General features: G+C 37.0%; 15 protein-coding genes across 18 annotated transcripts in view; 6 read left to right on the forward strand and 9 right to left on the reverse strand.

Moving 5' to 3' along the window:
• Window positions 1-3,480: 3,480 nt before the first annotated feature.
• Window positions 3,481-10,749, forward strand: LOC146164526 (MOB kinase activator 3C-like). The gene is made up of 6 exons (XM_083380580.1): window positions 3,481-3,636; window positions 5,825-5,958; window positions 6,453-6,615; window positions 7,374-7,477; window positions 8,683-8,781; window positions 9,783-10,749. Exons 1-6 carry the CDS (start codon window positions 3,498-3,500, stop codon window positions 9,813-9,815), a joined length of 672 nt encoding a protein of 223 aa, XP_083236706.1. The 5' UTR covers window positions 3,481-3,497; the 3' UTR covers window positions 9,816-10,749.
• Window positions 10,750-13,450: 2,701 nt separating this feature from the next.
• On the forward strand, window positions 13,451-22,092 carry LOC146164527 (uncharacterized). The gene is made up of 5 exons (XM_083380750.1): window positions 13,451-13,496; window positions 18,187-18,427; window positions 19,697-19,858; window positions 20,367-20,579; window positions 21,699-22,092. Exons 1-5 carry the CDS (start codon window positions 13,451-13,453, stop codon window positions 22,090-22,092), a joined length of 1,056 nt encoding a protein of 351 aa, XP_083236876.1.
• Window positions 22,093-22,577: 485 nt separating this feature from the next.
• Window positions 22,578-25,632, reverse strand: LOC146164528 (nitric oxide synthase-interacting protein-like). The gene is made up of 6 exons (XM_083383168.1): window positions 25,492-25,632; window positions 25,236-25,348; window positions 24,884-25,056; window positions 24,531-24,646; window positions 24,332-24,439; window positions 22,578-23,964 (listed from the first exon to the last, which is right to left on the reverse strand). The coding sequence occupies exons 1-6, from the start codon at window positions 25,612-25,614 to the stop codon at window positions 23,710-23,712; spliced, it is 888 nt and encodes a 295-aa protein (XP_083239294.1). The 5' UTR covers window positions 25,615-25,632; the 3' UTR covers window positions 22,578-23,709.
• On the reverse strand, window positions 25,623-26,799 carry LOC146164529 (small nuclear ribonucleoprotein F). Its single transcript, XM_083383169.1, has one exon. It carries the CDS (start codon window positions 26,731-26,733, stop codon window positions 26,470-26,472), a length of 264 nt encoding a protein of 87 aa, XP_083239295.1. The 5' UTR covers window positions 26,734-26,799; the 3' UTR covers window positions 25,623-26,469.
• Window positions 26,800-27,414: 615 nt separating this feature from the next.
• On the forward strand, window positions 27,415-36,625 carry LOC146164530 (splicing factor Cactin-like). Its single transcript, XM_083380751.1, has 12 exons — window positions 27,415-27,572; window positions 27,670-27,763; window positions 29,484-29,587; window positions 29,763-29,922; window positions 30,424-30,519; window positions 31,012-31,258; window positions 31,602-31,823; window positions 32,219-32,406; window positions 33,060-33,201; window positions 34,471-34,694; window positions 35,329-35,556; window positions 36,238-36,625. Exons 1-12 carry the CDS (start codon window positions 27,415-27,417, stop codon window positions 36,394-36,396), a joined length of 2,022 nt encoding a protein of 673 aa, XP_083236877.1. The 3' UTR covers window positions 36,397-36,625.
• Window positions 36,626-43,883: 7,258 nt separating this feature from the next.
• LOC146164531 (calcium homeostasis endoplasmic reticulum protein-like) lies at window positions 43,884-62,381 on the reverse strand. 2 transcript variants are annotated; one of them, XM_083381155.1, is made up of 20 exons: window positions 62,256-62,381; window positions 61,757-61,927; window positions 61,193-61,362; window positions 60,296-60,556; window positions 56,117-56,275; window positions 55,856-55,954; window positions 55,408-55,555; window positions 55,002-55,126; window positions 54,525-54,677; window positions 54,069-54,141; window positions 53,518-53,629; window positions 52,768-53,059; window positions 52,171-52,304; window positions 51,664-51,774; window positions 51,076-51,180; window positions 50,342-50,452; window positions 49,533-49,722; window positions 48,243-48,381; window positions 46,476-47,383; window positions 43,884-43,979 (listed from the first exon to the last, which is right to left on the reverse strand). In XM_083381155.1, exons 1-19 carry the CDS (start codon window positions 62,278-62,280, stop codon window positions 47,370-47,372), a joined length of 2,592 nt encoding a protein of 863 aa, XP_083237281.1. In that variant the 5' UTR covers window positions 62,281-62,381; the 3' UTR covers window positions 43,884-43,979; window positions 46,476-47,369. The 2 variants fall into 2 exon arrangements, with proteins under 2 accessions (XP_083237281.1, XP_083237279.1); XM_083381153.1 differs by having other exon boundaries at window positions 52,768-53,092.
• On the reverse strand, window positions 62,336-63,017 carry LOC146164532 (ubiquitin-related modifier 1-like). Its single transcript, XM_083381157.1, has one exon. It carries the CDS (start codon window positions 62,986-62,988, stop codon window positions 62,695-62,697), a length of 294 nt encoding a protein of 97 aa, XP_083237283.1. The 5' UTR covers window positions 62,989-63,017; the 3' UTR covers window positions 62,336-62,694.
• A 30-nt stretch (window positions 63,018-63,047) lies between these two features.
• LOC146164533 (cardiolipin synthase (CMP-forming)-like) lies at window positions 63,048-64,311 on the reverse strand. The gene has a single exon (XM_083381156.1). It carries the CDS (start codon window positions 64,137-64,139, stop codon window positions 63,231-63,233), a length of 909 nt encoding a protein of 302 aa, XP_083237282.1. The 5' UTR covers window positions 64,140-64,311; the 3' UTR covers window positions 63,048-63,230.
• A 4,641-nt stretch (window positions 64,312-68,952) lies between these two features.
• LOC146164534 (RIB43A-like with coiled-coils protein 2) lies at window positions 68,953-74,553 on the forward strand. The gene is made up of 10 exons (XM_083383192.1): window positions 68,953-69,153; window positions 69,506-69,587; window positions 69,954-70,131; window positions 70,624-70,696; window positions 70,758-70,851; window positions 70,930-71,048; window positions 71,168-71,307; window positions 71,555-71,642; window positions 72,349-72,515; window positions 74,369-74,553. The coding sequence occupies exons 1-10, from the start codon at window positions 69,037-69,039 to the stop codon at window positions 74,448-74,450; spliced, it is 1,140 nt and encodes a 379-aa protein (XP_083239318.1). The 5' UTR covers window positions 68,953-69,036; the 3' UTR covers window positions 74,451-74,553.
• Window positions 74,554-74,609: 56 nt separating this feature from the next.
• LOC146164535 (histone deacetylase 11-like) lies at window positions 74,610-80,153 on the reverse strand. Of its 3 annotated transcripts, XM_083383193.1 has the most exons (8): window positions 80,040-80,153; window positions 79,411-79,556; window positions 78,880-78,980; window positions 78,590-78,616; window positions 77,552-77,788; window positions 76,776-76,945; window positions 75,948-76,113; window positions 74,610-75,708 (listed from the first exon to the last, which is right to left on the reverse strand). In XM_083383193.1, the coding sequence occupies exons 1-8, from the start codon at window positions 80,087-80,089 to the stop codon at window positions 75,547-75,549; spliced, it is 1,059 nt and encodes a 352-aa protein (XP_083239319.1). In that variant the 5' UTR covers window positions 80,090-80,153; the 3' UTR covers window positions 74,610-75,546. The 3 variants fall into 3 exon arrangements, with proteins under 3 accessions (XP_083239319.1, XP_083239320.1, XP_083239321.1); XM_083383194.1 differs by lacking the exon at window positions 78,590-78,616; XM_083383195.1 differs by lacking the exon at window positions 78,590-78,616 and having other exon boundaries at window positions 79,399-79,556.
• Window positions 80,154-91,461: 11,308 nt separating this feature from the next.
• On the forward strand, window positions 91,462-95,475 carry LOC146164536 (exonuclease mut-7 homolog). The gene is made up of 3 exons (XM_083381735.1): window positions 91,462-91,722; window positions 92,173-92,295; window positions 92,366-95,475. Exon 3 carries the CDS (start codon window positions 92,459-92,461, stop codon window positions 95,180-95,182), a length of 2,724 nt encoding a protein of 907 aa, XP_083237861.1. The 5' UTR covers window positions 91,462-91,722; window positions 92,173-92,295; window positions 92,366-92,458; the 3' UTR covers window positions 95,183-95,475.
• A 3,864-nt stretch (window positions 95,476-99,339) lies between these two features.
• On the reverse strand, window positions 99,340-108,356 carry LOC146164537 (MAP kinase-interacting serine/threonine-protein kinase 1-like). Its single transcript, XM_083382980.1, has 11 exons — window positions 108,103-108,356; window positions 107,546-107,845; window positions 107,351-107,475; window positions 107,086-107,265; window positions 106,847-107,003; window positions 105,341-105,501; window positions 104,893-105,092; window positions 104,392-104,499; window positions 103,758-103,905; window positions 103,155-103,298; window positions 99,340-102,423 (listed from the first exon to the last, which is right to left on the reverse strand). Exons 2-11 carry the CDS (start codon window positions 107,646-107,648, stop codon window positions 102,193-102,195), a joined length of 1,557 nt encoding a protein of 518 aa, XP_083239106.1. The 5' UTR covers window positions 107,649-107,845; window positions 108,103-108,356; the 3' UTR covers window positions 99,340-102,192.
• An 11,157-nt stretch (window positions 108,357-119,513) lies between these two features.
• On the forward strand, window positions 119,514-122,341 carry LOC146164538 (small ribosomal subunit protein eS28). The gene is made up of 4 exons (XM_083381975.1): window positions 119,514-119,566; window positions 119,800-119,847; window positions 119,999-120,124; window positions 122,073-122,341. Exons 1-3 carry the CDS (start codon window positions 119,531-119,533, stop codon window positions 120,119-120,121), a joined length of 207 nt encoding a protein of 68 aa, XP_083238101.1. The 5' UTR covers window positions 119,514-119,530; the 3' UTR covers window positions 120,122-120,124; window positions 122,073-122,341.
• A 2,443-nt stretch (window positions 122,342-124,784) lies between these two features.
• On the reverse strand, window positions 124,785-133,346 carry LOC146164539 (uncharacterized). Its single transcript, XM_083382549.1, has 13 exons — window positions 133,235-133,346; window positions 131,941-132,073; window positions 131,422-131,566; window positions 131,217-131,287; window positions 131,023-131,104; window positions 130,798-130,872; window positions 130,502-130,678; window positions 130,124-130,212; window positions 129,830-130,017; window positions 129,367-129,462; window positions 128,246-128,449; window positions 125,175-125,310; window positions 124,785-125,039 (listed from the first exon to the last, which is right to left on the reverse strand). The coding sequence occupies exons 1-13, from the start codon at window positions 133,326-133,328 to the stop codon at window positions 124,919-124,921; spliced, it is 1,611 nt and encodes a 536-aa protein (XP_083238675.1). The 5' UTR covers window positions 133,329-133,346; the 3' UTR covers window positions 124,785-124,918.
• A 3,782-nt stretch (window positions 133,347-137,128) lies between these two features.
• Window positions 137,129-141,889, reverse strand: part of LOC146164540 (uncharacterized) — a 5,232-nt gene continuing 471 nt past the window's right edge. Inside the window, exons 2-5 of the mRNA XM_083380753.1 lie at window positions 141,835-141,889; window positions 140,304-141,205; window positions 138,988-139,135; window positions 137,129-138,237 (exon numbers count right to left, since the gene is read on the reverse strand). The exon at window positions 141,835-141,889 is cut by the window's right edge and continues 10 nt beyond it. Of these exons, the coding sequence (XP_083236879.1) occupies window positions 137,129-138,237; window positions 138,988-139,135; window positions 140,304-141,205; window positions 141,835-141,889 (2,214 nt within the window). The remainder of the gene's footprint in view (window positions 138,238-138,987; window positions 139,136-140,303; window positions 141,206-141,834) is intronic.

The following is a 141,889-nucleotide window of genomic DNA, read 5'->3' on the forward strand; positions in this document are numbered from 1 at the left end:
CCTTCACAATTTACAGTTATCAGTTCGAAAATTTACACTGCGAATGCGCACACCTCGGACTCGGGTAATTTTACCTAGTCCTACTCGAGTCCAACTCCGCAGCCCCGTTGTGATCTGACATCGAATTTACGTATCTTGGAAGATGCCATTAAATCTAATAAATTTTGTAAAGATACCCTAACCCTGCTGAAAAAAACGAACTGTCACGAACACAATACTTTGCCGGTTATTTTGGAATATATATTTCGAAGCTTTACAACCGATACCTATATAAGTGTTAGCAATCAGTTTCGCTTTTAGCTTGGTTTCTCAGTCGCACAAAAACACACGTACTTACTTTTAATGTAGACTGTTCTGCTTTAACGCAGTAACCATTACGCCAATTTTACGGCATTGTAACGTAATACGAACGGTTAGAAAAATAATTGTAAATACAACAGGTAAGACACTAATTTGTGACACGAACACTGCAGATTGAACTAGAAATGTGTGCAACCATTTGTTGAGCGCTGGTGATGTAATAATAGAGTTATTGATGCGGTAGTTATTTAGGTGATATAACATGCGCGTTAAATCATTTGGCGTGCCCTGAAAAATCATGTCGCTTGCCACTTTTGGCACGTGTGCCAGGGGTTGCCCACCCCTGCACTAATTCAAGTTATGAAATCTGCATAATACATCAATGTGTTACGTAACAATCATATATACCCTGGACGAGAAAGTATTTTAGGTCAACTCGAGTTTGGGCTTTTATCCCATCGTTCATTATTAAATCAATGCACATTATTTGGGTTAGGGTTCGGGTTAGCGTTTGGGATCGGGTGCGTCAAGTATTATAAATTCCATCTCTTTATTTTATCTATGCCGAGAATTTACCAAAGGTCTAACTACTGCATTTCCATAACCTCAATGTCACACGTTTAGGCCCTTGGATACCCTAATTGCCGTAGACCTTATTTCTGATAACTGGACTAATTTCTGACGGGCGGATCGAATGGTTCTTTTATCATTGTTTCTTTTTGAAAAATTTAACCGGAACCACCAAATATTCATAGTGAAAATCTTTAAAATAATATTCTCGTTTTTGCTGCTATATTATAGTGGACAAAATTTATTTTCGGGGCATATCTTATTTTCACCGTTAAATATTTCAGAATGATTTTTGTCTGAAGCTTTATAGAAAAACCCTACATCGTGGAATGCTTAAATTTTTAGACAAGACGAAGAGTGGTGTAGATTGTAGGTGTGCATAAGAGGCCCTAAGGGCCTTCGATTGGGGGACAAAAAACCTAAAATATTGTGACGTAGGCCTAATCGCTTTAGCTCTTTGTAGCTATCGACTCCCATTTTGCGGTAGAAAAAAATTTTGGAGGAAATTTCCGGCCCATATCTGTTTTAGCTTACAGAAACAAGTTAAGGGAAAAAATAAATGTAAAATAAAATAAATAAAAATAAAATAAAGACTAATCCTTGAAAATATAGGACATAAAATGGCATCTAAAATAATAATTTCTTATTTTAAGGTAATTTCCCTCTATGGAAATCGTAGTAAATCTAAAAATAGTTTATTACTAGTAAATATTTCAGTCAATCAGTAGTAAAATGTAAAAACCTAAAATATAATCAGCCAAAAATTAAATTAAATAACTATATATATTTAAAAAATGATAATCAGGTAATTTATTTTTAGTTGTATCCAGTCATTGCAGGATATTTTTAAAATGTATAAACCAAACATGTCCGCAAGACCGCAACTATTATTGGAGTCCGTAAAAGTGTGTTGTTGACTACTCAGCTAGAACAAAGTTTCTGAAATAACAACGTCAGGCATATTCTACTTGCCATTCTAGATTATTTTAATCTAAAGATAGGTGTTTTGGATTGATTCTAGATGTGGGATTGTACAACCTAGTCAATATGTAACTTTTCAGATTATTAAAAAAAAATATTGTAATTGGTGTCAGATTTATCATCGCGGTCTTCGCGGATAATATTTTATTAATTTCATAAGTTTAGAATTTTCGCTAGTTTAAAATTAAATAGTAAGGTATAAAATCAAAATCTCAATATACCTGGTCATGTTTACTATGTTTAGTAATTTTTTTGGCGCTTGTCTAGAATCCTACCACATTCTTTTGCAACTACGCAAACGAGTTGCCAAAATTGAAAATGCAGGATAGAAATAAATATGGAAGAATAAATATAATAGTAATACTTGACATCCCAATGCGTACTCGCGCAATACCCAAATTATTTAAAATCTTCAAGCCTTCAGTAAAATTGAATTGTAGAAAGTTTTGCTTTACCCAAAGAGTTACTTTTGAGTAGAAGCAGATAATCTAAATGGTTGTAAAACATCACTAGAAAAAAAACTGGTGTACAATCGGGGGTTTTACACAAGCACAAAGTTGCTCCCTACCTAGTCGGTGCTGCTGTCCTAATAACAGCAGCATCAAAACAAAACAATTTTTGAAATATAATAAAAATCAATACATTTTAATGACATATAAAGTTTCAATGAGAATTCTACTTGATGCGTTAGTTGGTTACAAGATTTTCTGTTGCATAGAACATTTGGCTCTGGTCTAAAATCCTACCACATTTTTGTTCGGGTGGTTCTATTGCTGACATTATTTGGGTATTGTGCGAGTAAGCATTTGGGTTAGGGTGGTTCAAGTATTACTATTGTATTTAATGTCCCATATTTATTTATTTATTACAATTTCAAGTCTGACAACTCGTATCGTCGTTGCAGAAGAATCCTACCACTATTTTGTCCGGTGGTTTATATTGCTAACATTAGTTGGGTTAGGGTGGAAGTTATTTTTTGGGTCTAAGTAGGTCAAGTATTATTATTATATTTATTACCTCATTTTATTTATTTCCTGTAATTTCAGTTTTAACAGCTCATTTCATTACAGTAAAAAAAATGGTAAGACTTTAGACCAGCGCCCTAGATTTAATTTTTTGTAATTCTAGATGTTTACTGTTAGAAAAAAAATGGCAACTATGATTCCTGCAATTACATATATTTAAGGAAGAGGCTATTTGCCGGCTCGGCTGTTTACCAAACTTTCATTATTGTAATGAATAAACCAAAAAAACTGAACCTAAACCAAAACTAATAGTATTTTATAAAAATTGTCAATTTCTGATCAAAACACAATTCAAACTTATAATTCTGCCAACTATAAAACACACTGCAGCTTTTTCAATCATTTATGATTTATGCAGTTTTCAGATATGTGCAATATTGTATATTCAATCGGCTGGAAATTCAACTAATTGTATAAAAATGTCAATCCCAAGCCAGGTTTTTAGTTTGATTAGTTACCAATGTTCCTCAATGTTAAAAACAGGTGATAATTGATATGTAATTATTAAAATCAGAGAAGACACTCTTAAAATGAGTTACTGTAAATATTAGAATGAAGGTACTTGGATGCCTTTTATAAACCGCATTTTTTCATTTGTAGAGTTTAATTTAATCGGGAAAAATGTCAAAAAGTCAAAAAAGTCACCTAAATCTGAAATCAGTGTTTAACAAGGAAAGAACTTTCAGACCAAAGAAGCGGTTCGACCCTGGTACTGTGAAGTTTGAGCTTCACAAAAAAGCACAAGCTAGTTTAAGATCAGGTACCTCTTCCTAATGTTAACTAAATTTGTTTATATTTTGTATAATTTATAGTTTTGTTGGTTGTTGTTTTTGTTTCATACCTATAATAAGCTCACAACCATGGCTAACATCTATTATACTTGATTTTTAAAATATTAAAAAATTAACTGTTATAAAAACTTGATTTGTATTGTTGGTTTACAAAAATAACTCCAACATTTTTTTATATATTTACATGAAATATATATTTCATGAATAAGGTGTGTTATTTCAGTGTTGGATAATCATATAAAATTTAAAAATAAAATTTAGGTGCTTATTAGCTTATTAACTTATCTTACATGTAGTAAGAATCATTAAAACTGTTTATGTAAAGATTTGTAATTTATTGTGCCCAAAGGCTAATACATATTTTGATAAACCTAGCTAAAATTAGGCCGATATAAAGTTTTTGTTTATCTTCATGATCTGTTACAGGAATTGTTAAATATTGTTGCGGCATTATTGGCACAACACTAGGGATGTTAAAAGTAGAATATTGAATCCTTGGATTCGAATCCCAATGGATCTGTATCCAATTCTGCTGTATATTTTGGGTAATTGGAACCAATATAATTTAATAATTTACCGACGATGGTTGTTCCTAATTGTACATACCAAGTTTGTAGTGCTTGCTTTAAATGTAGCCTTGTAGTGAAGTGTCAGCGTTTTTTTCGGGGGTGGTGGCCCATTAATTAGTGTCTCGCGATAGATTTTGTCTAACAATTAAGTTTCATTTAAGGGTTATTGGGCGAGCAACTTTCATGTAATGCCAGGTGCAGAGTTTACAATTTCCTTAACTGTGTTAAGTTGCAAAAGTAATATTCCGTCGTAAAACATGCTGGCCTTCAGACAAAACGCGCTACAGAGTTACTTACACACAACAATGTTTTTTAAAAAACAGGACCGAATTTCTGAGGAGCTTAAAATAATTCATTGTGTTGTGTTGCATTGCACTCACTAGTCACTATATTGGCAAAAAATAGGTTTTGGCAACAACCTGGACATGTATTACAGTTTAGACAACTGCTTGTTAAACATTTGTGAGAATATTTTATATTACTGTCACATACACATGTTAGAAAATTGTTTTGCGATTTATTGCTGTGACTATATTAAGATTAATCCCTCCACTCAAACAAAAAATAATTTAATAAAAATATACTAGGATTCAATATTATATTCTGGATTTAATATTCTAAATTTGAAACCTAAAGTTCTAGAATCCTCTAGGATTCTACTTTAAACATCCCGCCACTACACCATCATAAAATAATCATTTGGCAAACATTAATCATTTTGATATATACAATTTAGTTATGTCTAATCCAACTCTCAATGTTTTTTCTGCCAAACTTTACACTTTCAGCAATAATATTATTATTGTGAAATGTAGTTTAATGGATTCAAATCTAGCAACTTGATCTTTGTCTTTTAAAGAAAGTTATTTTTGTTTTAAATTATCCTTATTATGACTTAACCTATAGATAGTTAACTTAAATATATTTTACTCCGCATACAAAATTACCTGTTTAGTGGGCATTTTGTAACGTTAAATTAGGAGAGAAGCTTGAGAAACCCTGTGAAAAACAAGGCACTGTCTATGTATGTAACAATTAATATACACAACAAGCAAAAAAGTAATTTGATCACGGGATGTGTTTTCTTTTGAATCATGGCTTTACCAAATGTGTAAATAACTATATTTTCACTTTTGCCTTCAAAACTTGTACCACTTTGTGCTTAATTTTCTGAAAATCCAAAAAAATATAGTAACAGGGTTGGGATTTTGCCCGGTATGGCTTACTTATTGTAAGTTTGTAAGCAAGTCAGATAAACTTGTTTACTTGCGGCCAGTAGAATTTTTGATAAAATATGATGGTTAGTGTTGAGCACGTAACTACATTCCATTTGTCCATCCATGCGTTTAAATAAACGCGCTGATTTATAGCTTTAGAAATGTATATCGCACCTAAATAGTAAGACAAGTTAAATATAAAAAAACAGTTTTGTAGGACAGAAGTTTGCGAATGGCCTGCCAATATTTTTGGCAAGTGTTTGCGTAACTGTTGAGTGCAAATTTTGTTTCAATGACAACCATGTAATGATAACTTAACTGAATTAAGTATGTAAATCTTTAGTAAAATATTTTGTGCTTTAAATATACAGGATTGGATTTGAAAAACATTGTTGTCTTACCTGAAGGAGAAGATATTAATGATTGGATTGCTGTACATGTTGTTGATTTTTTCAATCGTATTAACCTGATCTATGGAACAGTGGCAGATTTCTGCACATGCGAGGTTGGATTTAATTTGATGCTGGACAGGAAGTAAAAAGTTATGACGCATTTACTCTATGAGTCATATAAGCAGTGTGACTGTTGCTTTGGTACAACTTAAGACTTGTTCTTTTTAATCTCCAATATATTTATTTAACTACAAAATATTACCTTTAAACAGTTTATTCAATTTTTATTAATTTATTTTTACCCAATTGAAAATTGAATTAAGACAAAATTTAATCTTTGATTATTTGGTAAATCAAATTAGTAAATTATGTTCATGAAATGCAGTGAGTGTTTTAATGGTAAAATAATTCTCTCGAATATTCAACAATTCAGTTCAGTGTCATTCAAAATACAATATTTTTATCTTGGCATTGTTGTATTCACTTGGCTTTTTGATTTGTACATTTTATAAAATTTTGGAAGAAAATCTTCATGTTTTATAGTTCAAGTGGTAATTTTGTTAAAGTGATTCGTATGACATCTGATTTATCTTTTTGTTGTTTACAGTCCTGCCCTATTATGTCGGGTGGTCCTAAGTATGAATACAGATGGCAGGACAACAATAAATATAAGAAACCAACTAACTTACCGGCATCAGATTATGTTGCTGAACTAATGCAATGGATAGAACAGTTAATAAATGACGAGTCTGTTTTCCCTACAAAAGTTGGTAAGTGTGGTGATATAGATAGCTTTTACCATATGCATGAATATGTGCTAAACCAGTGTATTAAAGTTGATATTGGTTTTAGAATAAATTGGGGGACATTGTTTAAGGCATAAGTGAACATAAATGTTATGTTGTGTAATTTAAGTTTGGTATATATTTAAATTAAAGATTTGAAATATTTTGGTTTAGAATATATATTTGTTTGTTAAAATTAAGAACTATTTGTTTGAACTGTAAACCTTTTTGGTAATATTTTGCCGGCTGGTAAACTCAAGAAGTTGGTCAAACATATTGTTTGCCAAAAGAACAGGTGTTTTATTTCTACAATTATATATACAAGTCATATGTATTGTGTGAATTTAATGTTTGTGTCATAAAATATGAATACAAGAAATATCATAACACATACATTGAATGTTGAAGAATGCTTTGCCATATGTTGAATCAGATATTCATCAAACAGTTTATTGCCAGAACACACTGTTAAAACACATCTGTAGAGCTTTTCACAAGCACCACTTTTTGGGAATATTTTGATGTTTTTAATATTTTTCGCTTTTTTTTAAGTAATATTTTGCTTTTCTAAATTGGGAAATCAGTGTTCATTAAAAAATAAACTGTCAAATTTAAAGGAAAATCAGACAGTATGGCTAATCCTTCCTGGATTTAGTAAGAGCCATTGTTTTTATTGATAATAAATGGTGTTTACATGTTCTGATTAAACCAAATGGAAACCTGCTTGCACCTTTGAATAACAGGAACCCCATTTCCCAAGTCGTTTCAAGGGACATGTAAGAAGATCTTGACACGACTTCATCGTGTGTTTGTGCATGTGTACATTCATCATTTTGACCGTGTTCATGTAAGTGTCTCTACCCCAATAAATTACTTCCTCTTCGCTATTATTATTTACTTTATTGGCAATGCACCAATAATGCGTCCGACCTAAACTATTTTTGTCAAGCACAAAGTTTGGCTTGATTTTATTTTAATCTAAGGATATAGAGAAGTAATTATATGATGGGCTCTATTCCTAATAACATCATGTATGCTCTTTAATTTTTTAACATAAAATAAACGCACTATGTAACCACATGACTGTGTATAAAACGTGTTTCTAGGCTGATTGTACATGACAGAACAGGACAATTGCCATGTTTAGTATTGTAAATTAGTTGTTTGGCCAAAATTCTTGCTTTTGGGTTTCAATGTGTGTGATCTGAACTAGCCATGCGAAATTACGGTTAACATTTGATTGACGTCCATGACGCAAGTTCCTAATTAATTAGCAAAGAGTATCTTTGTTAATGCACAAGCATTGCACGACTCCACACACTTCCTATTTAACAAAAATGAAAGTACTTTGCATGTAGTTATTTCAAACCTCCTTTATAAAAACATATAATCTTTAATCTTGTATTGTGGATGCTTTAAATGTAGAATATTTTTTACAGGTGAAGCATATATATTTTAAGATAGATATTTTAGTACTTGTGTAGGCATAAAAACATGGGTACCTGTAAAGTTTAATGAAAATATGCATCATAATAAAATTTGCCTAAATAAAGCTTTACACGCTTACAACCCATCATAACACACCTGTCTCATTTGGCCTTTTATCACTTTGCCCTAATTAGAAGAACAATAAAATAGTGCAAGTGTCCATTGTACTAAATTAAAGTCCTAAACTGTAAGATCATATGGCAAGACAAAATTGTATTTGGGCATTGGCAAGCTTTTACACATATTTGCTTGAATAATTCACAGGAAGAAAAAACATTCCTTGTTGTCAATTTAAATAAACTACCCCCTTTTCATTTAACCATTTTATTGTACTAGATCACAAACTCACCATGAATTAGACCAAGCAAACTAAACCCTGGCAATTGTGACCCACTGAATCCCATCATTCATGTTTATTTGTGCATAGAAAAGTGGGACAAATGCATATTCAAAAATAAAAACGAATTCACCCACCCCACTGTACTTTAATTTGTTTTTTTATACCATGAAAACAAGGTTAAATATAAAATGGGTAAAATACAAACATTACCTTATTCTTCACAGAGCATGGGTGCTGAAGCCCATATCAATGCCTGCTACAAACATTTTTTCTACTTCGTCAAGTACTTTAACCTTGTTGACAAGAGAGAGCTAGAACCTTTGGTGAGCATACTTTTTCTCATATTATGTGTTGATTTTTCCTTTTATCTCTGAAGTACATTTATTGTTGAAAGTAGAAGATAAAGGTTTAATATATCTGGTGTTTAATACCCAAGTTTAATATTGCCGGTGCGCTGAGTGAAAATTGTACATTAAGTCCACTTAACTGTTTTAAGCAAAAGGTGCACACATAAAAATTAAACCTTGTTCAGGCCCGGTTACTGTGTTTACCACATTAAAACATTGCAAACGCAGGACATAAATATACTGTGTCAGCTTGTGGGCTGGACTGTTTCACATTTTCTTTATTTTGGCAAATTTTCTAGAAACACTGCTTATTTGCAGTTATTAGCAATAAATTCGACAACCAATTTTACCACTTTAAAAGTCCACCCTGCTAAACATGTTATTTACGAGTTTTAAAGTAGGTGACATACATTAATTTTACCAAATCATTTGTCATGGTCCTACGAAAGTTTTTCAGTACCCCCGCATCTAACTTTGACTGTTTGCAGGATTTTCACAAGCATCGCTGCTTTAGATCCGTTTGCTTGTGATAGTTACTTGTTTGTTTATGATCTCCGTTTTTAATATAAAGTATATACAGCGGGATAGCGTTGCATATAGTTTCAGAGATACGTTCATATGTCGTTACATGTACTCAACATTTCATTTACTTTTAAACAGCTTTAACATTAAATATTTACCATCTAAATACTTCCATACATCACACGTGCGTATAATTATAGAGTCACTCTTATTGCAAATATTATTGAATTCCATTTGTCTTTCTTTGCTCTAGTCTAGTTAAGCCCCTCATTTTGTATCACGCGACAAATTTGTGTCAGTGTGTATAGTTTTTATGTCATTGTCATTAATTAAAATAAATTTGTAATGAGGTGGTTTTTGATCTTTTTAATTTTCAAAACAACTTCCAATTTTGTACTTGGGAAATTTTGGTTTGAGTAATGTTTCGTGATTGTCTGTCCATTTCCTCATTGCAGAAAGAAATGCAACAGACAATTTGTCATCAGTAAGATGCAACCCGGCACACTTGATGCGATCATTCCCTGGCACAATTACGCAGCAACATATAAAACAAATTGCGCGGAGTGCTCACCAACAAGCCGAACGAGCCAATTTTGTAAAACAGTGTCTCAGTGGAAAAGCATGTATGTTATCAATGGTGTTGCTGATCGTTTATGTTTGAGCATATATTGCGCAATAAACTGCATTGCTCCACTTTTCAACTTGTTCTGCTATTGTATATTGCCGACCGCTAGGAGCGAATCAATGTTTTTATTTTTTTAATTCTCAAAAATTGTTCGTCTTTCACAAGCTTTTTTATACTAGCCGAATGTTGTTACATGTATGAACATTGTGAAATTATCACAATCCTCATAAACAATATTGCCGTGCCTTATCAATCATATAGTGCTGCATTTATAATCGTTTAGATTTTCGCGACAAACAGAACACCCGAGCCCACGTTCCAATAACCACGTCTTAGGCACCATTTTAATTTCGTGTTGTTTTGCGGTGAATTTTTTTTTTGACGTTGTATTAGAAAGTTACTAAGACTTCACTGTACTAATTCACTTGTGTTTAAGTGTCTATATCTCTATATAATTCACCATTCTTTATCAATTATCTTTGTATTTTAATACACGTTTTCTAAAAATACGTTGCCTTATAGGGATTCCCGTTTGTTTAGAGAAAAACATTTTATCGTTAACATCGTGTTAATATTCCATTAGAAAATATGAATGATCAAAAGCTTTTATTTTTTGGATTTTGAAACCCCGTTTGGTCACCAAACCCAGTGGACTTTTAAGTAAATTTGTTCGCTAAACCGCTTGAGATTAAGTTTTTCTTTCCATGTTTCTTATTTTGCGGTCTTTCTCGTTCATCATTGTGCAGCGCAACGTACGAAGTGTAAATAAAGCTAATTTCAATAAAATCCGCGAAATACCTGCGTGATGCTTAGATTGCAAACGTGGGGTGTTGACAGGCAAACACACACCAATACGCAAACGAACGCGTTGATGACACACCATCCGCAACGCATCAATTGTGAAACAGGTTGGACAAGGTATGTGCACGAACAATAGTAACTTTCTCAATAACAAGAGTTTTACAAAATCCTTTATTGTAAACTAGATACATTTTTTTCTAAAATATATCCTACGCCAAATTTTACTGGCAATTTCGTACAAGAGATCATTAAATATATCCTAGATGTTTTACCCAAAACGTCTTATTTTCGCCAACAATGTGTAATATTTAGAAGTTTTCCTAAGGTTTAAAATTGGCTTTACATTTTAAATTATAGTTACGTTCCTTTTTGTATTGCATTGTACATTTCTTATATCATTAGGGAATGTTATCCGATATACGCAGTTCTATTGTGTCGAACAAATACATATGAATACCAACAATCCAAAATGCAGCTAATCAAACCTTTATAGCTGTTCCCTTACCGCTAGATGTCGTCAGTTCATGACCACACCATATGACTCTTCGGTCAAAACTCTATTCACAAACAATCTCTTTCCGTTGTTGTGTGCACGTTTTGTTATTTACCGTTGTAAATACGCCGAATCTGTTCCGAATTTAAATATGTTCTTCAATGTGGTCAAATCGGTCCAGAAATCGCTTACTAAGAATAATAAAATGAATGACTTTCTGCAAGTGAACAGGGCTCTTTTAAAGCCAGGTTCAAGTAATCCCGAATCCCTGGCTGTCTTGTAATGCCTATACCTGCTAAATCGTAGCTTTCTAACATGTATTTTATCTCGCCCCTTTACTGTCGCATTCGTTTTGCTGTGTCCTTAAATGAATAAAAAATCCTATAAAAAAAAGTCACGTCAAACAATGGTCGTATGAACATTGTAAAGCGATAAGTCAGTTGGTTGGTGACTCAGAAAAATCTCTTGCTACAGATTTCTTGCCCAATGGACCCCATGTATAAACGGATTTACACGACAAATGTTATGCTAAAAACATATATGAAGGAGAATTACACTGCCTTTGGTCTCAACTAAATGAAGGAAAAGACAATGAATTCTATATATGGTCAGGTCAGACCTCTATCAGTGGCAACTTTTGCAGTGATTGGTACCAGATTAGAGATCTCTTTTCGTTTTGCTACTTTTCACACGACAAATGAAACTTTTGAGTATGAACCACTAAACTTTGTTGAATTCGTTTTAACTGTACGAAGCAAAATTTCTCGGTGTTTACGAACCCCCCGCAGTCTTATCTCTGCCTAAAACGGCGCAAATTTCTCACAATCGATTACCAGAGGGTCCTGTGAGTTTAAGCTTGTCCAGCCATCCATGTCGTATTGAATGGAGGAATCTGTTTTACCATCCGCTTCCGTTATCGAACGACATGCAAGATGGAAAGAAAAGAGAAAAAGCATCCCAGGGGAGCGGCATTTTCTTACGCTGCTATGTAACAGCGCATGGCAATTAAGTTTTCGCAAACACTCTCGAGTGGAGGTTTTCATAGAACGTTGCTAATGAGCGTAATTCGAAAATGATTTGTAAGCATTGATAGAAGTTTTTGCAAGTTTTGATAAGACAGGCTAAGATTCAAAATATTATACCACATGTATTCTTTATAGAAATGAGGTTTTTTCAATAGGACTTTGTAGATTTGTTTTGTTCTAATTTTAGATTTAACGTATTTTAATCTATAAATATTTTTAAAAGTTTGCTGTCAATTTGAGATTTTTTTAAATTGTTATCATTGGAAATCGTTATCAATTAAGACTTGGTCGTTTATATTTTTTAAATCGTATCATTGGAATCTATAAAAAAAAGTCTTACAATGTGTGGCGAAAATATGTTAAAAACGTGACGAAAAGTGTCGTAAAAACGAAGAACAGCATGCGTAACGTAACTAGCCAATTTCTTGATTTCACGTTTACGTTGTATCACGGAGACACGCAATCAGACCTATAAAGCAATAATATCTAAAGCGAAATTATCTATAATACCATAATATTACGGCATTAGACATAACCCAAATAAGCATGCAGTACAACGATCTAAAAATGTAAGTTATTTGGTATAACAACTAAAAGGCCTAGATAAAACCTAAAACTGTGGGAACAGGCTATAACAGGGTTTCCCAAACTGTGGTCCGCGGACCCTTGGTGGTCCGCGACGACTGCACTCGTCTGTGGCGATATGACAAGAAATCAAAAAGTTACACATATACGTTGTACAGTAAGTAGCCTTTCAAAGTTAGTTCCCGCAGTTATTCACAACCTAATGATTATGAAAGCTTTTGCTATCCAGTATGTAGTGAAAAGTTGTTTACGAAAAATTCTTGTTTTCCTCGTCTATGATGTAATAATATATTCTTATTGCCATTCTGAATAATAATGGTCCGGACTTTCGGTGGACTCTGACTTACTAGTTTGCCTTTCACAAATAACTCCGAGAATTAATGATTTATGCAAACAGAGGCAATGCCATCCATCCAATTGATGTTGTCAGTTATGCAAACAAATAAAATTATTTGGGAACCCCTGGGTTATGGGACGATTGGGACCACCGGTATGACATCGGCCGTTTTGGCGTCGACGTTTGTGAGCCACTGTTTTGTCACCGGACTGTTTAACCCTGTCTGGAGTTAAGGTTGGGTAATGAAGGAAGTTAGAATGGGGGTTGAGGTTGAAATGGTTGGAATTAGTGATGAAGTTAGGGGTGAGATTTGGGGTTATTTAAAATGTTTTTGAATCTCATTACGGAAATTTAGGTCTTTTTCCGATGGTTTTAGATCATATACGTTTTAAACAGTTTATAGCAGGGCAAAGATGTAGCCTACAGTCTGCCGCCTTATTACAAATTGCAGTTTACGACATCGAAAAATGACTCTTTCGTTAAGTGAACAGAATAACAAATTTTTAAAACAGAGGCCGGTGATTTAGCTACCCCGTTAATTGGCATGTTGACGTATTTATGACGGTACACCATGTAAGTCGCCTTTCGTCAGCAATACCCGCAGACGCCCGTAAATCCTCAAATACATTAAAAATGCATGCGATTGAATCAACGAAATGCCTATATGTCGCCGGTAATCGAATGCTGCCCGTAAAGAGAGAATTTGCATTAGGCACACACTGGGCTTTCAAAGCCGGAAGTAACGCACACCAATCGTTATCACTTGTGTTAAACAGGACAAAGTGTGCTCTTAAGCTGTTACAAAAGATCATGTGTTGTTTTGCGAAATACCTTTTTTGTTTAAATAAAACGGCACAGAAAGGACGGATAAAACTACAGACAGTCGATACCTATGACTTGGGTTAAACAAATTAATTTCACGATATTTAAAATATGCCGCCTTGTTTATATTTAGACAAATCTGATCCTAAATTCGGTTTCTGTCCGCAAAAATTATATTGGACCGCATAGTTTATCATATTAACAATTTTTTTAATTAAAGAAATAACTTGTTACTTTTTTAACAGGATAAACTATATAGCCAATTTGACAACATCAACTTGCCGCAATGTTCTTGAAGTTAAGAGTGTATGTCGTCATTCTATCTGCTTCTTTAGGTAAGTCGGGTTTATGGATGTCCAATAATATCGGATCGGAAACAAAATATAATGGTATTTCAGTCATGTTTTGCTATCAACCGCTTTTATTTCAACTTTTTGGTAAATATATTGAAAAAAGAATAGGTTAAGATCTGAACGTAACTAAACGTCGTAACGCTAAAACAAAATGTGGCCTAACAACCTAAAAAATATCTTTGTAAGTTTCAATTTTATCCATTTTGCTTGTTTGAGCATTATAATGACGTCATTTGGAGTCAGATCAGATCGCGATACTTTTTGTCAAAATGTTGTGTATCGGTATCGGAAAATATGTCAAGTATCAGTCAACCCGACCGGACCAAAACTATTATTATAGAGAGTGCTATAAACAAAATATAAATGGGTCCGGAAATCATATTTATACAAAAGCTTTTCCAATATCATAAACTTGTTAGTATTAGCAATGTCCGTTAATATTAGTTTATAGGCGGTACTGAATGATAAGTAGCAGTAAGTGTTTGCATAAACCGATAAGTAGGCCTACGGTCGCGGGATCCGCAAACAATATACCTTATGCATGTCAGCCATATTATAATCCAACGCATGAATTAAAAAGGTTTCGAAACCTTCAAAAAAATGTTAAATCAACAACCAAAAAAATAAGCTTTATAAGGTTTAAAAAAACTGGTAAACATTGCCTTGTTACTTTTCAAATTTTGTCATTTTGTTATTTGACCATAGTAATGAGTAATGACGTAATTTTGTATCAGAGCGGAATATGTACTTTTTGTCTGAAACATCGGCTCGGTAAACCTCCGACACGGGTCTCTGGCGTATACTTAAGTTTGGTATTCTTGTTTGTTTTTTTCTGGGTTTGTAACGATTCCTGTATAGGAAAGTGCATTGGCTTGTATGTTCTGGTGCAGCTTACCACAAGGCGCGTGTGGCAAGTTGATCGGTGGGAGCCGGTGACGCACAAGATCTATCGGTCGATTCACGCGGTTACTACAAGTGGCACAGTATAAATTCGATTAATGCGCCCATGACGAGGCAAACCACTTGTAAAACTCGCAAAAGTTTATCGTATAACATAATGCGACGGGCCCAAACATTCAACGCAGTGTTTCCTAATCTGGGGATCGCAAAAGGTTGTGTGAGGCGTCGCCATTTACTAATTTTATACGAAAATTGAAAAGAAAAACCAACAAGTAAACTAAAACTAAGCGGTATAGAAGGAGCAAGCTTTAGTTGTGTTTATAGCGTTTACTTCACTAACCAGGCGACAGGCGTGTATGTAACCATTGTTACGTCATAAAAGCACAACATATTTTTATTTAAAGGTCGTTGTGAGTTATAACATAAATAAACTTAAACCGTAACTTTGTTGCATGGTTAAGGGGTTAATCCGTACATTCTGTCCAAACTTTCATACAGTTTGTCTAGAAATGTAAAACATTTTGCCAAATTGTATATAATTGTAATTTGATTAATATGTAATTTAGGGCCTACCAAAATTGGGTGGCCGCGTTGGTTTTAAAAACTGAAAAGAAGCCCCGACGAACAAAATGTTGTGAACCACTGTTTTTAACCGGTTACTACTAGTTCAAAATGTAGAAACAAACGCTTTTACGTATTTGCAATTTAACAAGTTATTTTTTCTTAAACATATGACCTCCCTTTTTAAATGCGCCCCCAGTACTACCACGATGGGGTTGGTTAATAATACTGTCATTGTAAGCCAACCCTAAAGTTGCGATCCACATAACAGAAATAAATAAGGCCAATCGTTTTGGCAAAGCGTTTATTTTTTTAAACTTGTTGTGCAAAAAAATGTTCGCGATGATTAAATTTTGCCACGTTGAGTAAGAGTTGCATATTAAAGACGTTGCGTGACCTGTTTGATTGCACACAAACAGTGCAATTTCCTTGATACCGTCGTCAAACAAAAAGCGCCGTCGGCCTCCTGCGTTCCCCTTTACCGAAATGTCTCTCCTAATTGGCCGAGGCACAGTGCTTGTCGGGGGCAATATGTTATGGCAGCGTAACCCGTCCGATTTAATCAGGGTCCGTACAAACGAGCCCTTGCGCGACGGGCGATGTTTGTCGGCGAAATGATGCGAAATTCCCGCGGGGGAGGGTCGCAACATTTTCCCTCAAATCAAATCGCAACTTGCTTTCGAGCGAGCGCGCAACATGCGATTAGGATCGATCCGTCCGTTGTTTCTTTTAATTGATGGGCGAGACGTCTGGCGGATCTCGGCGTGTTTAATCACAAAACCGAATTACGGCAGGCGACCGCGATTTTTTCCTGATATGGACCGGGGCCCGCGGGAGGCGCTTTGATTCTCGTTTAAAATTAATTTACGAGAACACATAGTTTGCCGTGGCCCGTTTTTATGTATGATAGTGCGGTGTATGACGATAGTGCGGTTTGACGCTTCAATTGAAATTTTCATGTTAATACTTTATTTTATCAATATACGATCCATCATGATCTTTTTTGCCTTACTGCTCTGTTGCAAAGTGTATTTTAGAAGTTCTGCCTAAAAAAGGACTGCCGTTTTCCCAAATAAATTTTGGCCAGTGTTCGTGGACATCACTAAACAGGCCTTATCTATTTTTTAGATTTAAATAGTCAAAAAAATGTTTAGATGAAGAACGTGATTACTATATTCCTTTTAGTATGGAAAACGTAAGGGAGCCAACTTTCAAAATTTCATAATTTAATTGGACTTAAAAATTCAATTGGACTAGTTATACATTATACGGCCAGGCGGCCTACACATACAAACGTCGAAATGTTTTAAATTGGCATCTTTAAAATGACACATTTACAGTACATGTGTTTTACATGCAAATCAATTTGAGAGGTTGGTTGACGGTTGTACATAAACTCAACATAGAAGTATTTTAGCATTTTTTTTAACTTTTACTGTCCGCTACGTTTAATAACATAGGAAAATAAAAACGTGTGCTAACGTCCACAAAAAGATGTGATGTTCTGAACAGCATTTACAAAGCACAAGTTGCGTAAGGTTCTGAGAACACGTTGAACTTTTTGCGTGTATCGCCGCATTTCAAAAAGTACTGTTGCAGTCAGGGCCGGATTAAGAGTACTGTAGGCCTAAGGCTAATTACCTGGGAAGGGCCTATAATTTTGCAAACGAAGCTACAAAAAATAGTAAAAACACATACATAGTGAAGTTTAACCGGGAACACACAATAAGACCTAAAAAGCCACAATACCTAAAGCAGAAAAATTGCCTGCTATCCCCTTAAAAGTTATAGCACGGAACGTAGATAGTTCTTAACTCGTTTACAACATAAATGAAACGATTTATTTATCTACTCACACACAATGCACATATTGAATCGACTCAGTCATTCGTTTCTAAGCAAAAACTGTACTGTACTGGTACTAGATCTGTATCGCTATCAGCTTACAAAAATTTAAACTTAAAAAATTGAGGTCCGAATTTTTCCAGGGCCTAAGGCTATAGCCTTATTAGCCTATTGGTTAATCTGGCCCTGGTTGCAGTACAGGAGTAACTTCAGTTGTGTTAATATAACATTTACACCAGTGACCAGTCGTATAAATGTATCAATTGTTACGTCATAAAAGCACATAAGAAGCATTTTTTAAGTTTTTACTGTTCGTTTTTTTTTGATAACATAGGAAAAAAACGTGTGCTAACGTCCACAAGAAGTTGTGATGTGTTAAACAGCATTTATATAGTACAAGTGTCGTAAGGTTCTGACAGCACGTAAAACTTTTCTGCGTGTATCGCATTGCCAAAAAGTGCTATAAGTGCCTCCAATAACGACTGTACACGCGTGTCTATTTTGATTTTCAGCGTTCAACTTCGAAACCAGCCACGGACAGCGGTGGTCGCCGCAGCCCGCAATGAAAGATTCCGCGGCGGCCGAGCAGCCACGATTCACGTTGCGCCGCCAAGCCGAGTTCCAGATCAGCCCCGATGCGTTAAGTGGGGTACGCTACGGATCTTGCACCTACATCGAGATCATGGAAGCGTCGCAGCAGTGCGAGTCGCTATTTTTCCGGCACCTGGTGGAGGAGAGCTGCAAGAGCTGCTCGTGAGTCTATGGTTTCTTGTTATTTGTATTTTTAATCTGGTTTCGATTAGCCTAGGGAAGCCCAAACATTTTTTAGCTGCGTATGCTGTGGAACAGTGCTTCTTAAACTTGTTTAGTTTTGTTCACCCCTAGCATCCATATCCAGATTTCTTTCACCCTTGTCTTATTGTATGATAAAACTATCTGGTCTATATATAACAGCATCCGGAATATCCGCCCTGCTCGCAAGCTATAATCCATTTCTGACGGTTCACCCCTGCAAAAATGTTATTCACCCTGGGGTGAACCATTCACCTGTTTAAGAAACACTGCTTTAGACCAGTGTTCCGCATCCGGTGTGCCGCGGCAGGAAAATAGTAGGAAAGTTGATAATGCAAACTCTAAGCAAGCATTTGGGCCTGAAAAAACATAAAAAACTTTCCTAAATAACAAAGATTTTATAAATCTCATTTTAGCTTCGCCCAAAGTAGGTACTTTAAAATAATGTTGGTACAAACACAGCTACCAAACGATCGAGCGCGGCAAATCGGCATTTAATGATTTTAACCTTTAAAACCAAGAATACCAAACCTCATATCCATTTGCCACTATATGACCTATTTGTTTATATGTTATAGGGCAGGCAATCCAATGCAAGATTAGGCTTTTGGCATTTGTATCCATGTTATTGATTACCAAGTTACTACATGTGATCCACAAAATCATTGGGGTGCAAAAGTATACCAGATAATTTTAGGGTATCATTCTTAAAGCCCTTTATGTGACAACTCGTTCATCTTCGCCACTATGTGTTGTCACTTTATCAAAAGAATGATCATATTCAATGGACATAACCAACCGAAAAATCACTTTTCAAGGCAACGAGAATCACTATGACTAACGATTTCATATATAATTCAAGGCTTAAGCCAAATAGTAATTTTCTCATACGCGCTGTGTGTTGGCAGCAGGCTGTATGCTTCTCTAAAAGGGTATATGTTTTACCATAAGTTATAAATATCACAAAAACTTTAATAGCCTGTAAAGCAAAGTAAGGTTTTTCGTTAAGCTAAGCGATGCAAGATAAATTCCATGTGTTGTGAATTACCACCAACAATACCTTTTCAAAACCATTTAGAAGTACAAAAAAAAATCCAAAAAATGGATTTAAACGCTATAGATTGTAATTGCTGCTAATGTTGTCGGCCGAAAGGTACAACCACAATTTTTATTTTGGACATTGATATCTGTCAGCAACATCTCGATTAAAGTATGGATTTGTGTCTACAGAACCCTTTACCAGTTGCTACAGAAGTGCGTTAGCCGGAAATGGGCAAGTTGCAATACTTCTGGCCAGTTCACACAAAGACCAAACATGGCTGACAACCAATTGGTGCAGAACTCGGAGTCGACATATTGCAACGGAGGAACTTTGTCCTTACCTGGCGTGGGGTAAGCAAATAAAGATGAAAATATCTGCGTTGTGTTATTCAACTGTTTACTGCATGCTATTACTTATATCGTGATCAAGTGATCATAGTTATCGAAATCTTATTGCGTTACCACAATTTTTAACGTATCCTGCTTCTTAATCAGTGGGCAATTAACCCTAGAGTAATTTGGCAATTTTATGAGGATTTTAATATGACATTCTGTCGCTGGCCTTTCAAAAGCAAAAGGTGGTACTTAACCTTCCAATAGTTTAAAATTTGTGGTAATTTTTTAATTATTATTAGGACATACTCCACACAACAGCTCAGCATAAATCAGAACTTTTGCAAAAAACAGTTTTTTTATCCTATTGTTTTTCTTTAATTTCCAATTCCCAACAACGTAAACCAAAAGAATGGGCCTTTATTACATTACCACGCCTACCCTTTTTTGGGTTGTATAAAAGCCTTTTTGGAAACTTATTTCTTTTAATTAAATATATATATGTAATTAAACATATAATTTGCAGACAGCCTATTAACTACTGCTCGCCGCGGTACAGCGAAGAGGCAAGCAAATGCTTAAAGCGGTTTCACGCCATCTTTAGAAACAACTTGAACCATCCTAACGCGTGTGCGGAGTACGCTCAAGCCAGAAAGTGCTTCGATCAAGTTCAGGATCGACTTTGTAACTACCCCAAGTTCCTTAAAGTCATGCTGGACGTCACCAGACAGTTGTACAGGTAAAATTTCAAGTGCAATGTCACAAACTTTGTTATGTCTGCTTTTTGACAGATTGGAGATGCCGCGACTAGCGTTAACTGAAGTCGTTCACCAAGTTACGGCATCAAGATGGCAAATGTAGGAAACACTTTATTTGCCATACAACGCAGCGTTTCACCCAAAGAATAAATTCAATATGTTAATTAACATTAAACACTATCTAAAAACCATAGTTTAAAAATAGTAAAATAACAATCTTAAGTAGGCCTAATTAAACTGCTTTCCGTCAACGCTAATTATGGCTATAGCTGAATTAACATAGCATTTGTACATTTGTTTAAAATCATTCGTTTGTACCACGTTAATAGAGTCACTGCGTATTGAATCAGACAGACTCACTTTTTTGCTCAAAATAGAAGGTAAATAGAAAGGGCATATCTAAAATCTTCACGTGTAAACTGGCGTGCTGAATAATTGCTCATCTGATAAAGTAAAATACCAATGTAAGCAATGTAGCCCCCACCAATAAAGAGTATTGTCTATATAGCGTTTCAAACTGTTACGGGTATTACAACTGTTTTTCGGACGCATCGATTCCTTCCTAATTTAAGCGACGTCAAACAACGCCAATAAATAAATTTCGGAATCCGGGCGGCTGACAGTTAACGCTGACGTCGGAAGGGTAAATGGATCTCTAGGGAATTTCCTTTGTAGGACGCATACAATATGTGGTAATGACAGGGATGCTTTAACATGGGATTGTTTAAAACCCCAGTCAATCGAGCCAAACCGTCGTGGGTCATCTCACATCGATCTGAAATCGATAAGAAAAACTCTTCCAACTTTTTTGTCACAAAACGATTTAACATTAAAGCTATGGGAAAATTCGAGAAACGTTGGAGTTCATGACAGTTTGTTAAACCCGTATGGCGTATGGATACGTTTTAGTGTAGGTTTACCAAATCGTAGCTCATACCCCAGGCGACACCACTAACAGAATTCTATTTTCTTTAAAAAAAATCATCACACTCTTCCAATTTGAAATACAAAACCGCTTTTTTATGCCTGGCAATTGGTCAAGTGTGTGATGATTTGTTGGCAGAAAACAGTAATCTTATTGCCGCTTCAATTCTCAACAGGTGCTGGAATCCCTTCTGCGTTTGGAAGTCTAAGAGGTTGCCCGGTGCGGTGCTTCCATGCCATCAGCGCACCGCTCAGCGACGCTCCCCGGGCTACGCGAGAACCGGAATAGCGTCGGAATGCGTTGCGAACAGCGCGGCGGTGGTTTCCGATTGGCCGTCCATCGATCAGGTGACGTTTGGTGGCCAAACATCGTCTGACGTCAAACCGCAGCTCGTGAAGGTGAAAGAGGAGCGGCGTCTCAATCCCAACGCGCAAAAGCAGTTCGTGCCTCCAGGCAAGACCACGGCAGCGTCACCGGGCGGAAGCTCGAGCGCTATTGTATCGCCACATGAGGCGCTACTGCTGCTCAATGCGATAGTCGTCTCGGCGGTGGTGGCTAGACAGAGGTGATACGCATTGACAAGACGACCGGTTATTGCACATCATCACGGATTCGCTGTTGAATTATAGGGAGACTTTAATCTTCTGCCAAACAGAAACCTGGCGCAATATATTTTCAACCGGCTGACAGTTCTCTGTTATCCATTTTACAGAACTATTTTGGACGAAGTCAAATCAAGGCATTCTGTTGTGTTCAATGCTAACCTTAATCAGCCGGAAGTTATGTTCACTGTCTACTGAAAGCTAAATGCAAAACCTATTGCTACGCATTTAACGCATTATTCGCTTATACAGTATATTGCGCGTGGGTGCAAAACGAGAATTTGTACTTAATAATAGAGAACAGTGAGTGACGCCGAAGCAACCAATTATGCACTTGTATTACTTCTGTTATGATACTGGAGGAAAATGCATTACACCCGCGTTTTATTTACCTGCCGCAAAATAAAAAAAATGTATTTCACGTGGTTGTATCGTTAAATCTAGAAAGAGAGACGAAACAAATGTAATGCATTTAAGGCTTTTCAAACAAACTTTATGTTTTCAAAGACATTGAATCACTAGATATGTTTCGAATTGTATTAGTCAAGCACAAAAACAAATATTAAAAAAAATGTTTTACTATATATAGTATATACGGTACTTTTTAAACACATAACGTACACATAACATTAACTCCCAAGTGTATAGCCTACAGAGACTTAAGAAAAAGTTGTTTTTTCAGATCACTATGGCATGTTTTATTACATCACAGTGTTTGCACAAATGTAAAATACATTTGGTCAAGATTTCATTCATCGTCATAAATCACGGTTGCTTAATCCAAGTACAGAACAAATGCAATGCGGTCTAGTTCATCCCGCATTCGCACGGTAAACAACCAGAACGATATCAAAATTTCTAGTTGAAGGCTATTTAGTATTTACAAGATTTTTTGAATGGCAACTCACAAAGCGTTTGTGCCAAGATTGGCAAAATATACCGCTTTAGCGGCGATTTAAAATATTTCTTTTACATGGTTATAGCTCGTTAAGTGCAGCATTAAGAAGTCTACACAAGTTTTATATCAAACATCAACCTCAAATGTCAAGGCAATCGTAACTAGTAGTTATGATCAGGGCTGCAGAGTTGGACCCGACGTAGTCCGTTCATTCAGTTGGGTGTCGAACTAGGACCTCGAGTAAGTCTACGTAAGACTACCAGAGTACCTACTACCACGTGCGCAGTGCTAAATTGGAAACCGTATATGGTAGTATAGTATATGGTGGAATATTCTCCAAACACATTTTGTAGGGGGGTGGGGAGTTATATGACAACCCAATGAGTGAATCGGCGTAAATCATCCATCCTATTTTAGTTATGTAAATTAGTTGTAATATAACAATGTACAGTCAGCGCCGGAATCTGACTAGGTCACTAGAGTTTGTTTTTCTGCAGAAGTTGGGCTCCTTATTTATAATAATAAAGCGGGAAAATTCCACGAGCAATATTCCAGTGACAAGAACACTTGTGTAAGGGCGATTCCAGCCATAACCGAATCCCATCTAATCAAAATAGGTAACTGTAAGCCGACACCCCACTGTACATGGAGTCGACTGTACAAAACTGAACAGCTTATAAAACGCGTCAGACCATCAGAACAGGCCTGTAGGATTTGGCGTCCAGGTCCTGGTTCGTGCTCGCGAACCCGGTTCCACCTCTCACTAGAGGAATGATGTCGCTCTCCTTGAGCTTTTCGCCGGTGACCGGGTGTTGCATTCCGTTCTTACGGATTACCTTATCAATGCACTCGGTGGTCACCACGTCCCCGGTAGGCCTAAGGACGGCGCAGGGAACGAAATTGCCAAGGGTGTCGTGCGTCACAGCGCACATCCAACGTGCCTGGTGAATCAAACAGACGTGTCGATGAAAAGTGGAATATAGATTTAAAGATGTTTTTACACTTGGAAAGTCTGGTATTCGTGGAAAGCGCGTCTTAATGTTTTTACAGAACTGCTTTCACTTACTCTTTTGACCTACCTATATGATTAGGTAGAAAGTCTGCCTAACAGAAGCTTTTGATTAAATTTCACGAATACAATTGTCAAAATAGAGCGTGGCAATGCATTAAAATGACAAGCACGTTTTAATATCCAAGAAGAGCCACTTTTAATTGCACTTGAAATGTATTTGTTATTTTTTTTTAGTTAATATTGATATATTCTTGGCTGAAATAAGATGATGCTATACGCCAACCAAAAATGTTTACCTGTTTCGCAATTGTTGATGTTTTCTTATCTTGGTCGGAAATTGGGGTAAACTTCACTGGAATAAGGTCTTTCAGTTTCAAAGGCTTTTTGCTCATCGGGCAATATACCTTAAAAGTAAATCTTTATTTGCCTAATTTAACAAACATTTGTAACATACCTAAATTCTTATTTACAAATAGTTGCACAAACAACACTTACCTTTGTTTCTGGTTTAGCCACTTTAGTTTTGTCAGCCTCGGGGGTAAGCGAAGGAATCCAGAAGCTGGGAAGATTCTTGTTTTTTCCATTAACCATATTACTGCAACTTGGAACATCTGTTAATAAAATAATATTTTTAAATTAAAGCTATTCACCAGATAATAAAAACACTATATTAAACATATAGAAGCACTTTTATAAAATTCTTTGTTGGTGGTTATTTTTGTTAAAAAAACAAGAAACAAAATATGTTTGCTAAATCAAATTTAATAAATGCTATAATAATAAGCTATTAGTAATTCATTGATATAAATTTTACAGCACAATAAGCAAGGCACATTATAAATTTGAACCTTTAGGCTTTCCAACATCTTTAAAGGCGTCAATGGATTTGCTAATGATTGCATTTTCAGTTTTTACAAATTTTGCTATTTTTCCTCTAGTTTCAGCCTCTGCCAATTCCTTGAGTTCACTTTCTTCTTTCTTTTTCTGCTTTTCATAAGCCTTTGCCTGTTTTGCCATTGCTCTGTAACAAGAGACTTCAATATTTCAAAATATTATATTTACAAAAAATACCACTAACTTGTGATTGAGAAATGTATAGCTGTTGTACCGATCAGGCCACAAGAATTAGTTGAAATGGCCATACACATAACTATTCCTTTTTCTCCTTATGTAAACAATTATCAGAAAAGTTATATATACCTTTTTTGGTGAATGATGTATTCCAAAATCACTTCTTTCTCATATAAATACCCATGAGGGGTTATCACTGGGTTTCGACAAAGCTGTAGTGTCAGGCAACAAGCATCAAAGTCCTGTAAAATAATACATTTTGTCTGACATTCCATACTGAAATATTAGTACACCATATCACAATAAAAAGAGGAAAACATACTTGCTATAATATATATTATGGGGGCAGGAATTAACAGTACTATCAATATAAACAAGCAGTTACCTTGACGGAATCTTTTCCCAGGCGTGCTGCCTGAGTTCCATAAGTTGATTGTTCAGTATCTTTCTTTCTCTCATGATAAGAATAAACAGCGCTGGCAGTAGCATTTTTACCATGTCGTGTCATAATTAAAATCTATTAAGAACTAGTATGATTAAACAAGGCAGTGAAAACAAATAGTGTTTAAACAGCTTTAATTAGTAAGAGGCTAATTACCAGGCTAACCAAGTAGTGTAAATATAAGTATAATCACTAATGGGTGAGTAGGTAAGTGCCTACTGAATGAACCAGCTAGCCAAATAGATAATAGGCACTTTACCAGGGTATTTAAAAATGTAATCAGGTATAATTTGTGGAAATGAAAAACATGAACATTAAAGTTTAATAATACCACCAACAGAATCAAAATAAAACTAAAATCAGTAATGAATATATTGGTACCTGAACAGAGAGGGCAAATAGCCTCCACCTTAATTACATGTGAATATCCTATCATAGAAACCCAAACAACATTCTCTAAAAAAAGTCACTGTCCAGTTTGACATTTTGTGTTTTACTCTATTTTGTTGTAACCTCATTCCCTAACTGTTTATTTAGGAAATGAATATAAGATTAGCAAAGCAAAACTTTTTTGTGGTTTGCCATGTACTTAAACAGCCTACAAATGCACAAAACCACTAACCAACGAAATTTCATGGCAAATAATGTTTTCAACATTAAATCAAAATGTTTTAGAAGAGTATGGGGAAAAGTAAACATTTTAACCTACTAATATAACACAACCAAACTGCACTTAGCTAAAAAGTTTCACACTCGCTTTGTTGAAATTTTTTTAACATAACAAAATGTTTTTTCAACGATCATAAAAAGATACGATGCTATATCAAAAGAAAAATATCCTCGTTTTCTCTTGACAACCCTATTTGTCAGGGTATTCCACGTTCACAAACACACAAAGTTTATTGGCGGACAATAAGTGTGTTATTCTTTCATTTCACCATCCTCGTCTTCTTCTTCAACACCTTTGATGTAGAGGACATTGTTGCATCTTATTAACACTTCGCCAAGATGGCCAGATAGAGCCCCTTCTACATATTCCTCAGTGTTCGCCAGCTGCATATTCATATATCCGTCAACTGATACAAGGTACCCTTTGTACTCCATTCCCCACTTCAACTTCACCAAAACAGGCTTTCCGGTAAGCGCATTTAAAAATGGCTTCGGGTTCATCGGCAGAGTCGTCATGTTGGATAGTTTTTTCTTAGTTTTTCAAAATCGCTGTTACTCAAACCACGTTTGTCTTCTTCAAAAGGAAAGGGCTTCGTTGTAAACATTAGCGCTTTTTCTCAGTCGGCCAACACGACACCTAGTGAAAATATTTAGCAATTTTATAAAACCAAAAGCTGTATAACAAGGGCGTTCTTAAAAAAAAACTTTACCTTATCTTAGATTAATATGATGGTATAGCTAACGGTAGTGTAATATGTACTTTCTTTTTATAATCCAAATCTTGAACAACGTTGAAATATAACCAGTCTACAAACGACTGTCAAACGTATTTGCTGGGAATGCCCCGTTGTAAGAACTGTGTCACAGTGCAACTGCACCATTGATTAGTTTGTTATTTTCTTTTCCATTACGAACGACTATGTACTTCCGAAATGATAATCGTCACCGTCGTTTAAAATTTCAATTATTTTGTGTTTGTTCTTCAATTTTTTGATAAATAATATTGTAACAAATCACAAAATTTGCTTAGTAAATTTTTACTTTTTACTACAAAAAAATAATATTATTATGTCGAATTTGAATTAAAAACACGCTATATTGCATTTATTTTTATATATATATATATATTTATATTTATATATGTATACTATAAATAAAAGATCTCTGTTGTCTAGAGTTTTTTAATATTGCAATAAAATGGGAAGCGACAAAACTAAAAGCAAAAAGTCTAAACATCACAAAACTAAAAAGTCTAAACACAAAGATTCACGCTCACGCAAAGAAAGCAAGAAAACAAGTAAACGTTCAGAATCTGAATCAGGAGCATCATCAGGAGATAGTAGATCACCTTCAAGGTAATATTTTTTCATGGCACAAATATACGCTTATATATAACTGCAAATACATATTTGATCACTTATATAGCCATCATAACATTTGTTTTGTGCGTAGAGAAAGAAGTAAAAAAGAAGGGAGTAAATCAAGATTGGAAGCTGAAAATGAAAGAATAAAAGCAGAGAAACTAAGACAAAAGGAACTTATGAAGGTAAAAAAAACTATTTTAGACTTATCTTAACTGCTTTGGTTACCTTATCAGAATCTAATTCATTCGAATGACAAAAAAACTTGATGTTTTGATAATGTTGTTAAATGTAAAACCTGTGTGTTGATTTGTGAGTTTTTTTTCAAATTCCAGTGTATATTCCCCCCACTCTGGCTCATTCCAAGCCACTGGCATTTCACTCCCAGCTAACTTTAGATATTGTTCAGAGTAGATGTTGCTTAAAATTGCATCGCTGTAATAAAGTGACTGCTAAATAGGGATGTTCAAAGTGGAATATCGAATCCTTGGATTCGAATCCAGATGGGATTCTCCAAATTCTGCCGTTTATTTCGGTTAATTGGAACCGATATAATTTAATGTTTTACCGCCGATTGTTGCGCCTAATTGTACAAACGCGTGTGCTAAGTTGGCCTGTCGCTGCGGCGACCAATTTATAGTGCGTGCTATAAATGTAACCTGGTAGTGCAGTGTTTGCGTTTTTTCAGGCGACCAATTACCGCGTCTTGCGATAACGTTCGTCTAATAATTAAGTGTCAATCAAGCGTTATTGGGCGAGCAACTAACGTGTAATGTCTGGTGTGGAGTTCGCAATTTCCCTAAATGCGTTAAGTTGCAAAAGTAACATTACGTTGTAAAACGTGCTGTCCGTCCACAAAATGCGCTATAGGGTTACTTAAGTCAACTTTAGGCCAATATTCAGCGAGTTATACGCAGTGTAATGTTCAAGAATTTGTTAAGTCAATAGTAACTTTGTATTCTTTGGAGTGCATTATTTGACTGCATAACAGATCACGTTAGTAAAAAATAAGCCCTAAGACCCAACAATGCTTTAAAAAACAGGACCGAACTGCTTAAGACTTCTGTGTGCAGTGTTTCATTGTACTCACTATTGGCAAAAATATAAGTTTTGGCAACAACCTGGACAGTTGACATATTACAGTTTACACAACTGCTTCAAATGACAGTTGTTAAGAATGTTAAACATATGGGAGATTTTTTTATTATAATGTACACATGTTAGAAAATTGTTTGGGCGATTTATTGCTGTGATTGTGGGCCCTGTAGGGTAGATTAAGATTAATCCCTTCCCCAAACAAAATCGAGGTTAAATAATTTAATAAAAATATACTAGGATTCGCTATTCTGGATTCGTTATTCTAGATTCAAAACCTATTATTCTAGAATAACTTGGGATTCTACTTTGAACATCCCTACTGCTAAAATGTGCACTTCTGTATAAATGCTGTTTCTAAAATTTGCACAGCTGGTAATAAATACCTAAATCTTCTAGCACGACTCAAGTCCAGTCTGCATCATGTTGCTTTAAATTTTTAAGTGTACGGGTGAAAGTTTTATGCACACCTAAAGTTAGGGAATCTAGCACAACTTCAAGCATTTTCTGAGATTTAGGTGTGCAAGTTACTATTACAAGTGTGCTCACAAATTGCCCTCTAAAAATCACTGGTGCGCACCTCACACAGAATGCAGGTTATACCAAAGTATTGTGCATTTGCTCATTCAAGTTTATGCGTCTGAACCAATTTCATAGCAAATTTGAACAAAATGCACAGGTGCGGCTGCGAGTTCAACTGCACGCAGGTCAAACTTACCAGCCTGGGTCCACTCTACTAGTGTTTTTTGTTTTTTTTCAAGTAATTTATTGTTGTTGTATTTTAATATTATGTTTGATATTTTTCTTCAGGCTTTAGAAACACCAGAAGAAAAAAGAGCAAGAAGATTGGCAAAGAAAGAAGCCAAAGAACGACTAAGACGTGAGAAGATGGGTTGGGATCAAGAATACATGGGGTAAACAGTGTTCAAATACTTTCTTAACCTATCAAACTAAACAACAAATCTTCCTGTGAACCTTAAACACAAAACAAACTATACATTTATTTAATTTTTCTGTAGTTTAAATAAGTGTTTTTTTATTTTAGAAGGCATTAGTTAAATTTATTTTGTCATTATCTCTTTTTTGTAGCTACACTAATGCAGATAATCCGTTTGGTGATGGAAAGCTTCTGGAAACATTTGTTTGGAACAAAAAGTTGGAAAAAGATGGTCTTCAGAACTTAGATATTCATCAAAAAAAGAAGCTCATCCATAGCAAACAGGAAAAGAATAAAATTGAACTAGCCAAAGTTAGTGCATATATAAATTATCACCAATCAGACTGAGTGCTAATTAACACTGCCCTGAGAGGCAAAAGCCTTGACCTCAAACAAAAACTAGTTGTTGTTATCTGGTCTTAATTTGTTTATCTGAGAATAAACTCCAACCACATAAGGCCAAATATTGTTTAGTCACTTACACCTTGCATGTGGTAAAAAGTCCTACACATTTAACATGACTTGAAGCCAATTATTGTTTAAATGACCTGCCGTACACCTTTGTGCCAAAAAGCAAAATAATATCATTTCCACAATAACTTCATGATTGTTTAAACTACTGCTAAATTCAATCAAGTTCATTAAACTTTTTTGTTGTTTATAAATTATGTTATATTATATAATGATGCATAACGGAGATACAGAAACATGTTTGTCTAAAATTTAGTAAGAATAATATATCTCAATATTGAGAGTTGGCAATACAAAATAGCCTACTGAAAGAACGTTAATATTTTCTTAAATTGCTTTTAGGTAAAGCAGCTGCGCCTGGAAAGGGAACGAGAGAGACAACAGCGAGATGATGAAATGGAGCTCATGCAAAGGGAAAGAGAAGCTGAAAACTTCAAGGTGATTAACTAACCCCAAGTATATATTAAATCAGTGTTCTCAACTTATAGGTCGCGACCCAAATGGGTTGCTGTTTAAAATTGTTGGTCACAGACTGCAGTAGGTATATAAGTTTACATTTATTGAGTTTGGTTCTGAGCAAGATTTCTTTAAAATTTAAGAAAGTTATGGAAGCAATACAAAGACATCGATCATATCAATTAAATTCAAACTTATATATGCTAATATCTTGTGATTTGTTTATCTTACAAAAAGTTCAGTGAAATGAATAGGGTCACAAAAGCTCCGTTGCTATACTTATACTTAGTTTTTAGGTTGCTGCGAAAAAAAGGTTTAGAAACACTGTATTATATGTTAACAATCTTGGGGTTGACAATCAGTCACTCATCTGGCCATATTTAACAAGGTGCTATTTAAAAATTTATATGGATAGGATATGTTATATAGCACAATTAGCTGATATGCTTTTATGTAGTTAACTGGTGTGTTTAGGCATGGGAAGACCAGGAGGACAAGTTTCACCTGGAGCAAGCCAAGCTCCGTTCCAGGATCCGCATCCAAGATGGAAGAGCAAAACCGATAGATCTCTTGGCCCAGTATGCAAGCAGCGCTGAGGAAGGAGCAGAGGACCTATCAGGAGTGGAGATGCATGAACCCTACACCTACCTTAATGGACTTACTATGTCTGATCTGGAAGACTTGTTGGAAGACATTAAGGTCTACATCGAACTGGAGCAAGGTGGCTTCCTGTTTTATAATCATTAGTAGGTCTAATGGTAATTCACAATGGTTCACTTTTGTATTTTGCAGTTTATAACTTTGTGTATATGTCAAAATTTCAAAAAGTTACCGCAAAACAGAAAAAAATATTTAAAAAAATCCTGTTATGAATTTGCTACATGCACATTTTAACGTTTTTGTGTTTTAGAAATGTATTTGAGAAAAAAATTGCATTACACTAGTTTCTCTGTGAAGACTAACAACAAGTACTGTATTTTTACTTTGTTATGATCTGTCTTCGAAGTTATAAAAAAGTGTCCAGTGCGAACAGAACGTTGTTAAATTACCATTTCCATCCCCAGGAAAGAACGTCGACTTTTGGAAAGACATCACTGTGGTGACAGAAGATGAACTGCAAACCCTGAGAAAGATTCATGCAGGCGATGCAGGAACATCTGCCAGGGACACACGTCGGGAAGGCATCAACAAAGCTGTCACCACTGACGTTGCTGCTATGTTTCGAAGCAAAACCCACACACAGCTCATTGAGCTAAGAAAGAAAATTACCTCGAAAATCAATTCTGGTTAGTAAACTTAAAAAAAATCTTTACTTGAACAAGTCATATTATGTCAACTGTCAAAGGGCCAAAATTTTAGAATTGCTGCAAAACAATCATAATATGCCCGGAATGATTAACATAGTCTTCCTCTTCTGCATGACCGATCGATTCAACTACTTAGTCAAAATAGTAACGCCTAATTCTTGTATATTGAGATTTAAAATGTTGTAAACATACAAAAACAGGTCGTAACATCAGTATGTAATATAAAATGTCAAAGCAAAGTGCAAACAATGACACATTATATTTAATACTGAAAGCTTTAAGATCCGTTTAAAAAAGTGACACTGGTCAATCTCAATGTTCAACCTTTGTTTCCTGTTAACAGCTACGATTTCAAATCAAATTATTTTGTTAAGGTGAATCGAGTTTGGACGTTGGCTATTGGGAATCGCTGCTTACTCAGTTGAAAGCTTTTCTGGCCCGTGCTCGCTTGAGGGATCGCCACCAAGAGCTGCTAAAGAACAAACTGTACAAGCTCAAGCTGGAACAGCTCGGAGAGACATCTCGTCAAGAAGGACAGCCTCTGTTTCCAGCTGTTTTGCAGGTAATGGCATGGAAAGTGGATTGGCATTGACTTGAATAAAAAAAATAAGAAATACTTAAATAAATGGGTTGCAAGTGAAAGCTAGGGTTAACTATCCTGTGGTAAAGTTAAACTAATTTTTTAGTGTTTAGCCCTAAAACTTTATTATAGTTGGTTAAGTGTGCTAAAATCCTGCAAATCCTTTAAAAATACTTGTATTACGTTAAATTATGGGTTCTTAAATTGGGGTTCGTGGACCACGTGAACTAGTTTCAAGGGGTTCAATTAAGGTTTAAATTCAAAATTAGTGTATATTTAAAAAGAAATCATTTTTTCAAAGAAATTTCAAACAAAAAACAATTTCAAAGAGTTAAACGTTTTTTCCCTGAAAATCAAAGAGTTAAACGTTTTTTCCCTGAATGTATATTTAGACTCAGTTCACTTTTATTAATTTTTTGTACCGGAAACAGTTTTCTTAAGACTATTTGTATTGTGACGTCAATTTATAACGTCTTCTCTAAAATTCCTTGCCTATCTTGGTCCACGCAAAGTAAAAAAATGTAGTGGTCCGCGGTAAAAAAGTTTAAGACCCCTGAGTTAAATGTAATCTGACCGATTTGAAGTGTATTTCAACCATTACAGTTAATAAAACAGTCTTTGTTTGTACATCAAAGCTTCAGGTTGAGGACGAGGAAGTTGGAGTGTCGTCAGGTGCCAGCACTCCAAACCGAGCCGACTCTCCGAGTGTTTCTCGGAATAAAAAGCTACTCACCGAAGAAGATTTAGAGGAGCAATGTGTAAACGACTACAACGAAGGTAAAAGCGAGTGCTTTTTTATTTGCTGTTGATTTTCTTGAAATTTTAATTCGACCCTTTTGACTTTACAATTACATTGGAAGCTATGCGGGCATGTGTGTCGCACATACTGATAACAGGCAATAACATACATCCTACATGTCTACTGTCACCTAACGTGTGGAAATTTAAATACTTGAAAAACATTGGTGTAGTTAAAACCAAGCTGGTTGAAGATTCTGAATACAAATAGACGGTCCTTTGTTTTATTCATTGTAAGGAAATCAGAATTTTCTTTGGTACTGTATAACAGAATCTGCCTGATCCCAATGGTGAAAACAAACTATTCTGGTTGCACATCAATGATAATAAAGAATGGTTGGATGTTAAGAGATAAATATAATTCGCTAATAAAAGCATCATCAGTAGGGCGATTATTTTTTGACCTAAAAATATATTTTTTTGACAAAATTCTGACCTATTATAAGTATATTGATTATTTTAAACAACAGCATTAGGGTCTTGGCGTCGTCAACAACACGTTTTTAATGTTTTACTGACTATCGGTCGAACACAAATCAGCTATTTTTTCGGGTTTATGCAAAATTATTGAAATCCTTAGTTGATATTTTTGTCATTTCAAAAAGTCAAATAACTATAAATTGCCGAAGAAAACAAAGACGCTGGTTATTTCAGAAAATGTTGTCAAGAGAAAACAGACAGCAAACACTGTTCAATACATTTGTCAGAATCATAAATAAACAACTGTGTAATGCAAAAACGAAGCTGAGCCTAATGCAATAAACTTGGACAGGGTGAATAATTCTGGAAGCTCGCGTATACATAACACAGTTAAAATGTCGTTGAATATAACTAAAAAAAAAACTTTTTTTAATAACATTTTAACATAACGTCAATTATAAAAAGCTGATAATAGTTTTTTTAATTTTGTAAACGATTTATGTGCATTTTTAATTGTTTTTGACTTGAAATAATTTTAACAAATTTTTACCTAATGTGTAATTATTTATCTCCTAACATCTAAACAAAACGATTTTCGGTTTATAAAGTTGTACTTAGTTTATTCTTTAAGCTGGCAAAAAAGTGTTGCCGTGTTTAACGAGTACAACGTTAGTCGCTATTATGCGACAAAACATGCAAGCTTTGACAGTACTTAATCCGGCCCGCCAAGTATTTCATTTGGCCATATCTGGCCCGCCGACCGGAGAAGTTGCCCGCCCCTGCTGTATACCAATATAATACACTAAACGCTGTTTTCCGTGTACCAAGGCTCGTACAGTCCGAAGCTCCTCCACGCCAAGGACCTGCCTCCGGATGTTGTGATCGTGGACGGCGACGAGGACACGCTGACGATGGACGGGAAACGGAAGCTGCTCACCAACACCGGGAGCGCGGGAACCGGTCAAGAGGACGCGTTCATCCGTAGGGCAAAGGAAGGAATGGACACTCAGGAGGAGGCCACCTTCGCCGTGGAAGCGCCAATTTCTCAACAGGTGAATTTGGGTTAGGTTGAAGTTTTCGAGTGGTTCGTGATTTCGTGAAGGTATTTGACATTACTTGCGAACTTTTTTACCGATAATGGGCTGATAAATTTTATAGAAAGCTAAGTTAACTTTACTTTGGTTGTATTTTCGGATTAGCTTAGAATCTGGTAAATCATGACAGTTTGATGTGAACCAGCAAAGCGTTTATAACCGAAAATTAAAACAAACGTAGCGGTGTGGTAAATCCAACCAGGGTATTTCAAAATTAAAAGCAGAGCACATTAGAACTAATTAAACAATGAAAATGAAATATTTTTGCTCTGTTTTACTCAACTTTTAAGAGATATTATTACTTTAAATCAGGTATTTCATTTTATCTCCATATCTATTTTCGTTGTGCAAATTTAAAGGTAAATTATATATCATTAGCTCCTATGAAGCTTATTAATACCTTAGCCATGACTATTGGTTAGGTTTGTATACAAGTTATATATAGCCTGCTTTTAGCCAACCTAAAATAAAACGCATCGTATTTATATTTAATTATTTATCAATGGTATCCACCAAAATTCAGACAAAAATGCAAAACGATTTTTTTTTAATAAAACCTAAAAAAAAACTATTTGCGCGGCTGCTTGTGCAGGTTTTCCTCTGGGCGGACAAGTATCGCCCGCGCAAGCCGCGTTTCTTCAATCGCGTGCACACCGGCTTCGAGTGGAACAAGTACAACCAGACTCACTACGACTTCGACAATCCGCCGCCCAAGATCGTTCAGGGATACAAATTCAACATATTCTACCCGGATCTCATCGACAAGACGGTTCCACCCACCTACACCATCACGCCCGACGGATCGGGCACCGACTTTGCCGTAAGTGTTTTTTTGTAGTTATTAAGCGTTTGACGATGCTGTGTCAAAGGCTTTAAATGTTATTGACCAAAGCCTAATGAACACCGCCTGTTACACGTAAGCATTGCTTTGAATGCTACAAATGTCAAAATAATATTGCCATAACTCTTGGCTGTCATCGAATTTTAAAACGTTGTTTTGTATAATTTAACGTCCTTGAATTTAAAGGATCAGGCTAAACCGGAGTTTAACAAAATTAGGCCATTTAGAATTTGCGTAACTTTAAAAAGTTTATCAACGTCATTAACGATATTTTATACGACTTATATTTTATACCCCAGTTTTGGCGAGTACAGAAATTTAATTATTATGCTCCTGCTGAGTAAACTAAATTCAATTCAATAATATACTTTCCTATTTTCGGCTATTTCTGTATTCTGTGTTTATCACAAACGTATAGTTTACATGTTTTATTTTCTACCGTAAAATGTCCCTTACTTGCAAGTCCTACGTTTGAAGATCTGACAACAACGTTTTAGACCAAGGGGTAAATTAAGTAACCTTTGAACAGCCTAGCGTCGTAAGGCACCACATCTCACCACGACCTGAGAACATTTAACCATTTTCAGTCTCCAACCCGCTACACCTCCCGTTTTTAAGTATTATTTCAGGATGTGTAAATAAAATTGCCCGTCTGAACAGGTGCTGAGGTTCTCGGCTGGTCCACCGTACCAAGACCTTGCTTTCAAGATCGTGAACCGCGAGTGGGAATACTCGCACAAACACGGCTTCCGCTGCCAGTTCATCAACAGCATTTTCCAGCTCTGGTTTCACTTCAAACGATACAGATACCGCCGCTGAACCTGCTGCTTCTACTGCGGCTGTTTTTACTTTGACTGCGACGGCAGTTCCAGTTCGAAAAAAGTCACTCGCCGGAAAAAATGGACAGGACGCTTGCGAAAAGGTCTCGAATTTCCAAGCGTGGCAAATCGCCATTGCCGGAGGAACGTTGGTGTTTGCAGCAGTCGGTCAACTGTACTCTTTGTTTGTCGTTTTCGGTCTCGTTCAAACGTGAAGTCTGCATTTTATTTCTTTGCGATTTTACGGATGCACTTTTTTTAACACGAAAGCAAAGCGCAAGCGGGTTTGTGGTTCTTTTACTCAAGATAACTCAACATACATCCTTTATTGGTAAAGTGCAACGTTAATGTTTGTTGATATTTGTGTTTATCGCTACAGCTGTTGAGAAAGATCAAGACTCTGCTTTCAAAACAGTCAAAAGAAAAACTTTTACTTTTATCCAGGACATGTTTGCATTTCACAACAAAAGGTGAAATAGAAGTGCTGCTAAGGAAACAAATTGAATTTAAACTTAAAGAAACAAATTGAAATTTCAATTATTATTAAAGTATTGCGAGGTGAAGGCGATTAGGTTGAAAATTAAGTTGAAAAAATACAAGGTTTGAAAAAGTGCAAGATCGGGTGATTCACAGTTCGGTGGTTTCCTCGACGTACGCTCCGTTCTCGTACTCATTTTCCCTGCGCCTTCCCAACGCTGGGGTTATCTTTACCACCTCGGCGTAATCGTTTTCAGGTCTGGTAGTACAAAAGTCACGTTTTCAGACATTTGTTAACACTAATCTAAAACTTTCCACACAGGTAGTTTGCTTTAACAAAACTAAGTAATGTTGGATGTTCAATATTGATACTTATTTCAGGAACTACTTACACTTTTCCGGTTGATTCCAGTTCGACTTCTGGGAAATCTTCATCCCTCTCACTAAATATAAAATTCAAACAAAAATCAGACTGGGAACCGCACTATTACAAAAGACGGTTCATTGAATCATTCCGGATTGACAAATCTCCTAACACCATGAATAAAAAGGATTCATGGTATCCGGCAATTTACTCGTCGTTGTAGCTATACGCAATAGCTGATAAACGCCCGTTGTCCGACGGCGCAGTACTGCACCGGATGACTCCGGCGCGTCACAGCTTATCGCATACTTCAGCGACGTCTAGAATTATTAATTTTAATCTACGTTTTTACAATTTTTACTGCTCAGTATACAAGATGGCTAACGCACTCTCGTTTTAATTATTAACCCTGATGAGGTCAGCTGGTATCTGCTGCCGAAACGTCGGTTTATACTTCGTTTACACCAGAAGAGCGATTTATATTTATTGATATGTTGCCTGGTGGAGCTAACTCTATTTAAAACTAAGTAATGTTGGATGTTCAATATTGATACCTATTTCAGGAACTACTTACACTTTTCCGGTTGATTCCAGTTCGTCTTCTGGGAAATCTTCATCCCTCTCACTAAATATAAAATTCAAACAAAAATCAGCTCACATAACTGACTTACTTTTATTAGACTTTTTTACCTTGCCAAATTTAAGGAAGGCCTATCACCAGTGGTGGATTGTAATTTTTTGTCAGCCGGTTCGATCACAAAAGTAATATTTTTCAGCCTATGCTATCATTAAAGTCATATTTTTCAGCCGGTTCTGTTACAAAAGTCGTAGTTTTCGGCAAATAAACTGAGCAGCGGGCATAGGCTACATTAACACTGTGTCATACAAGGAAATGATAGAAACAACAAAAAATGAATTAATTAAATTAAAACTGATCGATAAAACTATCCGTTTTTCACCAATAAAATTAGCCTGTACAACATGGTAAAGTTGTTTCTGAGTGAAATTAGCTATAAATTTTATAACCAGAAGGTGTACATTTACAACACGTGGGATACTTCGATCTCAAAAATCGGTGTATCAGATAAGATGCAAAAATCCATTGACAGTAACCAGTAATGCTAACCGGTTCTCTGATCTCATAAAATTTCGTGAGACGGTTCTAGAGAACCGGTGCGAACCGGCTGAATCGTACCACTGCCTATCACCTAACGTCTATCTGAACAGCGTTGATATACTTACTAGAACTTTTCGCAAACGTAGTGGTTAAAGAGCAAGAAGACAAACGCGACAACAAGGAAAACGGCCACCGCTATTATCCCAACCAACCATGGCTCCAAGTACGTTGGTCCCGCATCTGAAACAACAAGAAACAGTAGGCTAGATATAATTCCACAGTTAGCATCTCGAATAAATAAATAATAAACTTTCAAGTTTAAAATATTAGTGAACCGCTACAAGATCCAAGCAAAACCACGAAGGTTGTAAAAATGATCCAAAACAACTTTATTCAACAAAAGCAGAATACTATATAGTTGCGCAAAAAGCATCGTCAGTTCTGCTAAGATTCTTATTCAAATACATTTCTATTTGAATAATAGTCTAACTATATAGTATTCTGCTTTTGTTGAATAAAGTTGTTTTGGATCTTTTTTATAACCTTCGTGATTTTGCTTGGATCCTGCGATATGGAAAAATAGATCAACAACTAGAATGTCGGAGCGGGCTTAGATCCCGATATTAACAAAAAATAATAATATTATCATAAATATTATTATTATTTTTTGGTGAACTGAACCGCTACTAGTACGAGATCTATTTTAAAACAGAGTAGGCTGCTATTTTATGTTTTACATTAATCAGAACGTGTTTTTATAGAGTGCAAAGTTCATTTCTGGACTTCCAGTTGCATTCTACACATTGGTCCCGACACTGTATGAAATTTGTTATGTAATATTTTGTTGTCTAACTAACAGTAGGCTAAGCTACGGTACATTTTTTTAACATAACCATTTGTGAATTAGTTTTGGTAAACTCAAAAAAGTTGCAGTTATCTGCTTTTCGTTTCTAAACAAATAACCGATATTCTGAATATAATGACAATACAGTAATAAAACGTGAACAGCACTGATCTAAAACAGTTTTTCTGTTTTAAAGTTATCTTACCTGCTGCTGCCACTCGGTAAGGACAAAGCAGAGCGGCCACAACGAAAAGAAGTAGCCTTTGAAACATTTTGTTTAGTTCTTTAATTCACTACAACAACTTGACGAATCTGCCTAAAAATAACGAACGAACTGAGTGCCTGTTCAGCCCCACACGTAGGAATGGAGGTCGTGTTTGGAACAAGCGGCACTGTACACTGCCATGGGTTAACGCAAACAGTTGTGCAATGATTAACTCGCAAGATTTTCTTTGTCAAAGAGGGTGCGGGCTGAGATTTCGACAAAAGCTTCCCTACTGCAGCATGATAGAAGCATTATTTGCACAAAAGTCTCGTAAACCCCTCGGTTTTCAAGCGGGCGTGTTTAATTATTAATTTTTGTAATAAACATATTACTTGGTAAATGTGCGTTTAACCATGAAAAAAACTAAGCGTTGGGCAAACCGGCAATTTTGCAAATGAAAAAAACAATTACATTGTTTTATAGGGATATTTCTTTGTGGTATACCATAAACACCAGGGGTTCATCGGCTGGCTCACCATTAAGCAGGCGCGGATCCAGGATTTTGTTTGGTAGGGCGATGTAATTTTTTTTTAATGTGACGTCACAAAGTTACGTAGCAACGTGACGGCATAAAGTTACATTTTAACGCGTCGAATATAAAGAAGTAACCTTAAGAACACCACACAGTTCGTTTATTTTGGTGAACTATATGGTTGTTGTAGGCCTACCGGTGTTACTTTCAATACAAAACCTATACGTTACAAAGATGTTATTGATTCGAATAAAACGACAAAACACCTTAAGGGATATATCGTTTAAGTTTGCTTTAATTTTGGAGGAATCCACGCAGGAGGCCTTTGTGCTACAACGACTTTAGAAAATATGCTTAGGCAATCCATATTAGAAAAAAGCAATCCATATTAGAAAAAGTTTTGCATTTACGTGGTTAAAATAGGCAAACTTATCAAGTTTGAGGAAAGGTGAGTGGCCTTGTAGGGCATCTTATATGGTATATGGTCGACTACTAGGTGTACTGTTGAGCTTGTTTAGTTTATTCCATACAGAAGGTCGTAAAATCAAGGGAAAGCATGAGGAGACCAAAGGTTGCTATATTGGCCTCGGCGAAAGAAGGGCGGTCTCTGTCCAAGACAGTATAGATACCGAAGGATATAAGCAGAAACGAGAAGAAGGCGATATATAGAATATACCAGGAATATCGTTTGGCAGATGAAGTAACCGCACGACATAGGTACAGAGTCACTACAGCCACAAGCCAACTGTTGACACAAATCAAAAAGGTTTATTTTGGAATATTAGTTTAGAATGTCTATTTACCATATTTCAAATTGGAGGAAAACAATTTCGTGGTTCTGCAATATATTTTTTTAACAATTTTATTGATGTGCAATTTTCACTGCATAAAGGGTTAGCTATAATCTAGTCACTAGATTACCAAAAGTTGATAATAAAAAATGTTATAGTCCTTATCAGGTTAACAAGTGGAGATATGATAATCTTTAGGATTTCTTCAGGCTTAGTTCTCGTAAGCTCCTTCTGAGTTAAAGTCATATCGCAATACTGTTTATAAACAATATAATACCAGATTAAGTTAAGAGATGATAGTTAAAATCATTAATTTCATCTTAACTCTAGTTTGGTGATCGTTAAAATCTTTTAAAACTACGTAACGTACGTTTTTTGCGCTAAACCTAAAATAGACAAAAATACAAGAGGTGCAACATTCTTTTTTTTAGAAAATAGGCAATAAAGTGAACAGCGGTTTTTATTTCCATAACCATAAAAAATATAAAACATGTGATAAATTAAAAACAAAATATAATTACAATAAAGAGAAACAATCTCTAAAACCTGATCAGCAAAAATTACACCCAGCAGATGATTAAAAGTATTGCGAGTAAAATGTAATACAGTACTGCAACTATTATACATCAACTACAGCTATACGGGAAAATCAACCTATCAAAGATATGTACATTGTACACCTAGCAGTTGTATGCAAGTAACATTTAAATTAAATTAGCAGCTTAAATTATAACTCAATAATTGCACTCTATTAGGTTAGTAAACTGCGCACGAAAGGTAAACACTATTTGAAACAAGGCACGATAAGCAGTGGACATAAAAGAAATACTGCAAAGTTTTAACAATTTTTAACGGCAGTGGATAAATATTCTTTAATTTTCGGCCAGATTTCGTCAGTTTTGGTTCCGCTGTAGTTGTGGAGTACACCTTGAGCACTGCAGAACATATTAAACAAAAAATAAAATGAGAGACCAACGTATTGTACATCGGGTTTCACCTCGATTTTAATCAGTAAACCAACAGGTTACGAATTACAACAGCAGGAGTAACGCACATAATCACAACCGCTTATCATAGGATTTATTTGAAATGTTCAGCACAACTAACTTCAAAACCTCTTGAATTGCATGGTGCAAACTGCATTTTCTTTAATTTAATTTTCTGGACTTTTTGCGCATTTTGTCTTTACGTTGAAACCGGCCAGATACGCGGGATAGTACAAGTGTAACCCTTACCTGTAAAATTCTAAAAGCGGCGCAGTTTGATTTTGGTATGTTTTAAGTCGGTTTTCAATTGTTTCTGGTTTATCGTCATCGCGTTGAACCAATGGGTCCCCAGTAACATCGTCAACACCCTGCAAAGCAATCGTGCAAGTACGATTAGTCAAATAAAATATATCGTTTTTGAACCATTTACAGTGAAAATCTAATAAATATTTTCTTCCTACCTATCACCTTATCTTCTATACTGAACAAAACGGTGTTGTCCAGGCTTATACTGGCCAATTCGCTAATTTTATTTCCATTTCTGTCGTGTCAACCAAAAAACAAAACTAATAAGCTTCCAATTTAGGTTAGCCGTTCATCTTTTAACATTTTTTGCTATATGTTATGGCTATGGGGGGATTATTTTCGGACTAAAACTGAGAAAGTTTGGCCTATTAAAAAAAGACAAATTTTGCAAAAAAAAATTTTACAAAATTTTGACCTCTTTAGTAATACATTGCAGGGTTGGCATTACATTGAAATTTGAACTGGCCAATCGGGAGACTGTCTACCAATCAGCACTCGCCGGACAAAATATACGCCAAAAATACCGGAGAGTGTGATCTTGGCATATTGCGGATAGTTAATTTTTATCCACTTAATCGGTCTTTAGAAAGCACTATATAGTCCACAGCCCAAAATCTCCCCGAGAAGTATTATTAAACAAGTGAGACGCCCATCGAAATAAACATTTTCTTCTTCACGCGACCGCTTCAATTGTTCATCGAATTTTTGAATGCGAAAGACTTTTTACTACGTGCGATGCGTTTGGTAAATTTCTTGATGTAATTGCGCAAGTGTATCGTAAGCCATTTAACGATGTAATTGGCATTCAGTGGTTCAAGATAAACATAAATTTATTACAGATCACTAGATTTATACTTCAGAAGTTCTGAAAACAAGAATTCATATTTGCTCAAGGGCACTCACCAATCGGACGAGTGAGTGTCAATTATCCCTCGCCCTGAGCGAAATTGGAAACCATGCATTGATTTGAACAATGCGATGCTAGTGCTACACATGTTTCAAGTCAGTCTTGACACTTAGTTGTCACTCGCTTAAACTCGATTTAAGAGCACCATTTTCCCCAAAACGATTTACAATAAAACACATTTTAGCAGTTCCAATCACCCTATATAAACGGCAGGTATTGATTTCGATATTCTTATCAATTTAAAAATAAATTCAGTAGAGGATATAATATATACAAATTTACCTACAGGAGTTTTGGGAGGATTAAAGCCGACATTGTACACCCGTCCGCTTCGCAAATGAGTCCATCTACTGCTAAGACGATCTTTGATGATGTCAAAAGGAATATCCAAGTTTATTACTCCATTTATTTCCTCTTTTTCCTGTAATGCTTTGGCCTGGGCAACAGTTCTTGGGAATCCTGTAACACCATTAAATTTGTGCTCGAAAATGTTTCTTTTTTAACATTTGACATTTATGTTTTGAATTGATCATGTGCATATATGTATGTATATTATAAGGTAGATTATATAATTGTGCATTTGAAGCAGAATAAAATAAAATAAATACAAATGCAATTTTACATAAAATGGTTAAAGCAATTACCATCAAGAAGCCAGCAGGAAGACTTAGGAATGACCTGGAGACTAGCGACTATCAGAGATATCATCAGGTCGTCTGGAACAAGTGTACCAGCTTTAATGTATTCATTTCCCTTTCTTCCAAGTGCTGAACAAAAACAGCAAAAAAGTAATAAATAATCTCCACACGTTTTTCTTAGTTGTTTTTATTTTACAAACTTAAAAATTTACCTTTATGGTAGAGTCTAACTATAATCACTTACATAACCTCTACTTTCCAAATCGTATAAAAAAAAAAAATTTAAATTGAGCCTTTACAAAAACATGCTAAAATACTTACAACTGTTGCGAGATATTTCTGATCGCAATAAATCTCCGCTAGACAAATGCTGCACTTTGTAATCCCGAATTATCCTGCTAGACACGGTTCCCTTACCTTAAGTAGAAGTTGGGTGAAATATTACAAGATTGTCATTAAAAGCACTGTAAATGAGTTAATTCTACTAATACAACTTTAACAAAGCTTCAATTTATACAAAAAATATTTTTAGATACACTTTGTTTAAAAACGTCTGTGATGCACTGTAATTAAAATGATATTTTGATTACACATAACATAAAATGTAAACTGATTGTTTAAGCCAATGATTTTCGAACTGTGTGTCGCAACACATTAGTGTGCATTCAGAGATTGTGAAGCTCTGTGCTACAAATATGTTGTTATTTTGTTTTTAACTTTTCATATCACAAATAGAGATGCAGGCAATGCTACAAGAATTGTATGTACACCAATTATAATAATTAAATAATTGATAAAATATTACCTACTACCATTCCTTTATTAGCAACGATTGTTAAAAGTATAATACTATTGTTCTGTAAAAAGTAAACAACATTTTTTTTTTTTAGTGTGCCACAAGCCAAAACAGATAGACAACCACTGGTTTACATAGTTAATAGACTAGAGTTAATACTCAGCCATTCATCAAGAAAAGGGTGACAAAATCATTATTACAGAATAAATCAGGGTTCAGGAACCGATCCATTTTTATCCATTCGTGGAGCCGGAGATGAAGCCAATTTATTTTTTTGCAGAGCTTGAGCTGGGGCCATTTTTATTATTTTTGTAGAACTGGAACCATTTTTAAATTTGTAAAGCTAAAGCTATAAATTTTTTATCTGTACTACCTCAAAAGAATGTATATTGCTCAAATAAAAACTACCAAACAGTTTAGTGTGAAAAATGTAATTTAGTCTAGCCCAGAGGTTTCCAATGTGGGAGGTACCGTCCCCTTGTGGGCGTTGGCGAGTTACAAGGGGGCGTTTTAGGTCTTTGTTTCATTTGGGGGGCGCTGAACGCACATAAGGGGGCGTTACATAAAAGTATTTGCGCAAAATTTTATAAAAAGTTCACATAAAAATAGTAACAAACAGCATTGTAATATGTAACATTGAAGCCTAAATGGCAACTTTGGTTCTCAAACGTAGTTTCCCAACCATTGTTAACTTCTGACGTATTAATTGGCTTTCTTATGTAAGGATGTTGGTTCTTGTTGCGTTTCACCGTTTTATACGTGGCAAAATGTTTGTATATTTAAGCAACCTACGGCCCCGCCGCCTATTTGACAAACTAGACATGAGTCCATTTCAAATATATACTTTTTGACTATGTTAACTACGTTGGTGCGAAAAGTTTTCACGCTTCGTGCGAATATTTTTCCGTGTATGGTTTGTTTACAGTTTAAATGCTTTCTTTTTAACTAGATCAGCGCTTCTTTACCGTTGCGCCATGGAAAGTCGCGAAAAAACGGATAACAAATTCAACAATATTGGACATATATTTTCAATTTAAAAGAAATGCAAGTATTCCCCCCCAAAAAATTGCGCTTGCTGCGCTTGCCAGGTGCGCCCGGCCTTAAAAAGGTTTACAAACACTGAACTAGATTAACTTTTAAGGTTTACTGTCTTAAATGTAATTAAACACGTTTTTAATAGCAAAATAATAACCGAGGCCCCCCTGATTCACAGTTGTTATAACATTTTAATACCACAATTCTTAGTTAACACTTTGTGCGGCCCACCGAGACCTTTTTAAGTTTTGGCCCGCGACTAGAAATAGGTTGCTGACCCCTGATTTAAAGTCTTCGGGCAGAAAGTTGAATTTGTCCTGGTATAAACATAACATGGTGAAATAATGTATGTATATTAGGAATTAATCTTTTATGCTGAGCTAACGACAAAACTGGATTTCATTATAAAACGCAATTATGGTTGTATGTCAATTGTATGTCCTGTTACCTACATGCCTTAATTTTTTAAGGTTTGTACCTACGTCATTAATTTAGTTCAATTTATACACATGCTCACGTAAATGTAAGTTAGACAACCTAAAACATGACTGACAAAGCTCATCAATTCAAAAGTGCTGACAGTTTAATGTTAGACAACGATTAATCTTATTCATTACTGCAAAGCAAGATGAGGGGGGGCGATGTGAAATAACATGACAAAAGGGGACACTCGTGTAAAAAAGATTGGGAAACACTGGTCTAGCCTGTGCTGAAAAAAACTTTCAAAAGTTATCGCAACTCACTTAGAGCCGTTCAATATGTGTTTCAGTGTTTTGGGGGACCGAAACGGTTCATTAGTTAAGTGCTTGACAGTTTAAGCTAGAGTCAATACTGGATTTATTACTATATTTAAATAATGTTTATTATGGCAAACTGAATGTTTAAAATAAGATGATATCTTCTCGCCCTTTCATGTAAATGATGACAATGACGTGAATGGGAGCAAATATTCTTTACTTTCCTGCCTTAATCAAACTCCGTTTATATAACTTATATAAATGACTGATTCTAATAAGACAGCAAAGTCTAAAAATGTATATTATTAACACTGACAATAAATATACAATATAAATGTCATATACCTGAACCGGGAGGCCCCATGATAACTGCATGGAATGCTTTTCTAACAGAACCGATCCTCATATTTTCTTCACTTTGATCAGAATAACAAAACCATGCAACAACAGGGATTAGCAGCAATACAAGTCTAGGCAGAAACCACATGCAAAAATTATTCTCCCAAGCCAGGTTTTCACTTGTAACTATACAATAAAATGATAATTTCATGCATATTTTACAAATTATTTCAAGACATATACATCAAAACTCTTTTTACATATCGTTGGTATAAAAGACAGAATAAACGTGATACTTAACAAAGGATTACATTAATAATGTGTAAATAAAACAGTGTTTCTAAATCTGTCAATGTTTGAATTTTATGTAACCAGACTTATGATGTGCTATTGTTAAAAAATACAAAAAAATAACTTTAATCCGCATTAAACAAATTTTAGCAGAAATATCCAAACAGATAAATCCAAAAATGTCAAATTTTAAATACTTTTAGGCCTAATATTTAAAATTGCCCTGCACAATTTTGTTGTTGTTTTTCAGCAAAAAGCTAACATCACCAGAAACATGAGATGACATAAACAAGCGAAACAGCTGCCAGCTGGCACTTTTTTAAATTGCCCCTCCATGCTCCATTGGCTGTCATAGAATGGTAAATCAGAAGTGCTTCTAACACGACTGAACCTTGATTTTTTCTTTAACAAACACCATTTTGAAAAAGTGACATTTATTTCTTCAAATCTATGCAAGTACAATGCGACAACGCGTGAATAAAGCTTGCAGTATGACAGAAAAGGTATAAAACGTTTTTGGCTGTTGGACTGGTGCAGCTGCCGTTCAACTCATTGCTTTTGCGATCAGGAAATATTTTTCAGCAAGGCACGTTGGAAAAATCTGTACCATCAGTCACCATTCCCTGCAAATCAAAGCAAAAACTATTATACAATGGTACAGAAATACTTCAGAACCATGGCGAGGAATCGAGGATTCAGGATTTTTGTTAGGGGGCATGCATTTTTGTTCAGAGATGACGTCACAAAGTTACGCCAAAGCGCAATGTCACAAATAAGTAACCATGAGAACACCATAGAGTTTGTTTTCTTTACGTTTTGCAGGTTGCGGGGGTGTTATTGTCAAATACCAAATATGTTATCGATTTGATCACGCAAAAGACGACATTACATCGTTATACTGAACAGTGAACAATAAACATGCTCGATTCGCGCGGAGCGCGAAAATTTTTGTATTTACAATAGGCAGAAAATACAGTTGTGTGGAGATATGGCCACGTCCCTCACCTGGATTCGCATCTGTCAACACAACATTCAGTTGCTTGAAAGCTTTTTTAAAGTGCACTTCTCATAAGTCAAGTGTGCGACTGTTAGCGAGTTCCAAATGAGCATTAAATTGCAAAGATATTTTAAATGTAAAAATGCTTCACAGTGTACGGGCTGCCATTATTTTCAACATAAAAGTAAAAAAATCTTTCGAAGACTAGATTCAGTGTTCATGCTTTTTTAGCAACACAGAAAACAGAAGTGTAGTTGTAAAATGCAAACAACATATAACTGCTTGTCTCGTTATTAGTGAACAAGCATATACTTGAGTCATTGAGTGTAAAATTATAAAAATTTAAAACTATGAAAATGTTTTAATTTTGTCGTATAGCCGGATGCAATTTAAAAACAACGACTTTTATTCGAGTTTACGGATACAAAATTTCCAACCAAAGCGTTCTTTGTTTAACTAAAAAATATTTTAAGTTAATAACATACCTTCACCACGTGCACGCATTCTCGTCACATATCCCTGACTTCGATTCTTGCGATAGTTTTCGAAGGGGTCGTTTTTCTCCATTCCAAGTCCCTTGAACTGATCGTACTTGTCGCGTACATCACCCGCTTTTACGGGATCCTAAAGTAAATAGAAAAACACACATAAGTTGAATAAAATGCACCTTTGTTAGTAAATCAGAATTGTCTAATTAAAATCAAAGAGTCGAATGTGTGTACATTTTATTACAAAAAGCATTTAAAACTGTGCCAGTCAAATATTGCAATACCAATCGGGTCTTATAAAAAAGTATACAGATATTTAAATCAAAAACCAAAGTGAAAAGCTTTTGTTCGAGTATTTCAAACTCTCCTAACAAACAACAAGTACAGAGGGAAAGAAGCTATCGTTTAGAATATTTTACACAATGAATATTGTACTTTTTCTAATACGGACTTATTCTGCTTTTCCGAGTTGTTATTGATATATATTCGTTGCAGTGTTGTAATGACTTGACTTGACTCAAGTCTTTTGGACAAATATCTTGGGATTACTTTAAGTGTTTTTCATCAAAATTTATATTAAGTTTCCACGTTAACCAACTTGATTGCCGACTTGCTGTACATTGCGTTTGTGTTGTTTTAGTTCAGGGGTTGTTAAACTTTTTTTTTTTTCAGAGCGGACCTCTAAAATATATTTTTGTCTCGCGTGGACCAGAGAAGGCAAACAATTAAAATATGACGTCATAAATTGACGTCACAATACAAATAAACTTCATAAATCTGCTGATTTCGGTTCAAAAACGTGAAAGTGAAGTGGAGTCAAAATACATTCAGTGCAAAACCGTTTTATTTTTAATTAAACTGTTTTCTTTAAAAAAATTATTACTTCCTAAATACACTCTATTTCAAGTAGGTATTTATGGACCCCCTTAAACTAGTTCACGGACCCCCAAGGGAACCCCTGTTTTAGTTGAAAATGTTGCACATATAATAATCGGACGATTTCATAATGACTTGACTTGACTGGAACTTAAAGTCATTTCAAAATGACCTGTTTACAATGCAGATTCTTTGATATACAATGCCTTGTTTAGATTTGCCAGTGTGTTTTTCCCGATTCTATAAGTTTACTCGTTTTACTATTTCATGGTAATTTCCAAAACATTTCTTATTTTTACACGTAATTTGCTTTAGAACTTATGTGTCTTATTGAAGCAAGCTTTAAAACTCCAGCATTCGACAGACAGACAGCCAAACATTCGCGAGTAACATAGCTTCAGCACAGAGCACCTGTATTCCTTGTTCGTTCGATCCGAGTCCTGCGCCTCCCCATCCCATCTTCCTCATCATCTGCGCTCCTCGATTGCCGCCGTCCAGCCGATCATCTCCTCCACCTCCGCCTCCTCCCTGCTGCATCATCATCATACCAGGATTGGCACCTGGAGGCTGCATCTGCATTGGCATCTGAGGAGCAGCAAACCTGCGACATATATGTATATTATACACTATACAGATTTAAGAGAAAAGTCGATTGCTTTTTGTACCCAGTTTCCTTGATCGTTTCTGCCAACTGAGCGCCACGATTAAGCTATTGTTATCACATATAAGGCTGCTTCTCATTATAATACAGAAAATGCCGAAGTTATATGAAAGGTGTAAAATTTCGCTTTGAGTACCACTAATTAGACAGGTAAGTGTAAGCATTTTTACCTTTGCCATATGTGATAAACTTAAAAAAGGATGACACCTTAGTGCAGTGGATCTCAACCGGGGTGGCGCGGCACCCTTGTGTGACATTTCTAATGCTAAGGGTGCCGAGAGATATTTGACAATCTTGAAGAATCTAATTTGTGCTCAACTCTTACTACTTTTTGTGTAAGATTTAGAGTGTAATAAATCCAATTATAATTTCCTACGTTGTGTAGAGTTGATGTGTGTTGTTCCTGTTCCGTTTATTGTGACATATTACTGGATTACCCACGGAAAAATCTTGTAGGGGTGCCGCAATCTATTTATTATTTCTGAGGGGTGCCGCTAGCCATAAAAGGCTGAGAAACACAGCCTTAGTGTATGCCTGGGCTCTTATTAAGCCAACTTACGTTGGTGGAGTTGGAGCACGATCGGGAGAACGAGATCTCGAGCGGGATCTGGATCCTGATCGTGAACGTGATCTGGAACGACTACCGCTTCTGGATCGAGATGAGCGAGATCTTTGGAAACAAAGTTGCTACTTCTAATTAACGATATTATTGGGATAAAGACAGAGGCTTTTGGATTAGTTCGTTTTCAAAGTCATTTAATGAACTTCATAAACAGTCAATGACAGATAAATACACAATTAGACATGCGTGTACGAACAACAACTGTGATCTTGCCCTTCTGAAGTCGCTTTTTGAACAACAATAACGGTCACGTATTATAGTACACCAGAAGCCTTCGACAATCGACAGACTAACCGAATTATTCGATTTGACGCAGACAAGGCAGGTTGGAAAACTAACTAGCGGTACACCCTGCTAGTACAAATAACTCTTTTTAAAGTAATCCACAGAACTACATACAGTACAGCATATTGTGTCTTACAAACAGAGCACAGGTCGCTCGACCAAATCCATTTGCTGCTATTATTTAAACACACATTTACAAAAATAAATAAAATAAAATAGACTTGTTAGTCTATTAATGTCACACAAACAACCTCTAGCGTTCGTAAAGCGCGCAAGGAGCTTAAACAACTAAACATGTACAAGTTACGAAACTTTTGAGAAAGAAGAAAAGCAGGTGTTACATATATTGAATGAAACTGACCAAACCAACATATAAAGTAGTAAACCTTGACGATGAGCTCCGCGATCTTGAGCGCGAATATGACCTTGATCCCGATCTTGACCTCGAGCGTGACCTTGACCTTGGGTAAGCTCGTCGATGGGGCGGCGAACTGAAAAGACAAAATAATGAAACCTAATTAACATGGGACACGCGAAGCAGTTTATAAGCTCTTCAACGATGTGAGTTTGTCTTACAAATAGGGAAGTTAAATGTAGGATATCAAATCCTTGGATTCGTATCCAAGTTTGCCGTTTATTTCGGGAAATTGGAACCTATATAATTTCGTCGTTTTATTCCGTATGTGTTGTTTATACGCGCGTGGCAAGTTAGGATAAAGGCCTGTAGGTTGGAGAAACAATTACGTCTTGCGTTAGATGCCGCAATGTAGTGCGACGTTAGCCATTAATAACCTCGCCATTATCAAGCGTTGTCGGGCGAGCGACTAACGTCCAATGCCAGTGCATTATTTGACTGCATAACAAATCACGTTTGTAGTAAAGTAGAACTTTGAACATCCCAAATTAAACCTTGTGAATTAAGTGGGTAACGAAATAGTCATAATTAAAAATTTGGGTAGAGTTCAAGAAAATACCTGGAGGGTGAACGGGAAAACTTTTCTGGGTTATCCTGCTGCTGAAGTCTTCTCTTGGCTCGCATCTTTGCTCGAAAGAACTCAAACAGGCCGTTGTGCTCCCAACCTTCACTGTATAGTGTGCAGCAATTAAACGTTTATAAGGCACAGTTTCTTTAAATTTTTAACATACATCAATCAAGCTGATAACTAGGGAAAACTAAGTGTTTGGATTCGACAAAGGTATTATGTCTTGTATCACTTGTGAAATGAAGTTTGCATCGAGATATTATGTTACGCTATTTATGTTTGTTGTTTCTTTATTGTCGACCTCAGGTCCAAGTCTGGGGTAACCGAAAACCAAAAAAAACATTTTTGGACCCTATTTCTGATACAAGATTCCATAAATATACGCTCCAAATTTTTAATCTGTGACTGCAGACGTGTAATAGGATCATTGGTAATGTGCCCATTCAAGAATCTAATACAGATCTCTGCCAACTTGCATACTTGTGCGAGAAAACTCACGGGTTTCTGGGTCTGTCGTGCGAGGGCGCGCTGTAGAAAGCCTCGACGGCTGCCAAAAGTCTCTCGCTGGGCGGAACCGGGGCGGGAAGACGGATCATGGTCGGGTCCAACTCCTTGTAGTCGGTTTCCTCAAGCTGAAAAAGCATTCGTGTAAAAGACATTTTTTGTCATAATAACACAAATTTACGATTTATTAGGTTTAAAAGTAAAGAAACTGGACATTAAACTACTGGTGTTTAGATTGGGTGTCGTGCCGACATTCGAGTTAACCTGACCACTACTTTACTGTGTTGTACAGCCAACTGCCAAAAAACGCAGAGGTGCAGATTTGACAAGGGTTGCGAATTTTAAAAAGCCTTTAGTTTTAAGTTACATAAGACCACTTTGGACTCCTACTCGGGTTTTTTTATTTTCATTTCAGAGCATTAAATTCGAAAATTTCGTTTTATTTTCAGAGCATTTAGTTTTATTTTCAGAGCATTAAATTCGAAATTTTCAAAATTATTTATTTAAAAGTCGGCACAGGTTCAATTTAAGTACTGTGAACATAGTCATTAAGCGAATCTTTAAAACAAAACTCATATTTGAACATCTAACCTTAACCAGTGGCGCCATAAGGCCAGCAGGTAGATCGAAGTAAGGCGCTTTCGGGATAATAGCAGATTCTTCCGTGTCCATGGGCATACCCATCGCGGGGCCGTCCCTATGGGGCGCTGGGCCCCGTCCCGGGGGCCAGGAACCCCGTTGGTCGCCGTATTGACCCCCTCCACCGTTAGGACCCCAGTTGTCGGGCGCGTCATTGCCGTGCCAGTCGTCCCTGCCACTGTTGTTGTTGTTTCTCCAGTTGGACGGCTGCTGCTGGTGTTGCTGGCCTCTCCTGTAGTTGTTACTGTATGGGACGTATCCATGCCGATTGATATTGCTGTTATTAGCATATTAACATTTTTCTTAATAGAGTTGGTTAGTCAGTTGTTTACGTTGTTACGCACGCAGTGCGGTTACAAGCCAAACTGTTGTGCTCGCGACAAGGCCCGTGCAAAAAATGCATCTATGAAAAGAATATAAGCACATTGTGGTATTTAACAACGTTTTTATAAACGCCGCTAAAACTAAAAGTCGGGGGTCGTTTAATAGGCCGATTCAAAATGTAAATTAATAGTTTTGTTTACTAGAGGCACAAATTACCGGTACTAGAGGATTTACAAGTTTAGCCCAATGTTTGATTCGACCTAACATGCAGGTGGATTTTCAGCAGGAAACTGCTGTTAACTCGAGAATAAATCTCTCTTTTTTTAAAAAATATTTGTCTGTGTAAAACTACTTGAATAGTTTAACTGAATAACCGACCTGTCTCTACCCTGGTCGTAATCATAAGCCAAGTTTGATTCGTCTTCCATCCCATAATCATCATTTCTGGACCACGGGGGTTCGTTTCCTCCCATGTGTTGGTGATCATGGTCTGCAAATAAAGTTATATTTCCTCAGCCATTGTTTGACTTCGTACTAACAGTATCGCACTTAACATTTTGCATGTGTATTTAATATTTATCTCAGATACGCTAAACCATGTAATGTACTCCAGGCCTAAAGTTAGTCGAATTAACAGTGTCAGCTGCACAGCCCTTTTTCGCCTTATTTGCGAGCGTTACTGATTGTCATTGACTTAAGTGCACTTAAGTCACTGTTTTCAAATGACTTGACTTGAATTAAGTCTATTCAGAAAATTACTTGACCTAAGTTTTTCGGACAAATGACTTGACTTGACCCAAGTCTTTTCAGACAAATAACTTCGGTTAAAAAACTGTTTTCTTAAAACATTTTTTATTAAATTGGGTTTATGTTAATTTTTCTACATAAAACACGTGGAATTTTTCGAAAGGCCAATCGACAAAGCAAACCTTGGTAGGAGTCCCTGCCTCGCTGAAACCTTTCCATGTTGTCATCGGCAAACTTCTGTTGATTGGCAGTTTTCTAAAAGTAAGCGTGACTTTTTGTCCTTTAATCTAACTTGACTGAAATAAAAACCTAATAGTCAGTAATGACTCAGTAGATTGCAAACAACTTGCTGTGGGTCTTTATTTTCAAATAGACAGTAGATTGCAACTAAAATGAAACATTTTTAGGGTGAATAAAGCAGTCTTGAAAGATTAGCATTGCTTAATTAAAAAAAAACTGTAGAAATAAAAGATCCATAACCCGTTAAACAGTAGAAAATTTATACAAAATTATGCGTCAGAGTTAATTCCGAACATATATGCAGGATTCCGGTCGCGATAACTTTTATGATTAAGAGAACAACCATTAAATTGTCGACAAAACGGATTTACTAAAAAACAGGGGCCGAAAAAACTAACTTTTTGAATTTCGAGGAGCCTGCGCTTTTCTTCCACCTGACCCTTCAAATGTTTGGCATATTCTTCGTTCTGGCGCACGTATTGCTGGTACTGCGCGTTTGTGGTGTTCTTCACCTTGTTGGCAACCTCAGCGTACGTATTTCTCAGGTTTTCCTGTGCGGAATAGATAGAGGGAAATTGAAACACACAGATTTAAAAGATCAACTGTTACCTGACACGAAAAGTGCATACCAATATAGTTTGGTAAAATTTAATTTTTGGACTTTTTGTGATAAATTTTTGTAAGCGAACAAAATGCAGTGAATCAAAAAGTTATGTACTTCTAATAATGAGTCTTTAGCAAACACAACAAAACAATATGTTGACTTGACTTGCAATATAATGAAGCCACTGTTTAGGACTTTTAAGGCTTCAAATTTATTCCTGGCCAGTTTTCAAATATAGCATGGTCAAATAACATTTGATTTTTTTACATACTTTGTACTTCTTTAATGCAATATCTGGTTGTCCCAGATCTTCCATTGTTTGATCACTGAAATACTTGAATCGACTCCAAAGCCCAAGCAGTTTCGTGAGCCTTTCCTGATGCTCTTCATTTGCATCTAAAAGCAACGAAAGTAAAACTTTTAACACCATTAAGTTAATTTTATTGTTTCGGCCACAGTACTACTTTTTGACATGTTAAGTATTTTTTTCATTGTCTAAATAAAAAAATTAAAAAACAGATGTTTTATATCTTTTTTTTTTTAAATTCCATTTGTCACTATATAATTCTAAATTCGATCAAACAGATACACTACATATTTTGAATATCAATATAACAAAAAAATTGTGCAAGGTTTATAAAACCACAGTATTGATTTACTACCCATTATAGACTTACTTGTTTGTGTTGTTGCAAAAATCGGTACTATAACATTTTCTAGCGCACTTGAAAGAGAAGATAGATTTTTGCGAGAAGCATGATGCAGCACATCATTTATAAGGTAGATGATGTGCAACTGTGTTGTGAACGCCTGACTGGGATCAATCTGTATGGATATACCTGAATGTTAGGCAGTCAGCAGAATAGTCTAGCAAAGCGAGTTGATTCAAGTCAGACACTTTTCATAAATGGTAAATGATATGTAAATGAAAGCATGGTCAGTATATATCGGAATAAACTACGTCACAGTATAGACATTAGGCAGAAGATTTAATTAATGAAATAATTTTATTTACTGATAATTTGTATTCTAAAATTGGATTTTAGAGTAAAAAAATACATTTTAGGCCAAAACAAAAGGAACGAAATTTGCTGACCCATTATACATTTAAAAATAACAACAAACCTGTTTAACAGCAGATGTAACTTTCCAAAGCACTTGCCTTGCCACTACCTCACATTGCTTTTCACTAGAACTATTGGCCAGGATCCACGTTTTTCCACTCTACAACACAAATAATTATAATAGCAGATCAATACTAATTACCAATTTTTTTTTAGATTAATTTTCATAAAATCCCCAAAATACATAGAGTTGCCCCAAAAAGATTTAAACAGAAATCGCCGTTATTTGAACTTTAATAGCTAAACAAAAATTACCACTCACTGCTATGGAGTCTTTGGTGCAGGACTCAATAATCGGCTGCAGAACCTGATCAAACGCACTGAGAGAAATTTCAGCATCAGCTGCAGATTGGAGTCGAAAATCATTCTCAGCCTTCTCAATTTCAATTGTTATCTGTTTTTCCTGCTGGGCCATTAGAGCCTGGAAACAAAAAAGGCGAACTTGTACAAACATTTATAATTGGTTAACTTAACTTTTTTTATGCAGTAGATCCCTTTAACTCCTATTCAATATTTAATTCTCCCTTTGGATAAAAAAAACATAATGACATTACAAAGGGAATATAAACTCTTTAAAATTGCTAGCGTTTAAAGCGCTATATTATAATTGGGTCATTCCATTGCTACTGGTACAGTGGTGGCACCCTATGTCATAGATTTTTTTAAAATTTTATTTGTATAATCTCCCTGCAATTCTATGAAAAGTGATACCAATTTTACCGAAATTGGTCAAGTACTTTTTGAGATATCAGCGACTGAAAATTGGCCCTTTTTAGGCTTTTTCGTGATCGCTCATGCATAAAATTTAACTGCAAATTTTGTTTGACCTATTATGAAAGTGTTTTAAATGGTAACTAAAAAATTCCAATGCATATCAGTTCTTCAAAGTAAGCAGATTCTAAAAAGATATATTGTTGTTTGTTTTTGTATCACTACAGGCCACCAAGTGGCTAGTTTCACACATGACTATTTGTGATCAGTCATGCATGACAAAACTTTGATTGGTTATAGCGAAAAATACTCTACTTCGATTTTTCTGCAACTTAGCTTAAATGAAAGGTAATTTTGTTGGCTTTCTAGCTTCCAAATATGAAGTGGGATATTTGAGTAGAAATTACAAAATTTCATTGCTTTGTAATAGATTGCGAAAAAGCTTTATGACGCACTATTATAATGTATAATTATGAAATGTGATTGTCTGGTGCTTTTAAGAAGTCAAAAAACTTATAGAAATTTGCTGGTACAGCAATGCACACTAGAAGCCAATACATAGACCAATAATTTTAATCAATGTATGGCAAAATTGCTATTAATTGTAATGTTTTGCGACTGAAAACTTTTATGCACAATCAGCGCACAATACTACTTATACTAACACAGAGGAGGATTCTATACGATGACAAAGAGAAAGATATCATACGATGTTAAGTACAAGTATATATGTATATTGGAAGACATCTCATATTCAAGTAACAGACTACCAAGAGCTTAAATCTTTAGCAATGTTATTGCAAAGCACTGCCCCTCATTCAGTTACACCAGAGGCAGGAACCTTTTTAACTAAGGGAGCCAGGGCCTTTCGAATATAAAGAGATTCCCTAGAAGAAGGAAAAAAATTTGCTACTATGAGTAATAAAAAGAAAATATAGAGTTAGGAAAGCGGTTGTGGCCGCTTGCAATTTTATTCAGATCATGCTGAAAAATGATAGCTTACATTTATCTGCAAGCAAGATTCTTTTATGAAAACAGCCATATGGCCTTACCAAAAGAACCATACATAACTCAGGTTCCCGACCCCTGAGTTCACAATATTAACTGTACAGTATGTTCTAAACAGCCATTATTACTAAGTACTAATTAATAATACATCTAAAGATCTAACACTCATTAAGGTTGAAAGTTGGTGGAAATAAGCTTCGGTGTGATTTCAAATCAGGTCTGAAACTAGCTGCAATTCATACTGCCTCAAGTTACAAAAACTTATAAAGATGCGTGGGACCAGTCACACCACTTTTTTAAAATCAGACTTCCATCAGACTTGGAGATGTGGTATTGTCCTTTTAATGTTAACAAAACATGACATGCAATGTGGCACAAAACATGATGAAATGGAAAAAAGTATTGATAGGTTTTAGTCTGGACCGACTTTAAAAGGTACTATACTCCACTATTTGAACCACTGAATGAAGGATTTATACGACATAAGGACAAGTTGTGACCTTGAATTTGCTGTGCAATCTAAAATTTGTGAAAGCACTACACCACCTTAAATGCCAATGCTTTCTCCTGTTGCTTATGTTTCACAAGTTTGGATATGAGCATGACTGGTACATGGGCTGCATAGTCTCTATTGCTAAAGATGATGGTATATATGTCAAGTTGTTACTGCATGCATCCCAAAAGACCTGCTCAATCATATTACTGGCCTCAAAGGCAAGACCAATATTTTTTCCTTTGGACCATGTTTTGTGCCAGATTGCATGTCATGTTTTGTTAACATCAAGAGGACAATACCAAATCTCCAAGTCTGATGGAAGCCTGTTTTTTGAAAAGTGGTGTGACTGGTCTCACACATCTTTATAAGTTTTTGTAACTTGAAGCAAAGTGAATTGCAGCTAGTTTCAGTCATGATTTATAATCAAACCAAAGTTTATTTCCATCAAATTTTCAACCTTAATAAGTGATAGATCTTTAGATGTATTATTAGTTAGTAATAAGGGTTACTTGGAACATATGGTGCAGTTATTATTGTGTAACTGAAGGAAGGGCGGTGCTTTGCAATAACATTGCGAAAGATTGAAGCTCTTGGTAGTATGGTACTTGAATATGAGGTGTCTTCCAATATACATATATACTTGTACTTAAAATTGTATAGTATATTTCTCTTTGTCATCGTATAGAATCCTCCTCTGTGTTAGTATAAGTAGTATTGTGCGCTGATTGTGCATAAAGTTTTCAGATGCAAATCATTAAAATTATTGGCAATTTTCGCCATATATTGATTGAAATTATTGGTCTATGTATTGGCTTCTAGTGTGCATTGCTGTACCAGCAGACTTCTATAAGTTTTTTTGACTTTCTGGAATCACCAGACAATCACATTTCATAATTATACATTATAATAGTGCGTCATAAAGCTTTTTCGCAATCTATTACAAAGCAATGAAATTTTGTAATTTCTACTCAAATATCCCACTTCATATTTGGAGGGTAGAAAGCCAACAAAATTACCTTTCATTTAAGCTAAGTTGCAGAAAAATCGAAGTAGAGTATTTTTCGCTATAACCGCTCAAAGTTTTGTCATGCATTACTGCTCACAAATAATCATGTGTGAAACTAGCCACTTGGTGGCCTGTAGTGATACAAAAACAAACAACAATATATCTTTTTAGAATCTGCTTACTTCGGAGAACTGATATGCATTGGAATTTTTAAGTTACCATTTAAAACACCTTCGTAATAGGTCAAACAAAATTTTCAGTTAAATTTTATGCATGAGCGATCATGAAAAGCCTAAAAAGGGCCAATTTTCAGTCGCTGATATCTCAAAAAGTACTTGACCAATTTCGGTAAAATTGGTATCACTTTTCATAGAATTGCAGGGAGAATCTACAAATAAAATTTAAAAAAAATCTATGACATATGGTGCCACCACTGTACCAGTAGCAATGGAATGACCCAATTATCTTCTTTTTGATTAACTAACTTTGCTGAATGGTATTCGAAAAAACAACAATGTATGTTAGTGAAAAGCACACAGAGCGCTTTATGAAGTAATAGTAAGGAATCATTTATAACATTTGTTTGGCATGCAAAAATAACATACGGGATCTGCTCACTTGCACAGATATATATGCATATTATGTAGTTTGCAAATTGTTCTAAAATTTCACTGACAATAAACAATAAGTTTTTTAAACCACTTTTTATTGTTTAAATTAGTTGGTATCACTCCTCTACATTCCTTATTCGAAATGGCCCCCTAACCTTCCCTATTGATTTAACCCAGCCTCATGTGAAGTCTTATATATATAAAGAATGAGCCAAGTGAAACGACATGTGCATAAAAACTCAAATGAAAAGGGATTGACCTAATAAAATATTAAAAAAAAAACTATTTTTGTACTATTAAACAAACATTGATGTTAAACAATTCATTATACTTTCTCACACAAATACCCAATCCCCCTAGTGGGAAATTCCCTTTGGTTACAACATTAGTGTGAACCAATACTTTTTTGTTGTCCTATTAAATTTGCTCACAATAGAAATGTGTGATGAAGCAGACTATATTTTTTTAGGGGAAACAACATCAAAAATGTCACACACTTCCATTTGTCATAGTGTGGCATTGTCCCAAGGCGAAAAACATGAATAAAAAAATGGATAACGAAATCTAGTTTGCTTTAGACTAGCTTGTTACAAGTAAAACAAATGTAACCTGGTGCTGTTGCAGAAGATTATTCTCGCTGTCTTGAATTTGCTTTTCGACTTCTTCTTCCTCCTTTTCGAGTTCCTGCTCAAGCTTCACTACACCAGTGGGAATGGCCTTGGACATCATAAGCGGAGGCGGAGGGGTGCCATGGCTGACTGGTTGTGGTAAAAGGGGAGCCTGGTGCTGTGAAGCGCCACCCTGCTGCTGTTGCCATGGTGCTTTAGATATAGACTGCTGCTGCTGTTGTTTCCAAGGAGGAACTGACATCTGAGAAGGCATGGGAGGTAATAGAGAACTGTGTCACACATTTTGGTTAATTTGCTGGTGGGTGGCTTGAGGCTTACATTTAAGGATAGTTCAATTCAATTCAAAACATAGATATCAGGGGTGGGCAAATGTATTCAAAGGAAGAGCTATGTGCAGAAAATACAAGTACCAGAGAGCCTCAAAATTATTTTAATCTAAAAACTGTAAATAATGTATGTAAGTTCACAATAAAACAAAATTGTAAATAATTAACACAAAAATAATAATGGTAATAACAAAATAACACGCACAATATTTACCAATATCAGTCTTTTGTTTGATTTGCTAATCTCTAAAACCTTAGTAATGAAATTGTGTTGACTTGCTGTTAGCTAACTCTTCAAATTATATGTCTAGTTTTACGTCATAAACAAAATACTAGCTTAAATAAAGAAAAGAAAAAGAGAGAAACGTTCAAAAACAGTACTCTTGGTAGCTGTTACAGTTTTTTATGGAATTTTACTATTCAACTAGAAGAGCCACAAAAAAAATGACGGTGAGCTGCATGTGGTTGTCAAGTCGCAGTTTGCCCACCCCTGATAAATATAATATATATTTATGAACATTTCAGCATTGCTTAAGGGCAAATTTAATTACCTGTTGAGAAGGTATGGCCTGCTGCATTTGAGAACCAAACGGACTGTTGGAAAAGCCTGGTTTAATTTGTTGTTGTTGTTGTTGTGGTTGCTGCTGCCATGGGGCACTTTGTAAGGCGGTGGAGTCGGATCCACCCTGGGCAGCCATCTTGGCCTTCTGCTGGTTCATGACTGAGAAATTTGTTGTTCAGAAATTTGATTGGCAAATAGTATGAAAATAAACCACCAAACATAATGGGAAGAAAATATTCTGGTAAAGTTTGCTTTTGTACCTTTAAAATGGAAGTGATCCACAATAATGCATTCATTACAAAAAAGAAGAATTAAACAAAAACAAGTTTGTCAACATAATTTATTGATATAAAATAAACAAGCCGACCTTAAATACTATATACAACAGGCAACATTTGAAAATTGCACAACTTGTGTTTGTAAAATGAAACCTAATAGATTTAAAATCTTTTGAAATTTAAAAAAGCAAACATTTTTGTAAAACTACTATTTTACCCATATGGCTTTGTACAGCATTTAAATGTAAGTGTTTGAGGCTAGCAAAAGTGCTTACTCTGCTGTTCGGTTGATAGTTTGAATTGGTAATAACTATAGTATTGACCACCGAAGAGAAATGAGAACTTCGAATTGTTTTTCTGTTTTTCCTTTGTCATTTTTTCGAACTCTATTCCATTGCGAGAGACAAAGTTGGCAAGCTTGTCAATTATGTTCTTCAAATCAGGATCTGAAAACAATTATTAATATTTTACACTTTAGATAAATAGTCAATAAAAAGTAGGTTAGAAAACCATAATTTTTAGTTTATGCAAGTGTATGTAACAAAACAATGATAACCTGCACAAATAAAAATGTTAAGACAAACATGACTGTTAAGCTACTGTGAGGAATGCTTTATTGGTTAGGATAATGCATGATTTATTTATTTGGTAAGGAACTATTGATGAAAATGTTTAGTGATGATATAACAATAGCAATTATGAACAATATCAAGCAATCACCAAAAAACATATCATAAAACTAATACTTGTGTCTATTACATATAACACACTTACCCTCTGGAGGTTTGGGTAAATCCATTTTAAGTTTGGACAGTAAAGTTTAAACTTAAACCAGGTTTACAACTTACAAGCACCTGTATTAAGCAAAAAAATATATCAGTTTAAATATTTGCCTAAAATCATTAATAAGTCAAATGTAACATAATATAGTAAAAAAAAATTATCCATAAGTTTTTTTAATAAAGATCACAAAATTATTTTTGAATTAAATGTGTAAAGTTAGCAGATCATAGAGATTGACCGATGAAATACAGATCTAATATCCATTTAAAAAGAATAAAATTGCCAAACACAACTATCAACAAATAAAGTATGTTTGCTTTTCAGAATTAGCAAAGTTTATGAACCCCAGTCTTTGCTCCCAAATATGCCAACATCTCCTTGCTTCCATCATATTATGTATGCACTTTAGTTGCACATTCCAAGAAACATTTTAACCACCATGTAATGTTGAAATAAAGGTAATTGTGTCGTTTTCTTCTAACTCATAGGCAGTTTCACCCAGAAGCATCCAATCAGCATCATTAATCAGCACAAGAATGCCAGGCCGTATAGTTTCTCCTTGAAGAAAAAGTTCTGGGCGGTTTTTCAGGAGGTTGTCCTTTATCCATACAAGAAGCTGTTTCAGTGTCCATTTCTTTGACTTTTCCAACTCAACTTTGTAGCTTTTACAATTGTCAAAAAGAAGTTCGGCCCCACCACTAAATTCAAGATTGATGTTTACCATTATTTATAGTTTATTAATCAATCTGGAATTTTCAAAACCTGTAGTATTGTTTTATAAACCTACAAGGAGAAAGGAATTTTAAATGTGGAACATACATTATGGTTGCAAATAAAAACAAAATCAATGCTATATTTAACTACTTACTTAATAGTTCAACATTACAGAGAGTGCAAGCAATAGAATTTTCACAGTTTATAGAAGTTTTACTACTAGACCACGCAAGAAAGTTGTGCATGGAAAATTTAGTTGTCTTTAAGAATCTGGACAGTTTCCTTGCTGGTTATGTAGCTCAGACCTGACCAAACGGTGGTAGTTGCAGTTAAACCCCACAAAACTTTTAACAGAAAACTGTCAGAAATTTCAAAAGCTGGAGCAGCAACCGAAGACCAGATCAAAATCATTTGTAAAGTGGTATTCACTTTGCTAATTAGGGTGGGTGCCAGTTTTGCATTGACCAAAGTTGGGTCAAAAAAGCGCTTTAATGTGCGTGGCGGCGGACAGGTACGATAGCGCAAGTAAAACACAGCAGCAATTAGGAGAAGATCACGACTAACAAAAAGGGCAGTGAGCTGCCAGGGTAACACCCCAACATAGGTTAGTGATAAGCACAGCACTGCAACAAGTACTTTATCTGCTAAAGGGTCTAGCGCAGATCCCAACGCAGACTGTTGCGATGGCCATGTTCTGGCAATCTGACCATCTACAACATCAGTGATTCCGGCGAGGACAAAAAGTCCAAGGGTTAGTTTGTATTCATGGCACAACACAAGATAGCCGATGTAGGGGGTTAGGCAGAGTCTAAACAAGGACAGAAAGTTGGGAATAGTGTAAGGGTTTTCTTTCTTGACTGGTGCTTGATGGATTTGTTCTTGCTTGTCGCTATCTCCTAACAAATTCTCCCACTTTTCTTGCTTTGAACCTTTTGTGCTTTCACTTGAAAAATAGCAGCAAAATGTCAGACAAGGTGTTTTTTCAAAGCAGAGTTTTGTAATTGGAGCATTGGAAGTAATGTGGTTGTTATAGCCAGAGACTGCATAGCTTAATGCTTTGGATGAATCACAGTACACTGATTTTAGCACATGGGAAGTGAGTCCACTTTTTCGGAAATTTCCAGTAATGGAAACTTTAAATAAACACCTAAAAGCATTCATTTACGATAAAATAGTTATTGACCTCAAAAATATAAGAACAGCTGTTGCAACTAACGATTAATATTTTAACTGATTAGGTTTGTCTAGTGCACATATGATTTTTGTCACACACATTTTGGCCTGAAACAGGGGGTTATAAATAAATTAGGAATTTTTGTAACTTTTTTTACAGTACAAAGCATACACTGGTTGAATATGCGTAGAAAACGATGGATTTTGGGCAGGGTCAAATGGCATTACAAACAATACAACTTACAATGCATTTTCTAGACCAGCGGTTCCCAAACTTTTCCAAAAATTTGGCCTGGCGGACCCTTTGCAATGATTTTATTATTTCGCGGCCCTATAAAAATTCAAGGGTCAGTTGACCCAGGTTTTTGTAGTACACTGGTGCAGTCACGATTCTTTCTAATGTAACAACTTTCTAACTAATATGAACGATTAGCAGGTATAAGTGATAACTAAGAATTATGACAGACAATGTTTAAAAACATTCGCTAAAGCCTAATGTTTATAAAATAATAATAAATAATTTCTCTCTAATTATTATACATTTAGACAAAATCTTGTGGGCCCATGGAAAAATTTTTTTCTGAGTTTTGCATTATTCCAGGAGTTATTTCCTAATCCATTTTAGTTATTTTGTAAACTGCGAAATAGACATCAGAGAGTGCCTATTGACTATTTGCTTAGCATGCTTGTACAATACAAGAATTAGTGATAATATATCAATTTAAACTACTTTGCTGTCCGGGTGAGTAGTATTTTTTACTATATATATACATATATAGATGTTGTTTATCACTATATATGTTTATACATATATAGATGTTGTTTATCACTAAGCTAGCTGTACAAAAAGTCACAAACACAGCCTGGCAATGCTTTTACTTAACCACATAAAATGAACTGGTCTGGAATCCTACCACATTTATTTTGAAAGTAACGAAACAAGTTGTCAAATTTAAAATTGCAAGAAAAGGCATAAATATGTTAGAATTAATATAATAATAATACTTGACCCACCCAAAACCAAATGCTAACTCCTACCCTAACCCAATATTGGTAGCAGCATATAAATTGACTTATGTCTTTTAGACAAATGACTCGACTCGGTCTCGGACTCAAGTCATTGAGTCAAATGACTTTGGTGAAATTTTAAGGGTTTTCATTTACCATTTTAATATAAAATTGAACAATTTATCGCAAGTTTTGCACATAAAGCGATTAGATTGCTGGTGTTGTTTTTTTTTGTTATTTTTAAGTTTAATTATTTTATGATCGGACAGGCAACCACTAATGACTTGGACTGGAACTGGCTATTTTTAAAAAAAGACTTGACTTGGACTTAAGTTATTTCACAAATGTCCATATCTTTATTGTTTTAGTTAAATGTATTACTTTTTATAAAGATTTAAAGTCTGATTTAAGTTTAATACATACAGTACTAACACAAATGATTGCTCTTAAACCTTGATTGCACACGTTTCTTTCTACCAGAATAAATACATAGAATACTTAACCAAAACATTAATAGCTATTAATGTAGCCAGCCTACATTTTGCCCACTGCAGGCGGTAAAGCAGTGATTTTAACGGGAACACACAATAATACCTATAAAAGGTAATAATACCTAAATCATATATAAAATCATATTGTTCAGACCAAAGACATCTCTTTGTTTTAGATGCGGCCCGCCTGATGTTCACGTGCAGCCCACCACTTATTTTCAATTTCAGTAGCCTTTATTTAAAACAATTGTTTATACTATTATTAATAGGTGTAAAACGCGCAGTATTGGATGTAGACCTAATTTAATATATTCTTTGAGACTATAATCGAGTCTAATGTCGCATTTCAACATCCATCGAACACTTAAGCACGCATCAGTTAAGCAAGTAGCATGTTTTTTAATGTGTTTTTTGCGGACCGTTTTAAGGAAATAAATGGTGTCGTACCATGGCATGATACGGCATGCAAACTCAATTTTTCGCGTTTCGCGCGATTAGAACTTCGCTTTCCCGGGTTTAATTCTTGCGTATTTGCGCACAAGTTCTATCTGGAAGAGCGGGTGTTTATAAGTAAAGTTGTTTTATGACGTCACGATGTGATGTAACTTATGACGTCACCCCTTTAACTTAATGGGATTTGCGGCGCATCGAAATTTTTAAAGTGGCAATGCGGCCCATTCTGCTAAAAGGTTGGACATCCCTGTTTTAGACCAACGACATCATAAAGCCAAATACGCCTTAAATCCGCAACAGAATAGGAACTTAATCGTCTAAACAAGACATAAACCCGTTGGAACAATCCCTAAATTCCTAAAAGGCCAAAACAACGCCTAGAACTGTAGGTAGAGGGTATGGGACGATCGGGGGCAATGGGTCTGGCAACGGCCGGTTTAATGTCGACGTTTGGGTGCCCTAGTTTGAATGACGTCCTTAAGGTGCCGCGTTTTAGGAACTGGGTTTTTAGCCTGTTTGGGGTTATTGGTGGGTAATTGGTAAGGTTATAAAATGAGACAGTGTTGAAATTATTAAGGCAGTTAGGGATAATTTAGGGGGCATAGGTGTTATTTCGACGGGTTTAGGCAGGACCTATTCCGATTTAGACGGTATTACGACTATTATAAGGTATTAGTCCCAATTGGGTGTTATTTCGAACTGTGTTTATTCCGACGTTGATGTTGTTCTTATTGCGGTCCTATGGCTGGAGTCCATTTCAAGACTTTTGTCTTCGCGACAATGCTGACTGTCCTATAACGTCATACGAAAATCATATATGGACGACTGGACGTAACTATGTGTAGGTAGACTCTCAGTGGATTTTGGACTGACTTTCCTATAAAGTTGTACGAAAATGTTTCATGGAAGTAGCCTAAGTTTGTAGACTTTCGTCGTTGAAATACCTTCAATAAAACACTTCCGATCTGCTTGGGTATAAGAAAATTTATTACAAATTTTTGTTACCTGATTGTTTGCGGCGTTTTGATATTCGCTCTCCTCTGCATCGTTGGCGATAAAATGTAATCGCTTTTTTAATATCAAGCCGTATTTTTCTGGAGAATGCATATATTATTATTGCAGGTCATACAGACATATAAAATGATTGTAATTACCGTTGGATAAGTATAAGTCATATGCGCAAACGTAAAAAAGTTATTTGATTGTGAGGGTTTTCTACGAATGGCGATGTCACGTAAACAGCTTTGTCTTTATTTTCACTTAAGCAAACAAACTTAGTTATTTGCGCAAATTGTCAGTGCACTTCACTTACTAACAGCAACACTATTTCTATATATTAGATTAACGAAACAGTAACACTAAATCGCACATGTGAAATATGTGCTATGTTTATTGCACATCAGATAGTTCTATTTTGTAATCAGCAAGACTTCCCCGTGACACTGAATCAACCTCTTCGAACCCTAGGACGCTGGTTAACAATCGTTCAGGTGAACCCGTTTTACGAACCCCAAAACTGATCCATTGTATTTATAAAAGATTTACCTTTGTGGAAAGAATTGTTGTCATTATTATTTTTAATGTCCGAGCTTTTCTAAAGGCGTTAAAGCTTCTACTGTATGTAGGCTAGAACATTTTATCTGAATAATTAGCTGATACCTCAAAAAATAGCATTCTAGGGGCTAAGGCTAACATTTACGCATATGTAGGCTTAAGAATACGCGGCAAAATTCAAAAACTAAAGTAACAATTTTATAATGAACTTGAGAGGTTGCTTAATTTATTTAACGTTCTTATGTTATAAACAAAAAAATGCTTTATGCTATAGCCTACATGCAAACCAAACTTCAGCTTTTGCCAACCACTCTTTACTCTAATATGTCGGATCAAATAGACCTACAGCGTAAATTAGGTAGGTAAATGCAACTTAATTAATTACAGATCAAGTTTGCAATTCGTTGGCTACAACTTTTAACTGAAGGAACATCTGCGGTGTGGTTCCTAGGTCTTAATTAAGTCGTAAATAGGTTATTTTAATTATTCGCATTACGATCACAGACTACAAATTTTCAGCTCTCCAAGTAGGCTAATTAGTGAATTGTTATGCGATTAATGAAAAATACTAATCCGGATACGACGCAGGTTTAGGCTATATTATGTAAACAGGCTTCGGTAAGGGTTCGTCTGCTAAAAACCAGTTTCTGTTCTATAATATTCAGAAAACATTACCAATTTAAGGATTACGCCAAAAGCGTTTGTAATCCAATCCCCGGTAACAAAATCTGTTTTCTTCTGGGTAAATTTGGAAAACATTACTATCGGATTTTTTGGGTTAGTTTAAGGTTCCTTGACTTGCGTAACCGATTTTTAACTGTAGGTATTTCAACAATTTTACATACTACCATAAAATCTATTTCGAAATTGTGCGCAAATCTGGCTTGAATATATTTTTGACACAAATCTTGCATGAATATCTTCATATTTATTTTTAATGAGAATTATGTTATTAAAACGTGGAATTATCGAGCAATTTATTAGCCATTGTGATTAGGCGGACGTTGGATTTGCAATAAATAAAACGTTTATTGCAAAATAGACGTACGAAATACAAGGGATGACCTCGTGTCTAGTTTGTCAAAGAGCTGGCAAGCTGGATAAAGGTTGCCGACCTCTGGTTGAAACGTATTTTAAAATACATCTAATTTGGAGTACCAAGCTCGTAGTTTATAAAGTAATTGAAGAAGTCATAAATAAAATACATAACATTTATTAAGAACTCTATGAACGTCCAGAACAAGTTGCCAAGACAACATGACGAGCAACAAAACATTTCTCAGTGTTTTGTTTTTAATGAGTCTTGTTTTACGCTTATATAGGTAACCTTCTGCTAAACTACCAATTTATTTTGGCTAACCCTGATACACATTAGCGACATGTATAAGTTAGATATTCCTATCGATTACAAAGAAGCCGCTGCGATTGAGCGGAGAAGAAAACTTGAGAAGGAAAGACAAAACAGAGTATTTAACCCCAAAACCCGAACAATTGGGGTAAGATTAGGTTTAAAATTCATTAACGATCCTGGTTTATTATATCCTTTTTTATCCATATCATGTAATAGGTGAAAATTAATCAAACAAGCATATATTTTTTAGTTTACAAGGTATACACACCAATATTTATATTCACATTCACTTTGCCATAAAACAGTTTATATTCAAACTTTAGGTCACCAAAAGTAATACAAAACATTTTTACTGTCAGCTGTACTTTGTTGTATTGCTAACATTGTTTTGGTCAATATAGTGACTTTAAATTGTATTAAAATCCATATGGGCTAAATTGAATTATCCTAATATAGATTTGGCTGGGCACTTTTAACTAAATAATATTTTTGTTCAGGTTGACGTGGATGCACTTTCACAACAAGTTAATGACAGGAAAATTAAAGAAAACACTGAACAAGCAAGAGATGATTCTTTTAGTTAGTATTGTGGTTGTTTGATAAGCTATCAAAGCCAAACTTGTAAATTTACAACAAATTGGTCTATGTTTAAATAGCACCTTACACCCATCCAGTTAAAATAAATTTGTTGTACACATCTTGAATATGTATGAACAAGTTGAAATATTTTCACTGTTAAAAAACTCATGGGTTGTGGGTTACTTAGGCAGAATGGGTAAGAATTTGACAAACCATCACACAGAATGTTTTCTTTGATAAGTTTCTCTAAAATATACATATATATATATATATATATATACTTTTGTAAGCAATAAGAAGATTTTGGTTCTTGTGGTCATTTTGCACTAGTGTGTGGCTATTGTATTATTTTGAAAATATTTTTAGTGTCAGACATGGTGCGAAATGACAAAATTGTCATGATGCTACAAAAACGGCAGGAGCAAGACATTCGGAACCTTGGAAAATCACTCAATGAGTTCCGAGATCGGTACCAGAGGCCAGAAACCAGAAAAGAGTTTGATTTGTATGATCCAGATGGCAAGAAAAAAGATAAGCCATCAAGGTGCATATGTGGGACTGTATTGTTGTTAACAGGGCTGCGGAGTCTGACTCGGGAATCAAGGAGTCAGTTGTTTTGCTGTAGTCGGACTCTGGACTCGAGTAAGACCACATAAAACTACACGAGTATCCGACATGCGCATGTGCAGTACTAAATTTTAAAACTGATAATGCCATAAATTGCAAATTTGAAATAGCATATGGTGGATTTTTCCAACCATGCGTTGTGAGTGAATGAATTAGGACACCCCTATAAGTGGATTGCTGATTATCCATCGTATTTATTTACCTAACTTGGCGGAATACATTTTGACCAGAGTCGGACTTGGGACTCGAGTTTCTTTTTTGGCCGGAGTCGGCCTCCGGCTATTTTTAACCGACTCCGCAACCCTGGGTGTTAACATAGGTTGCTTTAAGTATGCAGGAATTTTTGGTAAAACCATTTAAAACTATAAAAGGTTAACAAATTTCAGCATGCTTTTGTTCATTTTTAAAGGGTAAATGATGAAGATCCAAGGTGTGGAATTTCAGGCATGCAAAAGTTTGAAGGAGAGGACCTCAATTACAAGGTTTGTGTTTCATTGGGTTTGCAAGTCTACCTATAAAACCCGATGTTATCTTGTTTAACAGGCTAGAAAAGCCATGCAAAACGAGCAGCTTCGGGAGTGGTCACTTAGACAAAAGAAAGACAAGGAAGATGCTTTTGCTCAACAAAAGTATGCAGGTACTGTGAACAGCATTTCTTTTGATTACATAGACAATTTTGGGACAAAGTCAATTATTTGTACTAATTTATTTGCAGATGATTTACATGATAAGAAGCGAATAGAGTTGGATCAAAGAGCCATTGAGCTGGAAACTTCGGAGAGAGAATGTAGACGTCAAATAGATATCAGCACAAAAGATTTTAATTTGGCACAGGTGTGCTTCATAAACAAACAATAAGTTCTGTTCAAAGTTGTATATTAGCAGTAAAAATTGATGACTATATTAGATATTTCTTATTTCTCTGCTAAAATTCAAATAGCACTATATTATAGAAAAACGAAAGAACAGAACGCGAAAACTTGAACAAGCGCAACGAGCAGGATGATAACTTCACTGAAATTTCCAACCATGTGTTTGGTGATATGCTTACCGAAAACCCTGCGGTTGCATCCAGTGCATTTGGACCACACCGGTATGCTATCCTGAAATGATAGTAAATTAATTCAAAGAATATTTAAACAAAATATAATGTCAACCTTTCAAAACATACACACTCAGTTTTTAATTCAAATAATACGGATTAAACTGGTCATGTTTGCATACGCTGGAACATTTATTTTGTTATTTAAATAAGATTTAAACTTCTAACCAACTTTTTTTTAAAGTTTATTACTTTTGTTGTCAGGAAATTCCCTAAATAAATCTAAAACCTTTCGCAGAGTAATTCCTGATAGATGGAAGGGAATGAGCCCGGCGCAGTTGGAAGAAATTCGCAGGATTCAGGAACAGCAGCGACAAGAAAAGAAGGTACAACAAATTATTTCTGTTTTTCTAAATTCGTTAATACAAAAGCTCACATTCACAGACATTAGGAAGGTTTAACTACATTCCTGCTTTCTTAAACTATTGGCGTTCATAGGAATTTAAAGGTGAATTAAAACTTTGTGCTTTTTTGTTGTAAGAGGCTATTTGGCCGCAACCCGCTACCGAACCCTCGACTGATCGATTTTCCATATATGGATGAATGAGCCGGTCCCCAAAGTTTGAAATTTATAGTTCGGTAAACGGCTATAGAATTAGTTTGCAACTAAGAAGTACCCACTTCTGTACAATTATTGTTTGGGTGGGTCAAGTATTATTCTATTTATTATTAATATTGCTTAACATACCCAAATCAGCGCCCTAACCCAAATAATGTTCGTTGTGGTAGGATTCTAGAACAGCGGCGAAGTTATTTCCCAACCATTTACCAAACTTCGAAATTCGCACTACTGTAAACGGCTTTAGCAAAAAATCGTGTTTTTTCCTTACCATGAATGCTCAGTTTTCATGCCAAAATACATGTTTGATGTGGCTTAACAAGTTCGCCTTTCCTCGTAGGTTTTTCACCCATTGTTGCACAGGACTAAAACCTAAGTTACGCCCAACGGCATAAAAAACGAATTTAGATATTCGTCCATACATTTCTTCGTCCCAACAAATAATAAAACCCTGTCTCGTTTGCGCCCTCTAGAGGTTACAGGAGGAGGAGTGGCAGCGTGACATGGAGTGGGATCGTCAACGCGTGTCCGTGGCCAAAGCTGGCACCATCCTGGAGCAGCGGCACGACCGACTTCAAGAGGAGATTAGAAAAGAATTCGACAGCGCCAACATCCACCTGTGCGCCGAGCAGAAAGCCCAGTGAGTGCCGCTGACTTTTGTAGTTGTGTCTAATCGCCAGGTTTGCGTCGTCGGACTCGGGACTCTGGAGTCGGACCCGGGTTTATTTTTTAGCTGGAGTCGGACTCGGGTTATTTTTAACCGACTCCGCGGCCCTGCTAATCGCAAATAGAATTGCAGTTGAGGATAATTTTATTCCGCACCGTTACCCTTTCTGCAAGGCAAAACTACGCCCCGTCCGATTCGATACCAAATGAAGTAATTATTATCTGACTTCATATCAGGCTATTTGTAAATATATATATATATATATATAGCAAAATTCCTTAAATTAAAATTGGAAAAGGTATCAAATGTCTCGGAAAGTCAAACAAATGTTTCGGCGTTTGAAAACGGAAAAGACTTTTTTTTTTTAAAAAGGAAAGAGTTTTCCTCGATTGTTTAGGCCTAGCCTACTTATAAATATCTTAGAAATTTTAATTTTTAGATTAAAAACTCTGCGCTGTATATTACAAACCAATATTGAAATACCTTATAAATATTAGCCTATTTAGCAAGGAACGATACTACAACCTACAATCCGGTATCGACTCCGACTGGATATTATTGTTGTACTACATCACTAATGTAGCAGTATTCAATATAGTTTTAACCGCTAGTCACAACCAGAGTTGGATCAATTGTAATTGTAATTGTAATTGATGTAATTAGTTACAAGTTTTAATGTAATTGAGGCATTTACATTTTGTGTAATTCTAATTTTAATTGTAATTTGCTAAAATTTTGGCTCAATACTTTAATGTTGAGAAAATTGAAGTTTCAATGTCGAAAATTGTAATTGATGTAATTAATTACAGTTTTTAATGTAATTGTAATTATAATGTAATTGAAACATTTAAGAGAGTAATTGAACTGAACTAATGTAATTGATCCAACTCCGGTCACAACTCATTAGTTATCTCATCTAAGAACCAGTCCATCCCATTTGCACGTGTTCTGAAAAGCCCAATTTTACTTTTTAACAAAAACAATTCCACGTCAGTTTATTTTAAAGTGATGTCAACCAAAGCATTAAAAAACAGTTTGTATTGGGACACTTTAGTCAAGCTTTTGCCACTTATCAAAGTCACTGCCACGATGATTTTAGTCTCGCCAAATGCCTAAACTTTATCAACTCGAGACACAAGAGATTTGATGACGTCACGTCGCATTCTGTCCCGTCACTAGGGACCAAGAATGACGTTGGTCGGGGATTATTATGAATAATTAAATTTTGGTCCTTATCAGTTCCGGTATTCTATTTATTATTAATCTTAAATTAGATCGAGTTTAATTATTTGATTTTCATCTACAAGTTTGCTTTTTGATGCACTTGGATAGTTTTATTGATTGTGCTTGGAACGTCCGCTTGAAGTTGATACAGTTTACAGACTTGTAACCGAACAAATCGTTTCATGTTACGAGATCATTAAATGAAATTTTACGATTTTTTTAACCAGTCATCATCAAATTCTCCTATATATTCATTTCAAAAGCAATTTTCCCAACTATGAATAATAATTGAAACGCAATATGTAACTTTATGTCATCTATTGATATCCGACCGAGCTTCCGCGTCGATTGCGCATGCGCTCCTCACTCATCTTATCTGACATCCGAAGGCAATTTGCTGCGACGATTTGTGAAACACAGCTTTTCGGCGTATTGCCAACGCATAGGTCACCATTAGGCAGAATAGAAAACTAAAACTGTCAGCCACTAAAATTGCATTATAATCACACGTTCACAAGAACGTCACCTCAATTATTCACGCTTCAAATACAAACCAGTGGTTTGATTTTCATCCAGAGCGTAACTCTGTCTTTGTCTTTTAGCAAAAAGTTCCTGGACAAAGAGGTGTACGTCAACCCACCCACCGCTCAATACTTCGCCCAGTTCAATACTTCCAGCCGCTAAAGACCGTCCTTGTTTCGTGTTTTGCTGTATTCGTCTCAGCTGGTCGTGCCTTAAAATATACCGCAGCATATACGCTGAACGGATGATTTGATCCGAAAACGTAGCCTTGTTTTGTTACCTGTTCGCCGACCTAACGTAATTGATTTGCAACGATGCGATGTGTTTTTGTATTGATAAATATAACATTGCACAAACACACACGACTATCGCGGAGCTTTAACAGGAAGAAGTAGAGCGTATAGGCGAGAAATCAAGTTCACAGTTAAAAGATCTATATACAATGTGTTTGTAGATTCTGCGTACATATTTGAATCGCGGAGTGAAGTCAAATGTAAATCATAATTTAAGATAGGAGCGCAGTTAAAAGTGTTTAATAAATCTAAGATAACAAACCAGCAAGATACATTTCAGTGATAGAGTTTCGGTACAATTCAACAGGGACAAACGTTAAAAGGTATATTCAATTAATTGCCTGATCTTTATTTTTCAACAACCACAAAATACTTACACTTTACAGAAAATTCTTGTTCTGAGCCAATTGCTGTTCTGGGACAATTGCTGTACTGCAACAGCAAGTAGGAAATAAAACAAATAAAAAAATTCGATATGTTACAAATTTTTGTCAATGTTATTCCATTTGGTGTTTTTTTTAGAAAATTAGACGACGAGTAGGATAAAATTGCTTCTATTGTATTATTTTCTAAATGGACGAATTACGAAATAGTGAACAAAAAAACAGGACGTTTCTAGGGTGGGCGAAAAGCGGGGTTTGAAGAGATTGCGAAGCCAGCAAGAAAACGATGCGACACAGTGAAAACAAAAAATATCTGAACTATACAGAGACTTGAAACCAGCAGGACTAAGTGCAAAGTTATATTTATATATTTAAATTTATTTTAAAGCTTAAGGACGCTGTGTTAGAGTGTAAAAACGTGGGTAAAAGTCATTATCAGGTTGTCATTGTATTGTCCCATATTACCCCCATATGTATCGGACGGGTACCACTATCATACTATTACCTACTACTCTACTTAGCATCGAGAATCGGATCCGATCTGATCATGTCCAACATCCCTTAACAGCAACGACCAAAACATCAGCGTGGTGGCTCGATCAGTCCGTTTTCGTGCAACGACAGAATCGAGTCGGCAATAACGCGTGCATTGGAGCGCTGGTAGCCGCCTGACGTCAGCATCACCATAGGAATAGAGCGACCGCGCACCGCCGCGAACACGATGCCGTCGCGTTTGATCACCCCCTGCATGAACAAACGAGACTAATATTTATTTACTAACAAACTGCGGAAACGCGGATTAGGTTTTTTTGTGGAATACAACACTGGCCATAATAGAACTTTTTTCGTCGAACTTCGTTTTAAGCTGATGTCTCGTTTTGCTTATTTCGCCACCTTAAACCCCACTAATAGTAGCTCCACAAATGTACAGTCGTAACTCGTAAGGCTGACGGTATTAAACGACGCTATAAATCGAAACCTACCGCCGGAGATATCGCCATTAGTCCGAGACTGTCGCCAGCCAGAACGTCAGTACCGGCATTGTAGACCACAAATTCGGGCCGGAACTCGTCCAGGGCGGCATGTACGTCCTCGCGAACCAACGGGAGGTACTCGGGGTCGGTAGCGCCGCACGGAAGCTCAACTTTTCTGCACACAAAAAAGGGTTTAGTCGGTTTGCATACCAGAAAAAGTTAAAAAAATAAGAGAGTCATCGATAACACCCTACATTCTACGTAAAATCTTGGGCGTTTTTTTTCTTTTGACCTTTTTCGATGTAACAACCATACATACGCAGCAAACGCAGCATAACTTAAAAGGGATATGTTCGACAATAGTACTTAACTGGATAACGGTGAGATTTTGCTACGTCCTTGCTTTTTGTTTTTTTACAAAGCAAACGATAAATAACTTTGGATTTCTTTTTACATGTAAAATTAATGTGATTGGTTGGTTGGTTAATGATCGTTCGGTGGTACAGCACATAAAATTATTTTGACTATCACATATTTAGCAAATTCTCAAAATACCTTGACACTTCACATTAAAGGCAATGGTGAATTAATATTTTCGTAAGCTTTTACTTTTTTATTATACTTTGTAGGGTCTGTGTTGTAGTCGCCAACAGCAACTAGAAAGTGCACCCCTACTGTACTACCAATAGTTTGAACTGTATTTTTATATGTGATTACATCTAGTAGTGGTGACTAAAAGGAATGAGTCATTTTTATTATTTTTTTAAGGGAGTGATTAAAGCTAAACCTAGATTAATCCACAATATGAACAAGACATTCATCGTTACTCAGACAAACCTGTTGATTCCACGTTTCGCAAAACCATCATGGGGATAGATATTTCTGTTGAACATGTCCAAAACATAGACCCGGTCGTCGTCCATAAAATCACGAGCGTAGCCGTTGCCTTGATGGGCGTCTAAGTCGATGATCATCACTCGACTGATTTTAAATTTTGACATCGCAAACTAAACATGCATTAACGATTGCAAAACTGGCAAGACAGATATCTGACATACATTTATCACTGGGACAACTATTTTTTTATTTAGCAAAAATTTCAAAATTTATCAATACCAAGTTAGGTTAAAATTATGTTTCACGTCAATTTTTTTTTAATGCACACAAATTGCTGCCAAAGTTAACAAACACTGTAGTGAGCTTTTTGAAATTATTGTTTAATTTGAAATATTATCAAAATTTAGATTTTTTTTAACTCTTATATCTTCATAAAAGTTATATAGGGTTACATGAACCAGCAAAATTTATGTTGCGTGTCTGGTTTATTTGTATTTCATAAGATTAAAATTTTGTGTATATCTAAAATGTACAAATTGAACAACCATACCACATTTTAATATTATGCTATGTTTTTTTGTAATTTTTTGTAATTATTTTTACTTTATTTCTCAACAATTTTCCAAAATATCCATTGTCTTGGTATTTTTTTATAGTTGTTTGTTGTTATGATATGCCAAAAATATCAACTTAGCACCAAAAATATAAGTATTCCTAGATTACTTAGGGAATCCTAGATTACTTAGGTACAATATAAGAAAACAGCACATTCTAACCTTAATCAGCAATGTTATGTCAGCGTAGGCACAAAAGCCCCCGCCTTGTTCAGCGGAACAATGATGAAAACCACCACCAATGTTAACTGCCCAACCTCTGTGAAACGCCAGCTGACCAGCAATTATACTTCCGCCAGTCTGTAGTCTCAATGGACGTAAGACCTTGGCTTGCACAATGAAGTTCGGAATTATCGCGACAGGCAGGATTTCCGTTATTTGGGCCACAGAAGCACTCCACTGAAATCAAAAGTAAAATTTACGGACAATATTCGGGGCCCTACTCTCATTCAACATAAATGAAAAGAACAACTATTTAGAATAAAAAACACAAAACATACATACAAAAACATGCCAAGTTTCAAATAGGAGCATACACCAATAGCAGAATAGAAAAGGAGAACAGAAATAGGTAATTGGAAAGTTTGTTTTTCCTGGTAAGTAGTGAGCGAGAATTTTGAAAAATTAACAAATTCAGAACATACAAAACAACCTAAACAACTTTAGTGACTCTGTGCTGTAACCTCATAAATACTCCAAAACAATTTAAAGCTTAAGAATGTTTGCAATATTGATATTTGATATATATATATATATATATATATATATATAAAGCACTATATTTTATACGATTCTAAATTAAATCACCCACAGATGCTTGAGTTCAGTTAATTTTACATCCCCAAATTATTTATTACTTAAATAATACTGAATGTGACATCACCAAATAACAATTCGATAAGCGCCCCTACTGCAGAGACCAACACTAAGCAGAGTGTTATCAGAATTTGTCATGCGATGTTATAATTGATATTGATAGTGATAGTGATAAGGATAACTTATACAGAAAGCATTAAACAATGTTGGAATCTAAAGCATTCAAAGCAAAACAGAACTTTAAACTACACCAATTCTCTTGCATGCCAACATTTGCTAAATAGCCTAACAATTCTAGACTACTTCGAAATGCTAGAATTGTACTGAAGCAACTATATGAAGATTAAGAGTCAGGACTGTAACAACATAAAGTATTAACCATACCTGCTTTGTAAACTTTACACAACGATCCTTAAGAAGGCAGATAACACAAATATAATGCATTAAAAGAAAACCAACAGAGGTAAACAAATATATCTTATTTTGAAAAAAAGAAAAACACATTTACTGTAATCCAGTAATACAAAAACAGATTCTCACAAATAATTTGTTGTGAACAACATCAACATGATTCAAAGGATTACTTAATAGTTAATACATCCATTTACATTGATTCCCATTCGGAACACACAAGATGTATGTTAATAATAAATACTACATTTAGCACAAAATACCTTTAGACTATCCAAGTAAGCCTGGCTATGAACTACTTTCAAATCATCCTCACTGGGCTCCACAGGAACTACAGTTGATTCTCGAGTAATTAGTTTTGAATCTAAAACATTATTAAGCGAACATAAATTTTATTGTACATGTAAATCATGTAAGCCAGTAGTTCCCAACATTATTTAGTCATGGACCTCTTATGAAATAAATCTGTTTGTTTTGAGTAACTCTGCAGCTCCTGCAAACATTATGTGAACCAATTGGGGTTATACCCTGATTGGGAACCACTTCAAATCTAGGCCCTACAGAAAAGGTATTATACAAATAATTTATAAGACAATTAAGCAACTTTGTCACCAGTATTGGTTGATTTTAAATTTTATTAAAATTAATAATTTTCCAAAACTTTAGGAAACTACAAACAAATTAAACTTATTGATACAAAAGGAAAACAGTCTGCATGAATTATTTTATGAATAAATATTAAATATATAGACCAGAGGTTGTGTTGATTGGTACACAATTACCAAAACTCATACCGATTAAAAACTGAAACACACGTCCCCACTTTTCAGAATCGAATGGGTGAAGTTTTTGCATTCCAAGAAAGCGGATGTTGTAGTTTTCATGGTAAACTATTGGCCACTGTGAACGATTGGATACATCAGAACATAATGCTGAATTTCTGTAAGATCATAATATTTGGTTATAAAATTTAAATTAGAAATAGTAACAAATGTTTTACAGATTACACACTATAAAAAGTATGGTGCAACCATACCAATTGCACTCCACTGCTTTCCCGCCCAAAATCTTTGGCATGGAATGCTTGCCCAAAACAATGCCAGTGACATCATTAGGCAGGAAATATTAATATTGTTTGTGATGTATATATCGGGCTATTTTGACAAAGGAGTTTCCTAGAAACAATTTTGCTGTAAATGTCCGGCAGTCACAAACTATGAAATGCAGTCAGGGGCCCTCACCAGTTATTTAAACGTGCATCAAACTTACACCACCCCCAAAAAGTATTTGCTACTTGCCTTATTTTATGTGATGCACTTTTGACCTTGTGCAAGTGCAAGATTTCATTAAAATCGTCACAACTTTCTAAATTTGTGGATTTGCATAAACGCTACAGGCATATTATAGTTGATTTTTAACATACCTGCTTGGCTCGTTTCTTGGTGGAACAGCAGTCTTACTAAACCGACCCATGAATGCACTTACAAATTCATAACTTTAATAAAACATTGAAAATATAGCAGCACAGTTTCTGAACTAAAAAATAACAGCGCTCTTTCACAATAGTACGTAAAAAAAGGTATGGTCTCCAAAATATAGTCACTTTAGGATTGTGAATGCTGTATGCAAACGCTGTGGCCTGTGGGTAGGTCAGCATCATATTTGTTACATTTTCTGACCCGGCTAAATCCTATTATTATCTCGTAATACAATGTTAGTTTTCGAACTGTTGTTATATAATTAGGTTTAACTTTATCAAAATGTGCGACATTAAATACCGAATACCGTATTTGTAATGCAACACAGCATCCACGTCACACTCTTACGTCCAACAAGGCAACAACAACACACTACACGACTTGTTACACACAGGGTTGCCAGATGAAAAAAATAAAAAAAGCCAAACTCATTCTAAAAAAAGGCCAAAAAATGCCAAATCTACTACAAACTCTAACAAGCCTAGATGTTTTTCCTTAAATAAATAAAAACTGCAATAAATGGTCATGCTGGTACATTGAATTACTCTTTTTGTGGCAAATTTTCTCAACTTTTTTATCTTTTTGGAAATTTTCTCAGAGCCAACCCTCTTCTGTACAGCAAGAGCAAAAACAAATCCCTATATGCATGGTGCGACGCCTAGCGGAACTCTTAGCGTAGCCTATATTATAAATCTCTTGCCACTAGGTGGCAGCACAGAAACTCTGGTCGAGTCTTGGGGTAGCCTTATTCTATTCCTAAAACGTAACTATGAGTGCTTAGTGCATTAGCCTTGTTTTACAGAGTCCATTCTTTGAGGGTAATGTTGCTGGAATATCTACGGCCGCCTAGCATAGGAAATTGCATTGACGTGCGCAAGTCTAGAATCCTACCACAATATTTCGGCTTTTTGCCCGAATTTAGAATTGTGTAGTTGCCCTTGTGCTGGGTCTACCCTAATGATAAACACACCGTCAGAAAGAACCAACCCTCTTCTGTACATCGAGAGCAAAAACAAACCCCTATATGCATGGTGCGACGCCTAGCGGAACTCTTAGCGTACCCTATATTATAAATCTCTTGCCACTAGGTGGCAGCATAGAAACTCTGGTCGAGTCTTGGGGTAGCCTTATTCTATTCCTAAAACGTAACTATGAGTGCTTAGTGCATTAGCCTTTGTTTACAGAGTCCATTCTTTGAGGGTAATTTGACTGGAATATCTACGGCCGCCTACCATACGAAGTTGCATCGACGCATGGGCAAGTCTAGAATCCTACCATGGATACCATTCTACGTCATGTCTTAAAATTGAAAGTACGGCGATGTCTACCATTTCTATAAAGCTTCGGACAAAACTCGATCTGAAACAAGCGATAGCAAGCCAAAAAGGAATAGCGACAAAAACAAGATATGTTCCAAAAATAAGTTTTCGGCCTAAATAACAAAGCAAAGTAAAGTTCATAAATTTGCATTACAGTCGTACGTAGCCTAACGTATCTTAACTGAAATCCGTAGTCCCAGTCCAATATTAAATCAGCAGCCTTGGTTTATTGTATTTATTGTGCAGGTTTGGAGAATTTGGATATGGAAAGGGACGCCTAAATACACAACATATTTTCTATTTTGTGAAAAAAACGTCTTTTAAATAAAAGAAATAAAATCTAGTTTTCTTGTAACACCCGTATTAAAAAATATGCTAAAGCGTGTTGATTAGTAATTCTCCTGCTTATTTTGTCGTTTTACACTTCAATGTTTTAAAAAGGACTGACGAAAAATAAAAATGCCCTCCGTCAGGATTGAATGTTTTGGTGAAAAACCTACAGAAATACACCACGTAAGTAAACGAGCTAATATTACAACCAGCCGAGAGCACAGCAATGTTTTATAATTCAATGCAAAAAAATATGTTTTGTATTGTACTAAGTTGTTTTGTATTCTTGCGCTTAATGTTCATCTGAAAAAAAAAACGCTTAAAGTTAACTCCTCTTAAGGGGTCACTAAACGTGTTACCGCTGGTTAAACCGTAACTTAGGTTGGAAAAAGTTTAAATACTTGAAAAGTAACAAATTTTTGCATACAGTCAAAATAGACCTGTTACAAAATCCGGATGCTTTGCGGCGAGGTCAACAAAACATACGGCTGTGCTACCTTTTATGCTGTCTGCGTACGCCCGAGCACCGCGAGCATGTAATAACGTGTTTTGATTTAAAAATTTCATTTTAAATATGTGCAGACGTGCTTTTGCCACGTCAGAGTCTGCAGATTAGTTTTTTGTGTGAGTCACAACATACAGTGATTTTTTTTAAATATTGTGACAAACATGGTCAGAGCAATGGGGCACCAGGACTATAGCTCCAACAAAAAATAACTTTTAGCCGTTATACTTTGTTTATAGTCTGTTTTTAAAAATCTATTTAGCCCTAAGGCATTATACATTGCACGGAATGTTGCGCCTTGTGACATATAAACTCTAAAGAGCATAATTTTTGATAAATTAAACTATTATTGGCGTTATGTTGAGCAATATGGAAAAGCCTTGTACTAACGTATATTGAAAGTTTTGTCAATTAAACTAAACAGAAGCAATTTTTTCAGATTTTGTGCAATTAAACTGGATTTCTACTGCCTATCTGCGCACGAAAGTGTCTTTACGTATCTTTGTAACGATGTTCCTTCACATTGGCATGGCTTCCCCAAACAAAAATCATGAATTCGCCATTGGCTCACAAATGATGGTATTATTTAATTTTAACATACGTTGCTCAACAAACATTGTGGCAGTCAAACATTGTCCATTTTTTCCATTTTAAAAATAAAGTACAGTGAAAATGTGCGAAAGCTTGTCGAGAATCAAATACAATTTGTCTTTATACAGTGCCACCTGATCTCTCTAGTACAGTGAATGTAACACTATCACGCGGTCCACAACTACATGACGAAACTGAAATATTAAGGGGGTATATTTTTGGTATTTGTAACTTCAAGAATTTTACAAAAAGGCGGTAATAGTGGAAATGGCAAATCTATTTAAACATTGATTTTTATTATGCTATCTATTGTAAGCAGAACAGAGACTATATACCTAATGAAATATATTAGGGTTTTGATAATTCCCGTTTAGGAGGACTTATTGTATTTTCAAAATTGCCGCCGCGATCTGAATGGATGATGTCGGGAACTTCATGAAGTCATCAAGCGGTTGTACAATACGCTGGCCGTTTATGTTGTTGTTTGCGTACGCAGGGGTCAAGGTCGAATATATTTGCTATACACATCACATGCTACGAGGACATATTGGTACCCGTGGCGGGTTAAAGGTAGTGGCCCCATGATGTCGACTTCTTCGCAAGATGGTACCAAGGGGGCTTTTGGTGTTTTCGAGGGTTTCTTGTTGAATTCACACTCACGACATTCCATGCAATACCGTTCAGTCTCCTCGCGCCAGCCTGGCCTGAAGTGTCGTTCCGCGACCTTGGCGCATGTTCTACGGATCCCCAAGTGACCACCGCCTAGTTTAGCATCGTGAAGTAAGGCAAGGATTTTGGGCCTTAGTTCACGCAAGGTAACAAGTTTTAACAGTGTTTTATCCTGGCCGTAGAAATAATGAATGACCCCTCTTTTAGTTTCAGTTGGCCGAAATGACTCCATAGGTGCCTGATCATGCGTGATGTTTTTGATACAGCGTTATTTGGGGGTCTGTGTCCTTGGCTTAACCATTGGAAAGCTGGAGCAATTCTGGGTTTTGCTCCTGTGCTTGCGCAATCTCGCCCATTGTCAAACCACTAGAGGCACGAACATCGATAGTGGCAACCTTCGGCGCATCGGTCAACTGGTCTTCGCCTATTCGACTAAGAGCGTCTGCATTTTTATGTTTGACACCCGGGCGATGCATTAGATATAGTGACAGGTGCTCGACACACTGGCCATAGAGGTCCTTTAGACTGATATAGCCACTTAAGATAAACGTGGTCAGTGCGCAAAGTGAAAGCTTGGCCTAGGAGGTAACAGCGAAATAACTTGGTGGCATGAACGACCGCTTATAATTCTTTGCGAGTGGTTGAATAATTTCGTTCTGTTTTAGTTAAAGTCCTGCTGCCATAAGCTATAACGTGTTCCTTTTCCTCGTGCCACTGCGCTAACACACATCCAATGGCAAAATCAAACGCGTCGGTGTCTAGTACGAAAGGCTTCTGGAAATCAGGGTAGCGAAGGACTGGTGATCTTATCAAAGAAGATTTTAGTTTGGCGAAGCATGTCTGACACTCGTCCGACCTTGCGAATGGCTTCGACTTTTCTGTTAGACGGTGAAGCGGCGCAGCAATTTTGGCATAATCACGTATGAACTTGCGGTAGTAAGAAGTTAAGTTCAACCAACGAACTGTCGTACTCGCTTTGTATTCTTCGGGGCCTGCAATGATTTTACTGCAGCGATTTTTTGGGGGTCACACAAAACACTTTCGGCAGAAATAATGTGGCCTAAAAAATGTATACCTCTTTCTTGAAAAGGGCGCACTTCTTGGGATTGAGTGTCAGGCCCGCGTGGGCAAGCCGTTGTAGCACGCCCTCCAGTCGTTCCAGATGCTCCTGAAAGGTGCGCCCATACACTATGGTGTCATCCAAATAAGCGAGTACTCCTTGCCATTTAAAACAATACGCATTAGACCCATTGGCATCACATTGAACTCAAACAGACCCATGTGGTTCGCGAAAGCGGTCTTTTTGCGGGAACTTTTATCCATAGGAATTTGCCAATGTCCAGATTTTAAATCGAGTGTACTAAAATAGGTGGAGTTATAGACAAAAGATCGAGTCTTTCGTCTACTCGTGGTATAGGGTAACTGTTTTCTTTGTCACCTCATGAAGGCCCCGATAATCAATGCAAAAACGAGTTTCACCTGACTTTTTCCTCACAAGTACGCTCGGGCTCAACCATGGGGATGATGATGAACGGATAAGACCCTGTGTCTTCATCTCGTGGACGATTTCCTCAACTTTCTTCTTTTTGGGTGGTGCCATCCGACGAAAGGGTTGTCGCACTGGGCGAACATCTCCGGTGTTAATCACGTGCTCGGCGAGATCAGTCCGTCCTATTTCTGTTGAGTGGGTCGCGAACGATCTGCGATATTGTTGCAGCAAGGCCTGTACCCGTGCGAGCTCGCTTGTTGTAAGACCGCCACCAATTTCAATTTCGTCTGTAAAATCCTTCAGGTTTTCTTTAGTTGGGTATACGGAGCTGACGCTCTGTTGGGTAGGACAAGAAAAGTCAACGCATCTCTGGTCATTACAATAACATGTGTGTGTTAACGACTCGACTGTGACACAAGTACCACTTTGAATACATTCGACATCCCCGGATGTTAGAATGGGTGAAAGTGTGGCAACCCGAGTGCTTTCAGGCAGCTCGATTGCGTCGTCGGTCAAATTCGCTATTCGAGTCTGGACTAAACAACCTTTAGTTGTCCCTAAATATGACCCAATTATTGCACCATATTTATCCATTATCTCGGGTTTCCCTTCAATAAGTACAGAATGGGTATAGGTACTGGAGACGTTCAGAACTATGAATAAAATAGGCTGGGACACAAACCTCTGTGGACGGTGGGATCAGGACTTTATCTTCAAAAAAGACGTCTCGGCTTCCCAGCTTGAATGGCATATCGAGTAGAGGTGGGCGGCTGTTGTCGATCTTCAAGATCTTGTTTCGGTAACAAACGGCGCACTCCTGCGTTTCTAGGAAATCTATTCCAAGAATGCAATCGAATGAAATAGAATCACAAACAAAAACATTCATACGTAACTCTTTAGCAGCAACTGTAAGTTGTACTGGAAGTAAACCATCCATATTTAGTTTGTGGCCGTCAGCATTGGCGAATGACAGGGTTTCGGGACACTTCGACAAGTTACGTTTAACTTTTGCCTTCAAACAGTTCCACACTTTTCTCGTAATGATGGTAACTGCTGAACCCGTATCAACTATAGGGCGCACACTTACAGGTTTTCGAATCTGGTTGCGCTTGGCGCATATAGTTCCGTACAAAGCAGGGTTGTTTAACGTCCTTGTGTTAATGTAACTTCATGTCTAAAACAGAGGTCGGAAACCTACGGCCCACCGGTGAAAAGCCCGCAAACTTTTTTTACAAACTGTACACGAGGCCATGCCCGATCTTTTTAACTGTCTGAATTTAACTACACGAAATTTCACAAAATGTTCGCGCCCCGCGCGTATCTAATTTGACTTTGAGTTATAAGGTGACGTGCGCATGATAAATTTATTCCAAATGAATTCGCTGATGTATTCTATCGTGATCAACATTAACAAAAAGAGTATAATAAATATGTTGATGTTTCGTTTTCTGTGTGCCAACTGCGTTACGCCTTTTTGTAAATTAAAAGGCTTGCCGATTTAAATCAAACAAACGCAATTCTTTTGCGATGCGCGCGTTGCCTTCTGTTTTAGTATAACTAGACTCATTTTTAACTGATCAAACATTTAGGCCGTCCCCGATTAAGAATAATTATAAGTGCTTTATAACAAATTTTTATAATAAAAGTTTTAATGGAAATTTAATACGGACCGCCATGAACTTGCTGAGTTTGGTTTTATCCGCGACTATAGGTAAAGGTTGCCGACCTCTGCAACTTTTGGGAGTTGGTGGGGCTGCAACCCCAGGAACACATATTGGTTGCTAAATTTTCATCCGAATGAGACATCGCAAGTAGTCAAGCCCAAGGCTTTTTTCAGTTGTGTTGCACAACCCTTTCTCTTTTAAAATGAACAAAACGCATAACACAGATTTGTCTTTATAAATAGAAACACAAAAACAACCCTAATGTAAATATAAAATAACCCTGTAGTTAAATAAAATAACCCGGTATTTGGCCAACACTTTGTTTTCCTAGTACTTTTGTTACTCTAAAATTGACTTTGATGTGATAAACCAACTTTTTATCCTACGATTTAGCTGTTTTGAAGCAGGCGACTGTAATGCATGTACAACCGCCTGAAAATGGAAATTCATGACCCACTTTTGGAAACCGATCAAGGAGGTAAGAAATAGATACTTTGACCAAAACGAGTAAGTTAGTTAATAAGATAACTATCAAATGCCCGTGGTTATAAGACTCTTCAAGCGTATATTTTAAACTTGATTTAATTGTGTCAAATAACTGCATTATTGGTTGTCATTAGATATAACGAGATTACGCACACTATCCTAAAAAAACATGGATGCCTTTGTTAAACGATGTTATTATGTTCTTGATATCTAGTAATTTGTTATGAATTACATCGGTATCCAAACTATCTTTTTAAAACCTGTACTTTGGAAACCACGCTTTGTTAGTGTAAACAAATTGTTTTTTTTTATAGAATTGTAGAAAAATTTTTTCTTTGAGAAAAGGATCCTTTTTTAAAGGATCCAACGTCGACCTGGAAACACTTTTCGAGTTGGTGTACCATTGGTCATTTAAAGCATCAACTATAGATATTCTCCGCTACACTGCCCTGTCAAAACAAACTGTTACAGATAGGCGAAATTTCTTGAGAGAAGTATAACTACTATGTTTATGGTTTTGTGTGTTTTTGCGTATGTATATATGTGTGTGTGTGTGTGTGTATGTGTGTGTGTGTGCGTGTGTGTGTGTGTGTGTTAAAGTTTTATAAAAATTACGTTTTTCACAGATTTATCGCTATTTGGCGGCGTCGACATTGATGCCAAGTGAGTTCATTTAATAACATCAACTTACCGTATACACATGTTTGTTTTGATATCACTGCATTTTATTCATGTTTTTCAAGAGAATGCGTCATGCAAATTGTCGAAAAACGGGACCGCGCCACCCTACAGCCAATTATATTGGAAAACATCGAGCCAGGCACCACAATATGGTCCGACATGTGGCCCGCCTACGACAAATTGTCGTGTAAGTTTAAAACAATGTAGGGTTTTTAGCTTTAGCTGTTGCACTATATTCGTTTATAAAAAATAATGATGAGATAATACTTTTTTCCAGCTATAGCACCAGCACGAGACGGTGAACCATTCAATAGAATTTGTATCACCAGCTGGCGTTCACACAAACCATATTGAAAGTTTGTGGTGTGCAGCAAAACGCTACATAAAAAGTGTGAACGGCGCTCCGGCACATCTCATTCCAGGCTACCTAGATGAGTTTATGTGGCGCCGGCAGCGCGACCCGGATCGCTATTTTGAGAACATTTTGGCAGCCATCGCCAGAAATCCTAAATACCGTTTTTAAATGTGCAAAATTTTGTTTTACTGTCAAACAGATAATCCAACAGCTGAGTTCCATTATAAGGTAGTCAGATATTTTACTACAAACTTCAAAATACTTTTACTTGCGCACGTCAATGCAATTTCCTATGTTAGGCGGCCGTAGATATTCCAGCAAAATTACCCTCAAAGAATGGACTCTGTAAAGAAAGGCTAATGCACTAAGCACTCATAGTTACGTTTTAGGAATAGAATAAGGCTACCCCAAGACTCGACTAGAGTTTCTGTGCTGCCACCTAGTGGCAAGAGATTTATAATATAGGCTACGCTAAGAGTTCCGCTAGACGTCGCACCATGCATATAGGGGTTTGTTTTTGCTCTCACTGTACAGAAAAAGGTTGGATATTTCTGACGGTGTGTTTGTCATTAGGGTAGACCCAGCACAAGGGCAACTACGCAATTCTAAATTCGGGCAAAAAGCCGAAATATTGTGGTAGGATTCTAGACTTGCGCACGTCAATGCAATTTCCTATGCTAGGCGGCCGTAGATATTCCAGCCAAATTACCCTCAAAGAATGGACTCTGTAAAGAAAGGCTAATGCACTAAGCACTCATAGTTACGTTTTAGGAATAGAATAAGGCTACCCCAAGACTCGACTAGAGTTTCTGTGCTGCCACCTAGTAGCAAGAGATTTATAATATAGGGTACGCTAAGAGTTCCGCTAGGCGTCGCACCATGCATATAGGGGTTTGTTTTTGCTCTCGCTGTACAGAAGAAGGTTGGATCTTTCTGACAGTGTGTTTATCATTAGGATAGACCCAGCACAAGGGCAACTACGCAATTCTAAATTCGGGCAAAAAGACGAAATATTGTGGTAGGATTCTAGACTTGCGCACGTCAATGCAATTTCCTATGCTAGGCGGCCGTAGATATTCCAGCCAAATTACCCTCAAAGAATGGACTCTGTAAACAAAGGCTAATGCACTAAGCACTCATAGTTACGTTTTAGGAATAGAATAAGGCTACCCCAAGACTCGACTAGAGTTTCTGTGCTGCCACCTAGTGGCAAGAGATTTATAATATAGGCTACGCTAAGAGTTCCGCTAGACGTCGCACCATGCATATAGGGGTTTGTTTTTGCTCTCACTGTACAGAAAAAGGTTGGCTCTTTCTGACGGTGTGTTTATCATTAGGATAGACCCAGCACAAGGGCAACTACGCAATTCTAAATTCGGGCAAAAAGACGAAATATTGTGGTAGGATTCTAGACTTGCGCACGTCAATGCAATTTCCTATGCTAGGCGGCCGTAGATATTCCAGCCAAATTACCCTCAAAGAATGGACTCTGTAAACAAAGGCTAATGCACTAAACACTCATAGTTACGTTTTAGGAATAGAATAAGGCTACCCCAAGACTCGACTAGAGTTTCTGTGCTGCCACCTAGTGGCAAGAGATTTATAATATAGGGTACGCTAAGAGTTCCGCTAGGCGTCGCACCATGCAGATAGGGATTTGTTTTTCTCTTGCTGTACAGAAGAGAGTTGGCTCTTTCTGACGGTGTGTTTATCATTAGGGTAGACCCAGCACAAGGGCAACTACACAATTCTAAATTTTCGGGCAAAATGCAAACATATATGACCGTGAATCTTCAATAAAATACGCCAGGTGTCGCCACTTGCAAGATAATACCCCCCTGTACAAATTTATTGGGAAAATGCTTTCACCTTTGGGAAAAATATGGCCAGCCTAACCAGCTTTATTGTTACCTTTGGAATTTACATTTTTAAAACTAAATCTTGCTACTGTACATCCTGCCGCTAAAAAAAAAAAAGTGGTAAGATTCTAGACCAGCGCCCCAATTTTTTTTTTTTGCAAATTTTTCTCTTTTTGTGATGTTTTTTGGAAATTTTTTCTCTTTTTGTGTTAGTTTGATCTCTTCTTAACATAACACTCATGGCATTTTGGAAAAAAGCGAAAAAAGCCTAAAAAAGCCAAATTTCATTTGGATTTTTTTTTGAAAAAAAAAAATCCAAAGAGGTTCAAAAAAAGCCTAAATTTTCAAATTTGGCTTTAAAAAATCCTAACTGGCAACCATGGTTACACAACAGGGGTTGAGTTGAGACATTTTATTGACATCCTGTCAGTCTCACAAATTACTGACACCTGTCACAGATTTGTCAACAGGAGTCTTTTTTATGTAGCCTGTCACTGTCACTGCGCAATGACAGGCGAGTCTTTACCTGTCACTGCGAATTTCTATGAATTAAAATCTGTTCTAAATCCAGGTCGGAGATGCCTGAGATATTTTTTTAGAGTTTCTGTTTGTTCAGCAAGTGTTAAAAGCAAACAAATGCTGTATTGTTAAAAGTTTAACTTTGATCTATCGCAGTGCTTCCCAACTTTTTCAGTTCGCAACACACTTTTAATGCAAGTTTTATTGTGGGCTCACAGCAACACAGTGAGATGACATATTTGTTTAGGAATAATTAAAAATGAATTGGAACTTAGCTAACAGTTGTATCATAAAACCTGCGTCTTTTCTTCTGGCGTAGGCTACTGAAATAGTTAATGCGACAAAAAACATCTAATTGTTACGTATTACATTTGCTGCATAAAACACCGTAATATTTAGAAATGCTTTGCGACCCACCGAAAATAGCTTCGCGACCCACTGGTTGGAAAGCACTGCACATTTGTTACAGATTATTTTGAAGTTGGGTACAGGGTGTCTCCAAATTGCTTACAGGGTGTTAGTAATTCGATGACAGGGTGTGAACAAATCAGTGACGGTGTTACCAAATCAGTGACAGGGTGTCACCAAATGGGTGACAGGGTGTCACCAAATAGGTGACAGCAATTTGGTGACACTAACATGCTGTTGTTATAAAGTCATGACCCTTAGGATGGCACCTTCATGCAATCAGGTTCAGGTGGAACAGCACACTTTTATTTTGGTCTACATTCCTAGTTTTGTTTTTTAAATGAAGAGCAATGCTTACAATATAAATTAATTAAGCCGATTTGAATAAATAAGAATTAAAACACTACCTGAAACAAGAAAATATTTTCCAGGATCTTGTATTTAAACTTGCACTGGATGCATTTGATGCAACACATAAAAACTTGCTGTTAAGGTTAATTGGGTATAAATGGCAGGAAAATCAATAATTGTTCATGTTTCGGCTCTTTAATATCAAACAAAAACCAGCAAAATATTTATATATTTTTCTTCCGGTTAACTGTTATTTCACTGATTCCTATAAGAAGCAGGCAATGCAAAAGTATAGAAAGTTCATCACAGTTCTTTTTTGTGTGCATTTCAGTTTTAGATATATTTTTTAAATAGTGTCCCATTGGTCACAAGATGGGTGGATCCAGAATGGAATATTTACGGGTATGTGTGCTTATGCCTTATACAATAAAAGTTATATTGTGACTTGTGTTTACAAAACCACTGATTGATGATTATCTAACTTAACATATTTTTCTCATAATATATGTGTTGTGCCTATGCAAATACAGTAAACAATTTGCAATTTTAGTATTTGCTATGAAACCATGCCTTGCTTTATGAAAACATATTTTCGGTAATATTATTGTCATCAACTCAACATAGAATTAAGAATTTTAAGGAATTTTCCCCATATAAGCAATCAAAATATAACTTTGCTAAATGTTTGCCTAAGTACTTTTGTTTCAGATTTTATTATATTATTATTGCTTATTGGTGATAATTTACATGAATGCAAATATAGTTTGAAGGTAAACTACTGCTAACTAAATAACAAATAAAAATAAGGGAATTATTATTAAGCTGGACTGATTTTTATCGTTTTCATTTTAGATGGTTTTATATTTATCCTTTCCGCTGGCAATGTTTTATGTTTCCAATACACCATCATTGTTTTCTTCACATATCCCAACTTTAAGTACAACTCGTGAAAGCATGGTGAATGCTTTACAGAAAGTAAGTTACTCAATGTAAGTAAAATTCATTTTTGGAAAGAATTTTCACCAAGTGTTTTTTTTTCTTTTAGAAGCGAAATATTCAAGCTGACATTGCCCTGGTTGAGGAATTCAAACAAACACAAAACAAATAACTTTGTGACGTGTTAACATTGGCTTGAATTATGAATGTTAGCAGTAATTGTGATTTGTATTCTATCAGTGTAAAGCTCAATGCGTTATGGGATAAACAAGCCATCAGACAGATCAATGAAATCTTGTCAACACAGTTCAAAGACAATACGTCCTGTCATGAATGGCTTGAACTCATTGAATACTCAAAGTTTAAAAAGAGGCCAAAGTCATTGGGCCTTTTAATTTTGGCCCATATAAGCAACATATTACCTAACATGGACACACTTTCTAATGAAACTAAAGAGCAGGCAATAGCCATTGCTGTAGTGTCCCACAAAAATTTGGCAGTTAGATTGATTCAAATCTTTCAGGTTGATAAACCTAACATTAATCTTCTTAAAGCACATGTGATAGAGAGCTCTAAAAATGGAAACCTAAAAGGTTCTATTGCTCTTGTCAGCCAACTAAATATTCAATCCGAATTTAGTTTGTTTGATTTGGCTCTACCTGCACTATTGCAAAATAAAGTAAACTTGATTGACAGTTATTTATGCAATTGTATTAAAGCACAGGATGAAATCATTGCTCTAATTGACTCTTGGCTTGAACCAAACTTTGATGTGATAACCTATTTGGTTGAACACAATCTAAACTCTGCAAAAGCAGAAGTTTTAGAACTCCGCTTTCTTGATAAAATGTTAGGCAGATGGCTAAAAATGTTTAAAAAAGAAGACCATATGTCAGTGCTCTGTCCAAACTTAACAAAGCGCCATGGTGTTGCAAGCCTTAGATACATTTTGTATAGGTATTATGTGCAAAATGTTGCCTCGTTTGAGAACACTAAAGAGCTGGTGCAGAGGACTGTTGGGAACGATGTTTACTTGCAAAAAGAGCTGGTCAAATTGGTTCATGAGACTTACTATGATGACATTGGTCGTGACTATTGGGAAAAGCTGTTTGAGTTAAGAACAGCATCCATCGTTTCACCTACTTACAGTGATGAAGAGTGGGACCTTGAAGATTATGAGGATCAATTTAAGCACAACGAGGACAATGCATCATCTGGATCATTCCATGTGCTTAATATACCACAGGATAAAATTTATTTTATTTCAAATGACATTGAGTTGGATTGGTGTGATATCAGAATATTCGAAGCCAGTGAAATAGTTGGAATTGATGCTGAGTGGACCTTTGCAGGAGGAAACGAAGAAATCATGTCTTTGTTGCAACTTGCAATAAAGGATTCAGTTTTCCTGATTGATATGCATACTTTTCTAACAGAAAACAACACACAGTATTTAACTTGCTTCTTATCTCGTTTGTTCACCTCTGAAGCTCATGTAAAAATTGGTTTCGGTTTGAAGGAGGATCTGCACAAGCTATCAGAATGCCTTCCTGAGCTAGCAGTCTCTATAAAGTCTAGCAGCCGTGTGACTGATCTGCACACCGTCTCTAACCACATCAGCCGGCTCTACCCTGAGCTGTTGGAAAAGCAAACGCCTTCAAACCAACCCCAGCAGCTAACGGGCCTCAGTAAGCTGGTCAAGCAAACCCTGGGCCTTCCATTGGACAAAAGTGAGCAGATTTCTCTATGGAACCGCCGACCTTTGCGTCAGACGCAGATAAACTACGCGGCGTTGGACGCATACTGTCTCCTGGAAGTGTATGAAGTGTTGGTCGCGCGAATGTCAGCGATAGAGCCGGGCCTTAATCCCGAAAGCATTGCTATCGCGCTAGCAAAAAAGCAAACCCGCGGTCGAGGTCGTGGTCGCGGCTTGCGACCTGGCAATACTTCGAAAAGTCTGCCGGGCGTCGGGAGAGGAGCGAGACTTGCAAAGGTGCCCGCCCGCAGCTTCCGTGTGGTTTGCGACAACATGCTCCAAGGCCTCGGGCGTCAGCTGCGCTGCTGTGGGGTAGACGCCGAAATACTGTCAAACGACGACGCACACGATAAATGCGCCCGTCTTGCGCGCAGCCATGGGCGCGTGATCCTGACCAGCGGAGCCCCGCACGCCTATCTGTCGTCGCAGGTGCCCGAAGGCGATTGCCTAGACGTGCCCAACGACATGAAGGCAAAGGATCAGGCTGCCTTCGTGCTGGAACATTACAATGTCACCGTAACGTCGCTCGACGTCTTCAGTCGCTGCCAGGTCTGCAACTGCGGGAAGTATGTGAAGGTCGACCCGGACCAGATGCATCGTGCCATTGTCGCGCGGCACGCGGGCGTTTCGAGTTTTCCGATTAGCATACCGTGGGACGAGATACGTAAGAGCAATCCAAAAGCGAAGTCAAGTCCTCCGCCTAAAGTGCGTTCGGCACCAGTCGCCCCCTCGTATACATGTAGCAGTCGAATGGCAGACCTGGAGTGGGACGCAGATGGAGATTTCAGCAGCGCCGGCGAGTCTTTTGAAGAAGGCGAAACTCTTTCGCAGAAGCGAATAACACCTACTTCTGTGCAACTGGAAACCAAGCCTGTAGTAGAGAAACTTGCGAAATTAAGCACTAAAGACTCTGTAGCGACTGTGTCGTATTACATTAACCCGCTGTCGATATCTACAAACTCCAGACTGGACACAGATAGCGGGACAATCCTCACTGAAAAACCCGGCCAGGAGACACTTTGCACTGCCCTCCTGCTAGAGCAAGTGCCGAAGCCGGTTTGCAAAGAAGTCGACGAGTTCTACTGCTGCGTCGGATGCGGCAAGGTTTATTGGGCCGGTCGCCATTTCGGAAATGTGATCGAAAAGTACAGGCACCTGCTCAGCGGCTGATAGAAAACAATTTGTGTTAGATGTGGTTATCTTGTACTGATGTTTTCCCTTGTGATTATGTCTATTGGGTGCTATTTATCGTGACATTTTGCGTGCTAAAAACGTTAGCCAGCGACTTTACTTTTGTTAAATTTCAATGTTTTCTAGGCGAGTTAGTATTCCGCCTAGAATTATAATCTGTGCCTGTTTCTGAGGGGTGCGTTCAGCGCCACCATTTCTGTGCATTTTTACCTTTTGTGTTATTTTGCCTTCGTTACGTTAAAGAAAAATGCAAAACACGTCGTTCGATCCGATTTACCCAACTCCCGCCCATTTACCTATGGATGTCTGCAATGTCTGGTTTAAATGAATTGCTACAGGCAACACTTTTTTAAATCAGGCAAGTAACGTAATAAAGGATATGAACAAGTTACACTTAAAACAATATATAGAGTTAGATTTGTGAGATAAAAAAATTTTCCTGGTAATATTCGATGCCTAAAATTATGAGTGCCAAACAAGTATTCGCAAAGCAAGAATCCTTAATCTTTCAATTAGGCCTCTAATTATATTCATACTGCTTGAACAACACAAAAAACCTAGGTTCCTAATGATTTTTGTTTTAAAAGAATTTTATCCGGGTTGCGTTTGCTTGTAATGAACGCTTTTCTTTAGTTTTCATTTATCGAATTCTATTAACGTAAACGTGGACTATAGCCTATGTTGCATGCATACTCCAGCAATAAGACTAAAATTAGAATACCGTCAACGTCGGAATAAAACACAGGTCGGAATTAGATCAAATAGGACTATTACATGTAGATGCGAAACATGTTTTTTTCGAATAATATGTTTCTAGTACAGGGTTCCTTCAGTTGTTCAGCCGCGCCCCCACGACACAATTTACGAAAACTCGCGATGCATTAGTTTGGCAACGTAATTCTATAGCACATTAAAGTTGCTTGATATGTCACGATTATGCACTGTATTAAAATAAGTTGCGGGCCTTTTTTTAAGTTCGAGAAACACACATCGCCAACAAATTTTTAGTTTAAATATGATTCGTAATACAATTTACCTTTTTCCATCGTCCCTAAGGCAATTGCTGCGATAAACCCTGTTTTAGCAGTCTTTGGCGTTTCACAATTTGAAAACCAAAAAAGTAGCTTAACAGGACAGTAAAGGTCTAGGGAAGGACCCGGGTTTATGTTTGGTCGGGGTCATGGAGTTCTGTAGAGTTGATATCACAAAGTTGTGTCACAACTAGGGCGATTATTTTTGGACCAAAAAAATTTTTGACCTTAAAAGCTAAAATTTTGAACTAAAAATAATTTATTTTGACTAAATTTTTACCTGTTAGAAATACATAGATTGAAATAACCTAGGCGTCGTTATTTACACGTTTTTTTATACCTTATATTGCTCTAATGAAGATGTAATACGGTTAAAATGACTTTGAATATAAATCGAAACGAATTTTTTTTTTAATTGAACGATAAATCTAAAAAAAATGAACGACCTTTTCAAAAAGCTGACTACAGATGTTTTTTTAATTTTGTTAACGATGTGCATTTTTATTTCATTTTGACTTTAAAAAAAATTGACAAATTTTGAACTAACGCGTAAATTTTGACAAAATTTTGTCAAAGTCAAAAAATAATTACCCTAGTCATAACGTAGAGTTATAAAACATTTAACTTAATCTTAATAAAACCTTCGGTTCTCGGGCGAACTACGACTGTCGACTATGCAATAAAATTGCTATTCTTGAGTAAAGGCTACCCATGATTTTATACGCGTAGCCTACAGTTTGTGTTAAAACATTTTTGATTTAAGTTACCGGTCTTTCAAAAAAAATTTGCTCGGGTTTAAAAGTAACTTGTACTAAATTAAAGCTGTATAACTATGGGCTAAAAGTATAGAATCCATTGGATAATAAGTAACTCGTATTTAATAATTTTGTTGTAGTTGGGGCCCAATTAAGGTTATAGTTCGTTTTAAATATTCGTTTGAGTTTCGGTTTGGCTTTTTAAATTATTATTTGCAAATGTTTAAAGTTCGTTACCATCCAGAAAATTAAGCAACAAACCGGTATAATTATCGGGTTCTGTTAGAGTGTCCTGTTTTATTTACGTAGGCATATTAGGCCCCTGCCAAAAATTTGGCGTTATTTGCATCATTTCATTTTCTTGCCCAAAAGCACATTTTTCGACCAAAATCACCATGCGTCCCAAAACAATTTCAATATGGCATATTGTGCAAAATTTCACGAAATGCTTCAGCCAAGCCAACGTATTTCGGGCCTTTTTCGTTATGTTTCCCCTACGTAAGTTACCCTTTTTGTGGACCTTTTTTGAAAAAAGATTTAGTGGCAACAAATCATTTAGTGGTAAACCGAACTTGGCTTCTTATATTGTAAAAGTTACCTGGACGAAGTATATAAATAAGCTATCGCGCTACGGCTCATGTGAGGAGATACTTCATCAAATGAGTCAAAAAAACACTATAAAAAGCTCTAAGTATCCCAGCGGAGGTATGAGACAGTCAGTCTTTCCGGTGTTTTGACCTGACATTAAATACAAATTTTTATTTAGTTATTGTGTTATGCAACTCGAGCTAGTAGGATATCAAAATGTGTAAAGATTATATCTATTAACTACTGTAGCGTGTTTTATAATTTAACATACTAAAGCAGTATTAATTCTCAAAAGGCAATTTCAAATCATATTTTTCAAAATAAGCTGCCTTAAAAATCAACCAGTAAACCGCTGTTTTTTCACAACCAATACTACCAAAACAGGTTGCTTTAAAAGTTTAAAGAAACATTTTTAGCATTGTACGTCTACTGATCGATTAACTAACGAGGCGCATTGTGCCCGTAGGCCAAAAATACTCAACAACTGGGAATTCTGCCTCAAAACAACCTTTAGGATTAACCAATCAAATCATAATTTGGGTATGCGTGCCCTTGGTCCCTCATTAATTATTTGAAAATATCGGCTTACCGTTTTTGAAAACCGCCAATCCAATTCTGTTTCGGTGATTTTCAGCGAAGCGATTGGTAATTTCTGAATGTTTGGGTGTAATTATTTCTGTTTGTATCGCAATTATCCTGTTGATTAGCGTATTCGAATTGGCGTGTTCATTTACGTCGGTGGTTGAGTAAGTCGACTGATCCAATTATGAAGGCATCATTAAAATAATATTGTTATTCTCTTTGCAATTATCGGTTTGGAGCGATTACGTATAGTACATTGATCGTGTGATAGCCGTTTTTTACAGAAACCTAATTAGGCATTCCTAAATTAGACGAGATTACCTTGCAAAATAAAAATACCTTACAGGAATTTATTTAAGTCATTAAAACGCACCAATAATAATTATTTCTCTGATTTGCTGTTCCGGTAGCTATTACTAATGTATATTACTGGTACGCTTTGAATCTTAGCATCCATTACTTTGAAGCAAGGTTGAAAGAAGTTTTGTACCAGAACGCACGACAAATTTTAGAGATGTCACAAAGTTGCGTTTAAAAAAGACGTCTAAAAAAGTAGCCTGATAGGAAACCTGGTCTTATCGTTCGATGAAGTAAACAAATATTTAACTCAAATCCTAGTTTTAATCCTAGTTTTTTGACATTAAAGAAGATGTCGAATGGCCTGCTAAAACAAGCATTTTTTCCAGTACGGCGTATCAAAAAAATATTTTACCAGAACGCCGATGAAAATAACGTTTGGCGTTAGAAAAACACGTCTGGGTTGTTAGCAACTTTTCGATTGATGACCGTATTGTATGAAACATGAGATATAACACTGTTTACACACCGAAATTGTGGTGACTAGGCATTGTAATGTTACAGCGATCCTCAGCCAGCAAGTATAAACAACTTACTACGTAGGTTAAATACCTCGAAAAACGGCATTTCCTTTATTTTGTTATAATTGTTGGCTATCCCTGTAAATATCCTGCTATTTCTTGGTAACTAACTGCCGCAAAAAAGGCATTCTATGGAATTTCCGTTAGAGGGAAATAATACCGGACAACACAACAACGAGGTCGTAACATAAACTGTCAGGTAATGTTTTGGTGTAAATACTAGTCCAGCGTTTTTCGTTCCTCTGGAGTGCTCTTAACGACAAGCGCTGTAGCTGTAGCAAGTTCACAATACAACAAAGAAGTGATTGGATTCCTTCAAATTTTATTTTACTTTCAAATTGTGTTTACGACCAAAAATTTGCGACCAGGTTTAAAACATTGACAAACCGTATAAAACTTCTGCGGGCGGTGGTTACATGTTGCAATGTACACATCCGAAAAACTTAGGCCTACGTGGAGACTCTATTATATGGAGACGTCAAGTTATAATTATTAAAAGTGTAGGACGCACGCACAGGGGCATGGTGTGTCTAAAACAAGCATAAAGCATCGGGAAAAGGGGCTAGTACCACGTCTCTGGGGCGACAGTAGTGCGCTGCAGGGAGACTGGCACCCTTAGGCACTTTTACGAACACGAAAAAAACAAAACGAACTTCCTTCTCGCTGGTTCTTGGGAATGGACCCAGAAAACACAACAACACAAACTTGTCGGAAAGAACAAAAAATGGCAAATATACTTGTCGGTAAAAGTTAGCTGTTTAAAGTTTAACACATGTGTAGTGTTTCAGGCAGGTTAGACAGTTTACAATCTTTACAACAAAGTGTAAAAAATAGGTGGTGGTGGAGTGTCGAAACGTTACTCGGTTGTAAACATATATCAAGATTACTTTGCAGTGCCAAAGCAGTAAAACAAAATAATGTCAAACGTTTTGTGACGCACGCTCGAATCGATAGAAATTGTAAATCACCGTTAGTTAAAGAGTTAGTGGGGGAAGCACTGCTGGAAATTTGGTGAGAAAACCGATGTCGATCAGGTGTGGTATATAGTAGAGGGGCGCACAGTGAACTGTTCCCGTTTTATCGGTGAGAAAATGCGGATCAGACATGAAAGAAACACACAAACGCACGCACGCCAAAAATGCGGTATTTAACGGTGCTGGTGTTTTTTTAGCGGAACGATGATGACAACAAAAGTGCCGGGAAAGTCCCTTAGCGAGCGTGACGTCATTGGAAGCTCACCAAGCGCGGCGGGTTTCGAATTGCCGAGGGAGCAACACGAGAGAAAGACAAAAGGGGTGCAAGTTACGGTTTATCGTAATCGTTATTGCAAGGGTTGCGCACAAAGGCGGGTTTACACAGTCGAATCGGCCGGCTGCATTCGTGGCGGCTGCAACCGGTTTCTTTTTGAACTTCATCAACGGTTAAACGCACGAAAAAAGTAAAGCGAGCGGTCTTTGGGGGACAGGAGGCATTGCGGCTTGTCGGCTACGTTGGGGCTATGAGAGGGTGAAGGGGCGTGATGGGAGGGGAATAGGGAAGTTACAAATTACGGTTGGGGGTCGCTCGGGATGCGGGGAAATTTTTTACACACAGTGCATATGTTTTAATCGGATTAAGACGTTTGCTGTTTACACAAGATAATAATTTATTGATTGTAATCGGGTTACAACGTTTGTTTGCAGTTTATAATATTTGTTTTCTTCGCTCTATGGACATCAAATTCTTTTTTAAGGAATTACCACGCATTTAAACTGTTTCGCAGGTTAAAACAATATCTCGGACATGTTAGGGTAAGTTACAAAGTAGCAGAGGGGTTTAAAAAGTTGAATAAGGTGATGTTTTTTTAAACCATTTAACACAGTGTGGTTGACGTACATGAAGATACCAAGAACACCCAAAGGGGCGAGAAAGTTATTAGTCAGGGGTCGCTAAAAGGGAGAAGTCCCATGAGAATGATTGGGGCAGGCGAAGACCAAACCTTAGCACCGGGGGGGACCCAGGGTAGGCTCACGCGATTGCTCGGGGAGGAGTACTGGGCCAATTGTAAAAGAAAACGCAAGAAAAACAGGAAAAATGCTCTGTACACCTTAAAAGAAAATGCAACGAAACTGTACAAGGGTAAAGACAGGGTTGCGCGCGAAAAACGTAGTAAACTTGGGTGGCGCGATGACGCCTCGATGGTTTTCCTTCGCGGAAGCGAATATGTTACAGGTTTGGCAATCGTTCTTCCGTGTGGAAAAGCACCCAGAAAAATAAAACGGATCGAGGAACTACGCGTGTTTCAAGTTTTTTTTTTAACGATTTTAAGTTTTTTTAAGGCGCATGGGAATGGAGTGGGTAAACTGAGAACGTACCTTATTTGCGGCGGTGCGCGTCAATATATAAAAAGCGGTTTCAACACATTTGCTATCTCCAGTGAAATGGGGGCTACGCACGCGCGCGCGCACACACACACACACACACACACAGCAAAAAGAAGCGGGCTCAATGCAATACTTTACGTACGTAGTAGACTTTTATATAATATTTATAAAGAAAGAAATGGAAGCAGCGGTTGGTGCCCGGTTGCGGAATGGCTGTCGCAAACATTGGTAACGCTGTGGGCGCGCGCACATTTATATAAAAAAAGAGAAAAAAAACACATGGCGTTTAAACAAGTGGCGGCCGGGCGAAATGCGGGAAAAGCAAAAGAACGAAGCACTGCTGACAGCACACTGCTGCGACTGGTCAGACCGACCCGACGCCGGCATATTTACACTCGCAAGCGACGCTGTGTGGTCAAAGAGGTGGTTGGGTGGGGTTTGGTGGGCGCCTTGCCGCTAAATGCAAGCGGCGGACTTCCTGTGACAAGCTTTAGCACGCACAGATCCACGGTTGCCCGGGGAGTAAGCGGGATTGACACGAGCGTCGCGCAAAACGAAAACGTCGTCGGCGTATTAAAAGAGTGGCGGAAAGGAATAGCGGGAATAAGTAAAAAAAGGGGGGTCGATGAAACCTCGAACAGAAAGCGGGAGAGAAATCAATGGCGCGGGCCTCGACGCAGTAGAGTGGGTATGGAGATGTGTGGGCGCGATGAGCAATGTACAAGGCGGAAGCGGAAATGGGAGGTGAAGCGGGAAGGTATTTACATCAAGTTTGGTCACGTCGTCGGAGCTTTAACTTCCCTGAATGCTTTTCAGGCCAAATCCGAGTGTGGTTTTGGCGGCGACATGCGCGCTAGTGACCAGGCGCGCCATGGTGGCGCACGAGTGCTGCGGCGTTGTCGGCGCCGTCTTGAAAGCCGCTGAAGGCGCCGCGTCAACGGCCTCTGCTGAAGAAGCGGAGCCTCTGCGACGCCTGTAGAGCTCGGACGTGCCCGGAGGGGAAAGACGCAGCGATTCCATCTCCTGCGAAATAAAAGTTCGTAAAACTCAACCTTACAAATTTTCAGCACTAGATACGGATGTTGTAGTTCAATAAAGATACCGTTTAAAAGAAAAAGTAAGTGAGTTACGTCAGGACATTATATTTTCCTTGTTTCCGGGCAAAAAATTTAGAGCACCTGTTTCGGCAATTTTAGAATTTAACCTAGTACACAACACAGCCTAAATAGACTAAAAAGGGGTTATCGGCGGATTACAAAAAATGTACATAGCGTTTAGCGAAAAACGCACTGTGCCACAAAAAGGAAGGATGAGGCAAGAGACAGCCAAAAACGTAAACAAAAACCCCCGGTAGGTTAATTGAAGTGCAGACAGATTACAAACCGGAACTCCGGTAGTGCGAAAACAACAGAAGGGCCTTCACGCGACCTTTAAAGAAGCGGACGTGTCAAATTGATTGCCACTTAAAAATCAGGCTATTTTGGTTGTGTACATTTGCAACGCATAGCAGTCCGGCAATTTGAGCTTATCAAAAACAAATTACAAAATTCGCGCGTAAGCAAGCATTAAACCTGGGCTGTAATAAGAATTTTTTTATACAAAGGAACACAGCACGTAGTGCAATAAAAAATAAACTTTAGCAAACCCCAATTGCTGTAAGTGTAAGACATGACTGATTGCCGAACCTTGCCATAAAAACCTAGCTGCAAAAAAACGCAGCACATGCAGCAGAGCAGATGCAGCACATTACCAACCTGTATGATAGGCGGGTTGTTGTCGTTGCACGCCAGCTTCCTTTCGTAGGCGACGGCGTGCGCGGCGAACTGTGTCAGGTCGTGCGTGGACGAATCGCGGCGCGAGAGCAGGTGGGGCGTGGAAAGGGGCGTTTCCGAAGCGCTCTGCGTCGTCAACAATAAAAGGCGTCAAGTTAAAGAGCTGACCGTGGGTGTGCGACTGTGCGTGCAGCAGCGGCGAAATGGCAGTAAACCGATTTATCTTTGCGCGTGTGTGTTTGTGTGCGGCCATGCTACTAGGATTACCAGGTAACACGCTTTTAGAAGGCCAGCGCGCATTTCAGTAAGATGTTCGCTTAATACATAAACAGTTATATATAATTATCTAGTGCAAGTAGTACTTCGTTGTGTTTGTTTAAAATTTAGGGAAGGATTCCCGAAGGATTAGTTTATTATGGCTAACAACCAAACACAACCGGATTCTTACTGAAAACATGACATAGTGATACGCTACCACCCGCGTAAGAACACACAAGTACGCTATTAGAACAAGCTTCGCGTTTACACGATTTCACTTTAGCAGTCCACAAAGAAAAAAAACATTAAAGGGTGTTTACGACTTACCCCCTTGATCCAGGGGTGCTCAAGGACCTGGTGCGCCTGGTAGCGGAGGCTCCTGTCGCGAACCAGCAAGTGCGAGATGAGGTCCTTGGCGTCGTTCGAGATGCCGCTCCACTGCTCCTCGGGGAAGTTGTACTCGCCGCGTTTAATGCTGAAAAAGCAAATCAGTCCGGCTTTAATATAGCATAAAGACTGTAGTGACTGGTTGGGCGAAAGCGGATTTCGAGTCGACGCTGATAAACGTGACTGACGTCGCCCGCTCAAAGCTATTTGTGGCCTCGGTGGGCTGGTATATTAATTGCACACAACGCGTGATGGCTGCGGTATACAACGATTATGCACTCTTTGACAGAAGAGAATAAAAGTTTAATGGCCAAAAGCGGCATTCCTAGCGCGGGTTGCTTCGCTTTCTGTACATTTAAACGGGGGCCATGTACCAGTCAGTTTTCGAATTGCCGGTTGGAGACAGCATAACATAATACAGGTTCTTCGTTGAGTGGACAACTGAACATACACTGAGGGCTTAATATACTATAAACAGATAACGTTTAGGAATGTTCGACTAGGCGCGTATTCGACATACATGGCATCATAGGTGAACGGAATGTCAACAACAAACGATAAGCCAGCAACTCACCTTGCGAAGAGCATATCTTGACACGCCTGGCAAGCCTCGCCGTTGTCCCAACCGCAATCTTCGCCACACTCGCCCACGAAAGGCGGGTGCCCGCTGAGCATGATGTACCTGGAGGGCAAATTAAAGTCACAATTAGCGCTTGGAAAGAATGCAAAATACGCGCCAACGCGCGTGTAAGTGGTTGCGCCTTGAAAGTTTGTAAAAACACTTGCAAGAAATTTTTGTGGAAATCTGAAAATTTCAAGTGGAATCCTAATTGTGTTTTTCCGACTTTTCTTTGGCTTTTGGGGTTGGGCGTCTTTTAAAGCAATTAAAACTGGGAAAAAGGTAATTTACTGAAGGCTAACAGGGGTGTAAATTAGGTGATATAAGGAACTTAATTGTAAAGCGTGCGATTTGGCCGAAAGCATAGTTATACCGAGAATCGGATTCAAATTTTCGCTACCTAATTATGACCAATTCTGCTAAAAGCGTGTGCAAAAAATCGAACAGCACACTCACGTTATAACGCCGAGGCTCCAGATGTCGCAGCGCTTGTCGTAGGAGAGCGAGTCTTCGAAGACGAAGGTGTCAACGACCTCCGGTGCCATGTACTCGGCGCTGCCGACAGGTGACGAGAGCTCGGGCGTTCTAATCGGTTCCAGCATGCTGCTGGCGCGACCCGACGCCAAATCGAAGTCGCAGATCTTGACTGGGGAAACCTGGGCGAGGGGAGAAGGAGGGTTTATTTAAAGTCACAGAGCTCGAATAAATGGGAGTATGCAAAATGACAACACGGCGACACACTTAAGACGTTCAAAATGATACCTACTTCTGTATGGGCTTTGATATTCTTATTACGTATCCGACACAGTTCAAGTATCACTGGCCTGGGCTGCGAAATTCCGACGATAATCGCAGTATGCAAATGAAAGCAAGTTGGTACTTTCTTCGAGGTTAAAATACTAACCTTATCGACGGTCTCGCACAGGATGTTGGCCGGTTTTAGGTCGCGGTGCGCGATTCCCTTGTCGTGCAGAAAAGACAGAGCGGTGGCGATGTCCCTGACCACTCGCGCCGCCTCGCATTCGTCGAAGTGCTCACAGCGCTCGATTCGATGCAACAGGGTGCCTAATGAAAAACAGCAGGCGGGCGATTAATAGAGCGCTCTTAATGTAAGTATGGGAGGGAAAATGGGAGTGAACACGCAAAATCGACCAGCTTTCGAACTTTCGAACTGGAAAACGACAGATTAGAAACAGCAAAAACTGGGTGTACACTATATTATTTTTGTATCGCTTATAATAAGCAAGAAGCTAAACTATAAGTGGGCCAGCTGTACTTCATTTTTGCTCAGTAGTATAAAACTGTTTTATACGCAAGTCTTTTTTACGTTGCTGTTTAACAAAGCACGTCGGATAATCGCTGGTCAATTTGCAAAGGCAGCGATTAAATTAGCGCAACGCGTGGTCAGCAAGGACCTAGGCAAGCTAGCGTTTCGGGTCAAGCGAGGGCGGCACGGCTCGCGCCATAAACAAGTCAGGGAGAGTCTTGCGAGCGAATTCAGATCAATAAACCCAAGAAAACGCGTTTCTCCCCCGCATGCTGTGCACGTAGGACGGTCGGTCATTTTAACAGCGCCGAATGCTTTGCTGCTGCAGCGCACACTTTAATTGAAGGACTCTTTGAGAATTACATTGGCAGAGGCAGCAACGAGAAAGCATCCTCGACGGACAAGGAGAGTTTGATTTCCTTTTTCTCCGCCCGAGTGCTTCTCTATGCGCGATTTCCTCCGAATGGTTTGTTATGCCCGCAATCGGACCACAACGCGTCATTTCGATCCAGCTGCTTCGAGACTAGGAGCGAGGAGCGCCGGGAGGAAAAAATGAGAAAAGGAGCGCGCAAACAAATCGGCAACGCTTGGCTGCAACGCAATTTGGTGCAACGTGGCTGACTCGCTTTGAAAAAAACAACGAGCGAGAAGAGACAGAAAAGAGAGTGGCGCAACGAAAAAGGGAATTTAAAGTCTCTCTCGCATCTCTCGGTTGTTTCGGCTGATGCAACCTAGACCCACCGACTTTATAATCCATAACTGACGAATTTTTCTGAAAATTTAATGAAAAATAAGAGATTGCCCACAAAGACAACAGTAAAACACCTTACTTTAATGTGTTAAAATTTTGAATGTTTTTGGTCACAGGGCAAAACGTATGGCTCCGTTTTATTTCTGGAGGTATGAATCCGACACAAAGTGGGGGGCGTGTTTTTAGGAAGCGATCAACCGTATCAACACGACATCACAGGACAGACTAAATGGAATGATTCATTATCGTGCAACATATAATTTCGGCTTACCCAATACTTTGAAACAAATTTGACAAGCCATATACATTGTCACATTGGTCATTGCACCAGAAAAACAAACATCTTACAACACCAATGGTAAACAAATATATACTAGGTTTACAATTCTCACCTCCATACATCTTCTCGAAAACCAAATAGAACTTCTCATTGTCCTCAAAGTATTCGATAAGCTGTAGTATGTTGGATCGTCCTGCGCACTGATGGAGCAACTCAACCTCTTTGAAAACCTTCATTCGACTGTGTCCGGCAATATGCTTCTCGATTATCTGTGGAAAGAACATTTCATTTTATGGCAAATAAATAAAAAAAGACAAAAGTAAACATAACATTAAAAGCTAAAACACACACCTTGACAGCATATTCCTTGTTGGTGTATTTGTTGACACAGGTCCAGACTTTGGCATATGCACCTTCACCCAACAGTTCACCAGTTAAACAGTAAAGGTCGTCAAAAGTGCCATTGCAGAAACTATCAGCAGCCCTTGTTCGCCTCTTCTTACGGCGGCGTTGTCGAGCGGCTACAGCAACCTAAAGTAAAACAAAAATCATAAATTATGATCAACAAAATAAGTCTTTTTATTATAACGAACTACAATTTAGATAGAATTTATACCTGCATTCGTCGACTGGTGTTGATTTCTATAGGATTACTGACAGAGCTTGCTGAAGCACTTAGACCTTCCTCATCCGTAAGACTTAAACTCGTGTTGTTGTTAAGTGAGCCATTGGAGAATATTTCTAGTGAATGACAGACCAATATTTATAACTTATACCAGTAACAACAAAACTGGAAGTCAAAAATACTCACCGCTGGCCTTGTTATTCATAGCAGAATCACCAAGACTGCTGTTGTTGTCACTGCTTGGCTCTGTGTTGTCAGAATTACCATCCAAGTCCTTGCTGACATGCATTTTGATTTAATCTGGTAGCTCTTGTGGTTGAACAGTCGAAGCTTTCTCGAACTTCTATTCCACGCCTTAAAGGTGACTGCTTTTCGTCATAAAATGATTTGCTCTGTACTCTTGTGATGCTTCACAGTAAACTTTTTCGTTGGTAACTTCGGTATAATCGTTCTTACAGGGTCGTTCTTGCAGAGGTAGATATTGCACTAAATACAAAAAAACAAAAATGAGTTTACTACACTGACAACACTGGTTTAAATAAATGTAAAAAGGAAAATATGAATATCGAATTGACACTGACAATCTTGCAAATATCAAGCAAGTTGAAGCAACCAACCAGCAAACCATCCAAATGAAAAAATAATTTTAGCCTTATTTAATGAGAACTGATAAGTTTAGCACAAAAGAATCCAACTCTTCACGTCTGTGGTAAAATCAAAGTTACGGGACAACAAAGACCAACCTTTTCACAGTGTGGTTTCTTTAGTCGGCGATGTGTTTAATATGATTGATATAGCATGAGTATCTTACTGTCCACTGTTTTTATAATGGTTAAACGTTTGTCCGGTTGAAATTAGGCTCCTGCTGCAAACACAGTGGTCGTTCTTTATTCCTTCAAAGTCAGCCGAGGCTTACTTGAACATTCTACTTCAAACCTTCCTACAAACAGGCAGCACCAACCCGATTTCGTTATGCTATTCTGTACGACACTTGTTAAACAGCTTTATTGCTCCATGGCCCACAGCACCTTCGAGAAGGGAAAAAAGGCAGCCGCTTTTCTCTCTCATTTGTGGCGCAATTATTTCTCTCTTACAGTTCCCAGACACAGCCTGCTCGACACGCCACTTGCCCGCTGAGAGAGACGCTCTGTTTCTTTTTAAAAGGGCGCGAGATAGGCTGCCCAGAACGGCCCGGCTTGCTTTATTCATATGAGCATTGCGCTCGCGCTCACACACACAATAGAACAGGCTGTGCGCAAGCGAACGTGCCTGAGAGCACGTGATGGAATTATTTTGAAACACGCCACTTTACCGAGGCACAGCGAAGCCACAGAATAACAACAAGTGATGTCGGATAGGGGAAAGTTAGCGTGTACTCCTGCGTTTGTTATGGCAGCGAAAATCAAAAATACACAAAAAAAACCCGGGGTGTGTGCGCTCATGGTGACCCGTATTTTTTATAGCCCCTTTTACAAGATTACCTAAATCAGTTGCAGTGTCATTAGGGCTTGCGGTGAACAAATATTACATCATTGAGCATTGCATACTGAACGTGAAATAAACGCTACATATTACCTTACACAAGTTTAGATATGCAATATTAGATGACATAACGTTTTCAAAAAGTGCCTTGAGCTGTAACCAAACAAATCTGACTGACAACAACGGCTGACTGTGTTAAACAGAAATCACTGAAATAGTTGCGAACATAGGTTTTTAAATATATAGGCACCATGTCGGCTAAGTGAAACAAAAAATTGTTTGCAGCACATTTAAGCTGTTGGGATTGCAGCATAGCGGTAACAAAATTCGTCGTGTTAGCATTTTAGCCGTTCGAGAGTCAAATCAGGTCACGCCATTTAGGCGATATCAAGAAAGGAGGATTTACGTTTGCAGAGTAAGCCGTTCTCTTTGGCCGTTAGCATATCAGACTGGCAATAAAATCTCGTTTCTTAAATAAGCGGGCCGGTACCGGGAAAAGAAAACATGCTCGTTTCGCGAAACGCTCAAGAAACCTTTGGCCGTGGCCGGCCTAATCTCGCTGTTATCGAGCAAATCGGGCTGTTCTGCTGCATTGCGTGTTTGTGCGCGATGATGATTGTGTGGATGTGAATAGACACCGATGACTGCATGAATTGCACCGAGCGGATGTACTTCCTGTCTCGCTGCTCTAACAGTGGCAGCGCAGCCCGGTTTCAGGTGACTTGTTTACCGGGCGGACCGATTCACAGTAATGCGAGAAGGCAGGCACCCCGTCACAGCATTGTCGTTTCACAGCGCACAACATAACATCGCCGCACGTCCATTTAAACTGGCCGGGACACTGCGGCGGCAGATTGGGGGGTGCGGGGGACCGTCAAGCACGTTGGAAGTACGCCTTTGTGATCGTGCAATGGCCCGCTGGCGTGAAATCGTCGCTCGACGCGACTGACGCGTCACGGCCCGATTCGATTACTGGCTATCCAGTGGCGTAAAAGACACGAACGGCCCAGCTCGCATTGCTCCATAAAAAAAATGTTTAGCTCTCCTGTTTCAGTATACCGAAGGTGGGTGGGTGCAATTAAGCAACTGTACACAACGCCGTGTGGGCAACCGCCGAACGGGTTACAGTTCGTTGCAATCAAGACACGACCGCGAGACACATAAGCGTGCGATATAAACAAAAGACCGGGAGCAATCAGTTCCGCAAGACACAGTTGGCAAACAATTATGTGACGGGGCTTTGCGCTCGAAGAAACATCTGTCTTAGCCGCTGATATGCCTTTGGTCGGTAAACTTTCCGTCGCGCAGATGTGAGACGAGCGAAACCTCGCTGCCGCGTGTTGTTTGAACGACAATAAAACAAAATTAAGAAAAACAAAGCGCCAGCGAGACCTGTCGAAGTACAGCGCAATTAATCGAGGACGTCAGATAGCAGAGCTTGATTACAAAGGAAATTCAAGCCCGGCGCCCCTAATTCGCCGGGCAAAGGTTTACCGCCTATGTAAGCAAACGCGACTCTGGCTAATCTTAAAAGGTGAGCCGAAGGCGAATCATCGACTCATTATGTCCAATGACGACAGCGCACAACGTTTGTCTAAGCGAAGCACAAATTTTCTACAGGGCTTAGGAGAAAGAAAACAACAGGTGACGCTTTTACAAGAGAGCGGCTGTTGTTTGGGCGCGTTCGGTCTTTTTCTGGTGCGACATGAGATACGCCGGTTCCCACACACTTCCGAGGGTACAACAGGTAAAGCAATCGGCACAGTTCCCGTTTACAATTGGTGGGCGATAGCTGCTGCTTTGTTATTGAATAGAAGCATTGCGACAAGATACTGGCAACACGGCAAAACCGATCGATACCCCGCTTGTTGCATAAGTCTACGGCCGACAAAATGTGATTAGCCCAAATCAACAGACAGGAAGCATTAAAGGTCATTTCGACAATGTAAATTAAAATTCCGGGTTAAATTTGGACGTGAAGCTTTTCGCACCTCTCCTTTGGGCGAAACTTCCGGTCTAGTCACCTAATTTAAGTTCCCGTTAAATAATTTAATAAACTACAGTACACTGATTATGGACATTCGAATCTTAATCTTTGGATATAAAAACAAAGGATTCCAAAGCTACTGAATGGGCGCCAAAACCCACAGGGGAAATAAATGCACTCAATTGGCACAACATTCAAGTGCGAAGTGAAAGACGTCTAGACGAGGGCCGAAGAAAGTTTGCTTTGTTTTTCAAACATCAGGTTCCACCATACGGGATCGCTTCTGATTTTGATCTGGCGGATTGGCGGCATGTGCACAGTAGTTCTTCCTTTCCCTTCGCGACGCCATATCCGATGAACGCTATTGAACGCACAGCGGGGCGTCGCGTAATAAATGAAAGGGCGCGATCGCCTTACGGCCGAACGGGGACGGGCGATTAAACGGCGTCACTAAGAGCCACTGGCCAGTTTTAAGGGCGACGTCCTGCGGCGCTCCCACGATGCCCACGACTAGGAGGGCATGTCAAACTGTCGCGACCAGGGATCGAGCGACAGGCGACACAACACATCGGCTGCAGTGCAGATGCAGATCGATAAGCGAAACGAACGCCATTGCTGGTGCTGGCTCTGTCCGCGGAGTCACGGATAATTGGGCATGCATTATATCGAGACGGCCTTGACCGCTGCCCACATAACGCTTGATGTTTGTTCGATTCATGGTTCGCAAGTCATCCTTTTGTGTTCGCCAAAAACTCTTGATATACGTTTTTTTGCCACCGACAGACAGGCAAAGAAACAATATTTAGAGAGCCATACGTAAATCAAAATATTTAACACCAAATGTCGCTGAGACCCCGATTCTTTCAGATAACACTGAACAACCACCCGCATAAAGTCGTTCAGCGAGTACATACGTTGCATGTGAAATTTTTAAAATGGATTTTTATTACGTTTTACGGTAGCTTATTTCCGTGCAAACCATGAGAAAATAATTAGACAGAGAAACGCCAGCGCTGGTATGACCCTCAACTGTCAACAAAAATTGTCATATTGTCGGGAAAAACAAGCCGCTAAGCTTCTCAGCTTCCATGTAACTCTCAGCTTCCATGTTTTTAAAACATTTCCTACAACTCTCGCTGCAAGTACGAGTGCTCTTTTAGTTTATAATTTTCAGTGAGCAACCAAGCATTTATGGCACAAAAGTTCCACACACCTCTGCCTATTTAAGACAAAAAATGCAAAAGGATGAAGCGCTGCTAGAATTAAGCTTTCAGAACAACGCTGGCCAATTTACTCTTTCTCTGTGAAATATTTTGTTATTAGTTGAAATGTCTTGCTCTACTTTACATCTTAGCACGTAAGGAATGACTGCTCGAATATCCTGCAACTCAGCAAATATACATTTAGTCAGCGAAAACTTAAAAGAGTCTACTACAGCTAAGGCCTAAGACCAACAGAAAGTATAAAGGCGTTGTTATAGTGTACTCTAAAGCTAAAACTATTTTTTATAATCTTGAAAGAACACACTTGGTAGTTGGTATTAACGGATTTCCGATAAAAAAAAGGTGTCACATCTACACTACTCTGTACCACAGTCCACAACCACAATCAACATCAGAATATTACAAATTTCTATTATGCATGTGCAAGAGGAGACTTTGTTGCATTTAAGTCTAGTCGATGGCGGAATGGCAGTGTATTGGAAAACATAAACCATCTACCTTTTTACGTGAAAACATCCATATTATTCTAAACTAATAAAGAGAAACGAAAACCAACAGTTACCTGTATCAAAAATGTAAGATAGTATTGCCTAAACATCGTTATCTACCACCCAAGCCTGATATAACACAATTACAACAACAGGAATAAAACTATTTTATTTAAAAAAAAAGCATTTGCTGTATATACAGGTCTTATGCACTCTCATACCATGCTGTTTCCCGAAACCACCAAATTGATTTTGGTGGCGCTTCAATAATAGCACGAGAATCAGACTACAGGAAAAGATTATTTTTGGAATCGTGGAATATTCATAGGAAGGGTAACACCATGAACGTCAAAACTGACGTGATGCTTTCTGCATGCTACAAGCACCTGCTGAAGGACTAGCGGCAGTCGCTAATTACTTTCTTATCGTTTTGTTGCTCGCGTTTATTTCTGTTTTTTTCTTTTTTTCCTTTCCATTTATTGTACGAGCGTTCAGTGTCAATCACCCTGACGAAGGCGGCTTGTATAGGTTGCCGAAACGTTGGTTAACAATTACAATTACCAGAGGAGCTGTTTTTGATTTATATAGAGGTCTTATATTAAAAAAATCTCAGTTTCGGGAAAAATTAAAGTAAATATCGTTTAAGCGTTTAGTACAATCATAAGATTTCGGAACATAACAAAATTTCGCTACCTACGTGACACCTCACATGTTATTGCCAGTGTAACGGGTTTGACACACACGTCGAATATGTCAGGCAATTTACGTAATCACATCCAACTTACACTTACAGCAATGTTGTTTGAAACGAAGGAGATGATAAAGCAAAGGAATACATCCATTTTCGCCAAGAAAAGGCGAAGTGGATATTTTCTGGCCTGCAAACGTTACACCTGAATCCAAATATGCATTTGGCCAACATATTAGGGACATTTTCAAAATTGCTTACATCGGTCGTTGATAAGCAATGTCTTACTCTTAACGCTTTACTTTAATACGGTTACAACATATTCGACGTTGGATTTTTTTATCTACCGAAAATGGTGAAGATCACAAAACAAAGTAAAAGGCCAGAACGTGATGTTTAGATACGGGGGGTCACCAAACTACGGCCCGCGGTCAATATGAGTCCGGCCCCTGGCATATTACTTCAATGAAGATGAAATTCAGTTGAAATGTAGTCAAAGTAACTCAAAACTAAATTTAGATGTTTTTTTTAATTAATAAATTATTAGGTCTTACTATAGTTTTTATTGCAGAGTTTTCCTTCGTTAAGAATAAGGATAATTAAGTTATTAAAGTTCAACAAAAAAATTTATATCCAGATCGCGATCGTAAATTTATGACAAAAAAACCTTTTACTCCTGGTTTTAGATCAAGAACTATTGGCGAACTGATCTAATACAAACAATGCGTATCTACAGCTAATCTGTTAGATCATAAATCTCTCCAGATGTTTTTTTATTAATAGACGTAGTTCGATGTGTTGGATAACCATTGACGATAGGCGCGGAGTTGCTGAGTTGTTCATGTTACATTACAAACAAAATACTGTGTCTCGTTTCCATTACAAAACTGTTTGTAATATAATATAGATGAATTGACTTGTTTTGTCGCCAAAACTTGAAGAACAAATTGATGAAAACATTGCTAATTTTAGCATGTTAACCCACTATTTTAGGAAAAAAATGACAAAAATGACAGTCTGTTAACTCTTAGATGAATCCAGCCATAGCACGGCCATTCGGCCCACTCTGTTACCTTTATATTCATAAAATGAAAGAAAAACTGACAGCATTAATACAACAGGTGCGATTTCTTTTTTCTGCATAAATCATCAATTTTCGGAGTTATTTATGAAAGGCAAACAAGTCAAGAGTCAACGGAAAGTCTGGACCTGTATTTTCTGAATGGCGATAAGAATATAATATAACGTCATAGACGAGGAATACGAGAATTTTTGTGAGAATTTTTTTTGGAACAACTTTTTGACTACAATGAAAGGCGCAACAAGCAGGCTAAGATTTACGATACTGGATAGCAAAAGCTTTCGAAATCATTGGGTTGTGATTAACTGCGACAATTATCTTTGAAAGGGTACGTACTGTACAACGCATAGTCGTATATATGTAAAAATTTCTTGTCATATCGCCACAGACCACCTGTGCAGTCGTCGCGGACCACAGTTTGGGAAACCCTGTATTAGTGTTTAACCGCTGGCCGGATAAACGTTCATAAGTAAGGCTAAATTTCGCAACCATGACACCAGCAAACAATCAATCCAATGACACCAGACCGCGTGGGCAGTGCAAACAAGTGGTACGAACCGTGCCAAGAAAGCTCTTGACATATATATTCGTCTTTTTTGAATTACCCGAAAAACCCTGCAAAATGTATGGCCTGTCTGATATTTGACCGATGTTTAACAGAGAAACACATTGCCAGCATTGCCTCTTATTTAATCAAGTTGGGCGCGCGGAATTTTTCTTCGTAAAAATTTTAAAATAAATCGCAAGCTAAATTTAAGTCGCGCGTAATCGCCGAGAACTGCGAGTAGCAAAGGCAGCAGCGGGAAAATCGGAAGCCTGTAGTAGGGCAACAACCTAAGCGTTTTAGCACCTGTGCTGCGCCACTTGGACTCTTTGCCCACGACCTGCCGTTCGCTGACGTCACAAAGTCGGTCGTCTTTCTGAACAGCGGAATTCACGCAAAACAGGGCGCGCTTTGAGAAAGAGCGGACGAGCCTTGCGCGCAGTCACGACCGCGCTTGTGCTGTTGCCGTCAAGGCTGGCTTGTTTGTGGCAGTGCGTGACGCAGTTTTTTTCTTTCGGTAAAACACGTCAGATTTACAAGGTTCAAAAAGGGGCGATTGTATCTTTTGCTTTGGGGCGTGTTGTTAACGAAAAAGTTGAACTCTCCGTGTTTTAATTGACGCGACCTAAGGAACAACAAAACCTCTCTGTACGGTTGACAAAGAGTACAGATTGGTTTGCAATGAATCAAAGCAGCCCTTTATTCGCCTACACTTTTTCCAGTTTGTTCATGGCAAATTTACACGGCTGCTCAAAGCGCATTCGAGTTCTGATTTAAAGAATTGGGCGAAAAGGATGCGGAGTGACAGAGGGCGACCAAATTCCATTCAATTTAATTTTACAGCACAAAAATGTTTAAACTGGCTGAATATGGGACGTTAAAGAAAAATAACAAAGAACAGGCAGCTTTACTTGTTAAACAAAAAAGCTTTGCCAATCGTACCGCACTCTATTCCACATTCAAGTCGCCGCCGGGAGTAAACTGATGGAATGTCTCCCAAGTAATGCAAACCCTATCAATTCAAACCGCATCAAATCGAAAGTAATTAAACAAATAACAATCGATCTAATCTCAAGGTATTACAGCAGGGCTTCGAGGGACGGAATATATTTACTTAAAATCAAAGTTCACCCAAATTCCAGGACAAAACGATTCATCAAGATCCGACGACAATATTTGAAGACTTAGGTGCCGTATGGGAGATAAAGCTGGTCAAAAGCGGAATGTTGGGGTGCTGACGACAACTGTGATTTAGTTTAGGCATTTTATTTATTGTTTTTTTTTTTACTCACGAGAAACGCTTTATGTTTTTTTAGGAAATAGGGTAGCGCCGACAGCAGGAGTGTTTGTAATTAAAAAGTTCTATTTACCTGTATGTTTCAACAACAAAAATTGATTCCACATAGACGCCCTCGTGGCGCTGCTAATCCAAAGCGCTAGTCATTTATTTATTTACACAAGACGTAATATCTAAGTAAGCAAAACCTAAACATGTCTGCTATGTTACCTAACAGAATAACGCTGTGATATATTACGCTTTGACGTTATGGTTAATTCCAATTGCGCAGAAGCAAACGAGACCGTGTATTTAGTTTTAGGAAATAAAATATTTTGCCAAGTACATTGTTATTAGCCAGGTATAAATCAAACAAATTCAAATATCGCCAACTAATGATAAAATACCCTGTGTTTTTACCCAAAGTTATACAACATCTTGGATCGTTTTACAGAGACACTGCGTCCCAGAATCAGAGTAAATGGGTAAAATTAGAATAAAATAAGTTTTATATTCCAATATTCTAAGCAAGACGAACAACTTGGGATATAAGAAATTCAGGCAAGTTCCTGGTTCACAGTAATAGCGAACAAATCGTGTTTTAAACATTGCATTTTAGCCAAATTCCAACTTAGTTTGGTTCAATCCACGAGTTTATAACAAATAAACCGTTAATTTTAATGAATTTATCACAAGACACACACACACACCGTTTCAGTAAGTCTCGAAAACCAAGTGCAGCAATGGCAAAACAGTTTCGATCGGAAGTCACGTAGCAGCCTTGTTGCCATTTCTGATTACCCAAACGAAAATTTCCAGTTCAGGCGCCAGCAAATGACGTGACTCGCCTTATTGCTGCTGGTTCGTGTTATGCAAGTGCTAAAATGCTGAGAGCCTGCTGATTTCGGGCAGCGCTACAAACGCACTTCCGGTATCACGCGCAGCTGTTATTGTGGCGCTTTGCATAACACGCCACATGCTACACACGCCCAGTTGCATCACCCAATTACTTTGTTCGAAGGGATGTCGAGCGAAAGTTCGAGAATTGTGACTCAACTGGTCAGCAATCGACGTGATGGGTTAAAGAGTGAGGTGGCCCGACGCGGAATTTCTGTTTTTGCGTTCTTCTGCCAAATAGGGAAACTGTGCGCGTTTATGATGCGCAGATCACGCGACCTGCGCACCGTATTTACTCGCGAAATTAACATAGTTTTAAATGAGCTTCAAAATAGTTGTGCGGAAGTTCCTGTCACGCTTGTATTTGTTTGCTGTAATGTGCATAGATACAATTTGTCGCAAAAAATATGAACAGAAAGAGCCCAAAAGCATTAGATACGAAAATCTGACACTATAAAAATTCTTTAGCTACATAGAGCTCATAAAAACTGTTTTTAATTTCATAAAAATATTTGACAAGCTTTGGATTTGGGTAAACAGCATCGTAAAATAGTTGTGGGGCTAAAAATAGGGAAATTGGTTAATGGCGGGCTATTTTCGCAGAGACGGCAAGTCTGCCTTCCCATCAGCCACGGATTGAAAATTAAAGAACTCGCATGAGGTCACGCTCAACCGATTGTTTGTACAACGCCCGCGGCTCCCAAAGCCTCAACACGCTGGCCAAGAGGATGTATAAGCTCTCTTTTTTTCTCCGAGTAGGTGCTTATACATAGACATGACGTCACGTGGTTGAAAAGTATACGGCTTCCAGCAAAGCTTTGCGCATAATCGAGCTGCTTGAATGCTTTGAAACTATTCCATGTTAGGGGTGTGCGCAGACAATTCCTGCTACCGAGCAGGCTGCGCTGACGACAGACAAATATAGCGCAGAGCGGCCATTGTTCTTCATTTTTTCAACAAAGCATCCAAACAATCTACCCGGGGATGCACCAGCAAATGACAGCGGGGGAAATATTTTGCCCACCAGTGATGCAAGGCTTACAGGACCAACATTACAGCACAAAATCAATCATTTGCCACTATATCAATAGAAAGCTTTACGATATTTGCAAAATGTCATGAAGGGGCAATACAATAAAAAAACATACACTAAAAATGTTATAATCACTTTCTCCCACATCAAGATACACCTGCCATAGCTAAGCTTACCCCAAAACAAAAAAATAAATAGGTAAAAAATCAAAATATAACCTGACAAAGTACTATCTTAAACGAACTGATAGAAAACATGGATCTTAACAAAAACATCATAAATTGTAGTGTAATATGGGAACAACCAATACCAAATGAATATAAATTGACTAATCAGACATTTAATTATTGATTAACTTCACAAACTGACGAGTAATATATAGATAAAATAGCAAATAATAGAATGATCAGATTAGGATTGCTTAGTTGTGTAAAGCAGTGAAAATGTGTTTTCATAAATTAATCTGCTTCCAAATTATCATGATAAATGAATTAGAGTAATGTCACACAAGTTAAGCGATAATTTAAATGGTATGATCTAAATTATTGTACTATTCAATAACACTTTACTGAAAGCATCATAGAGTACATAATTCAATAAAAACTTGAAGGAATAATTGGACTTCTTATCCTAAATATTTCTATACTGGTTGTAATCATAGCCTAAGGCTAATATGAGGTTTATGTGGTAGGAATCAGTTCCAGGAAAATTATTTTTTGTAGTTTTAAGTGTGTCAAGTGACCTAAAGAAATTGGTTAAATCTGTCCTTCTATTACTGATAAGCAATAGTGGACAGTGTGTTCAAAATAAATATTTTAGTCTCAGGGATTTAAAACATAAAATATCAAATTATCATAATACTGCTTTCTTTTGATTCTATCAAACCTATCAGTGTTAAACTTTTATGATTTGCTTAACTTTTAAGAAATAAAAATAAACAAAAACAATAAAAGCAAGTTCTGGATCGAAAGTATTGAACATAGGTTAATCAAATACCTCTTTTTGACTTTTGTCTGTTGTATTTTGCATCCAGCTCATCACAACAAATAACACAATCAGCTCTTTACCGCCACATCTGGATAGTCGTTTAAAGTCGAAAACAACAACGTCACCAAACACCGACAAATACAAACAAACTATTCGGTTGTTAATATTGGAAACGTTACTTATTACAGAAAAGTTAATACTCGTATAAAAACAGCAAAAAATTTGTTTGTTACTTACGTTGAAAGACTTGATCATAATAATCAGTACTAAAATATAAAAAAAACATATGAAATATATTTCATGATTAAAATAAAAACTACGTGGTATAATATTAGGCCAACACGGAACAAAAAACATTTGTGTTTTGAACTTACTAAGTATGTTTGCAAGCTTTAATTAATAACAGTAATATTGTTAATCGTTGTGAAAACCAAGGACCCAGGCAGCATGTGTCACGTGACAGTTCTTTTCCCTTCAACGTAAAAATGGATCGTGCTGCTGCCCCTGTAAAGTTGGCAAAGGTAATGTTTTCCTAGCTATTCGTAATTATTATTACGCAAAAATAAAATTTTTACGTCGTTTTATATTTTCGCCAAATTACATGAATACAATTTTTTTCGTGTGTGAAAGAAGAGTACAATTCCTTTTTACTGAAAAATGTAAGTTTTCCAAATCCTCGCTCATTTAACATGCCAATTGTATAACCCTGTTGTGATCGAAACCATAATCAATAAAATAATTTTCTGCTATTAAGGTGACCAAAGTGGTCGGAAGAACCGGTTCTCAAGGACAATGTACACAGGTATGACAAAAAACTAAGGAAAATTTCATAATATTATTTGATAAGAGTTATAGTCCTTATCCCAAGTCTGTCCTGCCCTTAATCTGTTAATACCTTAATATGTGGATTTTTTTTCCTAAATACCGATAATGTAGTATGTAAATATATACAGGTTCGTGTTGAGTTTTTGGATGATTCCAGTCGCTCAATTATTCGCAATGTAAAAGGACCTGTGCGTGAAGGAGATATCCTCACTCTTTTAGAGTCTGAGAGAGAGGCAAGAAGATTACGATAAAAAGTAAGTTTTGTTTTAAGATTGCCTTTTAGTCGCGTGTATTGTGGCATTAAGTTGGACCCAGGTTGGAAAGTAAGGCCAGTTTCCATCTCAGCCTCGGTCATAGCCGCGCATTTCATGTAAAATCAACATAAAATGCGGTCAGTTGGACGGAAGTAGTGGAGTAATGATAAGGCTACAACACCTTGGTTCATTTTTATCATATCGGATTTAAATATTCTACATTATATACATAAAATGCATTTTTTAATTATTACAAGTCGTCTTTTGACTCCAAATGGAAGTGTAATGCATTCCGGTCAACAGGTTTATACTATTTTATGTCTTGTATTATAATTTACTTTCTATGTTTAATCGAGAAGTTCACAAGATAAAAAACAAGGAAAAATAATTGTAACGTAATGTCTGGCTAGCAGTCACTGGGGAAAGTATGTGAACCCATGAATTTTTTTTAACCTTTTAAAAGTGCACCCAGAAAAAAAATCTAAACTGAAAAAAAAAAACCTGGTGCACCCTTATTTATCACATCGGCATATGTTTGCAGAGTGCATCGGAAAATTATAAAGTGCACTCGAGATGCACTTTTTTACCTTTGTTGCACCCAGTCACCTGTATTTTTTTGGCTGTGCACAGCACCCACAAATCACGTCGAAATTTGCCATACTTTCTAGACTGGGCTTAAAAGTATTGTAAACAAGTCATCAAGTCTCTTGGAATAAATATCATTGTCATATAAATTGCAAATTGCTGTCTGATTATGAGCAATACCCTAACTAAAAAATCCCCAAAACGCCATATACCAGGACTGCGGAGTCGGTTAAAAATAAACTGGGTATTTCGCCAATTTACAGAACTAAAATAATGTGGATATTCAGCAATCCACTTATAGGGGTGTCGTATAATTCATTTACTCAAAATACATGGTTGGAAAATATTTCACCTTTGCAATTTCCAGTTGGCGGCCATATCAGTTATTGCGCATGTTGGACTCTGGACTCCGGTAGTTCTACGTGGCCTGAGTCCAGAGTCCGACTCCAGGAAAACAATCCGACTCCGCATCCCTGCCATATACAGTAAGCAAATTGTGTACTCTGGTCAAGTCAAGTCATTTTGCCCAAAAGACTGGTCATGTCCAAGTAATTTAAAAACGGTGACTTAAGCCAAGTCACAAGTCATTAAAGGCACACTTACTTTTAGTTTACCTTGGTTGATCTATTAGAAAGTGTCTATGTTTTGCGTAGCAGCTTTTGAAGCCAGTATACAAGTTCTTGCCATTAAATCTAAGTGTACTTTGTTTTTGGTGGTAGAGAGGGGCTTATAGAGTACACTTTAATTTCCAAATTGCCTAAAAAATCAAATTATATTAAGTTTTGAATAACAAATTTTCAAAAAGTGCTGCCCATAAACTTTATTTTTAGGCCGTAACTTCTTTTTAGGCTTACATTTTGAAGAAAATTGCCACCACAATGTGAGATTTGGTTACCACACATATCGCTTTAAAATGGACTTAGTCCATAGACCGAAATAAGTCTTCCGACATTTTTATGTCCTTTTCACACAATTTTAGCTTCTTCTGTGTATTTATTTGTTTTTATTATTTAATGGTCTTTATGCTATGGCATTATAGACCATTTTGATTTAGATATTGTTGACTTAAAGGTCTTAATATGTGTTTCCTTAAAAGCACACAGTTCTTGTCTTTCGTTTTGCAAACATATCACACTTCAATATAGTATGCCTTACAAAAAAAACTCTAAATTTAGATGTTTTGTGTTGTATTAAGTTAGTTTGATACATCACAATATAAAGCCTATGCCTTGTTTATTATTTTACTTAATTGTTTGGTATTTGTTGGTAGTGAAGGTGTCAAAACAGGACTCAGGAGTATGATTTCATGTTTGATTATGAGATATACCAGAAAAACACTAATATGTTGATCTTTTTTTTCTAGGTTATATTTGCAGTTCCCAGACAAGACTAAAGTTGGCTGTTTAAATATGTGTTGTGTACAGCAAACCTACATGCCTCAAATCTGGGACCCAACATCTGTTGAAAGGCCACCAAACCGAAACACCCGCACGAGCTTGATTCACTTGTACATTGGTGAACTAGACCACTCTTATAAATAGTTTTGCTGTTAAATATTTGTATTTGGAACATGTCATTGTATTTTGCTGTTTTGGTTTTATTTTGGGAACTGTAATAAAACTGATTATCTAGTTTTGTTGTGAAAATACATAGACAGATAACTATGTTTTATTGTGTAATCTGCACCATTGGTCAAACAATTTGATTTCTGATGTTTCGGTGTTTAGTGTGTACTGTATATTATTGCCATAGCTAAAAGCCAGATAAACGTATATAGCTAGGGACTGCCCAATATACGGTTTTAAGAAAATCAATAATTTGACACCGTTCCCTCTAAAAATCAAAGCGAAATAACATAACAATCAAGGCAAGAAATTTTTAAAAATCGCCTTATAGTAATCTGATTTAAAACACAATTCAAAGTTAAAATTACAAAATATATTCCAGTTCCAAAATATTTTATTACATAAATCCTAAAAAACTGTCTTAACAGTAGTAATTTGCCCGAATTACTTTAATAATCCAAGCTCAGACTTCTGTTTGAATTAGCTCACTTCAGTCGTTTTAAACAGGGTTTTAAAATAGTAAATACTAGACGAACTACCCGTTGAGCACAGGTTAAAAAAATGTTTACCAGTTCAATTCTAACCCGGCGTGGCCAAGGTTAAATTCAGTATATACCAATTAAAAGTCCTGTCGATTATTTCTGCAATTAGCGCGTTAACTTGCAAATAACCTGAATTATTCGTGGTTGAACAAAATGTAAGAATTCAATATGTCATTCATCACTTTTGTATAATTGCGTTGTACCATAGTAGTGTAAATTTTCTGGCCTCTTGTTGTAGCCGTTGATAATCAAAAAACGAATGGGGCAATTACCATGTAACCCAAAAGTAGGTTATTGTCACGGTTAGCGTAAGAGACATAAACGCATAAAGTCGCGCGCCCTTGGAGCGAGTGTGCAGTTTGATCTCACGACTCTATTCGTCGGCGACGATTTATTCCCTAAGTCCCAATCAAGAAGACTATTGAAGCGTGCCACAAGCGAACATTGCGTCTGACTGACTGATTTGTGCACCATGTCATGGCTTCCAAAGACTATATTGTTTTGTATTTTCTAGTCATACACAAGTCATCGACAATATTTCGGCCTTAGCTACGTTTTTTACTAATATGAATATATTATTTCGTTTCTTGAACTTTTCACCGTACAGCTGACGGGAATCAGAACAGCTTTACAAATCATGTAGCCTACTTGTTATAAGCCATTATATAGAGAATTAGTTATATTTGGCACGAGCTCGCTCGAGACAAGGGTTTTTTAAGATTTATTTTTTAATTACGCCACGTTATGACTTAACTTTGTGTCGTTATCTCCGAATAGTTTCATGGGTGCATCGCAATTCCAAAAAACTTTACCAAATGAGTCTTAAGAAAACAGTTTGAGAACCACTGTTTTAAGTAACAAATTTAAAACGTAAAGCCTAAGTGTAAGCGATCAGCTACATTAAACTCTATATTCAAGTTGAATTATTCAATAATTTCTTTGGATAACCGACAAAAACGTGATAACCGCAACAACCATCCCGCGAAAACTGTACATCAATTAAATAAAACTCCTAATCGTATTGAAGTGGCGCTTCTGGTAAAGTAACATTTAATCAACGTATGCAATTATGAGATTCAATAAGTTCTGACTAATTTATGAGATTCTATAAGTTCCGACTAACGTTAGCTGACAGATTTAGTTATTTCATGTGTCACGTTTTGAATATGATTCCAAATGACTCATGGTTTAAACAGTCGGAACAACTGAAAATGTCAGTTTACCACTATTATTTTTATTTATAAAATTACTGTTGTGTATCTTTTTCGATATTTTGTGTGAATTATAATTTGCTTTACTTTTAATCTATAGTTTTTAAGTTGGTCTAATGCAGGGGTCGGCAACCTACGGCCCGCCAATGAAAATCATCCGGCCCGCGACCTCTTTTCAAACTAGACACAAGGCCATGCATCATTTTTTAAACTTTTTGAACCATACGAAAATGCAAAAAATTTTCGAGCTTCGCGGTAGTCGTCTTGTTTTACTTTTAACTAGCCTACATGTTCATTTTGAAAAAATCTCCAAAGACCAAAGGGCCTTGCGCATAAAAAATATTTAAGTGGAAACTAATCCAACTTAATCTTTTCTCTAATGAGTTCCGTCTTTTATGATAATAATTACACCAAAGGGTATCAGAAATGTGTTTAATTTTAATTTTGTGTGTGCGCAATGCGTCACGTCTTCTTGCAAATTGAAAGGCAATTTTAACCAAACAAGGGAGATTTTTTCGCGCTTCGCGCGTTAAGTTTTTAGTATAAAATAAATGTTTGTATTTATTTGCATAAAACATTTAGGTCCGACCCCGACTCAGAGTGAACAAAAACCACACGTTTTTATAACAAAATTTTTGTGGAAATTTATTACGGCCGGCCGAGGATTTGCTTAGGTTGGTTTGGCACGCGACTAGCAAAATGTTGCCGACCCCTGGTCTAATGGGTGAATTACATTGCGAATAATTTAGGTTTATATTCAAGAATAACTTGACACACAAAAGTACAAACATTTACCTATAAAAATCAACTTTATTCTGAGGATAAAAAAAATGAAAAGTTAGTATAAAAACATTTTGCCAACTATTGCACAAATTGGAACCAAAAATCTTCCTATTTTGGTTTGTATTTTCTGATGTATTCACGAGCCTCTTCCAAAGATGCGTATTGGTAATCTGCGGTGAGTGCAGTAATCGCAGATTTGTGCAGGTTCTCAGAACGAGTAATAAAGTTCCTAAGAAAAATGCGTTAACTCAATGGGAGGAATTGCTAACGCTAGTAACTAGAAAAAAATTACCACAACCATTTTTTAAAAATAAAAGATAAAATAGTGTTTTAAGAGAATTAACAAAAATTAAAAAGTAATTACCTTGTAAAAGCCAATTGTTGCTTGAGCATATCCTGGACTGCTAAAACAGCTGGCGAATATGTTGTAAGTGATGCAAGAGTTTCATTGCTCACTAAAGGTGTTGGCTCAAATATAATTCTGTCCGCAGCACTTAACCCTGTTAATATTGATAAGAAATAGCGTTGTTCTGCGACAAATCAATGACTTTATTAGATTTCGTTTATTGGGCAGGCCTGGTTTCAAGTATTCGGTATAAACCGGGCGATGATTTTTGACCTAAAAATAACTTTCTAACGAAATGTTGATCTATTACAGCGGTTGTTAACCTTTTTTCCCTTATTACCCATTGCTGTCCAGATTAAAGTCCCATTACCCAAAATCTAATTTTATCTATTTTGCATTTTGCCATGTACTAAAAATGTAAAACAGTGTTATTCAACAAAAACAACATTTAATGTGAAAAACGACATAAAAAAATATAGTGTCACTCAGATATTTTCTCTTGTCTTTAGTACACAATCGATTCAATATTAGGTGCGATTTTGGATACTGCACAACGTAAATCTGGCTCTAACTCTAAAAACTTGTTTCAGGATTTTGATTTTAAAGCAACACTATGACGAAACAATTCTAAAAACGATAAAATATCACTGTGCTTGTTTGGTTGTTTTAAAGTTTAAACGGACTCAAAACATCAAAAAAGAGTAATAAAGCAATTCTACCACTTATAGCTGTGACAATGTTTGTTACATCTATAATTCTACATATTCGGTTTCAGCTGATTACCCACCTGCTATCCTAAAATTACCCACATGTGGGTAATTACCCATAGGTTAAGAACCGCTGATCTATTAGGAATACTTTGATTTAAACAACGCATTGTTGTATTTTCACTAGTCTCGCAAGTTTTTTCACTTATGGCACACTGATAAAGCTAACAAATCGGCGGGATACCTAGGAAATATATGTCAATTGATTGTCCCATGCAACCAAGAACAAAAACAAAGTTTTATTTTATTTATTGGGAAATTATGACGTATTATATTCCTTTCTAATAGCTCTTACGTTCTTCCTAAAATATTCTAAACAGGTAAGTCCTAAAAATTGTGCTCCCTTACCATAATAAATCAGAGGACTTTAAGGGCTTTTAATAGAATTCGGCAGTGTTGTAACCAAGTCATTTTGAAATAACTTAAGTCCCAGTCAAGTCATTTGAAAAATAACTTAAGTCCAAGTCGAGTCTTTTGCGCAAATAACAAGTCAAGTCCCAGTCCAAGTCATCGGTTGCCCAAGTCAAGTCCCAGTCAAGTCATTATGAGAGCAAGTCAATTTCAAGTCATGTCATTGACATAAAAGTAATTTGTTAAACTATTGAAATTGGTAAAATCGTCCGATCATAAGCAACAATTTAACTAAAAACTAACACAAACGCAATATACAGCACTTAAAGTGTTTAATGTGCAAAACTTAAAATAAATTTTAATGAAAAACACTTAATTTAATCCCAAGTTATTTGACATAATGACTTAAGTCCAAGTCAAGTCATTTGGGAACACACAATAAGACCTAAAAAGCAACAATACATAAAGCCCAAAAAACTATAAAACCATAGTATTAAGACAAACGACATAATAAAGCCAAATACGCAGTAATATCCAGTACAGCATACGATCAAAATCGTCTGACTAAGACCTAAATCTGTCGGAATAAGGCCTAAATTCATCAGAATTAGTTCTAAATTCATCGGAATAAGGCCTAAATTCAACGGAATAAGGCCTAAATTCAACGGAATAAGTTCTAAATTCATCGGAATAAGGCCTAAATTCAACGGAATAAGGCCTAAATTCATCGGAATAAGTTCTAATTTCAGCGGAATAAGACCTAAATTCATCCTAAATGGCCAGAATAACGCCCGAAACTGTAAGTAGAGGGTATGGGACGATCGGGGGCCATCGGTCTGGTATCGGCCGTTTTGGTGACTACGTTTGGACGCCCTAGTCTGACCGGCGCCGTTAGGGCGCCGCTGTTTCGGCACCGGATTTTTTGTCCTGTTTAGGGTTATTGGTGGGTAATGGGTGGGGTTAGAAAATGGGTTAGTGTTGAAACTTTTAGGGGAGTTAGTGATGTACTTAGGGGTGGGGTTTGGGGTTAGTTAAAGTGTCGTTTAGGCCTGATTTTGACCTTTTAGCTCTTATTCCGACGGATTTAGGACTTATTACGATTTAGACGGTACTAATACTATAGGTATTAGTCCTATTTTGGTCTTATTCCGAATTGTGTTTTATTCTGACGTTGCTGTTGTTCTTATCTTGGTCTTATGGCTGGAGTCCAGTCATTTGTCCAAAAGACTTAAGTCAAGTTAAGTCATTTTGGTCAAAAGACTTAAGTCAAGTCAAGTCATTTGAAAACAGTGACTTAAGTCAAGTCAATGACTTAAGTCATTACAACACTGGAATTCGGAAGATGAAACCGGAAAACTTTGCATTGTATTTTTTTGCCTATTTTTTTTTGGGAAACCAGCCAAATTTAATTTATAAAATGCAAACCGAGGGGATATCGATAAACAAAAAATAATTTTACAATGATATTTCATGAGATGCAAGGGAATATATCTCCCTTTCCACTTTTAGTGTATAATAATTTTGAACACTTTTGTTCATAAGTTTGGACGTTAAAAAAATATTTCGAATTTTGACTACTGCGATCGAACGTAAAATCGCATTTAAAATGTTTTAAATATTGAGGAAAGTTCTTAAAAGTTACAGCTGGTTTATTCCATACGGTCAAAATACCCGCCTTAATGTACATTTTTGTGGTATTCGTGGCACACTGGTTGCGGAGGTATCTTGACGTCGTCAGTCACTTGTTTTTAAAAAAATAATTTTCATTGTTTGTTCAAATCATAGATACACATTTAGTGAAACTTTCCTAAATCATCTGAGTGTTCATGCAGCCACATTTTAAACAAATAAAGAGTGGACAGAAAATGTTAGGGTTTTCATACCCTAAAAAGGTTAAGTACTATTATATGCACTCTTTGTGGATTAAACTAAAAAATTGTACTTTTTTATAATAGCAAAAAATTCAGTTACCTTTTGGTACAAACTTCGTTTGTTCTGTTTTCGGCTCTGTCTGTATTCCTACATTGATCTGACGAGGTGTAGTATCTTTTTCGTCAACAGATGTTTCAGCACTTTCGGATTCTGTTTCAAATGATTCTGTGTACGATGCTTCAGGCATGCTAGTGACTGTGCTTGCATCAGAGATGGATGATGTTGATGACGAGTCATCGGTTTCTGTTCAGGCAACATAAAAAAAATTAACAGTTACCCAATACTGTATATATTTTTAAAAAATTATCGCAGAAATCAGTGAAGTCTTATAGAATACTGCATAGTGCAATCAGTAAATATCTGAGTCCTCTGCTGCTTCTACACCAGAAATATGACTATTATAGTCAAATTAGGTCACAGAATAAAAAAAAGATTTTATCGCTAGATAACACAAGCCCTACATAGAAATCTGCCATTTTATACAAAAGTTAAATGTAAAGTTCTCGGATGTATAAAACCGGTAACCACAATAGGTTGACGTGCACCAAATGGCGTACTTTGCAAAGTGCAGTGTCGGAAAACGCACTGCAGACATGCCGTCATTGTAAACAACGAAACAGTTTAAGTCCCTTTTATAATAAAGACGTGCAAGGAAATTATCGATTTACCAGTTGTGTCAAGAATGATATCTGTTGTAATTATGATATTTCCTAATACCATACAAATAAAAGTTTCTCTATAGGTAGCAAATCAGCATTTGATTTAAAAAGGGTTATGTAACATTACATTGGTCATAGTATACATGATTGATTTTTAACCTTTTGACACTTAGGGGACAGTAAAAAAACACCGAAATCATTTTAGGGACAGGTAACCAGAATTCAAAAGCAACATTATTTACTACGAACGATTAACTGTTTTAAAATAATCCTAGTGCGGGGCTGAGCAATTAAAGTAACTTTTCCAGGTGGGTCGCCGAATTCCCTTTCAAATTTGCAAAACAGTAATCTTTTATAGTAATGCAATGTTAAAGCCTCATCTTGTCGTACATTCTGTTGTATGATTTGCAATCAGACAAACCACAGACCAGCGGTTAAGAACCACACCCATACACAACACAACTATTATACAATAATTTTAAAATCCACATAAACACCAACCAGTTTTAATTTCTTGAGTACTGCTCTCCGTAAAGGTTTTTATGTTTTCAGAATATTCTTCGATTTCTGATACATCATCCAAAGAAGTCCTTAAAACTTAAAAATTAACAATAATATTTAATTTAACTATTTAAAAACACAGGCAATAGGATTCAGATGTTTTGTTGTTTTTTAGCTTAACAAAATTATGTATTTTAAGTCAAGTAATCAGGTCGTTTTAACGACGTTTTTTTCATGGCCATATTACAACTATTAAATAACAATTACGAAATACAAAATTTTACCATTAAAGCCAAGTAAAAAGGTCATTCTACCAACTTCTTTTCATGACCATAATGCAACTATTAAACAACTAATAAATAAGAAAACATTTCCAATAAAGTCAAGCAAGCAGTTGTTTTAATAACTTCTTTTCATGGCAATAATGCAACTATTAAACAACTATTAAATAAGAAACCATCACCATTATTAGGGATGAAAGGACTTTTCTTCGTTGTCAATTCTGGCTTTCCAGAATGGAAAACATTGGGCAAAGTCCTCAAAGTACTTTCTGTTGGAGATTTAGCACCAACTTTTTCTCGTAAAGATTCCTCAACCAGCTCCTCAACAGAGTGAAGGTTAAACAGGTTTCCGTCGGTGATAGAGGACGAACTGTTATAAAATTGCAGCATTTAAAATAAGTAAATCGCAGAAAGACATAATAGCTCCATTTTTGTGTAGTGAAAAGAATTAAAACTAGTTAAAAACTTTTACTTACCTGCTACTCGTATCTGCATCTATGTTGAAGGAAGCAGGTAGAAGTTCGTCCACAGTCTGAAGGTCTAATATGTTAGGGACTTCCTCGATCTAAAAGCATAACATAAATAAACCCACAGAATAATTATAAACAAATTATCCATAATTTGAAATTCTATAGTTCCAATTATAGGGCATTTGTTATATCAGCACATACTCAAACTTGCATGTACTAAAAACAACAAAACTTTCCTATTCTACTACAGTTACATGTTGACAATTTTTTTTCCAAAAGTCCTTCATATTAAAAACGTTAAAATGCTAACAATACTAAGAATAATATGAGCGATAGATCTTAAAAAAAGAAATTTTTGATTAGAGGTAAATTTTAAATTCATACCTCGCCTTCATCTGGGTAGATTTCATCTAAGGTCCTAACATTGTGCAAGCTGGAAGCTGGCAAGATGTCATCCAAACTGCTTATTTCATCTTCGCTGGGTGTATGTTGAGGTAGAAAATCATCCAGAGAAACTTCATCTGAACTTTGCTTTTCTTGCACTAGATTGGTTGCGAACGACTGATACAATATTACACAAAAAATGAGTCACTTTAAATAATAATTGTTACCACTAAGTCTATTTTGCTGTGGAAAAAAAATATTTTTTTTAATATTTGAAATATAAAACAAATACTCACAACTGTCTTTTTTGATCCTGATTCTTTCTTTTGGGTGTCAGTAACAGTGGCTATTGATTTTGGGGCAGAGAAGGTCTAAAAACAATGTTTCAATAACATTGCAATGTCTCAAGTGTACATTTGTTTGCATATTTGAAGAGGTAATTTAGTATTTGCAAAATTTGAAGATGGTTGAATATATAATTTGTACATATAAAAATATTATTTATTAAGACAACACCATACCTCAGCAGATTTCACAAAGTTTCGGTTGTCTTCTTCAGATGATGAGTCATCCAAAAACTTGTACTGCGCTTTTCTTTCTTCCCTAAAATTTGGAGTTGGTCTTAGTTTAAATTTACTTTAGTTGAACTAAAATTGAATAGAAAATTCCTATTTGCATTAATACTCATATGTATCTAAGATGTAAATGAACTAACCTCATTTTTTCTGCATCTTTCTTTATTTCAAAATCAGAGCTGATTTCTAAATCAGATACAGACAGTGAAACCTACAAAACAAAAGGTGGCAGGGATATTGTCATTTAATTCACTTTGAAGCAGCATTTTATTATTCTTTCATAATAATATGCAGTAAACATATTTTATGTTGCTACTTATGTTTTTTGTTTTTAGCATCACTGACCCTTTCAGTTTTGTGTCGTGAAAGAATTTGCTCTTCCAGCTGAGCAAATCTGCTAACAGCACTGCCGCCTTGTATGGTTCGTGAAATTTGTGGTTCCTTCATTCCGTGTGATGTTTTGGGTCGTACATCTTGTAACGCTGAGAATCTATGACAAAATAAAATTGTCAGTTTAGTTGTGTAACATTTATATACAATTTTTTGTATAACTTGAGTGCAAGTAATGTCCTTGACTAACGATCTAATTAAAGTTAACTCAAAAGTAACTCTTTTATTTGTGTTTAACCTCTCTTTGGGTAGTAGATTGCCATCATCTTAACTAAGGCGTTTCAATATAAGTTTGTGCATTAACTGAAGATAATACAAGCTCGTATTGGAACATCTTAATCAAGATGATGGCGATCTACTCGACCCTTTGGCTTTGCAATTTAACCTCTCTCATATTGCAAAAGTTTAAATTTAATTTAATGTTCAAAAATAACATATTTCTTAGGATGGTTAAGCATTTTATTAAACTTCTACTTTTCCATTGTTGTAGGTTTATTAGAAATTGCGTTCTTGCTGCCACTTGGTTTCTCATTTTTGATATAGTGTGAGGCGGAAAACGATTCATCACTGGAACTGTCCATAAAGGAATATTTCTTTGTTTCCTTTTCTGAAACCAGAACAGAAAGTGGTTAGAGCAGTAATTCTCGCACTTTGTTCAATCAGGATCCAATATGATTTTCAAAAAGTGTCAGGTCTTACCAGAACTACTACACATCATAAGAAAATGTATCTGCTCTGTCATTATAAAAACATCCAAGTCCCACCAACATTTGCCACGCCCACCAGTAGGTTGCATGCCATGCTTTAAGACCGAGAGTTAGCCAACCTACAAAATCTCATCCTATCTCATCCTACAATTTCAATGGTAAAATAAACATATTTATTCAGCATTCAAAAAAAATTACCACTAAACTAAGATAGGTCTATATTTTAAGAATATCAACAATAAAAAATAAAATTAAAAAAAATATTAAAATGCAATATTCATATCGCCAAATATTACAAGATAAAAACATTTGCCAACAGCTTAACCAACAAGTTGGGGTAGGCCTTGATCTCACCGATATGCACCGCCTAATTTTTAGGTTAAATGGTTGGCAAATGTTTTAATCTTGTAATATCTAAATGCTAAATAAATATGTTTATTTTGCCATTTAAATTGTAGGATGAGATTTTATAGGTTGAGTAGCTCTTCCTTTTGAGAACCACTGGGTTAGAGGTTTACAACAAAGGATTGACTGACAAGTTTCTTATTTATTACAACTAATTCATTCAAAGTTGCCTATGGTAATAATATGGTAATAATACAAAAGAAGGTTTGCTTTGGGAAAGAAGACACAGGAATGGGATAATGGCAAATGGAATATTTTATTAAGATGTGCCACAGATCCTGTCCCAACAACAATAATTGTAAGGTTGGACCCCAAAATTTAAGCCTACCAGGTTAAAGCTTTTAGAGAATGTCAATTGAATAAGGTAATAGGCTGTTGCTTAAAAGTTTCATAATATGTTACTTACGTTTCATAAATTTAAATGTTTAGTTCAAATTTGTTCAAAAATAAAAGTTTCATTAGAAACTCAACAAAAAAAAATTTGATGAATAGGATCAATTGTTAAAACTTAATAACATCTTCTATGTTCCGACAATAGTAATAAGAAGTGCACAGTTCAAAATATCTGAACAAGAAATCACAAAACTTGTATGAATCAAATAATTTAAAAAAAATCGTCCAATGTGGCTATGTTATTTTGTATTAGCTCAACTTACGTTGCTGCGGCTTTCTTGACTGCATCCATTGTCCAGCACTTATACCTGTTGCTTCTGGACTACCAACACGCTTTGGTGGCATTTTCCGTAACATATTTACAAAATAAAACAATTTACAATACTGCAAAACAGTAACAAAAAACAAACATACATATCCTAATCCTCAACATGATTCATGATATATTGAGTCCAAGTGTGGTGAACACAAATTTAAATGAATTGTTTTACTTTGTATTTAACACCTTAAATATGAATACCCTGCTTTCAACTTGTGTTACCAGTCTGATAGCATTCCGTACCCTTCTCACCAAAGTTGTTTGGCATGGAATGTTTTTCCCAATCAATGCCAGTCACATGATTCGGTGTGAAATATCACTGTGTTAGAATGAATAAAAGCATTTCTGGTGTACATCTCACAGAATTGTGGCATAAGATTTTGTCAAAAAAGGGTTAAATATGATCAATAAGACCCCACAAATACACCAGTAAGAGTGCCGAAAAAAGATTCACAACCCACAAAAAAATCCCACAAACTGTAGTTCAAGGCTTTTAAAATAATGCCTTATCTATGCATAATATATTGATTAACTGTTAATTCTCCTGATCAACCTTTATAGATTTAAAATGTTTTTCTGAAGTTTCGATCTTAATTTTACTCATAAATATTGATTTATATATATACAGCCTTCTTTTACTTTTAGTTTACCACCTTGTGATTAACAGCTGTAATTGACAACAAAAGTTGTGAGGACGCCAAAAGAGTGCTAAGAACATTGGTCAATTTTTATTTCTCAATCTGTATGTGCTGATAAAATATTGCAAATTGTGTTGCTTAATTGCATTATGTACAGACAATTCAAATAGATTTTAAGCACCAAAAACTACTTAACATTTTGTTAAATGTGACAAATTTGTGGGCCAGTCTGCATTTCATGGCACTTCATGCCAAGATCTTGGGTCTGCAGCAACAAATTTTGGACACACCTTAGGTTTGAAATCCATCACAATTTAGGGTTTAAGTGCGCAGTATACACAATTATTGCTTTCGAAAAAATATCGGTTATGCCCCTGCCACATTATGCAGACTGGTCTGAGGGCTTAAATCCATTGTTTCTTAACTATTTTAACCGTATGGTTTATGTAAACAGTACAGGTAGACATATAAAATCTGGCAATGTGCGACGTCTAGGGTTCCTCTCCGGGAATGTTACAACGGGAAATTCCCGGGATTTCCCGCGAATTAACAATCCCGAATCCCGGGAAATTTCTTTTATAATTCCGGGTATTCGGCAATCTAGCAAAACTTTAAAAATATTGCCGTTTTTGACTAATATAAAGAAAAAAAATAGTACCAACCGCAACCATGTTAACGTCGTTGCCTGAGTTGTTTTATTTGCGTTTACCAGCGGAAAAACCTAATTACATTTATTCTAACAAAAAAAATGCGTCATAAATAAGGGTCCTGACTCGTATTAGAGAAGGTCTGGGGCTCCTTTAGTTATGAACGTATAAATTAATAAAAAAAAACGGTCTTTAAATACCGCTTACCACAACGCAAATTATTTGGGTTAGAATGCGGGTTAGCGTTTGGGTGAGGGTGGGTCAACCGTTATTATTAATTATAAACATAATAATACTTGACCCACCCTCACCCAAACCAGCACCTTAACCCAAACAATGTGTTGTGGTATGCGGTATTTCTTTCTTTTGTTTTTATGCATAACTTTCTACGTACATAACTGAAAGAACGCCCATAAATGAGCTTAATTAAATGTTTGAAGCTAAAATATAAAAAATACCAACCTCAAAATGACTTTTTTATGTATAATTTTTTCGTCGGGATCCCGGGATTCCCGGGAAGTTTCATTTTTCAATCCCGTTTCCCGGGAGTGAAAAAATCCGGGAAAAAGAGGAACCCTAGCGACGTCCCTATAGTTTTTAGTATTTGAGTAGTATTCAGGTATTTTTCTTAAATTTAATTTTTTCAAGTTTTTTTTTGGTTAGGCATCATAGTAGCAAGTACTATATGGCCCATAGGTTAAGCCGAAATGAAAAGAAAAAAAAAAACACAAAAACTGTAACCTAAACAATAACTTTCGATTATGAACACAGAGCACAAAAAGCTGAAACACTTTCGGTAACAACCTTTGTCTACCAAAAAGAAACTGAAATGAGGTACGAACCACGAAGTTAAAGTTAAATAATGTACAACGCTATGTTAAGCAATTTAAACTCGTTTTCATATTATTATATTGGGTTTGTAACTACCGACTTTCTTTCAAATTTGGGTATTACCCTATTTTATTACCCAACCTAGCATTTTTTTTATTGTATACGGATTTTAATTAAACGTCGGAAAGTAGGGATGTCCAATACTTAGATATACCTTCGGAAAATCCTGGATACGCCCCCGTTCTTGTGCATTGCTATTACTATACTGGTGTATACGAAGGTATTATTAAATTGTTAAAGGTAGGCTATATAACGGGGGAAAAGGTTTTAGTGAATTATTTACTTTTCGCAACCGAAAGCGTTTTTTAAAAACGTTTTACGTAACGCTAGACGCGTCTAATGTGAACGAGCCTTAACAAGCACTGGCCTACATTATGTGCATTTTCATTTCCTAGCATTCAATGTGAATCTAATTGTTGCGTCACTTTAACATACGTCTGGTCCTGTAGCAAGATGAGTGTATTAGCTAGTTCAGAGCAAGCAGTCGAACCGAACCCGAAGCGGCACCGAATCGGTTTTGGGCCGATTTTCTCCGAACCTGAACCGTTTTTTGTAAGATTTTAGTAACTGAACTGAATGTTTTCAATGAATCTGAACCTTACCAAACTGAACCTACCAAAAAGGTGTTTTACTTTAACATGACGTCACAACTTTTGTTTTACGGACCACGATCAAAATTTTATAAAACAAATGAATTCGTTAAATAAAACGGTCCTTTTTTATTTTGGAGATATTTCAATATTGAGCTGCATGTTTTTAATACGGTACTTCTAGGAAGTTAGATAAATACAAGTCACAATTCAATAGTTCTCTATATTTATTGACCCATATTTTAAGGTTTAACACTACTAATGTAGTATCCCAACCGGAGCTTCATTAACGGGTTTTGAAAATAAATTTAGTCGAACCGAAGCTGAAGCGGAAATTCTAGATTGCTCACAACCGAAACCGGAACAAGTCATGAGCTATGAACAGCTTAAATTGATGACCGTAAGGTCCTTTTTCTGTCCTTGTGCTATTCTTTGTGCTATTTTTTTTTTATGTTGGCAAAGATGCACAAAACTATATTGAATCTTGAATTACGAGTCTAGTAGTAAAGGTGTAGCGCACGGCTATTTACCGACTAAGAGATTTTGTGTTTATTGTGCAATTTACGCTGTAACGGCTTATGCCCCAGATTTATTGTTTACTCGCACCAAAGTGTAAATGCTAAATGTGCTGTTCCGCGATTATCTCGGCGGTCAGCAGTTCGATTGTCTGTGGCTACTTAGGCCGCTGTCCGCTTGTAAATGGGACCTCTTCTCAGTTAACGTGTTGTGCGGTTGACAGCGCTGTGCTGTTCACAGCGCTGTGTTGTTAACAGTGTTGATTGTCCGCCTTCCATAGTTTCAACTGGGTGTTTCGCTTATCAGATAATACAATTCTATTAACCTATACGTCTTGTGGTTGGCTAACGAGTTATACGCTCGCAACCTTCAAGCAACCTCAAAGAGTAAGAAGCTTCAACCCAACCAAACTAATCTCGTGCCCCACAAAGGCATGTCAAGCTGAAATATTTAGGCTAACTTTTAAGTTGTTTTTTAACCTGTTTTATTAGCGCCAGAAAGTCAAACGTCTCTACAACTCGCAATATTTTGCAATATTTCGAAAAATAAACCAATGCTAACTAGCGACGGTGCTCTTGAGCTTCTCGATCGGCGACACCGTCATCAGTTCGGATTTGGCTTGACACTCGGCCGCGTTGATCTTCATTTTCGCGTTGCCCGTCCTGGACAGGGTGACGTCACACAGTGACATTAGTCCGTCCACCATCAACCGTGGCGAGATGGCGTCCGCCTGTGCCGCGTAACGCAGCGTGTCACCGAGAATCTTGGGCTTGGGATAGAGCGTACCCACGGACGCGGACCAGCGCACTTTGGACGGCCTACTATTAGGCAGCGGCTCCAGCATCTCGTTATTGTCACCGCCTTGCTGTTTTTCGAACATAATAGCGTCGCGGACTCGTTTGGTTTGTGTCGTTTCCGATGCGTTAGCGAAGCCGCTCGGATGCTGGTTGGTAATCGTTTCGTCCAGCAGGCCGACGGCTGCGAGGAATTCAGCCGAACGGCATTTACGACGAGATTCGAACCTGGACCTTTGGCTTTGTGTGGTCGGCTGGCGTCTCACGTGTCCTTTCAGCGGCAACGGACCCTGTTTAAACTCGACCTGGGCTTGATGCTGATTTAAATTCTGCTCAGGCAGGATAAACTTCTGACTGCGTTTGGAATTAGCAGCGAGCGAGGCGGCGAGAGAATTCGCCAAGTTTTCGGCGCTGAGGTGTTTTAGCGACCGCTCCAGGGCGTCTCTTTTTGCTTCGGTTTTCTCGGCAACGCCACCGTTTTCCATCATCGAGGGCACGCCTGTGAAAAACTTGAGCTGTGGTGGTTTCGGAAAAACGGTGAGGAGGGTCTCAAGCACATCGTCACTGCTGGTCGTCGATGTGGCTACTACGCTGTTGCCGTTGGCGGGCTCTGCCTTGGAATTTTGAACGATCTGTTTTGTTTCGCCTCCTGTGGCCAGGGCCAGGTCTTGTTCAGAGCCAGGCCTGGGGATTTTAAGTGTAAGCAGATCACCGCCGGAAGTGATGTCATTGGCCGAAACGAGGGGCGTGGCAAATGAGCAGAAGGTCACAGGTGCCGGTCTGGTCTTTTTGCTTGGAACGCTCGCATTGACCGCTTCCGAAATTGAAGCGACGTGGTGATATCTGAGGGCAACTGGAGTAGGCACGTCCTCTGTTTGACAAAGAAAATGCGTGAAATAAGTTTAAAAGACAACAGCCGCTGGTACTGTTGGTATTGCGTAATTTCGTTTTTGTTTGATGGATGTTTTTTACGTCATAGTTCAGCATTGGATTAAAAAGATAAAAAGCCATGCATGAAATACTTTATCTGTTTAATGGTGTTTTCCTCCATGGGCTGAGTTGCTGCACTTGCAATTGAGTTTCTCCGAATCTTAGTAATATTAACACTTAAAGCACTTAAAACACGACCACAGATCTGGGAGTCAACCATTTTGCGCAGTACCTTTGAGAGGCAGCTTAATTCGTAGGGCGGTAACGTCGTTCGCTTATTCAGACATAATGACTTAAAGCAAAGCTTTTAGTTAACTTAACGCTTTTTTAACATACAAATTTAAATAATGATAGCGTAATGGTCACACCACTACGCGAAAATTCCCAGCGATCTCTTATTGGGGGTGAAACAGTAATTAAATATATGACAAACGTTATGTTATTATTTATAAAGATTCTTGAAAAATATTAGTGATCTTCCCCCTAAAATCGTACGAAAACGGTATAACTTTACTACATCGACCGCCCAGAGGATTGAAGCCACGCCATTATTCTTTAAAGGTAAATAATTGCAACCAAACCAATCTAAAATATAAGAACTGTGCGATAAAAGACGTCAAACGAAACCGTCAAAACTAGATTCAAAACGCATTGAAAATCTGTTGGCCTTTTGCTGCAAAACAACTTTTACCTCCGTTCGATTGTTGCGTCAAAGGACGCGCATAAATCTTCGAAGAGTGGTGTGGGAAAGCGTTGGTAATAGAGTAGACGCCACTCGGATTGCTTTTGAAAGAATGGTCGCCCGATTCGCTGCTGACTTGCCCGAACTCTTTGCGGATCTGCAAAACAGCATTGGGGAATTTTTACGGTTTGATAACCCCACAATAGGACACAAAACACCAGGAAAAACATTGTGTGCTTAGTCATTATTTGGGCGATTATTTTTTGACCTAAAAAATTAGAAATTTCGACCCGAAAAATTAAAATTTTGACAAATTTTGACCTAAAAATATATTTTTTGACGTATTTTGACCTATAGAAAATGAATTGATTTCAACAACTTATTGTTATTTGAAGTACTGCATTAGTGCCTTGAGGTCGTCAACCACTCGTTTTTGCTGTTTTACTGACTACCGGTGAAACAAAATTCAGTCATTTTTTTTAGTTTATGCAATACTCTTGGGAATGCGCGGTTGATATTTTTGTCATTTCAAAAAAAAAGTACAAAAATACCAAAGAAAAACAAAACGCTGGTTATTTTAGTAAATGTTGTGTAAAAATTTGAAATACAAGGTATAAAAGGTAAAAATAGCAAAATACTGTTCAATACATTTTTTTAAAACGTTAACTGTAAGACAATTTAAAAATACTGACTATATTTTTTTAATTTTGTAAACGATGTATATATGCATTTTTAATCGATTTTGACTTAAAGACTTTTGACAAATTTTGACCTAACGTGTAAATTTTGACACAATTTTGACTTTTTTTGACAAGTCAAAAATTAATCGACCTATAGTCATTATCTGCATTCTTACTGTAAACACGCCAATTTTAAAGATGTGCTGTCTTTCAAAAAAACACCTTGTCCATTCGGCTTTCAACGTTGGTAAACGTTACATAAACAGAGAAAAAATAGGTCAACAGTTGTAAAATAACCTCACGGTCAATATGAGATAAATCATTTTTCTATAACCTCTGTGCACAGGGTACTGTGATAAACATATTTGTTATTTATCGGGTTCAAATCAGGCAAAATAAACACAAAACACATTTTTTCGGTAAACTAATTTCTGCCTGAATGACTTTAAAAGTCCAGTCAAGTAATTTCAAAAAGTTAAGGACTACTTAAGTGCTCTTGAGTGACGTCAAAGTCTTAGTGATCAAAACATTCTAAAAACCTTAAACTACGATATAAAAAAACAAATTATCTTCCGTTTATTTGAATGCATAGCGCCATCACACAAGTTATTTAATTCTGGGCAAGCGCCAAATATAAGCAATTACCTGCATTCTTCGCCGAAATAGGTTAGCAAGCGCCAGCACATAGCTCGGCGTGTTATTGGAGCCGTTCACCTTCGAGTCGACCTGCTCCTTGACTTTGGACAGGGTCTTAGACTGAGCACGTTGGTCGAACGCTGACAAGCCGGAACCGGGCCCGTTGTTCTCATAGAGTCTCATGATCTCCGTTTCCACGTCCGCGCTCCATTCGCGTGCCACCTTCTTAGGCGGCCGGTGCGAATCGCCGCTACTGGCCAAAGTCGAACTGACCGACGCCGCGTCCGAATGCTGCTGGTGACTTCCACGCTGGCCTTTTGAGTTCAAGGACAGCTTGGGTAGTAGGCGTTGACCGCTGCTGGACGACGAAATTTGTGAAGCGCTTTCGTCAGTCAAGTTGGGCGGCGACGTTTTCGCATTTCGGTCCGCGAGCTGCTTCTGGCTTTCGGCGATCGTCGGGCTTTTTACTTTCCGCGGCGGCGCGCTTTGAGCAGACGACTTGCCTTCCTCCGTTATAGCCACTTCAACTGCTTTAACGGCGGTAGTGCCGACTTCCTGGTTATCTCTGTCGCCGTGACTTTCCCGGACGAATTTCCGCCTGTCCTTCAACGACGAGCAGCAGAGCGAGGTGACGTGTTGATAGCGGTCCTCGTCCGCCCCTTGAGTGTCGCTCTTCGCCGATGACGACAAAGCGGCCTGTTCTTGTTGTTTCGATTTTGACGTTAGCGAAAGTTGCTGCTGTGAGGCGGAGGCGGCGTTGGTTGCTTGTTGCCTTTTCTGTCGCGTGCTGTTGCTGGTTGTGCTGTAGCTGTGGTTGGCGGTCTGGTGGCCTGAGGTTGCGGCCCGTGCGGGCGGCGGTGTAACTTGTTGCGGTTTGGTGATGCCCCGTGATCGGCAAAAGTAGAACAGGTCTGCCGATGCGAACAAACACATTAATGTTGTGGTCATGTGTAGGACATTAAGCATACAATGACCATATATTAATGTAATGTGATATATGCGACGATTTGTCAGACCTAATAGGCTATAATTACTATACTAAAATATCGTATATTCGACTGATCATAAAATAGGTGCCATTGATGTTTGTTCATGATATTGTTTTTTATTGGAGTAAAGTTATTTAACTTACAGGTTCATTAATTTCATGTTTAATCCTGTGATTTGTTTCGTAGTATTTTTAAACAATTTCGCGCCGAGCGTGATTTGAAAAAAAAACAACGTTCGAATGTTTGGATGAGAGGCTTCTTACATTCTGAAATTTTTTTTATGAAATTTTAACACGAACTTTAGGTTAATGTCGCTTATTTTCATTTTGGATTGATTTTATCCTTTAAAAAACGGTTACCAGGTAGAAATACTTGTGAATTTAACTCGAAACCGCAAAACATATTGCCGCGAAGTTTTGTGAGATGGCCAAGTACAAAACCTTTAGGTCGTCTTAAAGATGAAAAAAGTGATAAAACGACTCGATCAAAGACAAAACTCGACAATAAGGTTCAATTCTGAGCTTGCCAATGTTCATAAAGTTTTACTTTACCCGCTTCTTCGTCGTCGCTACTTTCGGCCTTCCAAGGGGAAAAATGCAGCCAAAG

Source organism: Ascidiella aspersa, chromosome 2 (assembly GCF_963924565.1).
Source record: "Ascidiella aspersa chromosome 2, kaAscAspe10.2, whole genome shotgun sequence".
Taxonomy (NCBI): domain Eukaryota; kingdom Metazoa; phylum Chordata; class Ascidiacea; order Phlebobranchia; family Ascidiidae; genus Ascidiella; species Ascidiella aspersa.

Coding starts and splice junctions, on each gene's coding strand:
- LOC146164526 (XM_083380580.1), top strand. CDS start 3,498: ATGTCAAAAAGTCAAAAAAGTCACCTAAATCTGAAATCAGTGTTTAAC. Junction 6,616..7,373: donor TGTTTTCCCTACAAAAGTTG/GTAAGTGTGGTG, acceptor TTTGAATAACAG/GAACCCCATTTCCCAAGTCG. Junction 8,782..9,782: donor AGAGAGAGCTAGAACCTTTG/GTGAGCATACTT, acceptor TCCTCATTGCAG/AAAGAAATGCAACAGACAAT.
- LOC146164527 (XM_083380750.1), top strand. CDS start 13,451: ATGGGGGTTGAGGTTGAAATGGTTGGAATTAGTGATGAAGTTAGGG. Junction 18,428..19,696: donor GAGAGCTGCAAGAGCTGCTC/GTGAGTCTATGG, acceptor TTGTGTCTACAG/AACCCTTTACCAGTTGCTAC. Junction 19,859..20,366: donor TTGTCCTTACCTGGCGTGGG/GTAAGCAAATAA, acceptor TATAATTTGCAG/ACAGCCTATTAACTACTGCT.
- LOC146164528 (XM_083383168.1), bottom strand. CDS start 25,614: ATGACACGACATGGTAAAAATGCTACTGCCAGCGCTGTTTATTCTTAT. Junction 24,647..24,883: donor AGATGTTGGAAAGCCTAAAG/GTTCAAATTTAT, acceptor TTTTATTAACAG/ATGTTCCAAGTTGCAGTAAT. Junction 24,440..24,530: donor TGGCTAAACCAGAAACAAAG/GTAAGTGTTGTT, acceptor TTTACTTTTAAG/GTATATTGCCCGATGAGCAA.
- LOC146164529 (XM_083383169.1), bottom strand. CDS start 26,733: ATGACGACTCTGCCGATGAACCCGAAGCCATTTTTAAATGCGCTTACC.
- LOC146164530 (XM_083380751.1), top strand. CDS start 27,415: ATGGGAAGCGACAAAACTAAAAGCAAAAAGTCTAAACATCACAAAACT. Junction 29,923..30,423: donor ATAAAATTGAACTAGCCAAA/GTTAGTGCATAT, acceptor AATTGCTTTTAG/GTAAAGCAGCTGCGCCTGGA. Junction 31,824..32,218: donor TACCTCGAAAATCAATTCTG/GTTAGTAAACTT, acceptor TATTTTGTTAAG/GTGAATCGAGTTTGGACGTT.
- LOC146164531 (XM_083381153.1), bottom strand. CDS start 62,280: ATGGATTTACCCAAACCTCCAGAGG. Junction 55,127..55,407: donor TTTTGCAACAACACAAACAA/GTAAGTCTATAA, acceptor CGTTGCTTTTAG/ATGCAAATGAAGAGCATCAG. Junction 51,775..52,170: donor CACGACAGACCCAGAAACCC/GTGAGTTTTCTC, acceptor CACACTATACAG/TGAAGGTTGGGAGCACAACG.
- LOC146164532 (XM_083381157.1), bottom strand. CDS start 62,988: ATGGTAAACATCAATCTTGAATTTAGTGGTGGGGCCGAACTTCTTTTT.
- LOC146164533 (XM_083381156.1), bottom strand. CDS start 64,139: ATGAATGCTTTTAGGTGTTTATTTAAAGTTTCCATTACTGGAAATTTC.
- LOC146164534 (XM_083383192.1), top strand. CDS start 69,037: ATGTATAAGTTAGATATTCCTATCGATTACAAAGAAGCCGCTGCGATT. Junction 70,132..70,623: donor AAAAAAGATAAGCCATCAAG/GTGCATATGTGG, acceptor TCATTTTTAAAG/GGTAAATGATGAAGATCCAA. Junction 71,049..71,167: donor AAGATTTTAATTTGGCACAG/GTGTGCTTCATA, acceptor ACTATATTATAG/AAAAACGAAAGAACAGAACG.
- LOC146164535 (XM_083383193.1), bottom strand. CDS start 80,089: ATGGGTCGGTTTAGTAAGACTGCTGTTCCACCAAGAAACGAGCCAAGC. Junction 79,557..80,039: donor CCAAGAAACGAGCCAAGCAG/GTATGTTAAAAA, acceptor ATGATCTTACAG/AAATTCAGCATTATGTTCTG. Junction 78,981..79,410: donor TGTGTTTCAGTTTTTAATCG/GTATGAGTTTTG, acceptor ATAATGTTTTAG/ATTCAAAACTAATTACTCGA.
- LOC146164536 (XM_083381735.1), top strand. CDS start 92,459: ATGAATGTTAGCAGTAATTGTGATTTGTATTCTATCAGTGTAAAGCTC.
- LOC146164537 (XM_083382980.1), bottom strand. CDS start 107,648: ATGCATGTCAGCAAGGACTTGGATGGTAATTCTGACAACACAGAGCCA. Junction 107,476..107,545: donor TATGAATAACAAGGCCAGCG/GTGAGTATTTTT, acceptor GTCATTCACTAG/AAATATTCTCCAATGGCTCA. Junction 102,424..103,154: donor ACAACCCGCCTATCATACAG/GTTGGTAATGTG, acceptor TTTATTTCGCAG/GAGATGGAATCGCTGCGTCT.
- LOC146164538 (XM_083381975.1), top strand. CDS start 119,531: ATGGATCGTGCTGCTGCCCCTGTAAAGTTGGCAAAG. Junction 119,567..119,799: donor CCCCTGTAAAGTTGGCAAAG/GTAATGTTTTCC, acceptor TCTGCTATTAAG/GTGACCAAAGTGGTCGGAAG. Junction 119,848..119,998: donor CTCAAGGACAATGTACACAG/GTATGACAAAAA, acceptor AAATATATACAG/GTTCGTGTTGAGTTTTTGGA.
- LOC146164539 (XM_083382549.1), bottom strand. CDS start 133,328: ATGTTACGGAAAATGCCACCAAAGCGTGTTGGTAGTCCAGAAGCAACA. Junction 130,213..130,501: donor TCTACCCAGATGAAGGCGAG/GTATGAATTTAA, acceptor TTATGCTTTTAG/ATCGAGGAAGTCCCTAACAT. Junction 125,311..128,245: donor AACGAAGTTTGTACCAAAAG/GTAACTGAATTT, acceptor CAATATTAACAG/GGTTAAGTGCTGCGGACAGA.